Raw genomic sequence first — 112,670 nt, 5'->3', positions numbered from 1 at the left:
CCTATATGTCTATTTCTTTGTCAATACCATACTATTTTTATTTCTGTAGTTTTGTAATATTTTGAATCCATGAAATGTAATGCCTCCGGCTCTATTGTTCTTGATCAAAATTGCCTTAACTTTTTGGGGTCTTTTGTGGTTGCAATGGTCTTTTGTGGGCAATGTGATCACTGAAGCAAGATACTTCAAAATTGTTGGCTTTGAAATTGGGAAAAGGGGCAATGAGCTTCAAGGAATGCAGTTCTAGAAGCCAGAAAAGGCAGGCAAGCAGATTCTCTTCTAGAGCCACTAGAGGAAGTGCAGTCCTGTTGATAGCTTGATTTCATCCCAGTGAAAATGATTTTAGACTCACTGTAAGAGAACAGATGTGTGTATGTGTTTCATTTACAGATATAATCTAATAACAAGAAAACTTTTCTTTTTAACAAAACTTAATGTTTAGTTTTGAGAGAGAGAGAGACAAAAAGCATGAGTGGGGGAGGGGCAGAGAGAGAGGGGAGACACAGAATCTCAAGCAGGCTCCCAGCTCTGAGCTGTCAGCCCAGAGCCCAATGGGGAACTCGAACCCATGAATTATGAGAGCTCATGACCTGAGCTGAAGTTGGCCACTTAACCTAGTCAGCCATACAGGTACCCCAGAAAAATTTCATTAAAAAATTCTGAGTAACAAAAGCAGGCTACGCAATTATATGTACACAGTTTGATCCCCAAATAATTATGATTATGTATGCCTGTGTGTGTGTGTGTGTGCATGTATGTTGCAAGGGGTGTTATATGTGCATACAATAACATAAATAATACCTTTAAGGAAAATGGTTAGAGAGTTTATCTCTGGATGCTGGATGACTTAAAAATACTTTTCAATAGCAATCATGTTCCATACCATATGGAAATGCTCAGTTACAGTTTGATAGTCAACATAGAACAAAAAAAGACAAGATACACAGAACAAGGAATTTTTGTTTTAAGAAGAAAGGAATCTTGATATCATTTGGGTTTCTGTATCCAGTCATATATAAATCTAACTCCCTATTTGGCCCTTCCCGTGATTATGTTGAATATACAAATATGTCACTCTCACGTTGTTTTCTGCTTGTTTTGTTTTGCCTTATATAGGATTTTAAAAATTATTTATTTATTTATTAAAACAATTTTTTCATGTTTATCTATTTATTTTGAGAGAGAGAGAGAGACAGAGAGACAGAGCCTGAGCAGGGGAGGGCAGACAGAGAGGGAGAGAGAGAATCCCAAGCAGGCTCTGTCCTGCCAGTGCAGAGCTTGATGTGGGGCTTGAGCCATGAGGTCATGACCTGAGTTGAAATCTGGAGGTGGACATTTAACTGACTGAGCCTCCCAGGTGCCCCTGCCTTGTTTAGGTTTAACCTGGGTTTTATCACTTGAATCAAATTTGTGTGTTGTTTTAGTTTACCAAGTTTGTGGTAATTTGTTACAGCAGCTATAGGAAACTATACAGGTGCCCACCCCTACTTTCACCCCTCTTCCTTCTTGGGGCAGTTGGATATTCAAGATGCTACTCTTGCATTTGTCAAGCATAAGGTGAGCTGTGGTTGAGATCTGATCTATCACTCCTTCTCTAGGACTACATGTAATACTGAACCGGTTAATAAATGGAAAGAACAAACCAGATTTTTTGGGTTATATGATGCAAATAATTCAGATGGAGTTTTTCACCAAACACAAAGGCCTTTTTTTCTAAGTAGCTAATTTAATACTGAATAGAACTATAGTTAACAATACTGTATTATATACTTGAGAGTTGCTAAGAGAGTAGATCTTAAATCTACTTTTGTTCTCTGCACAGCACAAACGGTAATTATGAGTGATGGAGGTGTTAACCAACCTTATTATGGTTATCATTTTGCAATATATACATGTATCAAACCATCATGTTGTATATCTTAAACTTATGCAATGTTATATGTCAATTATATCTCAATAAAACTGGAAAAAATACTGAATTGATAAAGTTGACTAGTTTATATAAATTAATACTTTTCCTTCAAAATTATTGTATTAAAATATAATTTATTTACTTCTCACCAGCTTAATCAAATTTACACTCACTGAAGTTGTTTATTTTTTGCCTTGAATTCAATGATTGACCCTGTTCCACTTCTGGTGTTCTGTGGATAGACTCTGAGGCCAAGTAGCTCCCTAAAATATCTGGGCTACCCCCCACCCCCAGCTGTGAAAAGGAAAATTTCCCAGAAAGAGGGTGTGACAGTGCTCATAAGGTGATTAGTGTTTGTTGTTTCAGAGACAGGTGTGACCTGAAGAGGGTGGTGCCAGCCTCTTAGGTCAAACTCGTCCTGAATTAAGCAGGTTAAAAACATGCCCCTGCCTGACTCAGCTGGAGGAATGAAGGAGTACCATCCCAAAACATAGTGTTTCTTTCCAAATCTCAGCATCTTGGAACTGGGGCTGCCTTATGGATCATGTGACAACAGTGAGCTCAGGGCAGAAGCAAGACTTACCCAAGTTCATATGCCATGACAAGGGCAGAGAATCCCAGGGCTCTGCCCTTGATCCCAGGCTGCCTCTTATTTGGTAAATACTTATTGAGCACCAGCTGTGTGCAGGATGCAGTGGTGCTCCAACTTGCCTCTATGCTCCTAGTCTCATTCTGTGTCTTCTTTCTGTCTAGCCCAGTTAGCTCCTTTCCCCTGGATCATTACCACTGATCTTTTGTGACATTGCTCATATCTTGGGGAATTTTCTCTGACCCCCTGCCTCTGAGGACACAGCCTTCATTCGATGCCTTATCTGAAATCTCTAGAGCATCATGTGGGTGTTTTTGTCATAGCACTTATGACTTATCAAACTGGCTAAAGGATAAAATGAAGGCAAGTATCAAGGTGGCAGGATGGGGGCAGAAGGCTTGAGTTCTGGTTCCAGCTGAGCCAGGAGGCCTCACTGGGCCTCAGTGTTCCATCTGTGAAAGGTGGAGAATGGATTATGCCATCTCTAGTGAACTTTTCAGGGCCCACATTCAAGCTATCTAATTTCCAGGTCTTCCAAAGGAGCTTAGCAAGTTGCAGCTGAGGAGAGCAGATTTAGAAATGCAGACCAGTTGGCTTTCTGGGTGCAGTGAGCTGGCTTCGCCAAGTCTTTAGCTCTGGGCTCTTTAGTGAGGTAGCTGAGGAGCCATGATGGCTTTGTTATATGTGATATAACACATATAAATACTGTGATAACAGTATTTGAGACTCTGCTCCTGTTAAACATTTTTGCAGTAGAGGTATGTTGGCATGACTTAGGTTATTGTGTAAATTGTGTACCTTCTGAGGGGGAGTGTGTGGTTTATTGGCCTCCGAAAGTACTAGCCTCATTATGCGATAAGGCTCAAGTTATGAGCCTTGCTAAAGGTTGCAGGGAAAGAGCCAAGGGTCCTGAGCTGAGCAGAGCTTCCTGGAGTCTCCTCTCCAATGCTCAACCCATAGGCCATCAAGACTTTTGGCCTCTGTCAGAACCTTGGTCTGGCACAGCTGGAAATGTGGGAAAAGGTGTGCTAGCATGATGTTGGGATCTCTGAGAAGATGAAGGAGGCCAAAGGGCCCAGGAGGCAGAGAGATACTGGTGGAACTGGGTTGCTGAGAATCTCATGGTTTCACAGAGGACCTGTAGGTCAGAGAGGAGAAGAGATTTGTTGGGATGACGTGGTGAATGAGGAGTGGAGCAGGGACTGGAAGCTGACATTCTGAGTTCCTGCTGAGGTTTTTTTTTTTTTTTCTTCTTCCCAGGACACCCTCTCTGGGCACCTTTTAATTTTCCTTTTATATAGGTATATTATATAGGTATAATTGACAAATACAATTATATGTATATATATTTTAATTTATTTTTTACAATGGCATATATTAAAGGGTACATTGCAATGATTTGATATATGTATGCTTTGTGAGCACATTTTTAATGTGTGGTTAAGAGTAATGGATTTAAATTCTAGTTCTGTCCTTTATGAGTTACTTAATCTAATTTTCGGTGTTCTTATCTACAAATCGAGGATGATAGCACCTATCATATAGTAGTGTTGTAAGGATTAAAGAGGAAGATAATGTTTGTAAAGCACTTGTTATAGTAGTCAATAAATGATAGCAAGCCATTGCTAAATGACACTTCTTTTGTTATTATTCTAACAATGGTCTCCAGAGAATCATTACCTGGGTCTACAAGAGTGGGGGTTTGGTGCAAGGCCTTGAACTTCACCCTTTTTTCCGGTCATGTTCCCTGGCCTGAACACTTTATCTCCTTTCTCCTACAGATTAGGACTTGTCCTGGCTGTGATGATCCCCTAACATGCACACATATGATGTCAGAAATCTTGAGGGCTTCAGACCACCTCAGGTCACGTAAGCATTTTTTGTAGGTAGTTTCCAAAGAGGTCTCTCTCATACTCTCTGAGTCCTGCACTCTGGCCTTGAGGAGGGCCTCCAAAGTGATTTTGGGGATATCCATGTTACCTCTTCCTTCCAACTTTTAGGGCAATGGACTTCCTCATTTAATACCTTTTAAAAAGGTATTAAATTAATTAAATTTAAGGGGTCCTACTTCTGCCTTCCTTTGAGCCTCCCCTGAAGATGGGATGTAATGCCTGTGGAAACTGAATCCCAGAGAGTTGAAGTCACTAGCTCAAGGTCAAAAAGCAAATTAGAAGCAGACTCAGTACTTGAATCTAGGAATCTTGATTCCTAGTCCAGTGCTCTTGCCTTATGTTAAATTCCTGGAAGAATTCCTGCTACTGGATTAAGTGGCATCCAAGGCCTTTAATAACATAGTCCTGAGTCTGTCTCTCAAACTTTCATTCTTATTCTCTTCATGCTCACCTTTCAGGGGCCTTGCATTTTCTCTTTACCTGGGAGGGCCTTCTCCCAGGCATCATGTGGCTTAGTCCCTCATTCCTTCTATATGGTTTGTAAGGGGTCCTACTTGATCACCCTGCCTTTTTCTGACCATCTTTATCTCCATATTCTGCTTTATTTTCCTTTGCAGCACTTATCATAGCCTGATATATTATATGCACTATTTGCTTGTTTTTTTAAAATTTATCTTCCACAACTAGAATGTGAATAAGGATAGTGGTACCTCCAATGCCCAGAGCAGTGTGTGTGGCACATAGAAAGTATTCAATAACAAATTTATTAATTTATATGAACAGATACAGAAAGTTTCCCTCCAAACTGACTATTCCTGTTCCCTAGCTTTTGCCCATGCAGTTCCCTGTTATGCTGGACAAGATTTATACATTAAATAGGTATTTTTACATTAGATAAGTTTCTTTCTTCCTTTTTTACTGAGGTATAAGTGGCATATAACATCATGCTAGTTTCAGGTGTATAATGTAATAATTTTATATATGTATATATTACAAAATGATCATCACAATAAGTCTAGTTAACATATATCACCATATATACGTAGAATTTTTTTCCTTGTGATGAGAACTTTTAAGAAATACTCTCTTAGCAACTTTCAACTATATAATACAGTATTATTAACTATAGTCCCAATGTTGTTTATTACATCCCCAGGACTTATTAATTTTATAACTGGAATTTTGTATCTTTTGACCACCCCCCTCACTCCTGCCTCTTGCAACTACCAGTCTGTTTTCTGTATCTATAGAGTCTTCTTTTTACATTCCACATATAAATGAGATCATATGGTATTTGTCTTTCTCTGTCTGACTTTTAAATAGGTATTTTTATGTTGCCTTCTCTGTAAAGCCTTTCTTGATTCCTCAAAGATACTAATAGATCTGTGTTAAACTCAGAATTGAAAATCACCTGCTAGGATCATCTTTTGCCACACCTGTACTTATGTAGATGTACTTATGTTAAACCTTTCTCTATATAAGGCATTATAAAAAAGAGGTGAGAAAGTGCTCTGTAAATAGGAAAGAGTGATATACATATACATATAAAGGCTTGTTTTTCCCTTTTTTAATTAATTAACTCTTTTAAGGTACAATTTACATACAATGAAATACACAGATTTTAAGTATACAAATTTGATGAATTTAAAAAATATATAATTTTTATCTAAATATAATTAACACAATGTTATATTAGTTTCAGGTGTATAATACATTGAGTCAACAATTCTATACATTACTTAATGCTTACCATGCTAAGTGTAGTCATCATCTGTAACCATAGTTTGGTGAATTTTGACAAATGTTTATACCCATGTAACTACCATCTCAATCAAGTTATGGAATATTGACAATACCCAAAAAGTTCTCTCATACCCCTCTGCAGCCATTCATCCCTTTCCTGTCCCAGACAGCTATGTACTATTTTCTTTTTTTTTTTAATGATTAGCTTTAAAATGTTTTATTTATTTTTGAGAGAGAGAGAGAGAGAGAGAGAGAGAGAGAGAGAGAGAAGATATGAAGTAGGCTCCAGGCTCCTGCTCAAGCCCGACGCAGGGCTTGAACTCATGAACTGTGAGAACATGACCTGAGCTGAAGTCAGTTGCTTAACTGACTGAGCCACCCAAGTGCCCCTGTTCTATTTTCTATCACCGTAGAGCATGCTCTAGAACTATGTACAAATGGAATAATACAATAGGTAATTTTATGTTCGCCCTCTTTTCTCAATTCATTGTCTATGAGATTCATCTATGTTGCTCTCTGGATTGGTAGTTTGTTTCTTTTTATTGATGAGTAGCATTTCATTGAATAAATATACCACAAATTGTTTATCCATTTACCTCTTTTTTTAAAGTTAAAAGATTTTTTTTTAATGTTTATTTTTTATTTTTTTGAGAGAGACAGCAGAGTGCAAGCAGGGGAGGGGAAGAGAGAGAGGGAGACAGAATCTGAAGCAGACTCCAGGCTCTGAGTTGTCAGCACAGAGCCTGATGCGGGGCTCAAACTCACAAACCATGATATCATGACCTGAGCCAAGGTCAGTTGCTCAACTAATTGAGCCACCCAGGCACCTCTCTGTTTTAAAGTTTTTTTTAAAGTTTATTTATTTGTTTTGAGAGAGACAGAGATAGCACAAATGGGGGAGGGACAGAGAAAGAGAGAGAGAGAGAGAGACAGAGAGAAAGAGAAAGAGAAAGAGAAAGAGAAAGAGAAAGAGAAAGAGAAAGAGAAAGAGAAAGAGAAAGAGAAAGAGAAAAAGAATCCCAAGCAGGCTCCACACTGCCAACGCAGAGCCTGGTGCTGGGCTCAAATTCATGAAACTGCGAGATCATGACCTGAGCTGAAATCAAGAGTCAGATGCTTAACTGACTGAGACACCCAGGTGCTGCCATTTACCTTTTAATGGATTTTTGGGTTGTTTCTACTTTCTGGCTATTATAGATAAAGCTGCTGTGAACATTCATATACTAGACTTCTTGTGGATATATGTTGCCTTAGTTGGACCAGGCTGCTATAACACAACACCACTGATGTTGTAGCTTATAAACAGCAGAAATTTATTTCTCATGGTTTCAGAGATGAGAATGTTCAACATCAAAGAGCCAGCATGGTCAAGTTTTGGCAAGTGCCCTCATCTGGGTTCATAGCTCATGACTTCTCACTGTGTCTTCACCTGGTAGAAGGGGCTAGAGAGCTCTTTGGGGCCTCTTTTTTAGGGCAATAATCTCATTTGTGAGGCTCCACCCTCATGACCTAATTACCTCCCAAAGACTCCACTTTCAATACTATTGCCTTTGGGTTTTAGGAGTCAACATATGAACTTTGGTGGGGACACATTCCGAGCATAGCATATGCTTTCACTTCTCTTGAATAAATATTTAAAAGTGAAATTACAAGGTATGGCTTTAACTTTATAAGAAATTATAAGTTTGTTTTGAACAATGTTTTTGGAGAAGACAGAGCATTGGATTAGGAATTCAGAGGCCATGCTGTGGCTTTGGACAAGTAACCTTCCTCTTTGGGTCTCAATTTCCACTATAGAATGAGGGGGTCAGTTGAATGCTCTTAACTCTTTTCAGTCAAAGAGTCTATCATTTAAATTGAAAACCTGACACATGACTGATTCAGGCATTAAAAAACTGGCTCTTCAGGCTACTCACCAGCAGCATCCTATGCTCCAGAAGGCACAAAGAGTCTTCCCATATCAGGGTTTTGTGGGTGTAATCATGTTAATGACAGTTGTATTCAAAGAGGTCTTTGTCCCAAAGAGCTCACAGCTCTTCCACATGGGACCATGACTTTGGTGAATACTTAAGGAAGCCCTCCCAGCCCAGGTGCTTTCCCAAGGAGTGGAAGTGGGAAACAAGTAGGGTGTGACTCAGAATGAGTCAAAGTAAGACACTGACACTGGGACCTGGAATGACAACTACTTGCCAGAGAGCAGTGCAAATGGACTTTATAGTGGCTCTCCATTAAAAATGAGGCCCCGTGCTTGGGTCCACAGTCTACATTAGGATATTCAGTGATCCTAGTGTAGTATTTATTCTCCTCCTCTCCCTCGTCTTCCTTCCCTCCCTTCCTTCCTCCTGCTATCTATTGATTTAGTAAACAATACATTTCCATGGTTCATAAAGTACATAAGTGTATATAGAGAAAGCTTCCCTGCCATCGAAATTTTCTTCCTGAAACCAACCAATTTTGCCAGCTTCCTGTGTATACAAGAGATTTTTTTTAAAAAGTTTGTTTGTTTGTTTATTTTCGAGGGGGGCAGAGAGCCAGAGGGAGAGAGAGAAAAACCAAAGCAGGCTCCACATTGTCAGTGCAGGGCCTTCCTTGGGGCTCAAACTCATGAACTGTGAGATCATGATCTGAGCCAAAGTCAAACACTCAACTGACTGAACCACCCAGGCACCCCAAGAGATTTTTAATGTACACATAAGCAGACCTGTGTGTATATTCTTTTCCTACCCCCCATTTTACACTAATGGTAGCATACTATATATTGTTCTGCACATTTTGATTTTTTTTCACAGTTTATTTATTTTTGAAAGAGAGAGTGAAGGAGGGGCAGAGAGAGAGGGAGAGGAAGAGAATCTCAAGCAGGCTCTGCACTATCAGTGCGGAGCCCAATGCAGGGCTCATACTCTTGAACTGTGAGATCATGACCTGAGCCAAAACCAAGAGTCCGATGCTTAACAGATTGAGCCACCCAGGTGTCCCACTTTGATTTTTTAACCTAACAAAATCACCTTGAGATCAATCCATATTTATACTCAAGAGTTTTCTTTTCTTTTTTTTTTAATGGCTGCATTAAGTGGATAAAACATAATATATTTAACCAGTTGTTTATGAATGGGCTTTTAGGTTGCTTCTAGTCTTTTTCTATTATAAATAGTGCTGCAATAAATAACTTTGAACATAGATCATTTACCTTTATGTAAGTCTATCTGTAGCATAAATCCTTAGAAGTAAAATTATTGGGTCAAAAGTTATAATGTGTATAACTTTATATATATATTATATATTTATGTGTATTTGGACTGTTTATATTTTTTGTTCATTTTTCTGTTGGGGTTGGCTCCTACAGTTGTTATTAATGGTGAGATTATGGATGAGCAAATCCTGTAGGCCAGTTCAGAGCAGCGTTAGGTTACAGAAAAACTGAATAGATTTCCCATATTACCACCCACTACCCCTATTCTCATCCTCTGTCACTATCAATATCCTCCACCAGAGTGGTACGTTTGTTATAATTGATGGATATACCTCATTATCATCCAAAGTCTATAATTTACATTAGGGTTCACTCTTGGTGTTGTACGTTCTATGAGTTTTGACCAATGTATAATGGACACAAATATATCCATCATTATAATATCATACAGAATAATTTCACTACTCTAAACATTCTCTGTGTTCATGTATTCATCTCCTTTTCCTCTCTAACTCCTGGCAACCATGAATCATTTTACTGCTTCCATAGTTTTGCCTTTTATGAAATGTCATATAGTTAGAATTACATAGTATATAGCTTTTTCAGATTGGCTTTTTTCACTTATTAGTGTCCCTTTAACATTCCTCCATGTCTTTTCATGACTTGATAGCTTACTTCCTTTCATCATCAAATAATATTCCATTTTCTGCATGTACACAGTTTATTTATTCATTCACCTACCGGTGGATATTTTGGTTGCTTCCAAGTTTTGGCAATTATGAATAAAGCTGCTATAGACATCTGTATGCATGTTTTTGTGCAAACATGCTTTCAACTCCTTTGAGTAAATACTATAGAGCACAACTGCTGGATCATATGGTAGGAAGGAATATGTTTAGTTTCATAAGAAACTGCCTGTCATCCAAAGTGGCTGTACTTTTTGTTTGCATCGGCAATGAATGGGAGTCCCTATTGTTCCACATCCTTGCCAGCATTTGGTGTTGTCAGTGCTTTGGGTTTTGGTTATTTTAATAGGTATGTAGTGACATCTTGTTGTTTTAATTTGTAATTCTCTAATGGCATATGATGTGGAATATCTTTTCATATGCTTATTTGCATATCTTTTGCATATCAAAAGATATCTGTATGTCTTTGATGAGGTGTCTGTTCAGATCTTGTGCCTACTTTTTAGTTGGATTACTCATTTTCTTATTGTTGAGTTTTAAGAGTTCTTTGATAGTTTGGTTAACAGTCCTTTATCAGATTTGTCTTTTGTAAGTATTTTCTCTCATTCTGCAGCTTGTCTTCTCATTCTCTTGATATAATTTTGATGGATGTTCTCAAATTACTCTCTTAGAGGTGGTACCAATTTATGCTTCCACCAGTAATGTGTGAGTACCTGTTTTCTCTTATAACATGATATATTATCAATTTGTGATCTTTTCCAGTCTGATAGGTAAAAAAAATAGTATCTCACTGTAGTTTTGCATTTGCCATATTAGAGAGAGATTGGACATCTTTTAATATGTTTATATGTCATTAGTATTTCCTTTTATATAGACTGTTTATAATAATTATATTTATATATATTTGGACTACCTACATATTTTTTGTTCATTTTTTTCTTGGGGTTGTTTCTTACAGTTGCCATGGATGGTGAGATCATGGATGAGCAAATCCTGTAGGCCAGTTCAGAGCAGAGCTCAATATCTTCAAAATCTCCTCTCTCTGTACCTTTCATTTATACACATTTCTTTGGCATTTGAATCTGTTTGCTGCCAGTATCTTTTGGCTCAAGGTCCTGAATTTTTGGTGACTCTGATTTTGCTGTTTTGACTCATGTTATGCTTGTTTCATATTTGATACTAAATGTGATTTTTTACCCAGCTGGAATCACTACCTTTCTTCTCAGGGTTACCACTCTGGGAAACCCCATTCTTCATAGTCAGCAACACCTTTAAATCTAGTACATAATCCTTTTACTGACGCATTACAACTGTGATCATGAAATAGCACAGAGTTACTCATCTTTATGAATATTTTGAAATTCCCATTAATACTGCTGCCATTGTTACAATGGGCATAAGTGTTACTTCATAGTATCCCTGATGTCTGGTGTGTCATGTAGATGGGAAATGTCATAGTTAGGACAGTAAACAGATCTCCTGACTCTCAGTTCAGGTGTTTTAATGTATCTATCTATCCATCCACCCATCCATCCATCCATCCATCCATCCATCATTATCCATTCATCCACTCACCCATCCTGTGACTACTCTTATTTCAAAAAGGACTAAGAAAATACGTACACATCATGTTCATAACAGCATTATTCACAATGGCTAAAAGGTGGAAGCAATCTAAGTGTCCATCACTGAGTGAATGAATGAACAAAATATGATATACAAAGTGGAATTGTTTAGCCTTAAAAAGGAAATTATAAGACATGTTACAACATGGATGAACTTTGAGGACATTATGCTAAGTGAAATAAGCCAGTCACAAAAGGACACAGATTCTATGATTCCACTTATATTAGGTACCTGGAGTAGTCAATGCCATAGGGACAGAAAGTAGAATGATGGTTGCCAGGGGCTGAGGAGTTATTATTTAATGGGTATAAAGAGTTTTAGTTTTGCAAGGTGAAAGGAATTCTGTGGATGGATGGGGGTGATGGCTGTACAACAATGTGAATGTATTTAATGCCACTAAACCACACACTTAAAAATAGTTAAGATGGTAAATTTTATATTATGTTTATATTATATATTATATATTATATATTATTTTACCACAGTTAAAAAAAACACCTACAGTTAGATTTACTTAGTCAACAGATATTTATTGAGCTATCTATGTTCCAGGTCATGTATGATAGGCACTGGAGATAGAACCTTGAACAAGACAAATTCCCTGCTCTGTCAGAGGAGAAATAGGCAGTAAGCAAGTAGCAAAGAAATTAACAAGATACTTACATTTTGTTATAACTACTATGAAAGTCAGTAAACTGGGGTGGGGGTACGGGGGCTGTTTTAGTTAGGGTGGTCAGGGAAGGTGGTGGTTCTTAAACTTTTTTGGAGTCACGGATCTTTCCGAGAATCTAAGAACTGAAATCACAAATCTGACCACAATTGTACATACAATTTTAGAATCCTTGGATGTTCAAAACCCACCTCTGAGGGGCCTATGAGTCTAAGGTCAGGAACCCCTGTTTACTGGCTTTCCAGTGTTCTATGGGATGAATTCCAGGATGCTTAGTATGTCACACAAGATCTCCTGTGGGCTAATTTCTGCCCACATCTCTGGTCTTATCTCCTGCTGTTCCGTCCAGTCATGCAGACCACAACCACTTACTGTCTCTGAATATGCATACTGTGTGCTCTCATATCTCAAAAGCTCATCTCAGCTGTGTTACTTCAGGAACTGGTATTATCCCTAAAGATTCAGTGCAAATATCCCCTCTTAATGATTATTTCTTTTGCCCCTCTCTCTATATTCCTTAGAGAGACGAAGTAAGGCGTGTTTTGTCTCATCTTCCCTCACTGTTAGAGCATCTATCACAGCATAATTGTTTGTGTTCATTATTTAAATTTTTTAAAATGTATATTTTAGAGAGAGAGAGAGAGAGACAGAGCATGAGCAGGGGAGGGGTAGAAAGAGAGACACACACAAAATCCGAAACAGACTCCAGGCTCTGAGCTGTCAGCATGGGGCCTGAACTCACGAACCACGAGATCATTACCTGAGCTGAAGTCGGATGCTTAACCAACTGAGCCACCCACGCATCCCTGTGTTCATTATTTTAATTCATTTATGCACCCATATAATATTTATTGAGCATCTACTATATGCCAGCCGCAGTACTAGGCATAGTGATGGCCAAGAGACACTGGCACTTCTCTCATGATGCTTATAGTCCAGTGGGGTCCATAGGCATTAAATATAACTATGCAACTAAATGTGAATTAAAAAATGAGACAGGAAAGATGAGAATAGGGCTTGGCTAGGAGTAGGGTGCAGTTCAGAAATCTTCTTGGAAAAAATTAAGTTGACAGGATTATGATAGTTAGCCAGGCAAAGAGCAGGGGAGAAAGTGTCCTTGCATAGGGAATAGCACGTGCATATCAGATGTAAACTTTCCTTGATGAACTGGAAGGGCCCCAAGGCAGAGAATGTGTCTTTTTTTTTGGCTAGTGTGTATTTTATTCTTTCCTCCCCTTTTGCTTTATTGATATGTAATTGACAAAATTACATGTATTTAAGGTATATAATGTGATGATTATATATATATATTTAATATATATGATATATATTAAAATGACTACTACAGTCAAGTTGATACATTCATCACTTCACATAGTTACCATTTTTTAATATCCAAAAAATATAAGGAACTGATACAATATATGAAAAGTCAACAGATACACAAAGAGTGATTGACATCACTAATCATTGTAGAAATCAAAAGAACACAATGAAATATCATCTCATGCTTTTTAAAATGGCTATTATCACAAAGACAAGAGATAAGTGTTGGTGAGGATATGAAGAAAAAGGAACCTTGGGAACTGTTGGTGGGAATGTAAATTGGTGCAACCACTATGAAAGACATGGAGTTTCCTCAAAAAATTAAGAATAGATTCCACACACACACACACACACACACACACACACACAGGAAGAATAGATTCCACACATGAGTGAAATAATATAGTATTTGTTCTTCTCAGTTTGACTTATTTCACTTAGAATAATACTCTCTAGGTCCATCCATGTTGTTGCAAATGGCAAGATCTCATCCTTTTTTATGGCTGTGTAATATTCCCCCCCTCTGTATGTGTGCGTGTGTGTGTGTGTGCGTGCGTGCGTGTACGTGCGTACCACATATTCCTTATCTATTTGTCTCTCTATGGACATTTAGGTTGTTTCCATATCTAAGAAACAAAACAAATGAATAAATAAACAAACAAAAAGCAGAATCAGATCTATAAATACAGAGAACAAACTGATGGTTGCCAGGGGGAAGGAGGGTGGGGAGGTGGCAAAATGAGTGATGAAGAGTTGGAGGTACAGGCTTCCAGTTATGGAACGAGTAAGTCACAAGAATAAAAAGCACAGCATAGGGTATACAGTCAATGATATTGTAACATATCAGGACAGATGATAGCTACACTGTGGTAAGCATAGAATAAGGAATAGAGATACTGAATCACTATGTTGTACACCTGAAACTGTGTTAACTATGCCCAAATGGAAGTATTTTTAAAAAGATAAAAAATAATAAAAGTAGAACTATATGATCTGGCAATCCCACTTTTGAGTATATATACCAAGGAATTGAAATCAGTATCTTGAAGAGATAGCTGCACTTTTATATTCATTGCGAAGATTGTGTCTTATTCAAGTTTGTAACCCCAGTACCTGGTGTAGAATGGATACTCTAAATGAATGAACGAGTGACATTTCTTAATATAGAATTATCAGGACCAGCCATTACATGGGAGAAGATATTCTTTTGATGGTGAAACAAATTCACCTTTTCATTCTCCTCAAATGATTAGTTGAACAAATGAATGAAACTCATGAAATTTTAGGATCAGTCAACAAGTTGGGAAGAAATCATCTGGGTGGGAATTAAATTTTTATTGTCTCCAGGCCTGATGCCTTATGCATGGTTATGGTTTTTATTTTTTATTTTTTAATTGAGGTGAAATTCACATATATAAATTAATCATTTTAAAGTGAACAATTTCATGGGATTAAGTGCATGCAACTGTTAGTTCCAAAACATTGTCATCATCCCAAAAGGAAACCCAATACCCATTAAGCACATGCATGAGTTTTAGGTTCCTCAAAGAAAGGGGCTACATTTATCTTGTTCACTTTGTACCCCTAAAGCCTTGACAGATGCACAACTGATATTTGTTGAATATATGAATGACTTGCCGTTCCCACTGTTACCTTCATGGGTTTTTCAGTTGCCCAAGGATTTTTGAGCTTGGTTTTCTCAGTGTGGGTTGATGGATTGGTGGCATTGGCTGTGTGGGGTAAGATTCACAGGTGAGAGCTCTGATGAGTTCCTTAGCCAATCCCAGCAGGCCTCTGGCTACCTCCTGTCAGGAGCTGCTTCTCTGTCTCATCTTACAGAGGGAGTTAGAACACATGGGTGACAGTTACAATGTCAGAACTTGAGTGACAGTTAACTCTGCTACTTTACCTACTCTAATCCTGAGCTGTGGGTTATCAAGAAACCAGGGTGTTTGGCAGAAGATAGTAATGCTGCTGACTCTTGCCTGCATCTGTTATAATTAGTCATTCAGTGAAATGTCTCACACCTACAGGTAGCTGGGGCCAAATGCCAACCCAGGGATGAGGCAGGGGAGGAATACAGGGATGCTGGCTGGGGAGTAGGCTTAGAATCAGGGCTAGAGCTTCACTCTTCCTTCATCTCCCCTTCTCTCCCTACCCTCTTTTCCAGTAGTTAAAATACAGGCTTTGGTATTATACATGCATGACTTTGAGTGCCAGCATGGCCATTTACCAGTTTGGACAAGTTACTTAACCACTGTTTCAGTGATCCATCCATAAAATGGAAAAACAATAGGACCATTGTGAAGATTAAAGTTGTATCATTTGTCTCAACACACAGTATAGGTTTTCTTTTTCATATCTGTCTTCTGCTCTTTGAGGGCAGGGCCCCAGGCCCCATGACTTTGAGTCTAGATAGGAGATGAAGATGAAGATTAAAGTTAACATTTTATTGAAAACTGAATATGTGCTTGGCAGTGTGCTGAAGTGTTTTACATATGAGGCACAATTCCAACCAGGTCTGCTTCCCACACTGCTTTAGAGCTGCCAAGCTCATTGGGTGAGGACTGTGTAGGGAGGGTCATAGTCACCCTTTCCAATTTTAGAAATGGTGGTGAGCAGTAGAAAATGTGAGCCCTGGGGCCAGCAGACATAGTGAGGGGTGAGATTTAGGATGAAGTAGAATTGACATGCTTGTGACATGCAACTGTCCAGGGCTTAATGTCCCCAGTTTATAAATGAGAGATAGAAGATCAGGGAAATTCAGGGACCTGATTAGAGTCATAGAATGGTACCAGCATCTTTCTTAAGGGACCAGTTGGTCAAATTCTGCCAATTTGGTAGGTGAGAAAACAGTATTAAAGGGGAAAAGTGACTTATCTAAGGCCACTTGGCAGAGTAACCAGTACCTGAATTCAGGTCTCTTGATTCTGGGCCATCCATCATCCATGTGTTATTCCTGTTGCCCCAGCCTAAGGCCTGGGGCTGAGGCAGTACCCTGTGAAGAGCTCTAGGAGAGGTAGGCTAAGACACCTTGCAGCATCTCACCCTGCAGCTTCTTCCTGAAGCCTGTCTGGGATTTGGAATGTAGAGGAAAGAGCTACAGCCTACCATTAAGCAACCTGGGTTTTGGTCCCAGCCCAAAACTGATATGCATGGTGGGTACTCAGCAAGCCTTTGTTAGTTCAGATTCAATCCCCACTGTAGAGGTGGTTCTCAGTGAGCATAAGGGGCTTGCCCAAGGTGACCCAGCATGACAGAGGCCTAGCTAGGGTTCAGATGATTGCATAGAGACCACCAAGGTCAACTACTATTGACTTCAGCTTTAGAGGGAGGGCCAGGAGCATTTTGTTCTTCTTAGCTTTCTGTCCTTTCCTTTACTCCTTTCATGCCCAGATACCAGCTTGGGGCTTGGGGAAGAAGGGCAGGCAGCCTGGGGCCAACTCATTGTTTCCCTCTCCTGGCCCTTCTCACTTATTCTCACTTCCTCTTTGCCTGGAAGCTTTTGGGCTTTTACCCCTTTTGGCCTAGACTCACCCCCTCCAGCAGTGTCTTCTTCCCCACTCCACCTTTCCCAAAGCAGCTCCAATCCTGATTCTTCCAACAAATCTTTCCATATTCGGACTCCTTCACCATCACTGCAGTAGCTGAATAATGGCCATCTGATATCAGGTCCTAATTGTTGGAACTTGTAAATGCTACCTTATTTAGAAGAAGGGTCTTTGCACATGTTAAGTTAAGGATCTTAAGATGAGGATAGATGATCCTGGATTACCCTGGTGGACCCTAAATACCATCACAAATGTCCTTAGTGACAGAGGAAGATTTGACAGACAGAAGAGAAAGCATTGTGAAGACGGAGGTAGATTGTATGATTCCTCTTGGCTAAAGGTACCTAGAATAGTCAAATTCATAGAGATGGAAAGCTGAATGATGGTTTCCAGGGGAACATAAGAAGTTAGTGTTTCAGGGATAGAGAGTGTGTGGGATGATGAAAAAGTCTTGGGATATAGATAGTAGTGATGGTAGCACAATATTGTGAATATATTAATGCCACTGAATTGTGCACTTAAAAATAATTAAGATGGGAAGTTTTATGTTATGTATATTTTACCACACATACACACAAAGATAGAGGCAGAGATTGGAGTGATGTGACCACAAGCCAAGGACTGTTGGCACCACCAGAAGCTGGAAGAGGCAGGGAAGGATCCTGCTTAAAACTGGAGCAATGCAGCCCTGCTGAAACCTGGATTTCAGCCCATTGAAACCAATTTTGGACTTCTGCCTTCCAGAACCACGAGAGGATACATTTCTGTTCTTTTGAGTTGTCAAATTTGTGATAATTTGTTAACAGCACCCTCAGGAAACAAATAACACTGATCAACAGTCTGCTTCCCACAACTGAGCTTGCAACAAGGGAAAGGAAAAAAGAGAAAATCATAGCAGTACGTCACCTTTGCCTTTTTTATTGTCAGTGAGGCTCCTTTGCATTTTCATCTCATTTGGACCTCACAGGTTCACAAGACAGTCCTTGTCTATGCCATTTTACAGATGTTCAAATGGAGAATCACGGATGTCAAATGAACTATCCACGGTCTGCTGCTGGATGATGGCTGTGCTATGATTCAAACTAGTTATGTGGTTTCCCCTCCCCAGGCAACTTCCCAAACTCACAGCCTCTGCACCTAGGCTGTTTATTTCACTGTGTGACAAGAGTTTAGGAGCACAGTTTGGCCAGTAAGAGGTGGACACTGCACATTCGAGGCCTGCTGAGGAAGAGCTCCTGGGCTGGTAGAAGCAGGTAGGACTCCTGTGGGACCTAGACACCTGAGTAGTGTGGAAGGAAGGCAGAGAAGAGGCAACAGGAGAATTCCCACATAGTGGTGAGGCATTACACTCCAAATCTGGGTTCCTCCCCTGCCATCTGTAGATATTGAGTCATTTGAATAGTATTCTCTCAACAGTCAGGTTTAGCTGTGAATCTGTGGGCATCTGGTTTTTCAAACTTAGGACCCCAATCTGACCTGAGATTGTGAACTCAGATGGGGTCTGCTTCTTGCTTTTATGTCTGTCTTTCCTCATCAGCCCCATCTTCCCCCTGGTCTGGCTGTTTGGGTAGCTTTTTTATTTCCCTTGGGGTTCTGGTAAGAAGGTTCTTTTTTGTGACCAGAGCCTGATTTTTGTTGGCACCAGGGAGGGCAGGAGAGAGGCCAACAGGATCTTTACCAGTGAGCAGTGGTCCAGCAGCTCTGGCCAGCTGTGGGGGGCAGGTGGTGTATCATACTGTGTTTCCTGGAAGCATCTGTGTAGAGAAAATAATTATTTTTTTTAAAAACCTGGGTTGTACAGCATGATTTTTTAAAAGGCGTACAATGTGATGATTTAATTTATATATGCATACAGTGGGATAGAATTACCACAATTAAGTTAACTAACATATCCAGCACCCAGCACCTTACATAGTTACCATTGTGTGTATGTGTGTGTGTGTGTTTGTGGTGAGAACACTTAAAATCTAATCTCTTAGCAACTTTCAAGTATACATACAATGTTGTTTACTATAGTCATTATACACTGCATTAGATCTAGTCATCATACACTGCATCTTATAACTTGAAGTTTGTAACCTTTGCCCAACATCTCCCCATTTCTCCCACCCCCTCCCTAGCCCTTGGCAATCATCATTCTGTTTTCTGGTTCTATGAGTTTGGTTTTTTTATTTTTTTTATTTTTAATTTTCTAAAATTTACATCCAAATTAGTTAGCATATAGTGCAACAATGATTTCAGGAATAGATTTTTTAGTGCCCCTTACCCATTAGCCCATCCCCCCTCCCACAACCCCTCCAGCAACCCTCAGTTTGTTCTCTATATTTATGAGTCTCTTCTGTTTTGTCCCCCTCCCTGTTTTTATATTATTTTTGTTTCCCTTCCCTTATGTTCATCTGTTTTGTCTCTTAAAGTCCTCATATGAGTGAAGTCATGTGATTTTTGTCTTTCTCTGACTCACTAATTTCACTTAGCATAATAGCCTCCTGTTCCATCCACATAATTGCAAATGGCAAGATTTCATTCTTTTTGATTGCCAACTAATACACCATTGTATATATACATACCACATCTTCTTTATCCATTCATCCATTGATGGACATTTGGGCTCCTTCCATACTTTGGCTATTGTTGATAGTGCTGCTATAAACATGGGGGTGCATATGTCCCTTCGAAATAGCACCCCCGTATCCCATGGACAAATGCCTAGTAGTTCAATTGCTGGGTCGTAGCGTAGTTCTATTTTTACTTCTTTGAGGAACCTCCATACTGTTTTCCAGAGTGGCTGCACCAATTTGCATTCCCACCAACAATGCAAAAGTGTTCCTCTTTCTCCACATCCTCACCAACATCTGTTGTTGCCTGAGTTGTTAATGTTAGCCATTCTGACTGGTGTGAGGTGGTATCTCATTGTGGTTTTGATTTGTATTTCCCTGATGATGAGTAAAGTTGAGCATTTTTTCATGTGTCGGTTGGCCATCTGGATGTCTTCTTTGGAGAAGTGTCTATTCATGTCTTTTGCCCATTTCTTCACTGGATTATTTGTTTTTCAGGTGTTGAGTTTGATAAGTTTTTTATAGATTTTGGATACTAACCCTTTATCTGATATGTCATTTGCAAATATGACAAATTTTGCATTTGTCGGTTGTCTTTTAGTTTTGCTGATTGTTTCCTTCACTGTGCAGAAGATTTTTATTTTGATGAGGTCCCAGTAATTCATTTTGAGTTTGACTTTTTTAGACTGTGCATATAGATGAGATCAAACAGTATTTGTCTTTATCTGTCTGCATAATGTCCTTTAGATTCATCCATGGTGGTGCCAAGGGCAGGATTTCCTTTTTTATGGCTGAATAATACTCCATCACATAGACATATACATAAATGTGGTATGTATATATATACACCACATTTCCTTTATCCATTCATCTGCTCATGGACACTTTAAACTGTTTCCAACTTGGATATTCTGAATAATGCTTTAATGAGCATGGGAGTGCTGGTATCTCTTCAAGATACTGATTTCATTGCCTTTGGATATATAATCCAGAAATGGGATTCTTGGATCACAGAGTAATTCTATTTTTAATTTTTTGAGGAATCTCTGTGCTGTTTTCTTGGGTATAAATTGTCCTTTTAGAGGAGACCAGTGAGGAACAGAAATTGCAAAAGGGCCTCAGGTATCCTGGACTCCCCCTGCCACCCTGCCATGGTAGGGGAATACTTGGTACTGACATGTTTTTTAATTTATTTTTTATTTTTAGCCCCAGCTTGCCCTCTCCTGCTACATCCCTCACTCCCATCTTACCTTGCTCGTTCTTCTTTTAAGGTCCTGTTCAAACCGGACCTTCCGAGGCCTTCCCCCAGCTTTACCTCATCTCCATGTTAAAATCCTTGCTACACATTTGGAGCATTACTATGTCTCTTTCAAAGCACATATCACAATGCTAATTTTATAGGTATTTGTCTCATTTTTGATGATGGTCTATCTCTCCCACTGGGTTGGAAGCCTTGTGAGGGCAAGAACCCTGTGAATCTTGTGCACAGCTATATCCCCAGGGTTGGCACACATGACCTGGCACATAGAAGTAGTTCTTGTGTTGCAAGAATGAATGAATGTATAATGAGTGAATGAATGAATGAATGAATGAATGCATTTTCTGGTCTCTTCCAGGCTGCCATCCTTTCCTTCTCTAGCCATCCATGTTTTGCTATCTGAGAAAGATCAAAGAATGGTTTATTCCCTCCATTGAGGTCCTATAGTACTTCAGGTCCTTCCTCCTGCTCACTTTTCGGATTTGCTCATTGCCAGACTTCACTTTTGGAAATTGGCACAGGCTGGATGCCTGCAGCTGGGGGTTCAGGGCTGAACTTTTGCTGTGGATGAGCTCATTTCCAGATCACACTGGAAGTTTCCTGAGGGCAGGGGCTCTGCTTGGGCGGAGCCAGGTGGAAATGCTCTGCTGAATTCGGGAACAGATGGCTATAGATGAAAGGTCAATTGCTCCAAGCTGTGGCTGATGGCTCAGCCTGAAATTTTGAAGGACATCCATGTTGAAGATCCCCTGCTTCTGGGTTCCCCAGAAGAGGAATTCCTGTTCCTGGTGGCCAGGCATTATGTTGGGCCCTGGGCATAACCTTACTCAGTTTAGGGGAGTGGGTGGGGGGAAATGGGGAAGACCTACATGGATGCAGTCCAAATAATGATTCTTTGACTGCAGCCTCAGTAGGAAGAGCAAGTGCTGATGAGGGAGGAGGGGAGTGGACCTCAGAGACAGTGAGGTGCAAATAAATCAGTTGTTGGCATTTGGGCAGTGGATGGTTGTCTGGTGGTGGGCAGGGAGGACCTGAGGCAGAACAGAGTCCGGGCAGGGTTTATGTGGTCCTTCCCCCTCCCTGTACCTCATCACTCCAGCAAAGCTCCCTAGTGCTAGCACCTGAGAGCATCTCCAACCTTCCTCTGAACTAGGCCTACCCTGGTCTACGTTGTAGGACCAGCTCTGTCACTAGCTCACTGTGTGACCTTGGGTGAGTCATGCCTCTTTTCTCAGTCATCTCTGTGCTGAGCCCTGACTTTCAACTTAGACATGTGTCTCCAGATGGGCAGGCTGAATCCCCAGGAAGGGTCAACATATGATGAGCTCCATGGAAGGGATTCTCTAGTATCCTTACTTCTATCTGCCCCAGAAGGGCCCCAGATCAATTACTGGGTGAGGCACAGGGCAAAGAAAAACTCCCAGTGGGATCCCTTCTCCTCATCTCTCTTTTTTCCTCCTCACAGTGGCAGTAACAGTGCCTCTGGGGGCTGCAGGGGCACCAGAAATGTAGGTAGGTGGGTGGCTGTCCCCATGGCCAAGAAATTGTTCTGAATTTCTTGCCAGCAATACCCAACAAGTGGTCTTCCCCAGAATTTTCTCCACAGAGACCAAGAACTTGGCTGAATCCTGGGAACAGTCTTGTACCCGTTTTACACATGGAGAACCGGAGTCTGCAGAAGCCTCAGTACTGGTCCAAGGGCAGGTGGCAGGCGACCTGAAGCCTCTAGGCCCCTGGCCTCAGGTAGCCTGGTTCCTCAATGGAGCCGCACCCTCTCTGCCCCTGGCAGAGCAGGCGAGGCTACCCTGCCGGGAACACAGCCGGCCTTTGTGCCAGGCGGGCACCACCCCCTGGATGGCCCCTCCCCACTCAAGGAACAACCCTTACCTGCCAGCCTGCCACCCTTTCTGCCAACAGCTCCACCTGCTCCTCCTTCAGCGCTCTCTGCGTCCAAAGCTGCTCCCCGACGGTGCAGCGCAGGAGCCGCACCGCGCGACTTCGCGGGCGCCCTCCCTCGGGGCTGATTATTAACCCGGAGGCGGTATAAGGAGCGAGTGGCCTGGGCGGGAGGGACGCATCGCCACCGCCGCCATGGACACTACCACCTGGAGCCCCACGACCGACACTACCTCACCCCTTGCGCCACACGAGCGCATCCGCAATGCGGCCGACATCTCTGTCATCGTTGTCTACTTTGTGGTGGTGATGGCCGTCGGGCTGTGGGTATGTGAGGGCTCTGAGACGTGGGGTGAAGGGGCAAGAGCCACCAGCAGGGACAAGGGGGGCGGGGCTGCACCGGGGAGCCACTGCATCCGTGAGCTGTGAAGAGCAAAGGGTGGGTTTAAAGGTCTGTGGAGCCGAATGGAAATAACTTGGAAGCCCTTGAGAGGAATTCAGGGGGGCACAGTGTGAAGTGAGGGGGGCAAGCAAGGATGAGCAGAAGGGAGGGGGGTTCTGAGGGGAGCTGGCCAGGAAGGTCCAAGGAGAATACCCCTGGCCTGTGAGCAGAGAAGGAGGCAGAGATTGGAGAGGCTGGGGGCTAGTGCGAGGGGCAGGAGAGGGACAGCTTAGGGCTTCAGGGAAGATCTCTGGGCTTGGAAGATAAGCCCCAAGGAGACTAGGACTGTCCTGTTTCTTCTTAGTCATACAGTTTTGGATGGAAAATAAACAATTTAGTGCAGGAAGGACACAAAGCCTCTGCCAGGTGCAGGGGCTGTGGGGCAGCCCCAAATGGAGGGGTGCTGCTGGTGTCCCCCTGGGAAAGGCTGACCTGTAGGCCCAGGGACTGGAATGAGTGAGAGTTGGCAAAGCTTGGGTGGAGGAGGAGGAGGAGGAAGCCTTGGAGGGTGGCCTGGTGCTGGGGAAATGCACGTGGCTCCCCTTGGGTACTGGGGACACACCAAACCAGAGAAACTTGTTCTTCGCAGCCTTGGAACTTGGAACTTGGAAATTTCACTATGACAGACTCTGGCACACCCAGCAACTAGAAGATGAGGTGTTTTAAATGTTCACATATTGCAGACATTCTCAAAAGCTTTGGTTGTGGGTAGGGTTGGACCAGGAGGCTGTGATGGCAGCAGGTGGTTGAACTCTTTCTTGATTTAGAGGGTGGTGTGGTGGGGCAGGGTGGATATTAACCCTTCCATGGCCACAGAGTTTTTTATTTTGTTTTGTTTTGTTTTTTAGGGATAGAAGGAAGCATTTTTTTTTTTTTGGTTTGTTTGTTAAGTAATTATAGAAACTAGATATGACTGAAAGCTTTTCCAAGTGTCACAAGGGGTCAGTGTTACTAACTCTTCCCCAATATGCTCACCTTCCCAGAAGTGTCCAACCAGGGGCCAGGATTCTCAGGTTTACTACTGGCTTTGACATGGTTCTAGCTATGCGACCTCAGGCAACCTGCCTCAGCCTCAGTTTACTCAAGTGTGCATAGGTACAATCTTACCTATTCTTATGACTCCCCAAGATTGTTGTGAGGATCTGCAGACATGAATCTGAAAATTCTTTATGGAGTCTAGGAGTCTTTTTAAATAATATTGTCATTTGCCCTCCAAGGTATGAGCCATGCCCTGAATTGTTTTTGTCCTTTTAAGTAAAATGGGCAAACGCAGTCAACTGGATAGGGCATCTTCACAAAATGCCTCAACATAAGGAGGGCAGGAATACGAATCCCTATTTTACAGAAAAGGAAACTGAAGCCCCATGTTGTTGTGGTTTACCTAAGGTTGCAGTACATGAAATTTTCCTGGAACTCAGATCTTTTGACTCTTGGTTTTCCAGAGTACCAGGGGCTTTGCCACTTTGCCTGCCTTTCTCCCCACACCCTTCCCCAGCTTCTAAGTGCCTAACACTTGGATGTGAATTCATCATTTGCTAGCTATGCCATACTGCCTATTTCCCAGAAAATCACCGATAATCTCTGTTCCCCTAACAATCTTATTTTAGCCCCTGCCAGTCCTGCTGATTATGGTGTTTATGCTTTTCAAATATCTGTGAATCAGTATCACTTGTCCTGTTAAATGCTACTTAATGAGCCTGCTAATATTTGTCTACATTTAATTTTCCCCATTAGTCAGTGCCTCTGGACCCTGATTATTTAACGTGCTGGATTTCTTCCAGTTTACATTCCTTTTTTTTCTACTGGAGCATCAAGAGTGGCTTGGTTTGGGGATAGGCATCCTGACTCCTGAGTGATCTCTGGGCTGCACAGACAGAGTGATCCTGGCTTATGGTGCTTCTTCATCTTAGAAAAGACATCCATAGCCAATGTCCCTCTATCACCATCCACATCTCTTCCAACATTATTTTGTTCTGTTTTACCCTCTTCCAATCATATTTGGGTTTGAGCTTATTCTTCACTGTATATTTCCATTTTTCTTTCACCACCTCTCTGTTTCTTGGGGGATTTTGTATCATTTTAGGCTAAATCTCTAACTTTATTTTTTCTGGAAGATTTCATTTAAGCTATCCTGAACCCCCTTATGCTAGGGGTTGTTAAACTATAGTTCACAGGGCAAATCTGGCCCACCGCCTGTTTTTGTATGGCCCACAAGTTACAAATGTGTTTTTACACTTTTAAGGAGTTGTAAAAAATAAAAGAGGAAGAGTGTCCAGTGGAGATCATGTGTGTCCCACAAAACCTAAATAACTTATGATCTGGACATTTTTCTTTACAGGAAAAATTTACTGATCCCTGCCTTATGCAATCATTTGCACTAATAGCATCATTGGATGTCTGAGTAGCAATTGCCCCTGGGGAAGCTCAGCCTTTGAATTTTATAGGTGAGGATCAGATGGTGACAAGAAGTCAGTCAGATGAATCTGTGCCAGAGCTGGGATTAGATAACAAAGGCATGTTTTTTCTACTGTCTCACCTTCCCTTCCCTAAGACAGCATCCTTTCTGGCAATACTCTCTCCATGATCCTTACCACCATTTGCATTGCTGTGACAGTGTCCTGGTGGTGTGGAATTCCTTCTTTCCTGACATATTTTCATAAAGTGAAGGCCTAAAGTTTATTCAGTTTGAACCCTCTTCATCCTGTGCTAGAGTCTATTCTTAAACCACTTGACCAAAATATCTTGAACAATTGTCCACCCTTCACTTGAATATTTCTGGCCAAGACTCTCCCCAGTGGCACCACTTCCATCTCTACACAGCTCTAATAGTGAGGAAAATCTTCCTGGTATGGAGCCCAGATCTGATGTCCTGAAGCTTCTCCATTGTATTTGGTTGTGCCTTATGCAGACCACGCTGTCTCGCTTTACCTCAGAAGATGGTAGGCCACACTGGAGTCTTCTGTACTCCAGGCCCAACATCCCCAGTTTCTTAAGCTTTAAGCAAAGGTCTGAAGCGCCTTCCTTTTGTTCAGTGATATTTTTAATCCATTAAGAAAAAAAAATATGGGTCAGTAGTTGTGTTTCTTTTGCTCCTCTGGCTTGCACTTGTGAAATCATTCTCTTCTAGTTGCAGGGTGGACAGGCAAATTTAATGCCATGTTTTACAAAGTGGTGTTGGAACGTTAGAGCTTTCCTTTGAGCATCCTTTGCTCATGGAGACAGTGTCTTTCCATTGTAGGGAATAAACAGCAGGGAAGAAGGAGGCAGGGTACACGAGTTATAGTAATAACACCTACTGGTAGCACCTACTGAATGTTGCTGGCAGTCTGCAAAATGCCAGCCTGGAAGGGCGTTGCTCATTTCCAGAAGGAGTGTTCGGGGGTGGGATATGGGGGAAGAGTGGAGGCAGAAGGCGCTGAGAAACCCCTTTATCCAACATTTTATTGAATGTGTACCATGTACTAAGCATTATACTAAGCATTACAGGGGATTAAAAACTTGTAAAATGGTTACCACAATCAAGTTAATTAACATATCCATTATCTCACACAGTTACAATGCTTTTTGTGTGTGGTGAGAGCACTTAAGATCTACTTTTTCAGCAAACTTAACTATACAATACAGTATTATGGACTATGGTCACCATGATGTAATTTAGATCTCCAGAAATCATCTTATAATTTTACCTTTGTACCTTTTGATCAGCATCTCTCCATTTCTCCCACCAGGCAGCCCTTGGCAATGAATATGTATTTCAAAATATCACATTGTATCCCTTAAATATAAACAATTTTTAATTTGTCCATATACCTCAATAAAGCTGGAAAAAAATTATAATATGGCAACATAAAGGAAAAAAGTGTAAGGGCTGTGAATGAGGTATAGAAACATAGAACATCTATAGAAAATCTCTAGATGCTCACAGGAGAGAGAGATTATTTTTTGTTTGTGAAGGGGAGAGGCCATAGTAGAGGAGGAAGTTTCTGTGGTGGAGTGTCAGGTAAAGTTTCATGGGGAAAATAACATTTGAGGAGCCTTGAAGGATGGGTCTGCTGGGTCTGGGCTTGTGGAGATGAGGGGATAAACATTCCAGAGAAGAGAAGGCCTGGTGTAGATACACCTGTCCTTGCCTTTTATCCATCCCCAACATCTTTCCTGAATTATCCAGTTCCCCATTCTAGTTTTGACTGTCACATCCTTCCTCTAAACTCTTCGTTTCTGAGACCAACTTGGAAATGTTGTATCTGGGCCCCAAACCCACTTTTTGTGTCCCTCCAATACCAACTGGGGCATATCAACCTGCTTTGACATCAGAATCACTTTCAGAATGGCCTTTCCCTGGAAAACTACTAGAATCTGAGTCCTTGGACCATATTTTTGTTCAGCCCTGGCTACCTTCTTTGCTCCTTGTGTTTGTTAGTCCTCTTGCTATTCCTAGAAAAAACACCACAGAATCCCTAAGAGTATGTCCTATGGGAGGGAGGACCCTGCCACGAGTCCAGAAAGATCTGAGCTGTGCTCTCCCTGGAACTGCCTGGCACACAACAATCAATTTATGTTGATTGTTGGATGTATGAATGACGCTGCTTCCTAAAGGACTGAGTCTGGTCAATCTCTGGAATCTGAGCACTTCGCAATATGCTATCAATAGTAGGCATGTTTGCTGAATAAACTGAATTTCTAAGTGTCTGAAATGTCACCATCTGAGGTTAATTCCTTTGCACCAGTGATGCTTTTAAGCCTCAGGGGTCACGATGCAACCAGCTTTAACAGGGCTCAGTCATTATCAGTTATTAGTATTTTCAGAGACATTAGCAAGCCATCAGCTAAGGGAAGGCCATTGACATAAAGGGAGGGAGGAGGAGAACACTAGCAGAGATACTGTCCCAGTTTTGAGCTGGAGGACTGGGCCTGGGCCTGAGCTGGACCAGGAATTAGCTGAAGGTTCAGAGGCAACATTCCAAGGGTTCTGTAAGAAGGAGGGTCTGGTGGTCATTTACTGAAAATGCATTCATAAACCTTCAGTGGCTCCCTACTGCCTATGGAATAAAGCCTATATTTTTTAGCTTGGCATTTGATGGTCTGCAGTCCATTCTCCTCATTCATATGCCTCAGCCAGGTTCTCCAGGTAATGCTATTCACCGTTCCCTTCCTCCCCACACTGCAGTTCTATCTCTGGGTTATTGCTCATGTTGTTCCCACAGTCTGAAATGTCCTTTCCTTCTTTTCTTTCACTAATAAATCCCACTCTATCTTCAAGACTTGCTGAAGTGCTGCTCCCTCTGTGAAGCCTTTCCTGACACCCCAGTCAGAAGGAATCTCCTCCTTCTGTATTCATAACAATAATCATTCTGCAGTACTCATAATATGTTGAAAAGTAATGTTTCCAGCAAGCTTCTACCTACATCTCAGAAAGTTTTGAACTGAGTTTGAATGGTCCATCTTTAATGTATTTAATAAGAACACCATGCATTCCTCTAGCATTTTTCATTTTTTTGTTTTGATAATAACATTACTGAAATATAATTCAAATACTGTATAGTGCTTATTATGTATGTATATTTGTATGTATGTTTGTATGTATGTATTTACTTATTTTAATTTACATCCAAGTTAGTTAGCATATAGTGCAATAATGATTTCAGGAATAGAATCCACTGATTCATCTCCTACATAGAACACCCAGTGCTCATCCCAACAAGTGTCCTCCTTAATGTCCCTTGTATAGTGCTTTCATTTATTTAGTAAATTTTTTTTTAGTTTATTTATTATTTATTTATTTATTTATTTATAGCACAAGCAGAGGAGGGGCAGAGAGAAGGAGAGACAGAATCCTAAGTAGGCTCTGTGCCATTAGCACAGAGCCCAATGTGGGGCTCGAACTTACCAACTGCAAGGTCATGACCTGAGCTGAGATTAAGAGTCTGACTCTTGGGGCACCTGGGTGGCTCAGTTGGTTAAGCATTCGGCTCAGGTCATGATCTCATGGTTCGTGAGTTCCAACCTTGCGTCAGGCTGTGTGCTGACAGCTCAGAGCCTGGAGCCTGCTTCCGATTCTGTGTCTCCTCTCTCTCTGCCCCTCCCCAGCTTGCTCTCTCTCTCTCTCTCTCTCTCTCAAAAATAAATAAATATTTAAAAAAAAAGAGTCTGACACCTAATAAACTGAGTCACCCAGGTGCACCACTGTATAATGCTTTTAAAAAGAATATTTCTTAAATTTTTTTTATGTTTATTTACTTATTTGAAGAGAGAAAGAGCGAGCACGTGTGCAGGGGAGGAGCACAGAGAGAATCCTGAGCAGGCTCTGTGCTGTCACCACACAGACTGGTGCAGGGCTTGAATTCACGAACTGTGAGATCATGACCTGAGCTGAAACCAAGAGCCAGATGCTTATCCTATTGATCCAGCCAGGCACCCCAAAAAGAATGACATTTCATTAGGCACCTTGAGTATGCTTGTAAAAATGGTATGAAAAGTTCCATTTTCCTTATTTAACAAACATTCAGGTGGAGTGACTTGCTTGAAGCCACACTGTGAACTCATTGCAGAGCTGCACCAGGGAAAGGTTTTTAAACCTGAGCTTCAGTCTTCTTGTCTGTCATATGTAGGTCCCTGCTCCTTCATCTAAGTACAGTGGAGTTCTAGGGGAGTAAGGAATGTGGAAGTGCTTCAGAAATAAAGACAGTAAAAGAAAGTACAAGTATATGGGAGTGGGAGAGGTATGTCCTTTTGGCAGGCAAAGTTGCTCTGTTCTAGTTTTATACTAAATTTTTGACCTTTCCTCTTCAGGCTATGTTTTCCACTAATCGTGGGACTGTTGGAGGCTTCTTCCTGGCAGGACGAAGTATGGTGTGGTGGCCGGTAAGTTTTCTCTGAAAACTATTTGCTTAACTACAAAATTCCCCATAGAAGGCCCTATTCTTCTTGGCTTTGGGTGGCAGTGATTCTTCCTTCCTGCCTTAAATCCCTGATAATGGGTCTTCTGCTCACCAGGTCTTAATCTGGATGAACTTAATCTCTTGTGGTAAGGGAATAGCCTTTAAATAAATGTGCTTGGAATCCTTTACTGTGTAAGTAGAGGAAGAGACTACACAAGCAGATGGTGTGGAGAAGCAGAAAGAACACACAGACTGAAGTGATCTTGGGAAAACCTGAACTTCCACCTTTGTATCTATAAAATGGGGATGATAGTATTTATCTTCCAGGAGTGTTATGAGAAATGGGTACCTCTTATGGGGTGGAAGCTCAATAAATAATAACTCTTTTACTACCTTTTTGTTATGTTAAGTCCCATGAAAGAGAGACTTTATTTGTCTTACCTTGGGAGCTGAAAGCAATGCCTGATACACAAAGGAACCTCAATAAGTACTCATAGAACAGATGGAGAGGAGCCCCTACTGTTCCTACAGTTTTTTTTCAACTCTTGGAGGATTTTGTATGTTGTATATTTGTTGTATATTTGAGAGGTATTTTTCCTGATATTCGTACATGGGTGGAACTATCCCAGTTAAAGGACACGTGTGTGGGTGGAAGAGAAACTGGGAGGCCCCTTCCATCCTATCAGCACAGGGCTCTGGCTGGCTTACCAGTTAAGTCCAATGACCATCTCAACCCAGAGTTCTCACCAAAATGACTGGTTGACTAAATTAGCCAAGTTGTGGAATTTTTTTTTGGACTAAAGATATAAGCAAGACTAGCTGGTGAAAGAGGTGGCTAATGAAGCATAGAAACAATGAAAAGAAAGTGACAGCACTGAGTTGATTGGAGGAAGAGAAACAAGAAAGTAAAAATTGTCACTGTCATATGCAGAGCATAAAAGAAATTGCAAGGAAATCACATCACACCCTGAAGTTGGCCTTTGATCAGCTGTTTTGGGATGGGTTTTAATAACTGGCATCTTCACAGTTGCTTGGGCTATCCCTGAAGTCATTTCTGCCTTACCCTTAAGGTGGCTAGAAATATTGGGCAGATGCTGATTTCTTTGGTGGCCCCATCATGGTGCTCCCTCCTGACATATTTTATCTTCTCGAGCATTGTACTTTGGTGCTTTCCTAAAAGCTGGTGTTGAATAGGCAGCTCTGATCACAAAGTTCAAGATGAGGCTGGGTCAGTCCCTCTAGAACTGCACTGCCTAGTATGGTAGCCACTAATCACGTGGGCTATTTTTAATTTTTATTTATTTTTGTTTTTTTATTGTTTATTATTTTTGAGAGAGAGAGAGACAGAGAGCAAGCAGGGAAGGGGCAGAGAGAGAGGGAGACACAGAAACGGAAGCAGGCTCCAGGCTCTGAGCACTCAGGACAGAGCCTGACATGGGGCTCAAACTCACAGACCGCAAGATCATGACCTGAGCTGTAGTTGGCCGCCCAACTGACTGAGCCACCCAGGCACCCTCACATGGGCTATTTAAATTGAAATTAAAGTTAGATAAAATTTAAAAATTAAAAATTTCTTCCCACACTAGCCATATTCCAAGTGCTTAATAGCTACATGTGGATAGTGTCTGCCATATTACATAGTATAGATCTAGAATGTTTCCCCCATTGTAGAAAGTTCTATTGGACAGTGTGCTGTACAGATTTCAGAGCCAAGGCTGGATGAAATCTTAGTGGACTTGAGATTTGTTGAATTAAAGAGCTGAATAGGAGGTTTATTTATTTTGGAAGCAGTGCACCTTCCACCCCATCTAATGCTTCACTGCTCCCTACAGTATGCCTGCCAAGTGCTTATTTGCCTTCGGTTTGCATCCAGACCTCCTCCCCCTACTATGATAGGAAACTCTCATACCTCTTCATGTAAAATTTCTAGGGCTGCTTTATTGGGGATAAGACCTCAACTTCTAATCTCTGGGTCATGGAGAAGCCAATGAGAGCAGTGAGGGGGTGGTTTGGGGCAGAACCATTCTTAGGAGATACGCATTTTGGGCTAGGCCTGGGAACACATCACATCTTAACTAGCAATGATGTCTTTCTTCCTGATAGCACCTGCGAGTGGGTCTGGGCTGAGATTTAGTTGGTAAAAGGATTTAGCCCACCCAAAACATGTAGGGTTCAATGGTTCATGTGGAGTTTCCTGTGGGTATTGTTTACCTTACTCATGTCTCAGTGTTGGATTATTCTAACCAATGGAGAAGCATGGCATCATTCTTCTTTTGCGCAGAAGTCACTACTTCCTTGATGGGGCTGATATTCAACTTCTTCTCCCAACAATGGTTTCTACCTAAGACTTTGTGAGATTATATTAATGGTTTGTAAACTTGCTTCATCAGAATCACCTGGATATGCTTTCCAAACATACAGATTTCTAGGCCTCACTCAAGACCTCTTAAAGAAAAAAAAACTTGGAAAAGAGTCCCAGGAACTTGCTTTTTATTTATTTTTATTTTTATTTTGAGAGAGAGAGAGAGAGACAGAGAGAGAGAGAGAGACAGAGAGAGAGACAGGGAGAGGGGCGGAGGGAGAAAGAATCTCAAGCAGGCTCCACACTCAGCACAGAGCCTGATGTGGGGCTTGATCCCACGACCCTGGAATCATGGCCTGAGCTGAAATCGAGAGTCAGATGCTCAACTGACTGAGTCAGTCAGGTGCTCCAGGAATTTGAATTTATAAAAAGCTTCCCAGATGCTTTTGATTATCAGGCAGGTTTGATAATTACTGGTTTGGATAGATGCTTATCTATCTGGTCAGATATACTGAAACTGTCACTATCTGGTAGGGATGCTAGAGAAGGAGATTCTTGAATGGAGGAGCAATGACTTCTAAGTCCCTTTCAACTTTGAGAATGCTTTTATGCTAGAACATTCTAGCTTTGAAGTCAGTATATCTGATCTGCCACATTTACTAATTGTGTGACTTTGGTCAAGTCACTGAACCTCCCAGAGCTTCAATTTCTACCTCTATAAAGTTGGAGAATAGTACCTGCTTTGGAGTGTTCTTGTCAGGATTCAATGAGATAATTCATGTACTGCACTCAGCACTTGGGAACTACTCAGTAAATGAAAATATTAAGAAGTATAAGGAAGATGGGAGTGACAAGGCAACCTCCCAGTTGACACTTGTCTGGGGCATAGGACTTAGTAGCACCTAGTAAATGAAAACTAATATTTATGTGAAGCTAGTACTGCCACTTCACTTAAATTTAACTTTCAGATCAACCATGTGAATAAATGAACATGGTTTATATGTATGTTTATTTATATTGCTATAAATCATCAATGATTTATAGGACCACAATGACCACATTTTAACAACTCTGAGATTGGCTTATGTGTTATAATCAATCAGTGGCAGCCACAGTTTAAATGCTAATGTTTTTTCTTTCTTTGTGCTACATGGTATGTCTTACAGTAGTTGGTGTCTTAGATTCAATAAAGTATGGTTATATTCTAAAATAGTGAGTTTTAAAAATATGTTGACTGTAGGGGCACCTGGGTGGCTCAGTCGGTTAAGTGTCCAACTTCAGCTCAGGCCATGATCTTACTGCTTGTGGGTTAGAGCCCCGCGTCAGGCTCTGTGCTGAGAGAATCCCAAGCAGGCTCCATACGGTCAGTGTGCAGAGCCTGATGTAGGGCTCTATCTTATGAACTGTGAGATCATGACCTGAACCGAAATCAAGAGTCGGACGCTTAACTGTGTTACCCAGGTGCCCTTAAAATGGTTTTAAAGCACTATTGCAATACACACTTGAAAGAAGGAGTAAAGGAAAATATAGCATGTGAGAAAATGCAAATCTAAGTATTTTTCCTCCAAAACTGAAAAAGAGTTTAAACTATATTAAACCTATACATCTAAATTTCTCTTTGTATTAAAATACAAAGTCAATTTAATCCTGTCTGTCGGGCCTGGAAGTTCATAATTGGAATATCAATTCTCAAATGTGCAGGCCCGAGGAGAACATCACAGGGCTACAGTCTTTCTGGAGCTCACATCTCTGTCAGAAACCCCCTAATGGACACTTTTCCCTCTCCATCTGCCTTTAGCCCTGTCGCTTTGTGCTGTAGGAGGAGTGAGCAACAAGAGAAGCTCTGGGAAAGAGTCCTAGAGTATTTTAGGAGGAAGGACCTTGGATCAATACATCAGAGACTTGGGGGACTTGAGTATTCACCCTCAAAAAAAAAATAGGAGGAAACTGGATCTTGAAAAGTCCAAAAGGAGATTGAACAGAGAGGCCAGTTGGGAACATTCCTGGGTCTTAGGGGACTTTGAAAGGAGCAGTTATGACCTGCAACAGGTGAAAATTTAGGAGCCCTGGTAAACGACTCCATTCCTAAAAAGTTAATGAGGCTGAGAGAGAGAGAGAAATCATATGCACCTTGGCCTGGGTGTAGAAGTGAGAGATAATTAAAAAGGAAGAGCAAGGATTCCAGGGCTGGGTTACAGAGGAGACAGATTACACAGGCAGCCAGGCAGGGAGGCCCCCAGAAGTCTGAGTCACGGGTGAGCAAGCCAAGCCAACTGAGTAACATGAAACCATGATATTACCTTTTGTAACTGTGGGTTGGTTCGTGGCCCAGGATTCCCTTCTGTAGTTGGAAGCTTTAACAAACAGCTGTGTGCTATGTTGTAATGGTTATGTGGGTATGTGGGAGATGGGAAAGCAGGAATGTGAGCATTGAAGGGAAAATTCCCCACTCCTTGTCTATTGGTAGCAGAAATTACTCAGATAGGCTGGGCCCCAGATACACAGCCCAGTGGAGAATTCTTTTTTGGAGGAGAGTTTGGTCACACTTACCAGAGTCAGCTCCAAGGAAATGGGTGGGGTACAATGGGGTTGAGTCAACCCTTTGAAAACCCCCTTAAATGAAGAAGTAAACATTCCAGAGGGAATAGGAACCTCACAAAGAACCAAAGGACTTGGGTTGTCCCAGCTTTGTGACATCGGGCAAATCATTAACTTCTCTGGGTCTCAGTCTCCTCTGTAATGAGGAACAGTCAGATTGAGCATCTCAAAGGTCTTCCAGGACTAAAATTTCTTCCACAGAGGAGGAAACAAGAATGGGTGTGGGCATGCTAGCCAGTCTATTGCCAACGAGGGTCTTGAAAATTGAATGGCTGTGTGTCTCTCAATAGCCACAGTTCCTTTCCTTCTTTTATTATTAGAGAATCATCAGAGAGGTGTATGTCACAGTGACTTAGGGCAAGGGTTGACAAACTTTCTCTTTACAGGGCAAGATAGCAAATATTTTTGCTTTGTAGGCTATATGATCTCTGTCACAACTACTCAACTCTGCTGTTGTATCATGAAATCAGCCATGGGCAGTACATAAATGGATGGGCCTGGCTGTATTCCAATAAAACTTTATTTACTAAAAGAGGCTGAGGACCAGATTTGGCTTATAGGTCCTAGTTCGTTGACACCTTGTTCAGGCCTAGGCTCTGGAGTCAGGCTGCTTGGGTTCAAATCCAGCTTCTCCCCATTACTAGCTGTGTGAGTTACTAAACATCTCTGTGTCTTACATTTGTTATCTCTATAATGGGGATAACAGTACTTCCTTGAGATTGTTGTGTGGACATATGCACAGTCTCAGAACAGTGCCTGGCACTCAGCAAATTCTCAGGTTTAGCTCTTGTTTTTCTTTTTTCAGCTGAAAACTTTTGAAGGACTATTATATCCTGTATTTGATTGAATCCTTAGTGATCCAGCAAGAATGGAGATTAACCCCATGGGTTGCCCAAGTTCACACAAGATAATGACAGAGCTAGGACTCTCTCTATTTTTCTGTTATTCAGGTCTCTTTCTTATCTTTTGAGATGGAAATTTGAGATCAATAGATGTAGTCTAGAGGGTTACCTGAAAACCAAGAAATTCTTTCAGTTAGGGCTAACCAGAGACCCCCTTGAATATTTTCCCCAAGGAAAGAAGATAGCTCTTCATACTTACTAAACTTTCTTGAGTAAAATATATCTGATTTGATATTTAAGTCTGTAAATCCCAATGATCAAATCAAAGTTCATCCACTTAGGATACTACTGGGGTGCATCCTGGAAGAGTCTGGTAGATCTAAGACCTGGGAACATAGGACATGAGAGAGAAAGAGCATGAACTAGGGGAATGGACATAGGAGAGGTAGAAAGGTCACCAAGGGAACAAAGCTCAGGAAAATGTGAGATGAAGGACCAACAAGTACTTGACTTTCATAAGGTTGAGTGGAAGTGACTGCCAAGTCCAGTTGACCCTTTCTTCCTGCTGGTTGTCTTCTACTTCCATATGGCTATGTGTGCTTTCATTTATCCCAGGGCAGAGCCTATGTTTTTCTTAATCTTTTTTTTCTTCCAATACCTAGTCCAGGACCTTGCATCTACTGGGAATTTGAGAAATACGTGCTAAATTAAAGAAAAAGGAGGGAGGAAAGGGACATGTCCTCAGACTCTCATGCTGGATCCCCTTGTTGATGTCACCTAAGACCTCAGCCTGCATTCTGCTCTCTGGAGCAGTGGCCACAGAGTGTAGGCAGTGGTAAGAATTCAGGAGGTTAGGAAAGTGCTGGGTCCAAGTCAAAGCCTTTCTCTAGCAGTGTTCCACATTTCTGTTTCTATGTACAGAGAACTTTTTTTTTTCCTTTAGACTTCTTTTTTTTAAGGTTCGTGGTAGTAAAACTGGAAAAGCAATCCTGGCCCCAATCAGAGTGCCTGATTTTAGCTCTCATTGGATCCCTTGGGGAAAAAAAGGCTGGTGTGACTATGCTTCCTTACTATCAAAAACATTTTTTTTTTTAAGGCTGAGACAAGATTTTGCAAAACTTGGCTATTCCCATAGATATGTATCTCTTTTGTGGTGAGAGTTTTTTGCTTAACATGCCAGTTGCTGCCTTGCTCTTGAATGGCCTCTCCTCTCTCTTCTCCTTTTCCTCTTCCTCTATCACCACCTCCTCCTTCCCCTATTTCTTCTCTTCCTTCCCTCATCCTCTCTCCCTTGTCCTTCTTGCCCTCTCTTTTTTTGTCAGGGCTATTTCCCTGCCACTCTTCATGGCTTAGTCTCCTCTGAAGAGTTTCACTGATTAATGCACAGCCACTCACCACCCCATGTATTCTTTGTGTTCTTAGGCATCAGTTGATGGGTGTGTAGCCAATTTCCTGTCATATACTTGGTGTATAAGCTCCTGCTTTCTTCTTTCACTCTGGATACCTTCCCAATATTTTCTAACATGTTAGTGCTTCCCCAGACAGAGAAAGGAAAAAGTAAACTATAATCAACATTTCTAGTTGGTTGAAGTCAGAAGAATGCTGAAACTATCAGCTATGATGAAGTCTTTGGATTATTCATGTTAGAAATGTATCTGGGTTAGGGCACCTGGGTGACATCTGACTTCGGCTCAGGTCATGATCTCACGGTATGTGGGTTCAAGCTCTGCATTGGGCTCTGTGCTGACAGCTCAGAGCCTGGAATCTGCTTCAGATTCTGTGTCACCTTCTCTCTCTGTCCCTCCCCAACTTGCACTCTGTCTGTCTCTCTCTCAAAAATAAATAAGCATTACAAAAAAAACCCTAAAAAAATAAATGTGTCTGGGCTTTTCCTTTCTACCATTTGCGTGGCACATTTTGAGTCACTGAGACCTATATGTTTTACTTTGGGTAAATTTTATATTAGGGAGGTGATTTAGAGTTAGGGTTAAGACTAGAGACTCTGAAGTCACTCTGCCTTGTTTAGAACCCCAGATCCCCCTTCCTAGCTTTGTGGCCTTGGGTGAGTTATTCAACCTTTCTGTGTTTCAGTTTCCTCAACTGAAAAATAGAGATCATAGCACCTATCTTTTTTTAAAATTTTGTTTTAAGTTTATTTATTTTTGACAGAGACAGAGTGCGAGCATGAGCTGGGAAGGGGCAGAGAGAGAGGGAGACACAGAATCCGAAGCAGACTCCAGGCTCCAAGCTATCAGCACAAAGCCTGACATGGGGCTCAAACTCACAAACCATGAGATCATGATCTGGGCAGAAGTTGGCCGCTTAACTGACTGAGCCACCCAGGCATCCCCATAGCATCTATCTTAGAGAGTTGTTTTGAGGATTCAATTAGATAAATATGTAAATCATTTACAATAGTATGTAATTAGTCCTACCCAAACTGGCTATTCTTAATATCATTATCGTCATCATCATCACTTTTTTATTAAAGTAATCTCTACACTCAATGTAGGGCTCAAACTCATGACCCTGTGGTCAAGAGTCTTATGCTCTACTGAGTCATCCAAGTGCTCCCATCATCATTATTATTATTGTATCTCATCTTTAGCTCCTCCTTCTTAAACTGTGAATTCAATCATTTATCCATTGATGCATTGCTATTACTTTATTCTACATTTACATGTTGATTACTTATTATATGCCACATTCTGTGTTAGGTGCTGGCATATATTAGTGTGTGTGTATGTGTGTGAGAGAGAGACACACACACACATTCTTACAAAATTATATAATCCAAAATTATATATATATCCAAAATTACAAATAGTGGTCTTAAGAAAGTGTATTTGAGTCAAGGGTGGGAGGGAAGAAAAGGGGTGTTTCTCAAACTACATAAGAGAATCAGGAAAGATCTTTCTGAGAATTGAGCATTTAGGCTGAGATGTGAGGAATCAGAAGGAGGCAGCCATTTGAAGATTGGGGGAAGAGCAATCCAAGCAGAAGGGACAGAATAGTCAAAGGCCTGAGGAGGGAAGGATCTTGGGATATTTGAGGAACTGAAAGGAGGCCAGTGTAGGGGTAGATAATGCATTTCAGTCAGGCCCTCTGAGTGAGGGACTGCAAGTTGATGATCCCAAGGATGAACCTATCTGAATTGGTGAGAGGGTTGGTTGGTCTCTAGCCTCCTTGACCTATAAATGCCAAGAGAAGACCTCACCTGTGTTTTGTGCCAACAACCTGTGGGAAAATGCCAGCCTTGGCAGTGGTTTCCTGATTTCCTGCCCTTTTGGCTCTTAGAACAAGGAGAGAGATTTGTGAAGATAATGAGTGAAAGGCCACCATTGTTTATGGAGTGCATGAGCTAATGTAAACAGAGATTATGATGGCTCTGGAGCAAGACCTGTGTCTAAACATTTACCAGAATCTCAGAAATAAAATGGTCTGAATATATGAGTCCCACCTTCTCTTCTGTCCCAGTCCAGGAATTGTGATCTTCAAGAGATGGCAAAAGTCAAAGGTTAAATCTCTCCAAATCTCCCCTATGAAAAGATACCTTATGAATGAAATCAAAATAGTAATTCAGGTTAAAGACCAGTTCCTCAGAGGATGAGGGAAGAATCTGAAATACAAGCATGATGCAGATATATACATGCTGTTCCTAAATTTACAATGAAATGGGTAGGGAGGCCTGACCCGACTGTGCTCCTTCAGGGAAGTTGAGAAAGAAATGTCTGGGGAAGGAGGAAGAAAGTCAGAGTGGCACTGTGGCCTCCCTTTCTGTCCCTTGGACATTGGTCATGTTAGACTGTAGGACTGTGGGCAAATGACTGCTCTGGTCTTCAGTCTTCTTACCTGTAAAATGAAAATGAGAATAATCCCTACCTCACAGACTGTAGTAAGCACGATGTAAGATGAAGTGAATGAAGTGCCTGTCCCGACACTTGGCCAACAGGAGGCACTGTAAAAGTCATCCCTTCTCCCTTTCTTATTTTCCCAGGACAGGCCTCTCAAAGTGTACCCACCCCAGCAGCACCAGCAAGACCTGAGCTCTAGTTAGAAAGGCAAAATTTCCAGCCTCAACCCAAACATTGAATCAGAAAGTTGAAGGAATGCGGTTCAAACATCTGTGGTTTAACAAATCTAGGTGATTGTAATTAGTGTTGCCAGATTCAGCAAATAAAAATAAAGGATGGCCAGTTAAATCTGAATTTCAGACAAACAATGAATACTTTTGTAGTGTTTGTATGTTTCATGCAATATTTGAACATAATTTTATTAAAACTGAATGTGTTTATCATTCAGATTTTGCTGGTTTTGTGTATTTTTACTGTAGATTCTGATGCATGCTATAGTTTGAGAACCATTGTCTGAGGAGGACATACACAGGTAGTTGTCCACTGCCTTAGGCAATTCTTGACTCTTGGGTTAATGGTTCAGAGTGTACGCATACTATTTTACTTTCCTAAGGGTGTGGAAGTAAAGATAGAATTAATGCATAAATTTGAATCACTTTCTTCCTTTGGGCTATAATTTTGTTTTCATTTGAAAATGACAAGGTCAACCTTAATCATTTCCAAGTTAATTCTAGCTCCAATATGAGATGACTGGATATTGGTAAATAAACAGGCTGTACCATATATTTCCTATTTCCTTTTTCCTGTCACACAAAACATAATTTTTAGGTAGCATTCAATGACATTTCATGTCTTTTTCTGTATTGCCCCCAACAAACACATGACTTCCTTACATACTTTGTTCTTAGGCTCTGAAAGTGAATCTGAGACAGCTCTGGAATGATTTCCCTTTATTGTTAAAGGTTTTGATGAATTGTGTTCTGCTTATAAAGTTACACAAATTCATTGTGGGAATATTGGAAAAGTATGAAAACACGCTCATTGTTTTCTCTTTCAAAGATAACCACTGTTAAATTTGGAGATATAACTCTATGTCTCTGTCTCTGTCTATGTCTATGACTATGTCTATGTCTATAAAAAACTGTATATTCTTTTTTTATTTGGGATTTTATCACTATCACCTTCCCACCATAACATATTCTTCAAAGCTATGATTTTAATGGCTGCATAATATTCGATCACAAGTATGTACCTTAATTTATCCAGTTGTCTTCCTGTGGTTGGGCATTTATGTTGATTCCAACTTTCCTGTGTTGTAAATAACATGGCAATGGACATACTAATGAAACTCATGTATAAGACTTTGTCTGCATTTCTTTAAAATTTTTTTTTAACGTTTATTTATTTTTGAGACAGAGAGAGACAGAACATGAATGGGGGAGGGTCAGAGAGAGAGGGAGACACAGAATGTGAAACAGGCTCCAGGCTCTGAGCAGTCAGCACAGAGCCCGACGCAGGGCTTGAACTCACAGACCGCGAGATCATGACCTGAGCCAAAGTCGGACGCTTAACCGACTGAGCCACCCAGGCGCCCCTGTCTGCATTTCTGATAATTTTCTTAAGGTACTAAAAAGTAGGATCATATGGTGGAAGGAGATGAGATTTTGATATGTACCAACAACTGCTTTCCAGAATTGCATTTCTATCAGAAATATATGGGAGAACGTATTTACTTGCCTGATGGACTAACCCAGGAGGTCAGATTCCACTTGAGGTCTTGTTCTTACTAACACTGATCTTATAGGTCACCATATTAACATCTCAGAGTAGTGCATAATCCTAGCACACCCCATTATTCTGCTGGGCCCCATCTAGGCCTAGCAGGCCAAGTTTATTGCCTCTTCCTCAAGAGAGAGCCATCCTTGACATGTCCCTGGGAAGAGTCTTAACTCTCTGTAACCAGTGGAAATAAGTATAGCTCTAAGGCATTCAGTTGCTACCATCCAAGGATTTGATACACCAGTCCACTCACTCACTCAGCAGACTTTTACTGCATGCTTGTCATGTGCAAGAAAGGTCCTATGCTCAGCAGAAGCAGAAATCCTCTTTGAGGGCTAGAAGGTTTGTGGGGAATAACACTTGGACAGAAGCAGTGTCATGCCCCTGGAGAGTACAACAGATGAGGATTGCAGGTGAGAGACCAGAGGGGTAAGAAATCAGCTCTGAATGGTGTCAGTGGAGAGATGAGACTGGGATTCCTTTTGAAGACTGGGTCAGTGTTTTAGGGGCATAAGAGTTGATGGAGAGGAGGTTGAAGCAGAGGGAAATGGCATAAATAAATTCAGAAGGCAGGAATGCCCAGAGCATATCTAGGAGACTGAGTTAGTATAATTTAGCTGGAGTGCAGGGGATGTGAAAGGGTATGGAGAGGCTGCTGGGAGTGGAGAAAGAGGAGGGGGCTGTATTGCAGAAAGTCTTGAAAGCCTGTAATTCCTCTTCCCAGTGTCATATCATGGCAGAGGAGTCCTCCAATCAGCAATGTTTGTTGCTTCTGGTGGTGGAGATTACCCTCTGGGAATTCTTATAACCCAATCTCTTGAGGAGAAAAATTGTAGGATTTCCCACAAAGCCTTTGAGTGGTATCTGTGGATTTCCATTTGAAATGTCTTGATAATTTTGCTGCAGTGTGAGGATATTCTGGAAGTCTTTATTTGACTGAACCAGCCAGTTCTGAGGTTTTACCTGTGAGATTGGTCAAAAATTCTTTCAGTCCACATGCTTGTGTTGGCATGTGGTTGAAGAGACAGTGTCTCCCACTGGGAAGCATGAGTACCATGGTAACAGACCTTTGAAACTCTGGAGGTTAAGTAGAGAATTTTGGAGAAAGTCCCTTTCACCCCAAAGTTTTTGTCCTTCACACCTTAACATCCTAATTTTGTAGTTAGTCCCTGTGCTCTTTTTCCTGAAGAGAGGTCAAACAAGTTTGTGGAGATAACAGTGACATTTAGTACAGTGTAGGTAGATTTCTCAAACTTTATTGTACATGAGAATCACTTGAAGAGCTTACTACTCTGATTCAATAGGTCTGGGGTGGGGGCAGAGGATTTGTCGTTCTCATAAGCTCACAGGTGAAGCTGATGCTCCTGGCCCGTGGAACACTCTGTGAGTAGCATGGGTTCAGGAAGTCCATTTGTAGGGCTGTGATAAGAACTGAAGAAGTGATCATTGAAGAGACTAATGTCTGCCTTTTTTCGAGGAATAGATGCAATCCCTGCTAGCTTCCAACTTCTGACGTTAATAGTTGGTAGGGAGAAATTAATTTGGCCAGATTATTTTCCTTTGTAGTTTAAGTGGTTTTCTCTTTAGGTAAGGCTTATGGGAGAATATCATATTTGTGCCAAACCCTGGAAGAATCGAAGTGAAAAAATTTTAAGTGTTAGAGCCACTGTATTGTTGAGGTAAACCAAATTGGTATTATCAGGAATCTAAACTGCAATGAGAGGGAATCTGTTCTTGTTAAATGGTCCAAATAATTTAGAGGCAGATTTTCTGACAGTGATGAGAATTAGAGGGACTGGCTTAGTCCTTACTACCACCAGGCACTCATGGCTGAGTGACAGATTTAAAAGAGGATTTGAAGCCATATAATGTTAAAACCGTATGGGAAGTCAGGAAGGGCAGCCTGTTTCACTCTGGATGGCCCATGTCTAAAGTGGTTCATTTGGGCCTGAGGCCCATCTGGTGGACACTGTTAAAACTGAGGGCAGCAGATAGTAACACAGATGGTGAGATTCAATTCCATGGCCAGTGAGGAGCAGACACATGAGAAGAGGAAACTTAGCCTGGAGAAGATTTGAGGGTGGGCATAATCCCTTTCCTTAGACCTTGGAAGAGCTAGCTTGTGGGAGAGAGATTTGACTTGTTCTGTATCACTCCAGAAGGCAGAATAGACAAATGGGTAGATTTCACCTCAAGGTAAAGAAGGACTTTTTAACCATTAGAATTGTTCCTCTATGGATTCAGCTGCCTTGTAAATTGGGCAAGTTCTCTGTCACTAGAAGCATGGCATCCAGAAACCAACCATCACTTGGGGGGGGGGGGTGGGTATTGCAGAAGGGATTCAAACTGTGACATTTGTGGGTCCATATAACTCTTTAAGACTCTGTGATTCTATAATTTCTCCAAGTATTTCCCATCCTGCCAACTTTCTAGGGTAAGAAGTTTAGGTAGTAAAGTATGATTATGAATTCCTCCAAATTCAAAGGAAAATGTAGTGTTTTTTTTTTTTTTTCCATTTGTGATGTCACATTATGTTATTTCCCTGATTACCATGCTATCAAACCTGTTGGGTGTTGTCTGACCCAGCTCATCTTGCACAGTTACAGTAAAGCCATCTAAATACTTATAATAGCTTCCTGAGCCCCATCAGGGGATGAGGAAGGCTTGGAAAGACGTTAGTCAAAAGCAAGGTCAAGCTGGGGAAATTTTAGATGAAGTCTAAAACCCTGAACTCAGAGGCAATGTGGGAGGAGATTACAGAGAAGGACATGATGATTCATGTCACTGGATCACTCCCTGGATGGGGCATGATTCCCAAATGGGCATGAATGTGGGTGAGGGGTAGACAGAGGGAGAGTTTGGGAAATTAGAATGATGAAAGCATTGTTAATGAGCTTCAGTGAGAGGAAGGGCAGAATGAAAACCTGGCAGGGGAATGGAGGTGATAAAGCAATGGTGTCTGTATTAGCTTGCTTGGGCTTCCATAACACAATACCATAGACTGGTAGCCTTAAACAAGAGAGATTTATTTTTTCACAGTTCTGGAGGCTGGAAGCTCAAGATCAAGGTGCTGTCAGGGTTGGTTTCTGGCGAGACCTCTCTTTCTGGATTGTAGATGACTGCCTTTTGTCTGTGCATTCACATGGTCTCTTTTCTGAGTAAAAAATGAGTGAGAGAGAGAGAATGAGAGAGAATGAGAGAGACGATGTCATTTTCTTTTTCTTATAAGGACCAGTCCTATCAAATAGATTAGGGCCCCACCCTTATGACCTAATTTAACCTTAATTACCTCCCTAAATACCCTATCTCCAAAATAAGGTCACATTAGGAAGTTAGGACTACCACACATGAATTTTGGGGGAACACAATTCAGACTCCAACTGTGTCCATTGTAGCTCTTGTGAATTGTCTTTGAGGATGAAGTGATTATCCTCTTGGAGGAGAAAAAGGACTCTGAGGGTCAGTAAAATGTCAATCATTACTGATTCATAATCTCATTTGACTTCTGAACAACCTGTCATGAGAGAAGATTGAGGCTCACAGATGTTATGATCACCCAGATAGTAAGAGGTTAAGAAAGTATTCAAACTCTAATTTTTATTTTCATACTTCCTTCTCACTGGAGGGGACTCTAACCTGAAATCTTTCTGAATTCTTAGGACTATGTCTTTAAACCTGGAACTTCCAGGAAGACTACTTGGCAGGCCCATTTGGATGTTGAGGAGGTTCTCTGAATAGGGAAGTGGGTTGATCAGAGTTGTGCTTTGGGGAACTGGCCATGTGTGTAGGGGGAGACTGGAAATTATCTAGAAGCCTGTTGAGAGATAATCACAGCCTGTACAAGGGCAGTATAAGAAGTGCTAGATGCCTTTGACATTGTGGAGGCAGAGTCAGGGTTTTGATAAATGATTGAGTGAAGGCCATGGGGTGAAGGGAGGGAGTCCAGAATGAGGCCAAGGCAAGTGACTTGGAGAAGAGTAGTGACTATGACAGAAATTAAGTAAATCTGTGCAAGGCAAAGCTCTCCTGGCCCCTATTCCATCAGACAGTAAGGGGGTACCTCAGGAAAGCCAGCAACTTCTTAAAGTTCAATGTTTCCCTTTGGAGAGGACTTCTTGAACTTAAGGTTAATCTAATGCAGTTAATCATTACTGGTAATTATGCCCTTAATAGTACAACATTAGGCTTAATAATTTATCAAGTGAGAGATGATAAATGAAAAGATAATGGATCATGGAAGGCAGGCTACATGACAAAGGTAATTCTGATTAAAAGTGGACTGTTATCTCCATCCAACTTTGAGGAGAAAGAGGTGAATATCTCTGAACAGCCTGCTTTCCTCCCAATTTCCCCTTCTTCTTTTTTTAAAATTTAAGTATAATTAACATACAATGTTATATTAATTTTAGGTGTACAATATGATTCAACAATTATGTACAATTCTCAGTGCTCATCAGGATAAGTGTACTCTTTTTTTTTTTTTAATGTTTATTTATTTTTGAGACAGAGAGAGACAGAGCATGAACAGGGGAGGGTCAGAGAGAGGGAGACACAGAATCTGAAACAGGCTCCAGGCTCTGAGCTGTCAGCATAGAGCCCCACGCGGGGCTTGAACTCATGGACCGCGAGATCATGACCTGAGCTGAAGTCGGCGGCTTAACCGACTGAGCCACCCAGGCGCCCCAGGATAAGTGTACTCTTAATCCCTTTTATCTATTTCACACCCCCCTGCAACCTCCCCTCTGGTGATCACCAGCTTATTCTCTGCATTTAAGAGTTTTTTTTTTTTTAATCTCTTTTTTCTTTGTTTGTTTTGTTTTGTTACTTAAATTCCACAGATGAATGATATTATATGGTATTTGTCTTTCTCTGATTGACCTACTTCACTTAGCATCATACCCTCTAGGTCTATTGTTGTTGCAAATGGCAAGATTACATTCTTTTGTATGGCTAAGTAATATATGCCACTGTATATATATTACTGCATCTTCTTTATCCACCCATCTTTGGATCCATTTTCCCCTTTTTAATAAATGGCATCCACCTACTCAAGTCCTGAGTCTAGGAGTTACCCTTGATTACTCTTTCTCTCATTTCCCACATCTGATCCTTCAAGGGTAACTCTTAGATTCAGGACTCCTGTCAACTTGCTTCTAAAACACACTCCAATCTCTACACTTGCCCTTGTCTTGACTAGCTAGCACCAGAGACCGAGCCACTGTCTTCTTATGTAGATACAGCAATAGCCTCCTCTACATTTTTATGTTTTCTCCCTTGCCCCCAACACTATCTTCTCCATGTACTTGAAAACAATCTTTAAAAAGCAAATTCAGTCCTTTCTCTCCACTGATTAACTGCCCCCCACTCCCACCAGTGTTTTCCCACACTTAGAATAAAATTCAAACCTCCTATCCTCCTTGCCTGCTAGGACCTTCCTGATATATCCCTGCCCAGCTTCCCAGCCTCATCTCATACCACCCTCCTCCTTGCCTACAACACTCCAGCCAGTCTGCCCTTCTTTTTGCTTCTTAACTACAACTACTTTCCTTCTGATTTGACACATTGGACTTCTTTTATCACTTCAATCTTAACGTAGAGGGCATCTACACAGAGGGACCTTTCTTGACTCTCCAATTGGAACTAGTCACTCTATCATACCCTCTCTGTTCTCTTTACAGCACTGACCATTCTCTGATCTCTCTTTTAAAAAATTTTATTTATGTTTATTTATGTTGGTTAGAATATAAGATTCTGGAGAGTAGGGATTTTGTCTGTGCTATTCACATTGGAGTCCCCAGGGTCTAGAATAGTGCATGTTACATTGAGTTGATGCTAAATTAATATTCACTGAGTGAATGAATGAGTGTACTTTTATATCGTTATTGCATCATTCCAGAGACTTTCTGACCTGGCCTTCAGGGAACGCCCTCCTCTCTGACTTAACTATTTGGTACTAAGCAACCATTACCTTATATTGGAGGTAGGGACTGATGTAGCTAGGACAGTTTCTTGGAGTAATTTGTCTTTTGTGAAATACTTTTCTTTGTTTTGTTCCAGATCTGGACCATCTTAGGGATAATAGACTAATAACTACCAGCTTTCCCCCATTGCTAAGCAATAATGGGGATAATTATACTAGTTTGATAATTATCAAATGGTGCTATGCCTCTCCTCCTGGGTACAGAAGGACTCTAAAACTTCCTGGGGTTCTCTTGGAGCTTAGATGCAATTGAGTTGATGGCACAGTATTATGATTAGTTAGTGCAAGATCCTTCTCTTGTTTTATCTGATGTTTTCTCTTCCATCTCCCATTCACAATCTCATTCTCCTTTTTCCTTCCAGGCTTCCAATCTTGGGTTTTTAATATATATCCTTCCAATCTGTCTTCTACCTATGTATTTAGACATATGTATGTCCTTGAAAAATACATGTGTTTTGTGTATGTGTCCATGGGGTCTATGAGACCTTTGTAAAAAATAAAAAATAGAAATACTATACTGATTTAGGGAGTTATTATTAGTAGCATCTCATGTTTCTTGGGAGCACATGGGATCATAGAATTTAATAGTTAAGAATCATTGGGAAGTATAGGCTCTACCCCCTGACTTCTCTGGTTAAGTGAGAGGGCTGATGCCCAGAGGCTTCCTTTAAATGATTTCTTTTATCAAAACTGTCTGCATTTACTGAAAGCCAGTATTGGTCAAGGTCCTTGGTCAAGGTACTGGTCAACTGTTGGAGGACACAGGGATGAATGGCACAGGCCCTGCTTTTCAGCTGACAGCCTTTTGGAAGACTTATAAGGGAGGCTTAGTGAACTGTGGGGTTGCCCATATTTTCTTCACTCTTTGGCATTGGGCTGACAAAAAACCCCACAGGTTTGTATCAGATTTGATCTGATTTGGGGATACACATTGCCTTTTCTTCCATCCTTTCCTTTTCATCTTCACTATTACCCAAGACCCCACATCCATCTTGTGAACCTGTGGTCCCAATGAACACACAGTCAAGTTCCCAGCCTGCCTCTGCTATTTCTTGTCCTTCTCTTGGGTGACATGTCTCTTCTCTCTTTGGTCTACCTCTGAGTGTCCTGGACCATAGAGTTCTTACCAGATTTTCTCTTTGTGTTTCCAGGTTGGAGCATCTCTCTTTGCCAGTAACATTGGAAGTGGCCACTTTGTGGGGCTGGCGGGGACAGGAGCTGCAGCAGGCATCGCCACTGGGGGCTTTGAATGGAATGTGAGTAACATCAGAGACACTGTGTCCTGGAGCTGGAAGGAGTTTTAGCAGTCAGCCAGTCAGCCACTTCAGTCTATGTTTAGAGATGCTCTGAGTGTTAGGGAACCAACCAGGGACACCCTTGGATGCAGATAGAAGAGGGGCACAGCTTCAGGAGCCCCAGGGTCCTGCTGCTCTTCTACCAGAGTAACATGAGAAAACTACAGATATGATGGCAATAGTGTTTTTTTCTTTAAAAATCCAAGCCCTCCTATTAGGCTAAGCAAAATTAGTCAGAGAAAGACAAATATCATATGACTTCACTCATATGAGGAATTTAAGATACTAAACAGATGAACATAAGGAAAGGGAAGCAAAAAGAATATAAAAACAGGGAGGGGGACAAAACAAAAGAGACTCTTAAATATAGAGAACAAAGAGAGGGTTGCTGGAGGGGTTTTAGGAGGGGGGATGGGCTAAAGGGATAAGAGGCATTAAGGAATCTACTCCTGAAATCATTGTTGTACTATATGCTAACTAACTTGGATGTAAATTAAACAATATATAAATTTTAAAAAATTGTTTAAAAATTAAAAAAAATCCAAGCCCTCCTGTACCCTTTCGGCCATATTGGAGGTTTGGAAATTCTTACCACCAGATTCCCATTATTTATTATTATTATTATTATTATTATTAATTATTATTACTTAAAAGTTCTCTAAATGGTATTTTACTCCTTGTAATCAGAGAAGAGGCAAGAGGAGCTGGGATGTCTGTGGGCAGCCCCCTGGTGTCTCCTCCACTAATGCCCTACTGCTGTTCCCATGGGCCAACTGAGCAGCAAAAGCCTCTTTCAGTTTCTGATGGCCACTTAAGGGAGTTGTCCCCAGAACCCCAGGAGAAAATGCTTGCTGATTGTCCTATAGTAGTTGAGGGTCCTGCAGGCAGCAGGGTGAGTTAAGGTTCCTCCTGGTATGACTTTATGTGCTTTTTTTTTTTTTTTTTTTTTTTTTTTTTTTTTTTTTTGTCTGTTTCAGGCCCTGATTTGGGTGGTTGTCTTAGGCTGGGTGTTTGTTCCCATTTACATTAAGGCTGGGGTAAGTATCTGCTCTGTTATTCCATGTCTTGCCAATAATGTATATTTATATATGTTTACATATGTATACACATATATGCACACACACACATATATAATATGAGCTCCATCCTCCTGAAAGCAGAGGAGGCTTTATGGAATAAGTGACAGAGAATGACTTGTGTTTTGGCTTTCTTTTCCAGGTTATAAACTTTTGACTACTTTTTAAAAAAAATTTTGACTACTTAAAAGCAATTTTTTTAATGTTTATTTATTTTGTTATAGTGTATTGTTCATAGTAGGCATGTTGTATAGGGATATATATCTATCACTTCCTCTTCCAGGGCAAAGATCTGCTTTCTTGGTTATGTACAGTCATGTGTTCATTTAAAAAAGTATTTATTGGGCACCTTAAATGTTCTGGGACAATACCCAGCTACCCCTGCAGTGGTAGGGCATGTGGGAAAGAGATGAGCAAATGGCTGGAGAATAGGGGCCATCTGGCTACATCACAGACTTCTCTGACCCACGAGGGGTTATATATGCTTAACTTTTGAGCATATATCTGATGCCATGTGAATGCCACTGCTCTGCTTGCTCTGGATCTTCTGGTCACTCTGATTGATGGCGACCTCCATTACATCCCATGCAGGTGGTGACGATGCCAGAGTACCTGAGGAAGCGATTTGGAGGCAAGAGGATCCAGATCTACCTCTCTATTCTGTCCCTGTTACTCTACATTTTCACCAAGATCTCGGTGAGTCTACTGCCCCGGGGACGGTCATTGGCTATCTTAGAACCTGCCCGCTCCCTCTTCTTAGTACATCCTGGCCCACCAAGGGACAACAATATTTGTTTCTATTAACTTGGTCCCTTAGTCTTCTTATTCTAAGGAGTAAAGTCCTATTTCATGCATCAAAGAGCCAACACATGGAATTCCTTACCCTTCACTATGTGGAAGGTTAAAAACATAAACAGATTCAAGAAGTTTCAGTGAAAACTGTTCTTAATAGAAGACTGAAAGGAACTTCAGAATATCTAAGGGCTAGTTCTAACCTTAGAGTTAGCTGTGAGTCTTTGTGTCTGGAGGGATCAGAATTTGGCTCTAGGTGATGTTTCTAATACACTTAAACATAGGCAGTCAGTGGCAACTCTTGAAGTGACCTCAGAAATTCTCCCTCTTCTTTTATGGACAGGGAAGTGAAAACTGGGATTAGAGAAAACTTGCTCAGGATCCTGAATCAAAAGTAGAACCCAGACCTCTGGCTCCATCTCACTGTTCTTTTCATTGCATGAGGCTTCTTGTCTGTTTTTTTAGATCTGTTTTTCTTATGTTGCTCATATTTTTGTGTCATTTCTAAGAATCCATTGCTAAATCTGGAGGTAGAGAGAGAAGTGGCATTTTCTGAGACCACATAGGGAGCGGTTGTAGCTTTTCCTGTTGGTCAGCAGTTACAAAGTGCTCACTGCTCTATCAGAGGAGTTTTCTCATTGAGTATGATCAGTTTTCCTCCTTTTTCTTGTCCTTCCCTATCCAGCACCAAAGGTAAGATTAGACCAATCTCAGCATCTTGCAAAAATTTGTTGAAATTTGAGTCAGGTTGCATGTGAAATAAGCCTTCTGCTCTAGCTAGGTGGGGTGCTAAAAAATAGCTGCTAGAGCTTTTATTTTCCTGGTTTCTTAAAGCCAAGATGACTACAATATTAAATCACATTTGTAATTTTTTTTTTTATTTTGGAAAATTTCAAACATACATACCCAGAGAAAGAATAGTACAATGAGCATTTGTGGAACTAAATCTCATCACTGTGCTTTAACAATGATAATAATTTTGCCATTCTTGTTCACCTATCTCTTCTAACTTTTTTTCCAGAAGTATTTTAAGTCAAGTCCTAGATATTATGTCATTTAACTGTGAATTCTTCAGAATATACCTTTGACTTTAAAAAATGTATTTATTTATTTGTTTTTGAGACACGTACAGAGAAACAGAGAGAGAGAGGGAGGAGAGAGAGAGAGATAGAGAGAGAGAGAGAGAGAGAGAGAGAGAGAGAGAGAGAGGGAATCCCAAGCAGGCTCTACTCTGTCAGCGTAGAGCCTGACTCAGGGCTTAAACTTACGAACTGTGAGATCATGACCTGAACTGAAATCAAGAGTGGGAGACTTAACTGATTGAGCAACCCAGGTGGCTCATCTTTGACTTAAAACAGACAAACAAACAAACAAACAAACAAAAACATAACCCTTGTGCTATTATCACACAAAAAATCCATAGGAATTTCTTAATTTAGGAAGTTTAATACCTGTTCATATTCAGATTTTCCTGATTATATAAAAATTTTCTTCTTACAGTTGATTTGTTTGAACCAGAATCCAAATGAAGTCTATACATTGTATTTGACTATACTTTCTTTAAAGGAAATACCTATATCTATATCTTCAGCTTACTGTAATTATTTTTCAGTTTTATATCATTACCCTCCAGCCCTAGTCCTGGCCTACATTAACACACTTTTTTAAAAAAATTGGATTGTTTGTCTTTTTCTTTTGTTGAGTTGAAAGAGTTCTTTAGAGGTTCTAGACCTTTATCGGATATAGGATTTGCAAATATCCCCCTTTCTGTAGGTTGTCTTTTCCTTTTCTTGATAATGTCCTTTGAGGCACAAAAGTTTTAAATCTTGATGAAGTTCAGTTTATCTATTTTTAGTTTATTTATTTGCTTATGCTTTTGCTGTAATTTCTAAGAATCCATTGTCAAATCCAAGATCATGAAGATTGATCCCTATGTTTTCTCTGAAGGATTTTATATTTTTAGCTCTTACATTAAGGTTTTTGATCCATTTTGAGTTATTTTTTTGTATATGATGTGAGGTGGGGGTTCAGCTTCACTCTTCTGCATGTGTATGTCCAAATCTTTCAGCACCATTTGTTGTAGAGACTATTATTTCCTAATTGAATGGTCTTGCACATACATTTTTATACAACTCAATGAAAACATGCTGTTGCCTATAGGGCTGATAGGGCTTTGTCTTGGAGTTAAGACTGATGCCCAGAACACTGTTCTCTCCCTGCCCAGCTTCCTGACTCAAACTGCTATTGCCTTTGACTGGTCTCTTTGTGTTTTGCCACCATTGTGATGATTTCACCACCTTTACATTCTCCTCCTCTCCTCAGGGTTAGTTTTTAGTTATAAGATGAAGACCCTGGGCTTTTCAATCCTACACCATTAGATATCAGTGCAGAGCCTAGACTGGAAATGCTGGGAGGGGTGGAGAGATCAGGCTTCCTGAGGGAGGGAAGAGCAGATATAGGAGGAGAAAAAGGAATGTAAGCAGGGAGGGAAAGGAGGTCACCCTGGAGCTGGGGGTGGGGTTGACAAAGGACCTGCTCCTTAGTTTAGCTTGTGAGGTGGCACCTGTCTAATGAGCATTGAGAGGAGGGCACTGGGATTCTCTGTCTTGGAACCAAACCTTCAAGTCCACAGTTCAAGCGGGTAAAAGTCTGTTGACTGTGGTTGCCATGGAAAGGGTACTCTTTGCCCTTGGAGCTGGTGTGGGGTAGTCATATAAATAAACTAGATGCCCAACCTCTCTCCTTGCCTTCCAAACACTTACTGTTCAGGTTACTGATTAAACTCTTTTGACTTGGGAGCCCCCAGGTAGCTGAGGGGCAGTCTCACTCAGCTCAAGTCCTGATGGAACCTATTCCCCAGCAGTCAGCTTTTTCTGATTTTTGTTTTTGAATAGTACTTGGTATAGGCTGCTCCCTCTCTGTATGATTTCTGGGGCTTCTTGCTGGAGGCCTTGCCCAACATCCTACCTGCTCCACCTGCTGCCCAGAGGCAGTAATTCCTTGAATAATATGTAGGAAGGATGAGGGTTGCCCTTTATTTAGTGTCAGTCTCTTGCTTAGATTCCAATAGGGGCTTTACTTATTCCATCTCCAGTTCACATAACAGTGCTGCATGGGTAAGGATTTCTGTTTTATTTTCCACTTTGTAGGAGTGATAACTGAGTTTCAGAGAAGTTAGGTAATTTATCCCAAATCACATAGGAAGTGTATGGCAAAACCAAGATTGGCACCCAGGTCTCTCTAGTTTCAGAGTCTGTGTTCTCACAGTTCTACTCTGTGCTGGGATGGGATGAAAGCATAGTGTGATGGAATGGGATAGATCATCTAGTTCTATGTCCTATGCTCTCATTTTATAGATGGGGAAACAGTTCTCAAGAAGGGAAGGGACTCTGTGGAGTTAAAAAGTAGCAGAATTTTAGGATGAGCAGTAGTATCCCTGTTATTGAATCCAAACCTTTGGCATTATGTAGTCCCTGCCTTTTTTTTTTTAAGTTTATTTATTTATTTTGAGAGAGAGAGAGAGAGACAGAGAGAGAGAGAGAGAGAGAGAGAGAGAGAGAGAGAATCCCAAGCAGACTCTGCTGACAGTGCAGAGCCCGATGTAGGGCTCTGTCTCACGACTGTGAGCCAAAATCAAGAGTTGGATGCTTAACTGACTGAGCCACCCAGGCACCCCTGGTCCCTGCCCTATAAGTCTTTCATTTCTTCTGTACAGAGTCAGTTAAAATTCAAAACCTTGGGAAAAATTAAGATAGCCTGTTAAATAACTATGAACAAGTTTCCAAGAGTCGGATTTCAGAGGACTATGAGGAGAGAACATTGACTACACACTTGTATGAAGGGTCTGAAGGAAGGACATTTAGGCAGAGTGGAGGGGCGGGGAAGGGTCAGACAGATGAGGCTTTGTCTCTATACATTTGGCTGACTTCAGGTTCACCATGAATCGTAGAACATGAAGTCATTAAAATAATTATGCTGATGTTGAATGTACCTTCTAGGAGTTCACATTAAGATACACATGAGTTTCAAGTTCATGGACAAAAGAAAAGAATTGTTAGTTAATAAAGTAAGATAGGTGTTTATTTACATTACACACAAAGATTAATCAATTTTGTTGTGTGTGTGTAGAGGCATTGTGTGTGATGGGTGAGAAGAGAAGGGGTCTTGTGAGATCCAAGTCCACATAGAGAACAACTAGAGACATGCCAGGAAGGCTTGGGGAGGACATAGGGATCCAGTGAGTGTGTAATTGATAGGAGAGAAAAAGCATTTCAGGTGCAGGGTCCAGTTGTGATCCAGGCCACTGAGTAGCAGTAGTGTGGAATCTTGACTATGGCTACTGTCTTGTGGCCAGATTTTGGGCTTTGAGACCTGGATTTGATTATTCCTCCATGCACTCCACTGAATCGTATTGGCTCCCCACTGTCCCCCTCCTGAGCACCCTGACTTATCAAGTTCTGAGAAGTGTTCTGCTCTGTAAAATTTCCTAGTATCACATACCTTATTCACGTGTGCACAATCATTTGAGATAAGCCTCAGACTTTATGCATTACACATGATGACTGAATGTCCCTATTTATGTTTCCTGGGGCTATTAACATGACTGCAGTAAACTTTTACAGCAACTCCACTGGCCATTTTGGATCCTTGAGTGAAAATAAGAGCTTTGGATTTTGCTTAAAGTTTGAATACTTATTACCTGAGCCATTCACTTTCACAAATGAAAAGAGAAATTTGAGCAATGGGGATTTTCATCTCAAATGTCGTTGCCAGGCAGGATTTATTGGGGGCTCAGATACAACTCGGACCAGAATGGGCAGCAAAAGCACACATATAGAATCACAGGATCTCAAAGCATCTGAGCTGAGATGAAGTAATCTGCCCAAGGCTCATGGTCAGAGACTCATAGGTTTTCCTATGAAAAAACTCCTATGAAAAAAACTCAAGAGGTTTTCCCAACTGAATCTTTAATTTTATTATTCCCCATGAATCCCATGGACGTGGTTCAGTCAAATTTTCAAAGCGACAGGAACAAAGCTTTTGAGCTGAATCTAACTCCTTGTTTTTGTAAATATAGTTTTATTGGATCATGGCCAATATTGTGTTGTCCATAGCTGCTTTCATGCTTTGACTGCAGAGTTGAGCAGGTTAGACAGATACTGTATGGCCTACAAAACATGAAACACTTATTACCTGATCCTTTACAGAAAAAGTTTGCTGACCCCTGGTCTAGAGTGTGATAGTTTTTTATTTTACTTCAATTTGGTTTTGCTTAGCAGCATTGGGGAAATTTGCTTTTTTCCTTCCTTTCTTCTATTTTCTCCCCCCCCTTTATTAAGGGCTAAGAGTAGTTTAGAGAAGGAGCAATCTGGGAAGAGCTGAGAAACAAATGATCCCATAGGATTACAGGAGAGTTCTTTTCTACTAGTGCTGGTGGTATATTTACCTATTCATTCCTCTACTTTTATAAATTAAAAAAGTAATGAAATACTTCAAACATACAAAAAAGTAAAAAGACTAATATAGCAAAGACCACCACTCAGATTCTATAGATCTCAAAAAATCAGTCATTTTTACAGAAAAGAAATAAAATATTACAGATATTATGGAAGTCTTATCTCTATCTTTCTTGACCTTGTTTTCTTCCTTCTGAAAAGTTGCACATGTTTTAAACTTGGTATGTTTTCTTCTGGTCTGTTTTAATATTTTTACTACATATATATGTACATTTATATATCCCATAAAGAATATAATGTGTTTTTAAATTTCTGCTCCCCCTACTTTTGAACTGTAAGAAAAATGAAACAATGGTATTTAAGAAAATCTGGAGGAGAAAGCACCCATAATCCCATGGCTTTAATACATATATTTCATATTGTGGCCTCACCCATATGTGTGCTATCCTTTACAGAATTGCAGTTGGAATGTGCATAGCATTTTGTCATCTTTCTTCTCCATCTTATTATCAAACTGTATACATTTTTCATGTTTCAATCCTCATAATTATTATTAAATTTTTTTTTAACGTTTATTTATTTTTGAGACAGAGAGACAGAGCATGAACGGGGGAGGGTCAGAGAGAGGGAGACACAGAATCTGAAACAGGCTCCAGGCTCTGAGCTGTCAGCACAGAGCCTGACGCAGGGCTTGAACTCACGGACCATGAAATCATGACTCGAGCCGAAGCCGGCCGCCTAACCAACTGAGCCACCCAGGCGCCCCATTCATAATTATTATTTTGGGGACTGTGGAACATAACTGTTGACATAGTTTTCAGCAAGCTATTTAGAAATCCTCTGGCGGACCAAAAGCTCTTGACAGTGGTCACCTTTGGTCCAAATCATGGAAGTAGGGACATTTTTACTTTTCAGTGTATAGCTTTCTGTGCTGTTTTTTCCCAACCATACCCGTAAATTATTTTACCTTAAAAGTAGGTAAAACAATTTTTTTAAATGATAAAATATCTTGCTCTCTGCAGAAAATAATCTAGAAAAAAAAGCCCTTACCTCTTAATGTTGTGGCAAAGTCACTGAACTTGGAGACAGAAAACTGGATTTTAGCTCTTGAGCATGTCATAAATTTGGTCTCTCTTATCTATAAAGTGGAGCCAATATATTGTCCTATTACCTTGTTTTGGAGATTAAAACAATGAATGTATCTGAAAGCACTTGGTAAACTATAAAATTCCCTAGATATGGAGAAAAAAAAAAACCCTAGTAAAGCACATAAAATTTGGGTACCTAGGATTCAAAGACTAATGTCAGAGTGCCTGGACTAATGTGAGCTCAGGTATGGCATGGCATCTGGAGGCACTCCTGCTGGCTTTCAGGGTTCAAAGGGCAGAATTCATTTCTGAAATTAGGAGTGACTCATGGGAGATAGAATTTGTCTTAGGTTTCTTCAATTCATGAGGAATGTGTTCTTGGAATTCTTTATCTGCCCTGTTAGCTGGAAATAGAGTATCATAAAGACAAGATTTCCATTAGCCTAACACTTCCCATAAGTCTTTGTAGACTTTAGTTATAGCATTATCTTAGGAGTTGTGTGTTACTTATTTGTGACTGAAGATAGGAAGGCACATATTAATGAGGGTAACACAGTCTTCTATGGCATGTTGTCATAAAGCATTACAAATGAACTACTCTGAAAAACAAACCAACCAAAGGCATTTTTAAGGCAGTAACAGCCTTGGAATCTTTTTATTGCTCACGTATGCTTATTAGCTAATCCACCAAACAAAAATGTATGCACTTACTAGCACTCCTATGTAATCAATGAATGGGGCCCCTTCAACTGATATAACTTTGTGTAATGATATAGAGGCATGGGAGGGGAGGGTCCAGCATTATGAATACTCATCATTATTCCAGTGGGTTAATGTGCAGGGTCAGGAAGAAGTGGCCGTTTCACCTTTAGCTAGGCTAATGTGCAGCCAGGGGCTCTTTCTTCCTCTTTGGCATTAGAGGACTGGGTGGAACAGGTCCAGGACCTGGGGGGGGGGCGGGGATGCTTTCTTTGGTTGCAGGACTTTCCCACTTCCAGTCACTGTGAATCATAAACCTTCAGAGTCAGAGCTTACTTTAAAAATGAGAACACAGAGACGTGGAGAGGTGAAATGTTTTATCCAAAGTTACTCAGGCCTACAATGGCAGCACTGGTGTTAAAACCCAGGTCCTCTGACCACCAGCCTTTGTTTATGTGGGATTTCTGACTCTACTTCTCCTCATCCACCAGGAATGACAATGATATTAGGTCCCCTGGGGCTAGAGAATCTGCAGGGGAACTAAGGCACCAGTACTCAGGAGACCCATCTTGGGAGGGAGAGTTGCACATATGCTTGGAGTTGGTGTGAGACAAGCTCTCTGCCAAGTAATAGAGGCAGGGACTAGGAGATTTGCTTGGCAGGGAGATGAACCACTGGAGCTGTAAGGAGGTGGAAGTGGGGAAGCCAAGAATGGAGAGGAGACGCAAGGGCACCATTTCCAGGGTTGTGACTGGGTGGCCCTTTACACACCCTGAAATACATTAGGTTTTATGCAATGAAACAGCTCATGCATTGCTTCTAAGGGAGGTCTAATTTCATTCACACCGAGTGATTTGAAAAAAAGGTTCACTAAGAAATCCCTTAATCCTATCCTTCCTGGTAGTATTTTGGAGCTGCCATGAAAAATTCATTTTGGGTGACTCCAGTGCTCTCTGTTGGTTAAAATTAGGAATTGCACCATACAGCCAGGTAGAAGATTCTTTATGGGGCTAAATGAGGCAGGGAGGAGAAAGAGAACAGCATCAAGAACATAACTGGTGAATTTGGGGGTGAAGAGGGAACACTTTTCCCTAAAGCTACATGAGATAATCTAGATAAAACCACCTAGAAGCAAGCCTGCCATGCAAGAGATTCTTGGTGATGTTCTGGTTGTGTTTGAGTCAAGGCGGACTCCATCTGGGCTGAGAAGATGAAATTATGATATTGCTAAAGTTTCTCTCTGCTCCAGAGTGTGGGTGGGGTTTCCCTCTCATGGACTCTCTAGCACTCAAACTTGCTTTTGGGAATAGATTTGATAAGCCTTTGCACACTGAGGTGTAAATGATGGATAATAGCTTAGAGCAGCAGTCCACAGGTGGGTTGGGCAAACCTCAAGGTGTTAATAGTTATTCCTTGGCAAACAGAGTTCCATAGTTAATTAAGTTTGTGAAGGGTCATTTCCCATGGTCCTCTCCTGGGGATTCACAGTACATGCTGTATTTTAAAGGCTTAGAGAAATTGTGTAGTAAAGAAACTGCCTTAATTTGTTTAATCCAGCATTTCATAGACTTTTTTGACCAGGGAATCTTTTCTTCCCGTGGGATGTCTACTATCATCTTGAATAAAGCTTGTCGAGAAACCTAGAAATATAGTATGATCCTGAAGTGTTAATATTTTTTTATTTTTTATTTTGTTGTGTTAAGAACACTTAACATGCCATCTATCTTTTTGACAAATTTTAAGTGTAAAATACATTATTGTTGACTATAGGCACAATGTTGTATGGCAGATCTCTAGAACTTATTCATCTTACTTAACTGAAACTTTGTGCCCGTTGATTAATAACTCCCCATTTCCCTGTCCCCCAACCCCCCTTTGTGGTAATCACTATTCTAGTCTTTGATTTTATAAATTTGCATATTTTAGATATCATATATATGTGGAAATGTGCAGTACTTGTCTTTTATATTCTGAACCAGGGATAAAAACATGAACCTCTAATTGGGGGATTTTAGCCAAAGGGCAAGGGATGTGTGGTCTAACATTGGGCTGCAGAAATCACAAGCATTGACATTACTAAGGAAACACTTTCTGCTACCCCTTTCAAGTTTGCCTCTCTGTCCCTGCAGCTGAAGTGCCTCAGTCAGACCCTGGGTGCAACTTGCAGCCAGCTGGCTTCCCTCATTCCTAACTCTGTCTCTCCTCTCCTTCCAGGCAGACATCTTCTCTGGGGCCATATTCATCAACATGGCCTTGGGTCTGGATCTGTATTTGGCCATCTTTCTTTTATTGGCAATCACTGGTCTTTATACGATCACAGGTGAGTCCTACAAATGACTCAACTGAAGCCCAGGAAAGGAGGAGGACCTAGGAGACATAGCTTCTTCTCTCAATAAAGAGAGATACACCCAGGACACAGTTTTAGGATGGAGTGTTTGCTTAGTCCCCACTCTCAGGCCCTAACAAGTTATACGGGGGCCCCAGAAAACTCCAGTGTTGGGTGGAATAGTCAGGACAGCTTCTTCTAGGAAGTGGGGCAGGGCCTGGCCTTCCAGGTTGTGGATAGAAGTTGGGAGAATTAGAGAGGGAGTGCCAGGTGCAGGGATAGGGGAGAGCAGGGAATGGAGTCAGGAATGGGCATGGCATGCGTTTGGGGCAGTGTGAGCAAGTAGATGTGTTTGGCTGGAGATGGGTGGTCAATGGGAGGTACCTGGGGTATGTGTGTGGGTGATAAGTCCTGATAGTTCAAATGAGGCCACAGTGCAAGGGTCCTGGAAGCCAGAAGGAGGCTTTGGGTTTGATGTGACAGCCACTGGGAGGCACTGTAGGCAGGAAGGGAGGGAGTGACACATACAGAGATTTTAGAAGAAGACTAAAGAGATGAATGGAGAAGCTAGTGACAGGAAGAGCAATTGGGGACACCTTTTCGGAAGTGTTACTCTGTTCTAGGTTGGGGAGGGGGCTGGGTCAGTAATGAAGTTTGCTGTGTAGCTGGAGTCCCACAGCTTTTGGGACAAGAAATTACTTAGAGCAGCTCGGGCGGCGGGAGGAGTGGTAGCGGCCAGGCAGCCCAGCTTCGTGAAGGCTTTCGGTGCGCGGCGGCCTCCAGGCAGCCAGCACGTGCCCGCCCCGCCGCCACGATGCCCAAGAGGAAGGTCAGCTCCGCCGAGGGGGCGGCGAAGAAGGAGCCCAAGAGGAGGTCAGCTAAACCTGCTTTTGCAAAAATGGAAGCGAAGCCAAAAAAGGCGGCGGGAAAGGAGAAATCTTCAGACAAAAGAGTGCAAACAAAGGGGAAAAGGGGAGCAAAGGGAAAACAGGCTGAAGTGGCTAACCAAGAAACAAAAGAAGACTTCTTACCTGCAGAAAACGGAGAAACTAAAAACGAGGAGAGTCCAGCCTCTGATGAAGTAGGAGAGAAAGAAGCCAAGTCTGATTAGTATCATATCCCATGTCTTACCAGTGGTCCCTGTCTCCCTTCTTGTACAATCCAGAGGAATATTTTTATCAACTATTTTGTAAATGCAAGTTTTTTAGTAGCTCTAGAAACATTTTTAAGAAGGAGGAAATCCCACCTCATCCCATTTTTTAAGTGTAAATGCTTTTTTTTTTTTTTTTTTTTTTTTTTTTTTTTTTTTTTAAAGAGGTGAAATCATTTGCCGCTGTTTATTTTTTGGCACAACCAGAAAATAGTGGGATATTGAATATGGGAGGCTTTGATCGTCTTGGGTGTCAGCTTAACATTCATAGATGGGGTAGTTTTTATATCCTATAATACCAAGCATACTAAATGGCAACTTGGAGTCAGTCGTGCATTTAATATGTCTTGGACATTTTAAATTACTTCTATTCCCATGTTGTTTATGCTAGAATTGTTTCCTAAAGAAAACCACTCCTTGATCTTGGCTCTCCCTGTCAGAATTTTGTGCATTCTGTAACATGTTGGTTGTGGTAGTCCAGTTTCCTAGTAACCTCGTTAATGTCTTGTGCAAGATTGAAAATTTGAGTATGTAGTGTATATGACATTAAATTGTGAATTAATGGGACTTAACAGTGTAACAGCATATCAACATTTGAAGATACCAGTACTTGATATACTGTTAAGGGAAATTTGCCTCCAATTTTAAGCTGGAAGTTCACTGTAATAACTTTGAGAAAAGAACCACAGCTACATGGTTTTTTTTAGGTTTTCAGTACATACGTTAAGAATTGTGTACAAATTGAATCGTCTGTACTGATCCTCAGAACAACAAATAAAAACTCAATTATGAAAGAAGAAAAAAGTTACTTAGATGGTCTGAGTAAAGAGAGAGCAGACATGCTAGTGGCCCTTTGAAATGTGTTGATTCAGTAAAGTCCCCAGACACCTTGTAGAGATGTCTACTCCTTGCTCTTCCCTGTCTTTGTTTGTGGAAGACATGTTTTTTTAATGTTTATTTATTTTTGAGAGACAGAGAGAGCACGAGGGGAGGATGCGCAGAGAGAGAGGGAGACACAGAATCCAAAGCAGGCTCCAGGCTCTGAGCTGTCAGCACAGAGCCCGATACAGGGTCTGAACTCAGGAGTGGTGAGATCATGACCTGAGCTGAAGTCAGACACTTAATGGACTGAGCCACCCAGGCGCCCCTGTGGAAGACGCTTCTTACCATAACCATCTCCTTTGAGCCATCTCCTACCTTCAAATGGTTGCATCAAACTCTTCCTCCTCAAGCAGGGAGAAATATTCAATTTCCAAGGCCTTCCCAGCGTTGTGAAAAGTGGAGGTGTGGGAACATGCAGGGTAGCAGACTACTGTAAAAGAACAAGAGAGGGAAGGAAAGTTAGGCAGGTGACTGAGGGGTGTGCTCAGAGGGTGTGCAGAGGGAGAGGGGCAGGCAGTGGGCAAAGGAGGTAGGCTGACAGGTTGTCCTCCTATATGAGGTCAGACATATTGTCTCCTTTGCCTGCTTAGGGGGCCTGGCAGCTGTGATTTACACGGACACCTTGCAGACAGTGATCATGCTGGTGGGGTCTTTTATCTTGACCGGGTTTGGTAAGTGGGACTGGGGCAGACTGGGGAGGTGGGGTGGCAGAGTAAGAGGCCCAGGGAAAGAAAAGCAAGCCTAGCCTCCCTGCCTATTGCTGGTCCGGGAAGTAAGCCCGGTACCCTCTGCCCTCTCTAGGGGAGTGGTCCAGCCTAGATTGGCCATCACTGTGGGTGTACAGGGGGCACCTTCCTCAGCCCTGGAGATCTCAGACTAGGCCTGGCCCAGACAATACCTGGATTCCCTACTGCTCTCTCTAGATGGACTGAGCCAGTGGTTCCCAATGTGGGCCTCTGATGTCATGGTCTGCTCTCCACAGAAAAACTGGACAAAAAAAAAAAAAAAAAAAAAAAAAAAGGATAAGGCTAAATACCCAGCAGGCTAAATATATTCAAATCTTAAATATCCTTTCTTTTATGAATTAATGACAATAAGTGATCATTTTCTTGTTTATGTCCTTATTTGATAAAATTTTAAAAATTAGCCATTGTGTGTTGTCCCCTGACTCCAATTTTGAAATTTTATTTGTCTGTGAAATCCTAAAGACAAAACTGGAGACCCTAGATATAGAGGTACTTGTTATGGGAGAATATAAATGCGTTTTGTTTTTAAGAGGGCCTGTACTCTCTGTGTGTCCTGTGAAGCCTCTTATCCACTCTCTGTTCTCTTCTTTCCAAGAGCTTCTATTTGGTTTCCCCCCAGTGGTCCATGGGGTTCAGCAGGGCAGAGGCTGGAATACCTTATTCAAGGACACACAGCCAAGAGGTGGTAGGGCTCCTTACCCTTTCTCCTTACTCCTTACCCTTTCTCTGTCTGTCTTACCACATTGCTGTAAAATCTGTGCAGGATTTTAAAGGCTGCTGCTGACAGCAAAAGGGAGGGGAAAAGAGGCCTTGAATCTTCAAAACCAAGGTCTTTCTTTTAATAATTCAAGTATTTTCCCTTTTTTAATTAAAAAAATTTTAATGTTTATTTATTTATATTTGAGAGACAGAGAGAGAGAGAGAGGCAGAGAAAGAGGTAGACAGAGAATCCCAGGCAGGCTCTGCACTAGCAAAACTCATGAGCCATGAGATCATGACCTGAGCCGAAATTAAGAGTCAGACGTTCAACCCAGGTGCCCCAAATCCTTTCTCTTTTTAAAAAGGTTTATGGTTGAAATACTTTTACAGGTTATTGTTTTGGACCCTCACAGTAGCCCCACAAGGAGGTTGGGCAGGGTTAATAATCCCATTCTGTGGATGAGAAGGTTGAAGCCCAGGTTGGGAAAATGACTTGCCCAAGACCACACTGCGAGGGTGATTTCTCAGGCATTCACAGGAAGAAACTTGAATTAAGAGTTGAGAGTTTCAGGATGTTTGTTGCTGATGTTTTCCAGCTTTTCATGAAGTGGGAGGGTATGATACCTTCATGATAAAGTACATGAAAGCCATTCCAACTGTGATTTCTGATGGAAACATCACCATCAAGAAAGAATGTTATACACCGAGAGCTGACTCTTTCCACATCTTCCGAGACCCCCTCACTGGAGACCTGCCATGGCCTGGGCTCACCTTTGGGTTGTCCATCCTTGCCCTGTGGTACTGGTGCACAGATCAGGTACCTATGCTGGATGTGTGGAGTGGACGGGGTGTTCCCAGGTCTCTACAGGGACTCCTGTCTGTGGCTTGTGGTAGTGGGTAAGGTAGAACAGGGCTCATGTGGTCTGGGGTCACTGAGCCTTACTGACAAGGAGGTGCCAGGCCAAGGGCCGAGGACATGTAGGAGTGTTGCTAGGAGTAGCCAGAGGGCATTGAGGGGTCTCTGGCCTGCACCCCACTCTCACTGCTTTCTCTGTCAGGTCATTGTGCAACGCTGCCTCTCAGCCAAAAACATGTCTCATGTGAAGGCCGGCTGTGTCATGTGTGGGTACCTGAAGCTGCTGCCTATGTTCCTCATGGTGATGCCGGGAATGATCAGCCGCATCCTGTACACAGGTGATGCCTTTTGCTAGACTCAGCAGCCACTCTCTTCCATTTTCCAGGCTCTGTGTAACTTCTAAAGCCCTGTAACTCTCTTCTCTTTCTTTTCTGCCATCTTCTTTTTTTTCTTGCCACAATTACCAGGCATTATTATTCCCCCTTTAGATAGCAAACAACTTAAGGTCGCAGAGCCTGTGGGGTTGTCTTTCTGGTTCCTTACATTGACAATTACTTTCTTCCCTTTTCCAAATTCTCTGAAGTCATGATACACCTCTAGCTGTAGCTTCTTCCAGCTAATATTTACTAACTTTTTGCTCAGTCTTACTCAGGCCGTGGTGGTGTGTCTTTAATGGCAAAGAACCCTGCCCAGGCTCTAATTGCTTGGTGCTCAGAGCCCTGTTTCTTGGACCATTTCCTTGAAGAGCCCCGAGTCTTGTACTTTGCTATCTAGGGTGATAGAGTCTTTCTTGACCCTTTTGAGGCTTCTCCAGATTTCCATTTGCTTTTTTGGGTCAGCCATAATAGGTCAAAACTGTTTCCTGGAATATGAAATAATGGCAAAAAAGAGAGCACCATGGAGCGAAACTTTGGTAAGCTCTCTCCAAATTGAAGACAGGACAGTCTGGGGGTACTTGCTGCCATTGGCTGTTAATCATGCTCCTAATAGTGATCTCATACTCCTATACTAGCTCACCTGTCATGAGAATAATATTCTTAACTGAATAATTTATGATATAATAGATATAACACACTTAATATTTGAGGCAGTGCTATAATGAATCAGTGCTCTACGGAACAGCACTAAAGGATATACCTATAGTAGGTACATAATAAATGTTTGTTGTTTTAATTCTAAAGAAGTTACTAAAATTTTCCCTAAGCTTCTAAATCATGTCCCCTTCCCTTTCCAGACTACCTCCTGTCTCTCTCCACTCCAGATTTTTCACATCTTAGAAGTACTACCCAACAGCATTCCTAGTGAGGAATTCCCTCAGTCATCTGGTGTTCAATCCTACTTGTAAAAGCTACTTCAAATAAACTTCAAAATTAGGAGCCACAGTTTCATTGTGATTTTCAGGAGAAACAAGACAATAGTTACTGCTAAGCTGTAGAGAGTTCCAGGCTAAAGATTGTGCCCCCTCACTTCCTACTCTGAGCATTGCTTTGCTTCCCCCTTCCTCTGCCTAAGAACCTTTTTCTCCCCAGTAAGATCTTGGAGACAGTCATACCAGCGGGGCAGGGGCATGGCATAGAAGGGCTCAATTTGGAGCTGCACTCTCTGTGGAACCAATTCAGGACCATGGGCAGGAATGTCTTGTTTGAAGCCTTGTTTTAAGAAAGCGAATCTTGGAAGTATTTCCCCAATGTCTACTTACTGACCTGGCTTTTCATCTTTCTCCAGAAAAAGTTGCCTGCACCGTCCCCTCGGAATGTAAGAAATATTGTGGCACTGAAGTTGGCTGTACCAACATGGCTTACCCGACCTTGGTAGTGGAGCTCATGCCCAATGGTGAGAGTCACCTTGCTGGCAGGGTCTTTCTTTGGAGGCTGATTGGACTTATACTTAGTGTAGATTTCTGCAGCCCTCTGGGGAAAAGCCATTTCTGAGCCTTGGGGCCGAGTAGGACACCTCCCTCTGGGTGTCCTCAGGTTTTGAACATGTCTTCCCTCAGTGGAAGTCAGCTTATGACTTGGTTGAGCTCTATGAGACCTGGCATGTGTCCATCAGTCAATCTTGGAAAAGAGGTGAACTGAAAATGGGCTAGCGAAAATCACGACTTTTCCATGCTATCTAGATGGTCTTTCTAGCTCTCCAACAGACATTAACATGAAAGCTTGAACTAAGTGGAGTTTTTCCTGTGGAATGAATTGATGTTCTAAGAAAAAACCTGGAAAGAAATGCAGAGTGATTTTTAGCTTTAAATGAAGAAGTTGGAGACAGTAGATGGATGGGCCACCAGGGGGCTTCTCACTACAGAGAAGTGTGTTATACTAAAAGATTGAGTACTTGGAGTCCAGAATAGTTAGAGTTTTGGTGTAGACCTGTAGGACTACTGTTCATGTTTCATGTTAAGAAAAATATATTTCTGGCTCAAGGGATGCAAATCTTGTTAGGTTAGCGGGTTTCAGGAGACCAGAAATTCAAAGGTATTGATCAGGTTTTAGAAGAAACTTAAAAATTTTGTTACTGAGAGGAAACCTAGAGACTATTTAGTCAAACCTTTTCATTTTATAGTTGAGGAAACTGAGGCCTACAGAAGGAAAATGATTTTTTCCAAGGCCACACAACAACTCAGTGTCTGGCTTGCTTAACTCTGCTCAAGGCTGGAATTGAATAATTTTTTTTCAATCACATACTGGATGTATGATTGGGTAAACCATTTGCATTAAAATTATAAAAAAATGGGGGTAATCATTAACTATTCAACTGAGCCAGGCTGCTTATTAATTAAGGTTGCAATTAGAAGAGTCACACGGCTGGCTCTTTTAGAGTTCTGATTTGGATTACATTGGCCTATGTGGGGGGTGTTTATGTTATTTCTTTTCTTTTTTTTAAGGCTAAAAAACTTTTTTTTAAAAGTAATCTCTACACCCAATGTGCTTGAACTCCCAACCCTGAGATCAAGAGTCACATGTTCCACCAACAGAGACAGCCAGGCACCCCTGTTTATGTTATTTCTTTAGATTGGCAGATCCTTGGTGAGGACTGTAGGTATTTCTGAACACTGTATGCGAGTGAATTGTACATGACAGAAAGATGCATGGCATGCAAGACAACAAAATGCTGTGTGTTTACATGTATCATTGCCATTCATTAACCTTCAGCTGGAATCTGGCTTCTGTAAACACTGAAATCGACAATGACCTGCCTGTACTAGATTAAATAGATATTTTTCATTCTTTATCTTATTTGACCCCTCAGTAGCATTCAGCATTATTGATCACTCATCTTTCTTATGTTATTCTCTTCTCTTGGATGCCATAATACTATGTTCTCCTATTTGTCTTTTTACCCCTATCCTTTAGGCTGCAACTTTTTGTCTCATTTGAAGATTCAGTCTCCTCCACTTGGCCAGTAAATGTTGTCCCACCAGTCTGTCACTAAATTCTGTCCATTTTGCTGCCTAAATATCTCTTATATTCATCTATCTCTTTCCAGTGTAGTATCACCCTACACTGATATACCATTATTTCATGCCCGGACCACTGTAAAATTATGTTCAACAAATATTTATTGAGTGAAAAATAGTTTGATAAGAGTACAAAGGGGAGAGCTCTATCCCAGCTTAACAATTAACTGGTGAAGAAACCCTGAACAAATGGCAGAACTAGGCTTGAAGCCCTACCTACTAACTCCTTGAAAGGGACCTTTGTTTAAATGTTTTTACTTATGTCTTTTGAGAGACACAGAGAGAGAACACGTGTGTGCACATGTGCATGCAAACGGGGGAAGAGCAGAGAGAGAGGGAGAGAGAATCCCAAGCAGACTTCACGCTGTCAGCATGGAGCCTGATGTGAGGCTCCATCCCACAAACTGTAAAATCATGACCTGAGCTGAAATTAAGCATCAGATGCTTAACTGACTGAGCCACCCAGGTGCCCCGAAATGCACTTTTGTTTTACCAACTGAAAAGTGAGGGAATTAGACTAGCGGATCTTTATAACTCCTTCTATAGCTCCAATAGTCTGTGGTCCATGTGGTACAAACTCAGGAAGGACGATTAAAAAATTCCCAACAAATGACAAAATAATTGAAGGAGACAGCCTTTATTTTTCTTCTTGCAAGGCTGTAGATAAAAACAACTATAAAATTATTTATAGATACAAATCTAGAGGAATGATAGAATCATTTCCAAAAAGATCTCAAGAGGCAGGGATGTTGACTCAAATGTAATAAGCTAAAGTTTAATAGAGGTAATATGTCAAGTTCTGTATATTTGGGTCCCCCAAACCCAATTATAAAGAGTATTATAAGAAACTGAGGATCTTTAGTGTGGAGAAGAGAGAGTTCAAGAAGACACGAGTTATCTTTGAATATATGAAAGATGGTAAAGTGGATGAAAGATAAGACCTCTCTGGTTGGGTAGCATAAGGACTGTGTCTAAGGCCACAAAGAGGCAGATAACAGCCTGGTTAGGACTGCCCAAGAGGGAGCAGACTCCCTGTGGGGTAGTAGATCTCCTAATGCTAGAGAGTTTGGGCAGATAGAATGTAGAAGGGATTCTACCAATGGATGATAGGCCTAGGTGACCTCTAAGGTTACTTTTACTTCTAAGACTGTACTCTCTATGATGGGCTCTCAGCATGACCTGGCCTTCCAACCTAGCAGGGATAACTTTATGCTCTCCTTGGTATGGAAGTAGTAATAGAGATTATAGCCAACCATGCTTGCCATGATTGGGAAAAATTTAAGAACAATCTCTTATTCTGATTTGGGCAAGTGTAGTATTATCCCCATTTAACATATTAGGAGATGAGGCCTAGAGATTGGCATAACTTGCTTGGGGTCAGAGTTGGAAACACACCCTTGTCTTTTTTTTTTTGATGACAGTTTTACTGAATTATAATTCACATACCACATAATTAACCACTTAAGGTATACAATTCAGTGGTTTTTTTAAGTATATTCACAGAGTTGTACAACCATCACCACAATTACAGACAATTTTTATCATCTCCAAAAGAAATCCTGTACCTATTAGCAATCATCCCATATTTCACCCCAAACTCCTTAGCCCTAGGCAATCACTGGTATACTCCCTGTCTCTATGAATTTGCTTACTCTGAGAATTTCATATAAGTGGGATTATACAATAGTTGTCCTTTTTGTCTTGCTTCTGTCACTTAGCATAATGTTTTCAAGGTTCATCCATGTCATAGCATGTGTAAATACTTCCTTCCTTTTTATTGATAAATAATATTCCATTGCATGGACATATCACATTTTGTTTATCCATTTATCAGTTGATGGACATTGTACTGTTTCTACTTGGCTATTATAAATAATACCACTGTGAACATTCATGTTCAAGTTTTTATGTGGACATATGTTTTTATTTCTTTTGGGCAGACACCTAGGAGTGAAATTAATGGGTCATATGGTAACTGCATGTTTATTTTGAGAAACTGCAAGATTATTTGCACAGTGGCTATGCCCTTTTACCTTACTGTCAACAATGTATGAAGCTCCTATTTCTTCACATCTCCACCCACACTTGTTATTATCTGTCCTTTTTAAAAATTATTATTACAGCCACCCTAGTGGATACAGAGTAGTATCTTATTGTGGTTTTGATTTGAACTTCCTTGATGTTGAGCATATTTTCATGTGATTATTAGCTACTTGTTTATCTTCTTTGGAGAAATTTCTTTCTTTCTTTTTTTAAATTATAATTTATTGTCAAATTGGCTAACATACAGTATATACAGTGTGCTCTTGGTTTGGGGGGTAGATTCCCATGATTCATCGCTTACATACAACACCCAGTGTTCATCCCAACAAGTGCCCTCCTCAATGCCCATCACCCATCTCCCCCCTCTTTCCCACCCCCTTCCCCAACAACCCTCTGTTTGTTCTCTGTATTTAGGAATCTCTTATGGTTTGCCTCCCTCTCTGTTTGAAACTATTTTTTCCCCTTCCCTTCTCCCATGGTCTTCTGTTAAGTTTCTCAAGTTCCACATATGAGTGAAAACATATGGTATCTGTCTTTCTCTGACTGACTTATTTCACTTTGCATAATACCCTTCAGTTCCATACACATTGCTGCAAATGGCCAGATTTCATTCTTTCTTGTTGCCAAGTAGTATTCCATTGTATATATAAACCACATCTTCTTTATCCATTCAGCAGTTGGTGGACATTTAGGCTCTTTCCATAATTTGGCTATTGTTGAAAGTGCTGTTATAAACATTGGGGTACATGTGTCCCTATGAATCGGCACTCCTGTATCCTTTGGATAAATTCCTAGTAGTGCTATTGCTGGTCATAAGATAGTTCTATTTTTAATTTTTTGAGAAACTCTTTGGAGAAATCTCTATTCAAGTCCTTTGTCCATTTTTAATTGGATTTTTTGTCTTTTTAATATTCAGTTACACATTTTATGCATATATTCTGCATACTAGACTCTTATTAGATATATGAATTGCAATATTTCCTTCTATTCTACGTACTTTTCACTTTCTCAAAAACCTCATTTTTGGAATCCTAGTTTGAATCTTTCTGCCATGCCATGAATTTTTTGAGTAAAAGACCTTATAAAAGTCCTCTTAGATGGAAACACACACACATACCATCATCATTCATTTGCAAACTATTTACCTCATATATATTTTGTCCCTATCTCTTTGTTGATTGCTTTGGGCTAACAATATAAGTTAAAGCCATTGTCCATTCCTTAAAATGTCTAGCCTTTCTGGAGAGATAAATCAAAGAATATGGCATGGTTTCAGAAGGCAGACAAATCTTGAGTCCTCACAATTTCCAAGTACAAAAGAGCTGAGGTACTCTGTGTACCACTCAGAACCTCCTTCTCTTCCAGGACTGCGAGGCCTGATGCTGTCAGTCATGTTGGCTTCTCTCATGAGCTCCCTAACTTCCATCTTCAATAGTGCCAGCACCCTCTTTACCATGGACATCTACACCAAGATCCGAAAACGAGCATCTGAAAAAGAACTCATGATTGCAGGAAGGTAAGTGCAGCTTCTTCTTGTCACCCACCATGAAAGCTTGAATGTACCCACCCCCCGCCTCCCATGCTAGGGAAGATTGGTACATACCTGGGTAGAATGAGAGTAACCTCTGTAGCTAGTTATATTTGCATGTCAGTGGCATTTAATTTTAAATTGAAGATCATCAAACAATGCCTGTTTGGAGTAAGATGTGGCATCAGAAATCATCTAGTCTAACCCTCAGTTTATCAACAAAAAAATGAGGCTCATCTTGCCTAAATCCAGGCAGTCTGGACAGTGGCAGAGCCAGGATTGGAACTCAGACCAACTGAGTCCTTGTCCAAGGCTCATTATCCTTTCCCATGTGACCCCCCTCAGTCCTACACTATAGCTTTTCATATGGGCCATCTCTGAGGCCCAGATGCCTCTGATGCCTTGACCCTTTGCTGCAACATTTTGCTAGACCATTATGAAGGTCAAGTGATAGTATGCTTGAGAACATGCTCTGTAAAGTCTAAAGCACAATACTATGTGTACATTCGTTATTGCCAAATGGGATAATGGACACAATAGGATACTGAAAGCCAGAAGAGTTGGTACATGGGTCGGAGGTGCTCATAATTCATAGAGTGGCTGCTCTGGATAGAGTACTAACCAAAGCTCTGCAATGCCTCTTTGTGGGGCTATGGCAGGTCAACTTCTTCAGATCAGGAGGATCAAGTCTGTGTGATATCAGTCAAGGGAAAGTTTCACAGTGAGTGCAGAAGGGGTATGGGCTGCCATCTCATAGGTCTCATCAGTAAGATTAGGGCAAAGGAAGGAAAGGGAAAATGACAGGCCACTCTCAGGTGATGAAATACCTGGCACCCAGGGGAGATCTGACCAGGCCAGAGTCTACTACTTTGCTTCACAGAAGGCAGCACTATCACCCTGAATGGTTTTTCCCTTAGAAACGACTTCATAATTTTTTTCCTGTTATCTATAAGGCTCAAGATGAACATGGAAAGAGAACCTTTTTTTTTGTTTTGTTTTGGGTTGGCCAAAGCAGGGCTGGCCTGCTTGGCTCTGAGATTGTTGGAGCTCACATTTTTGTGTATTCCATGACTGCTGCCCTGGGGCTTATCCTTGCCCTAGACAGGCTTACAGGAAACAATCCCAAACTTTGCTATGGGGACTGTAAGAGCAATCAAGAGCTCAGAGAAGGGAGAGGTAAGCATGGCATGCAGTACTTGAGGAAATCTCCTGGAGGAGGGAGACCTGAACTAAGTCCAAAATGGTGGGTAGTGGGTAAATGGGGGGCAGTGGAAGGACATTCCAGAGGGAGAAATATATGAGTGAAAACACTGCTTTACGAAGGTTAGTTTAAGACTCTTGCCTTAAATTCATGTAAGTAAGGGAAGGGAATCATAGCCCTCTTTCTAATTAAATCAAGAGCACAAGTAAGAGGAGCTTTTAAGGGAATCCTCCAATCTCTTCAAGACTTGAAGTGAAACTCAAGGAGAGGAGAATCGGAAATACTTGGTAGTGTCCATTCCTTTATAAACTCTTTTTGGCTTGTGGTTTTCATTTTATTACAAAGAAGAGGAGGAAAAGGAGAAGGAGGAGAAGAAGAAAATAAAAATTATAGTCTTTACTATTTATTGAGTGGTTACTGTTTGCTAGGTGTTCTACTATAGTTGATCCTTATTCCAAAATAGCAAGGTCAGTCATATTATTCCAAATTCACAAATGGAGAAATTGAGACTCAGAGAGGTTAAGCAAGGTGTCCTTTGTTGCAGAGAGAAAATCATGTGAATCCAGGATTGTCTGGATAAATGTAATCCATACATTTATTCCTATACACTACTGCTTGTCAAAGTGTGATTCTTTTATGCCAGTGGCTGGTTTAGGTTACTATTGAAAGTCAAGTGCATTTCAGTTATTCATAGGCACAGATGACTTTCCCAAGGAGGCAGCATACAGAGGAAAAAAGCCTCAAGAATGAATTTGCTAATTATTTTTCCTTGCCATGATCATATTACACACACACACACACACACACACACACACACATACACACACCATGTATATATGATATATAATAAATGAAATTACATATACACATATATAAATATATACATTTATCTATCTATCTCCCTATATATCTGTGTATACACACACACACACACCTGATACATAGAGATATATATTTATTCACACAGAGCCATTTATTGACATTCTGTTGTGGGGGCTTTGATTTCAGGTTGTTCATCTTGGTGCTGACTGGCATCAGCATTGCCTGGGTGCCCATTGTGCAGTCAGCGCAAAGTGGGCAGCTCTTTGATTACATCCAGTCCATTACCAGTTACTTGGGACCGCCCATTGCAGCTGTCTTCCTGCTTGCTATTTTCTGCAAGAGAGTCAATGAACAGGTAGGTATCATTTATGCATGCCCCGAAAAACCACTCTGACACAGAAATTCCCACCCAGATTGATATATTCTCTGTGAGAGGGATTCTATTTCCCACAGATCTCAAGCAGGAAGATGTGCTGCTGAGGGTTTGTATGGGAAAGGCTTCAGGGCTCTCCTAGGTTCACATTCTTTTGGACTCCCACTCCTCCTTGCTGCAGCTTCCAAACTCATTCCCAACTAATGATGTACATTTTCCATGTAATCTTGGTGATTTTGACCTGACAACATGACACTCCCTAGGAAGTTTGTAGCCCCTGGGTAAGCAGCTCAGGAGCAAGTCTTAACATAGGCTACCTTCAGTGGTTCTTCAGTGAGCTTGGCTTTCCAGCTGGTAACTCTCAGGGCCCAGTGAAGGATGAAGTCCTGGTGCTCAAGCAGTTTATATGCAAAATAGCATAAGGTAGATAGTAATTGAGGGATAAAATATGGCATAGAACATAAGAAAGGATTCTCAGGCTATATCAACATGAACTGAAACTGAGAGGGAAGAGAGGGCATTCAAAGCAGAGAGAACAGCACCTTCCTGAGGCTCAGAGGTGGAAGTGCAAAGGTAAGGGTGAGGGTCAGGGGCTTGAAAGGAATCTCACCTGGCTTGAGAGAAAGTTTGTATGTATGGATAATGGAAGACATGCTAGAAAGACAGGTTAGAGTTAAATTAGGAATGGCTCCTTTGAGGACCCAAATAAATTCACAAATGAAAGAGGAGAGATCACAACCAACACCATAGAAATACAAGCAGTTATAAGAGAATATTATGAAAAATTATATGCCAGCAAACTGGGCAATCTGGAAAAAATGGACAAATTCCTAGAAACATACAAACTACCAAAACTGAAACAGGAAGAAATAGAAAATTGAACAGACCCATAACCAGCAAAGAAATGAATCAGTAATTAAAAGTCTCCAACAAACAAAAGTCTAGGGTCAGATGGCTTCCTAAGGGAATTTGACCAGACATTTAAGGAAGAGTTAATACCTATTCTTCTCAAACTGTTCCAAAAAAAAAAAAAAAATAGAAATGGAAGGAAAACCTCCAGACTTATTCTATGAGGCCAACATCACCTTGATTCCAAAGCCAGGCAAAATCCCACTAAAATGGAAAATTATAGGCCAATATCCCTGATGAACATGGATGCAAAAATTCTTAACAGGATACTAGCAAATCGAATCCAAAAGTACATTATTCACCATGATCAAGTGGGATTTATTCTTGGGCTGCAGGGGTGGTTCAATATTTGCAAATCAGTCAACATGATATACCATATTAATAAAACAAAGGGTAAGAACCATATGATCCTCTCAATAGATGCAGAAAAGGATTTGACAAAACTTAAAATTATTGATAAAACCCTCAACAAAGTAGGGATAGATGGAACATACCTCAACATCATTAGGGCCATATATGAAAGACCCACAGCTGATATAATCCTCAATGGGGGAAAACTGAGAGCTTTTCCTTTATGATCAGGAACCAGAGAGGGATGCCCACTCTCACTATTACTATTTAACAGTGTTGGAAGTCCTAGCTTCAGCAATCAGACAACAAAAAGAAATAAAAGATATCCAAATTGGTAAGGAAGAAGTCAAACTTTCACTATTTGCAAATGACATGATACTCTATGTAGAAAATTGTAAAGACCCCACCAAAAAATTGCTAGAACTAATACATGAATTCAGAAAAATCACAAGATATAGCATCAATGTACAGAAATCTGTTGAATTTCTATACACCAATAATGAAGCAGCAGAAAATAGAAATCAATAAATCAATCCCATTTACAATTGCACCACAAACAGTAAGATACCTAGGAATAAACCTAACCAAAGAGGTAAAAGATCTGTACTCTGAAAACTATAGAACACTTATGAAAGAAATTGAAGAAGACACACACAAAAAAATGGGAAAAAATTCCATGCTCATGCACTGGAAGAACAAATGTTAAAATGTTTAAACTACCCAAATAAATCTACATATTCAATACAATACCTATCAAAATGCCACCAGCATTTTTCACAGAGCTAGAACAAACAATCCTAAAATTTGTATGGAACCACAATAGCCAAAGTAATGTTGAAAAAGAAGATCAATGCTGGAGGCGTCACAATTCTGGACTTCAAGCTATATTACAGATCTGTAGTCATCAAGACAGTATGGTACTGGCACAAAAACAGACACACAGATCAATGGAACAAAACAGAAAACCCATAAACGGACCCACAACTATATGGTAAACTAATCTCTGAAAAGCAGGAAAGAATATGCAATGGGAAAAAGACAGTCCTTTCAACAAATGGTTTTGGGAAAACTGGACAGCAACATGGAGAATGAACATGGACTGCTTTCTTGAACCATACACAAAAATAAATTCAAAATGGATGAAAGACCTAAATGTGAAACAGGAAGCCATCAAAATCCTACAGGAGAAAAAAGCAGCAACCTCTTTGACCTCGGCTGCAGCAACTTCTTACTAGACATGTTGCCAGAGACAAGGGAAATGAAAGCAAAAATGAACTACTGGGACTTCATCAAGATAAAAAGCTTATGCACAAAACTGAAGGTAGCCTGTGGAATGGGAGAAGATATTTGCAAATGACATATCTGATAAAGAGTTAGTATCCAAAATCTATAAAGAACTTATCAGACTCAACACTCAAAAACCAAACAACCCAGTTAAGAAAAGGGGCAAAAGACATGAATAGTCACTTTTCCAAAGAAGACATCCAGATAGCTAACAGACACATGAAAAGATGCTCAACATCATACATCATCAGGAAATACAAAAAACCATGATGAGATTCTACTGCACACCTGTCAGAATGGCTAAAATTAACAACACAAGAAACAACAGTTGTTGGTGAGGATGTGGAGAAATGGGAATGTTGATGGGAATGAAACTAGTTGCAAACACTCTAGAAAACAGTATGGAGGTTCCTCAAAAAGCCCAACATAGAAATTCCCTGAGACTCAGCAATTACATTACTAGGTATTTACCCAAAGGATACAAAAATACAGATGTGAAGGAGTACATGTAACCAAATGTTTATAACAGCATTATCAACAATATCCAAACTATAAAAAGAGCAGAGCCCAGGTGTCCATTGACTGATGAATATATATATATATATATATATATATATATATATATATACATATATATATATGTATATATATATATATATATAGTATATATACACACACAATGAAATATTAGTTAGCTATAAAAAATAGTGAAATCTTGCCATTTGTAACAATGTGGATGGAGCTAGAGTGTATTATGCTAAATGAAATAAGTCAATCAGATAAAGACAAATACCATATAATTTCACTCATGTGGAATTTAGGAAACAAAACAGATGAACATATGGGAAGGAAAAAAAGAGGGAAGCAAACCATAACAGATGCTTAATGATAGAGAACAAACTGAGGGTTGATGGAGGCAGGTAAGTGGGGATGGGCTAGGTGATGAGTATTAAGGAGGGCACTTGTTATGAGCACTGGGTGTTGTATGTAAGTGATGAATCACTGAATTCTATTCCTGAAACCAATATTATACTATATGTTAACTAACTAGAATTTAAATAAAAATTTGGGGGGTGCTTGGGTGGCTCAGTTGGTTAAACATTCAATTCTTGGTTTCAGTTCAGGTCATGATCTCATAATTTGAGCCCTGTGTCAGGCTCTGTGCTGGACAGCATGGAGCCTGCTTGGGATTCTCTCTCTCTCTCTCTCTCTCTCTCTCTCTCTCTCTCTCTCTCTGCCCCTTCCCTGCTCAAACACGCACACACACACACACACACACACACACACACACACACTCTCTCTCTCTCTTTCTCTCTCTCTCTCTCTGTCTCTCTTTCTCTCTCTCTCAAAGAAAAAAAAAAAAGAAAGAACAACCTTTAAATAAAAGTTTTTGGGGAAAAAAGGAATGGCTCCTTTGAAAGCCAGGCTAAAGAGTTTGGATTTTCAGTGGAGTGCTGTCACAGGTTTTGAACCATGAAAAGGATGTCTTTGGATATGCCTTCTGACTGAAGTGTTGCTCAGCTCTCTCTGTATCAAACCGCCTACATGTCTGAGGAAGGCTGGGATGGAATGGGGTGTTGACTATGTAGCTTATTGTCTGAAGCAGTATAAATGATGATATATTTTTGGTTAGAGATAAATTCTTTCTCCCAATAGGACAGAAACAAATACCTCACTGGAGTGACCCAGATATGAAGTATAAAATTACCACATGTGCCTCTCTTCCTTCAACATTTGCCATTAGGAACATAGTCCAGATTTGCTGGTATCACAAAACTGCATGCACAGATAAACACCCTTGAAAAATAAGAAAAAAACCTGCAAGTTATGACAGGTTAGAAAAATGGGTACAATCTTAGGATATATTTCAATAGATATTGGCAGAAGCTGAGAGATTTCTAAAATGTAAGTTAGTAAAGTATGGCTAAAAGCCCAGTTGGGTATTGCCACGAACCAAAAACAGATTCAATTCAACAAAGGACTGGGGCATTCAAAAAATAAGGCTAAGAATTGGGATACAGTGTAATGGTTCTCAACTGGGGGTGATTTTGCCCTTTCCCCAGGGGATATTTGGCGATGTCTGGCAAATAGTTTTGATTGCTATGATTTGGGTGGATTGCTATGATTTGGGTTGCTGTCTAGTGAGTGGAGGCCAGGGATGCCGCTAAACTTTCTACAGTGCACAAGACAGCTTCTCCCATGCTCACCTCCCACCCCCAAAAGAATTTTCAAGCCCAAATGTCACAGTGCTGAGGGTGAAAAACCCTTGCCTAGAGTCTCTGGAGAGTAACATGTAGAGACTGCAAAGTGATTCTCAGGACAGGTCAGAGATTGTGTTTGATGAGGGTGACTCTAAATCTTGAGGAAAATGTCAAAGATTTCCCAGATTTTTCAAGGGCCTCTTGCAAATAAGACTAAAAGAACAGGAACAGGCTAATTGCCAAGAGAGAAGGAAAGCTCTAGAGCAGATTTTATCAATATTATTTATACAAACTAAAGTAAAAACATATTTTTTTGAATGAATAAGTGTATGGGGGGTTAATGGGGAATGTCTTTTTCTTTTTGCTTATCATCTATCTATCTATCTATCTATCTATCTATCTATCTATCTGATACTTCCAGATGCCAGACATAGAAATAGGCACTAGCAACACAAAGGGAATAAGTTCTGTTTCCTTCTCTGGGCAACTTCTCAGTTCAGATGGGGAGAAAGAGAAGTAAGTGAATGAATGATTCCATAGCAGTGGGATCAGTGTTGGCATGGAGGTGTGCCTACAGTGCAGTCACAGCAAGGAGGATGGGCCTGCCCAATTCTGTCTTGGGAGGGCGAGAGGGGACATTTAAGTGAGAACAAGGTTACTAGGAAGGGAAGAGCCTATGCTTTCCCAGATATAATGACCTGTGCAAAGACCCAGGACATAAATACTCATGACATGATAATGCAGAACATCTGGGATATAAAGTGCAGGGGTACCTGTGGCTAGCAGAGTTCAAGAATCAACCTTTGACATGAAGGCTCTTTCTTCCCACCTTTCTATGAATTCACTCTACTTTGTCACTGCTCCTTTTAAAATGTGGGTGTCTAGATTCAGACCTGGTTCTCTAGGTGAGGACTGACCAAAAAAAGGGGGAGTGGGTAGAGGGAAGGAAGGAAGGTAAGAGAGAAGGAAGGAAGGAAGGGTGGAAAGGGTTAAAAAAAAAACCCTGAGAAATTGTCCCCCAATAATTCTAGTCTCTTAAAGTTTTCCATATTTCTAATATGAAAACCCAAAGCTTAATGTAAAAACACATAGTATAGTTTTATGTTCTCAAATTAAAAACAGTGACTTTGGATCTTAAAAGAGGTTAATGAAGAAAGTAGTATTTATATCTTGATGGAAACATTCCTTTCTCTTCCATCTCCAAAAGACCCAATTTTTTTTTTTCAGTGTATTCAAGGAATACATATTACTTCACAAGTAATTACGTTGCATCTGAACATGGCTAAATCTGGAAGCTGATGGTGGTAGTAGCTACAGGGAGAGAGATTCAAATTACTTTTAAAATTAAAGGGAATTTTTGGAATTAAATCTTTGGATTGACATTCAACACCAGTTATTAGACACTGTACCCCATTATATTATGAATCCTCATTTTAAGACCCAGGTAAAATCACATCACTGAAACATGATAAACACACCTGCTGAAAGGCTTAGGCCTGACATCACACTCCTAGCCGTATTCTGAACTCCAGTGTTCTGGCTTCAGATGGCCTGAAGATATCATTTGTTTCATTTTTGTTCCTTTGCCTCTGTCCCCCTAGGAATGCCCAGCTGTTTTGTGTGTTCGGTATTGGTTAACCCAGGGTTTTCTTTCACAGGGAGCCTTTTGGGGACTGATCATAGGATTTCTGATTGGGGTGTCCCGTATGGTGGCTGAATTTTCCTATGGAACTGGGAGCTGCATGAAGCCCAGCAACTGTCCCAAAATTATCTGTGGTGTGCACTACCTGTATTTTGCCATCATCCTTTTTGTCATTTCTATCATCGTCATTGTGGTTGTGTCTCTCTTCACCAAACCCATTCCAGATGTACATGTGAGTATCCATTTTGGGGAGGTGTCCTGCCCTTGTTTCATGTTCATGCTGCAACACCCACCTTGGTTGCCCTTTGCTCAATTAGACATTTGCACTCATATGACTAAAATAGCCCATGCTTGCAATTTGTTTTACGTAGAAAGACACAGAACAGAAAACATGGTGTGCCAGCAAAGCAGTATCAAGCATGTGTCTTTGGCAGAAGTTTTCATAGTAGTTCAAATTTCAGTTGAAAGGGTATTCTCTGGATCCTTTACCCTGAGTGACAGCACAACACAAGGGCATGAGATCACATGGGTGAGCACAGGGGCTACCCTGGCTGAGATGCTCATATCTCAAATAGGAACTTAGATTTTTTCTAATAGTCCCATGGCATGACTTCCAGGGGTCCCAGCAAGGGATATACTTAGTTACAAAAATCACCACACTCAGGGAAATTTGAAGTATGATATTCCCTTAATTTTTTCCAATTAAGCTTCCAAACAATTACCCGTATAGTTTGAGAAATTTCAAACAATATCAAAGTCCAATTGATTCAAGACTCCAAAAATAGTAAATACTCTCCTTTAACTCTAGATGTCACCCTTGGTTTAAGATTTATTCACAGCCCTCCTAATGCAGATGAAGATTTCCCATTATGGGTCATTTTTACCATAAGCAGTATAGTCTGGTAGCTCAGTACAGCTGACATTTTACCTTTTTAAGGTTTCTTAGGAACAGAGCTAGAGAGTTAGCCAAGGTCATTTTTGCCCATAGAGAAAGAGAAAGTGACTTTTTAGTCACAGGGACTTATGGAATCCCTAAGAGACCTTCAACCTCATTATGAATTTTTCAAAGCTGTGACCAATCTTGATGTAAAACAAAGACTGCTTTTATAGCAGAAGAACCGCCATTATGTTTTTTTGCTGAATCTGTCAACTGGCTTTCTTTGTGTTGTTTTTAATGCTTCCTGATGTCTCAGTGTTTGCAAGTATTGCAGCCCCAAGCACATTTAGCTCCATGATTCCTCTTGAAGTAGAGAAAGGAAGGTAGTCACCAAAAGAGGTCATGGGTAGAATGAACACATTAAATTGATTTTCAGACTTCTACGAGTTTCTGGTTTCATGTCCATAGAAGCTGTGTCTCCAGCTCTACTCTATTCTAATATGGCTCATAATTCTACAGATTATGTCCTTATAAGGTAACAAACACATAGTATAAAACTCTACTCTTATACTGTTGGTCTAGACAAATAAGTGTAAAGGAACAATTTGGTTATCATAGGTGAGAAGAGTTCATTCATTCAACAAAAATTTCTTTATTCAAGGCAGTCTCTTAGTCTCTGAATATAATATCACACAATGTGAATTCATGTGTATAATTCACATCGAAGTATCCATATTTAGAAATAATGTTGTAGATGGAACTGTTAATCTATGTTTTTGTTGGTACTGAGAAACTACGATACCTCTTTTTTTGTTGTTGTTTTCATTTTTTATTGAGTTTCATTGAGCAAACACTGGCAAAGTGAATGTCTCACTGGGAGTGCCTCCAATGCCCACTGTATTCTAGAGCAATGGCTAGCTATCCACTGACACCTTTCAGGAAGTGATGTACCTTTTCCTTTCTTGAGCACATATCTTTGTTCTCCAACTTCTTGACCCAAGACACTATTTGGATCTTTCTGCTAACCTGTTTTGCTTTCTCCATAGCTCTATCGTCTGTGTTGGAGCCTGCGCAACAGCAAAGAGGAACGTATTGACTTGGATGCAGGAGAGGAGGACATCCAAGAAACCCCAGAGGAGACCATTGAAATAGGTGATTTGTGATTCAGAACCTAGTTCCAAGCCCTAAAAAGTTACTCCTCCAATAGCAAGGCCACTGTACTGAAGCATTTATGAAATGTCTTCATCAAAGCTCAGATCTCTCTTCTGGAAGGGAGTAGGGAGTGAGGTGGGGAATGAGATGGAATGGATGGGAAATTCACTCTGAGGCCTGGTCAAGGGGAAGAGAGAGGTGCAGAACAATCCCAGCCTCATTATGTCTCATAGTTCACAGTGTGAACTATGTAAGTATGGGTTGGGTATTTGCCACCCTGACTTGATTTGGGGCATGGCCAAGGACAAGGGAAGAATCAGAGCTTGTGAACTGAAAGCAGTTGGAACCTAAGCTATGGTTAGTTCTAGTGACATCAGGAAGATGGGTGAGAGGCTCTTGGGGTCTTATGTCTCATCAGCTTACCACATCAGATTTAGAAAATCAAATTTCCCTGAAGTCCAGTAAGATAATGCATAGTCAGTGTTTAGAGACTTATCCTGATCATGGGGAAATGCTTTCCTCAGCTTATATATCGGAGCTTTTTCTCCCTACTTGGGAGTGGTGCACACATTTAGGATGGTTGTGGAGATGTATGGTATGTAGAGGTGTGGGAGTGCAAGATCATATGTGCTTTATCTGGTGCTGGACTGGAAGTCACATCACTCCATCTGAAGGGGAGCACAGATGCAGCAGAATAAGTTCTGAATATGGCCATCAGAAATATATAACCCTAGCTCTGGAAAGGGCTCTAGATATCATTTGGTCTTATGGCCTTATTTTATGGACATGTGAATTGAGAGTCAGGAAGGAAGTGGCTTTGCCTATTATCCCAGCTCTGATACAATCTTCTCTTGGTCTCTAAAGACCTTTTAGTTTTGAAACCTGTGATTCTGCATGTACTGGAAAGAATCTAGAGCCACAAGCAGTTGACCATGTTGTTGAAAAAGGTAGACATTTTCTGCTTCCTTGGAGCAGGGAGACATGGACATGCTACCTGCTTCTCCCACTTCCAAAAATGTCTCCACACTGAGTAAGAATATCATAGATTTAAAAGGGACATGGATGAGAAGTCTTTTGCATGTTTTAATGTAGAAGAAGAGGTTAGTTATGTACCAGAGGGCAAATTTAAGACTGATGAGTGGAATCTTATTTTATTTTATTTTATTTTTATTTTTATTTTTTATATGATTATCCAGTTGCCCTAGCACCATTTTATTTTTATTTTTTATTTTAATCCCAGTGTGGTTAGCATACAGTGTTACATTAGTTTCATGTGTATAATATAGTGATTTAACAATTCTATACTTTATTCAGTGCTCCTTAAGGTAAGTGTGCTCTTAATCCCCTTCACCTAATTTATTATCACCCCACCTCTCCTCTGGTAACCATCAGTGTATTCTATATAGATAAGAGTCTTTTTTTGTCTGTTTGTTTTGTTGCTTAAATTCCACATATGAGTGAAATCATATGGTATTTGTCTTTCTCTGACTGACTTATTCACTTAGAAGTACCTCTAGGTCCATCCCTGTTGTTGCAAATGGCAAGATTTTATTCTTTTTTATGGCTAAGTAATATTCTATTGTATCTATATACCACATCTTCTTTATCCATTCATCTATTGATGGACACTTGGGCTACTTCAATAAATTAGCTATTGTAAGTAATGCTGCAATAAACATAAGGGTCATATATCTTTATGAATTAGTGTTTTCTTTCTTAAAATTTTTAAATGTTTATTTATTTTTGAGAGATAGAGAGAGACAGAGTGTGTGCAGGGGAGGGGCAGAGAAAGAGGGAGACACAGAATCCAAAGCAGGCTCCAGGCTCTGAGCTATCAGCACAGAGCCTAATGTAAGGCCTGAGCCCATGACACATGAGATCATGACATGAGCTGAAGTTGGATGCCTAGCTGACTGAGCTACCCAGGTACCCCTATGAATTAGTGTTTTCATATTTTGGGGTAGATACCCAGTAGTGTGATTACTGTATCATATGGTAATTTGATTTTTAATTTTTTGAGGAGCCTCTGTACTGTTTTTCACAGTGGCTGCACCAGTTTGCATTCCCACCAACCGTGCACAAGAGTTCCTTTTTTTCCACATCTTCACCAATGCTATTTGTTTCTCGTGTTTTTGATTTTAGCCACTGTTACAAGTGTTAAGTAGTCATTGTAGTTTTGATATGCATTTCCCTGACGACGAATGATATTGAACATCTTCTCATGTCTGTTGGCCATCTGGATGTCTTCTTTGGAGAAATGTCTGTTCATGTCTTCTGTCTGTTTTTAAATTGGATTATTTGGGGTTTTTTTTTTTTTGTGTTCAGTTGTATAAATTTTTAATATATTCTGGATACTAACCCTTTATCAGATATGTCATTTGCAAATATCTTCTCCCATTCCATAGGTTGCCTTTTAGTTTCATTGATTGTTTCCTTTGCTGTGCAGAAGTTTTTATTTTGATGAAGTCTCAATAGTTTATTTTTGCTTTTGTTTTCCTTGTCTCAGGAGATGTAATCTAGAAAAATATTGGTATGGCTGATGTCAGAAAAATGACTGCCTGTACTTTCCTAGGATTTTTATAGTTTCAGGTCTCACAGTTAGGTCCTTAATCCGTTTTGAGTTTATTTTTGTATATGGTGTAAGAAAGTAATCTAGTTTCATTCTTTTGCTCAGTTTTCCCAACACCATTTTTTGAAGAGACTCTTTCCCATTGCATATTCTTGTATTTTTGTGTCAATACCATGTTTTGATTACTACAGCTTTGTAGTATATCTTAAAATATGGGGTTGTGATGCTTCAGTTTTATTCTTTTTCAAAATTGCTTTGGCTATTTGAGGTCTTTTGTGGTTCCATACAAATTTTAAGATTATTTTTTCTAGTTCTGTGAAACATGCTGTTGGTATTTTTGATAGGGATTTCATTAAATCTGTGGGTTGCTTTAGGTAGTATGGATGAGTTTAGACTATCTTTACATTTCTTTGTGTTGTCTTCAATTTCTTTCATCAATGTTTTATAGTTTTCAGAGTACAGGTCTTTCACCTCCTTGGTTAGGTTTATTCCTAGGTATTTTATTACTTTTGGTGAAATTGAAATGTTTTCTTGATTTCTCTTTTTGCTACTTCATTATTAGTGTATAGAAATGCAATGGATTTCTGTGTATTGATTTTACATCCCACAACTTTACTGAATTCATTTATCAGTTCTAGTAGTTTTTTTGTGAAGTCTTTTAGGGTTTTCTGTATATAGTACCATGTAATCTGTGAATAGTAAAAGTTTTACTTCTTCCTTACCAATTTGGATGCCTTTTTAATCTTTTCATGATCTAATTTCTGTGACTAGGACTTCCTGTACCATGTTGAATAAAAGTGGTGAGAGTGGACATCCTGTCTTGTTCCTGACCTTAGGGGGAAAGGTCTCAGTTTTTCCCCACTGAGTGTGATGTCCACTGTGGGGGTTTTTCATATATGGCTTTTATTCTGTTGAGGTATGTTCCCTCTAAACCTACTTTATTGAGGTTTTTTTGTTGTTGTTTTTTGTTTTTTTTTAATTCAAGAATGGATGCTGTACTTTGTCAAATGCTTTTTCTGTATCTATTGATATATTGAAATGATCATATGGTTTTTGTGTTTTCTCCTATTGATATGATATATTATGTTGATTGATTTTTGAATAATGAACCACCCTTGCACCCCAGGAATAAATCCCACTTGATTGTGTTGAATGCTTTTTTTTCATGTATTGTTGGATTTGGTTTGCTAATATTTTGTTGAGGATTTTTGCATCTATGTTCATCAGGGATATTGCCCTGTAGTTCTCTTTTTTTTTGTATTTTTTAAAATGTTTTTGGTGTCAGGATGAGTGGTCTCATTGAATGAGTTTGGAAGCTTTCCTTCCTCTTTTATATATTTGGGAATAGTTTGAGAATAGGTATTAACTCTTTAAATGTTTGGTAGAATTCATCTGTGAAGAAATATGTTCCTCAACTTTTGTTTGTTGGCAGTTTTTTTCTTTTTTCTTTTTTTTAATTTTATTTTTTCTTTTTAAATTTTACATCCAAATTAGTTAGCATATAGTGCAACAATGATTTCAGGAGTAGATTCCTTAGTGCCCCTTACCCATTTTGCCCATCCCCCCTCCCACAACCCCTCCAGTAACCTTCAGTTTGTTCTCCATATTTATGAGTCTCTTCTGTTTTGTCCCCCTCCCTGTTTTTATATTATTTTTGTTTCCCTTCCCTTATGTTCATCTGTTTTGTCTCTTAAAGTCCTCATATGAGTGAAGTCATATGATTTTTGTCTTTCTCTGACTAATTTCACTTAGCATAATACCCTCCAGTTCCATCCACGTAGTTGCAAATGGCAAGATTTCATTCTTTTTGATTGCCAACTAATACTCCATTGTATATATATATATGCCACATCTTCTTTATCCATTCATTCATCGTTGGACATTTGGGCTCTTTCCATACTTTGGCCATTGTTGATAGTGCTTCTATAAACATGGGGGTGCATGTGTCCCTTTGAAACAGCACCCCTGTATCCTGTGGATAAATGCCTAGTAGTGCAGTTGCTGGGTTGTAGGGTAGTTCTATTTTTAGTTTTTTGAGGAACCCTCATACTGTTTTCCAGAGTGGCTACACCAGCTTGCATTCCCAGGGAGGTTTTTTTTTTTTTATTACTAATTCAGTTTCATTACTGGTCATTGGTCTGTTCAAATTTTCTATTTCTCCTTGATTCAGTTTTGGAAGTTTATATGTTTCTAGGAATTTATCCATTTCTTGTAGGTTGTTCAATTTGCTGGCATAGATTTTTTCATAATATTCTTTTATAATTCTTTGTATTTCTGTGGTGTTGGTTGTTATTTTTCCTCTTTTATTTCTGATTTTCCTTACTTGAGTCTTCTCTCTAACTCTCTCCCTCTTTTTGATGAGTCTGGCTAAAGGTATATCAAGTTTGTTGGTCTTTTCAACAAACCTCATTTCAACAAACCTGGCTCCTGTTTCATTGATCTGTTCCACTGTGTGTGTGTGTGTGTGTGTGTGTGTGTGTGTGTGTGTTTAGTATTTATTTTGTTTGTTTCTTCTCTAATCATTATTTTTCCTTCCTTCTGCTGGTTTTGGGTTTTGTTTGTTCTTTTTCTAGTTCCTTTAGGTGCATGGTTAGGTTGTTTATTTGAGATTTTTCTTGCTTCTTGAGGTAGGACTATATTGCTATATAATTCCATCTTAGAACAACTGTTGCTACATCACAAAGCTTTTGGACCATTGTATTTTTTGTTTGTTTGTTTCTTTGTCTCCATTTATTTTTTGATTTCCTCCTTGATTTCTTGGTTGACCCACTCATTGTTTAGTAGCATGTTATTTAACCTCCATGTATTTGTGTTTTATCTAGATTTTTTCTTATGGTTGATTTCCAATTTCATAGCATTGTGTTTAAAAAGATGCAGAATATGACTTGGATATTTTTGAATTTGTTGAGGCTTGTTTTGTGGCTTAATATGTGAATCTGTTCTGTAGAATGTTCACTTGTACTTGAGAAGAATGTGTATTCTGTTGTTTTAGGATGAATGTTTTGAATATATCTGTTAGGTCCATTTGGGCTAATGTGTCTTCAAAGCCACTGTTTATTTGTTGATTTTTCTGTTTAAGTGATCTATACATTGATGTAAATGGGGTGTTAAAGTCCTCTACTATTATTGTATTACTATCAATTACTTCCTTTATGTTTGTTATTAGCTGCTTTATGTATTTGGGTGTCTCCAAGTTGGGGGCATAAATATAACTCTTATTATCTTCTTGTTTGTGCCCTTTATGATTATATAGTGTCCTTTGTCTCTTGTTACAAGTATGTATGTATGTATGTATTTATTTATTTATTTATTTATTTATTTATTATCTATCTATGGTATTTGGTTTAAAGTCAGTTTTGTCTGATTGCTACCCTGGCTTTCTTTTTACTTCCATTTGCATGATAAATCTTTTCCATCCCTTTACTTTTTTTTTCTTCAAATTTTTGTTAAATTCTGGTTAGTTAACATATAGTGTAGTATTGGTTTCAGGAGTAGAATTTAGTGATTCATCACTTACATGTAACACCCTGTGCTCAGCCCAAGTGCCCTCCTTAAAACCCATCACCCATTTAGCTCATCCCCCCATCCACTTCCCCAGCAACCTTCAGTTTGTTCTCTATAATTAAGACTCTATAATTAAGACTTTGCTTCCCTCTCTTTTTTCTCTTCCCTATGTTCATTTGTTTTGTTTCTTTTTTTTTTTTATTAAAAAATTTTTTTTAACGTTTATTTATTTTTGAGACAGAGAGAGACAGAGCATGAACGGGGGAGGGGCAGAGAGAGAGGGAGACACAGAATCCGAAGCAGGCTCCAGTCTCTGAGCCATCAACCCAGAGCCCGACGCGGGGCTTGAACTCACGGCCCGCGAGATCGTGACCTGAGTTGAAGTCGGACACTTAACTGACTGAGCCACCCAGGCGCCCCTGTTTTGTTTCTTAAATATCACATATGAGTGAAATCATATGGTATTTGTCTTTTTCTAATTTATTTCCATTATATATATATAATGCTTATTTCCACTATATATATATATATATATATATATATATATATATATATATACATGTGTATGTATATGTATATATATATGTATATGTATATATACATATATATTACTTAACTGGATCGCTTATATATCTTTTTTATCCATTCATCAGTCGCCCACTTCACTTTCAATCTGCATGTGTCTTTAGGTCTGAAATGAGTCTCTTGTAGGCAGTGTATAGATGGGTCTTGCTTTTTTTTGGGGGGGGTCTTGCCTCTTAATCCATTATGTCACCCTATGTCTTTTTATTGGAACATTTAATCCATTTACATTCAGAGTAATTATTGATAAGAATGTACTTATTGCCATTTTGTTATTTATTTTATGGTTGTTTTTGTAGTTCTTCTGTTTCTTCTCTTGCTCTCTTCTTCCATGGTTTTCTTTAGTGATATATTTGGATTCCTTTCTCTTATTTTTTGCATATCTATTACTGGTTTTTCATTCACGGTTACCATTAGGTTTATATATAATATCTTATGCATATAGCAGTCTATATTAAGTGATGGTCGCTTAAACTTGAACCCATTCCTTACTCCTCTCTCCTCTATGTTTTAGGTAAATGGTGTCCTACTTTACATCCTTTTATTTTGTGACTCTCTTGACTAATATTCATAAATATATTTGTTTTTTACTGCTTTTGTGTTTCTTATTTTTCTTACTCCTACTTTCCTTTCCACTCAAGGAGTCCCCTTTAACAGCTTTAACCAGCTTGTAGGGCTGGTTTCATGGACATTAATTCCTTTAATTTTTGTTTGTCTGGGAAACTCTTTATCCCTCCTTATATTCTGAATGATGGCCTTGCTGAATAGAATAGTCTTGGCTGCAGGTTTGTTTGTTTGTTTGTTTGTTTTTCCTTTCAGCACTTTGAGTATATCATGCCACTCCCTTTTGGCCTGCAAAGTTTCTGCTGAAAATCAGCTGATAGCCTTATGCGGTTTCCCTTGTATGTAACCATTTTCTTTTCTTTTTCTTTCTGCTTTAAAAATTCTTTATCACTACTTTTTGCCATTTTATAATTTTGTAAAATGTTTATTTATTTATTTGAGAGAGACAGAGACAGTGCCAGTGGGGGAGAGGCAGAAAGAGAGGGAGAGAGAGAATCCCAAGTGAGTTCTGTGCTGCCACTGCAGAGCCTGATGCAGGGCTTGAACTCATGAAACTTCAAGATCATGAACTGAACTGAAAAGAAGAGTTGGATGCTTAACCTACTGAGCCACCCAGGTGCCACTTTTTTACCATTTTAAGTACTATGTGTCTTGATGTGGACCTCCTTGGGTTGATTTTTGGGGGCTTGCTGTGTCTCCTGGATCTAAATTTCTGTTTCCTTCCCCAGATTTGGGGACTCTCAGTTACTATTTCTTTGAATATTTTTTTCTTTTTTTGATATTGCAGAAATATATTTATTATTTTTAAAAATATAATTTATTGTCAAATTGGCTTACATACAACATGCTGTGCTCATACCAACAAGTGCTGAATAAATTTTCTGCCCCATTTCCTTTCTTCCCCTTCTGGGATCCTTATAATGCAAATGTTATTATGCTTGAGAGTATTGCTGAGTTTCCTAAGTCTATTTTCATTTATAATTATTATTTTTCCTCTCTCCTGTTCAGTTTGATTGCTTTCCATTACACTGTCCTCCAGGTTGCTGATCTGTTCTTCTGCTTTCTCTAGTCTACTATTTATTCCATCCAGGGTACCTTTAACTTCAGTTATTGAGTTCTTCATTTCTGATTGGCTCTTTTTCATTTTTTCTGTCTCTTTGTTAAGGGTCTTACTGAGGTCCCCCACTTTCTTCTTAAGTCCAGTGAGTATCTTTATGACCATTACCTTAAATTCTCTATCAGGCATATTACTTGTCTCTTTTGCTTAGATCTCTTGCTGTTTTTGTTTTTTTTTTTTTTTTTTTTGTCTTTTTTGGGACATATTCCTCTGTCTCCTCATTTTGTCTCTATGTCTCAAAATGTTTTAAATGTTTATTTATTTATTTTGAGTGAGGCAGAGAGAGAGAGAAAGAGACAGAGAGAACAAGTGGGGCAGAGAGAAGGAGAGACAGAATCCCAAGCAGGCTCTGCATCATTAGTGCAGAGCCTAATGCAGGGCTCGAACACAAGAACTGCAAGATCACAACCTGAGCTGAGATCAAGAGTTGGATGTTTAACCAAATGAGCCATGCAGGCGCCCCTCTGTCTGTTTCTATGTGTTAGGAAAGTCAGCTATGTCTCCTGTTCTTGAAAGTATAAGGAAGAGGTCCTGTAGTGCCCTGCAGTGCAATGTCCCCTGTTCACCAGAATAGAACTCATCCAATTTTAACTCAAAGTGAGGAGGCCGTATAGTGCAGAGACATAGTGTGGGATTTGGATTCAATAAGAACTGGGGTTGAATTCTTACCTCTCTACTTACTCCTTGTGCAAGTGATTACATTTTTTCTAAAGCTTATATTCTTTATATAAAAGTATTCTAAATGATAGACTATACCTTTATATCATTGTTGGAAACATTGAATGAGATAATGCTCCATTATAAGAATTGGCTATAGATATCACCATCTTGATTTCTGTTAAGGAAGAATTTTCTAACTGAATTGGTCAAGAAAGGGGTAAGCAGAAAGTGTGCATCTATCAAGAATTCCATAGTGGAGACTCCCACACTGCCTAGAGAATTGGCTTAATGACTTCTAAGGTTCATGGCAACCTTGAATTCTGTTTTTTCTTGAAGAACTCGTGGTGAAAACACATGACCCTGACTTATTGTAGTAAAATAAATTAAGATCTCTTGAGGGCTTTTATAGATAATATATGTCACTGTCACCATTCTCTGAGCAACAGCAGCATGAACCTATCTTGTCATCATCACCATTATTGTCATCATGACTGATAATATGATCATGACATATTTTAATTATGAATACCTTACTCTAGATTCATTTTAGCACCATATCATACTTTTAAGAAGATAATAAAAATATAATTCTTTCAACTTTACAGATAAGGAAAATGAGATATAGAGATTTTCTCGAGGCTGCCCAACTTTTTATTGATCCAGATCACCATGAATTTCTTACTTGGGTTGGTCAGTGAGCCCAACTTTTGTTACTCCCTCTCCATTCTCCTATTTTGGTGGAGTGAACCAAAGAATGGGTGCAAGGAGACTGGAATCTTTCTTATACGCATGAGAGAAAAGAATAGAAGGAGACTATTTCTTCTTGATATCAACTACACTCTGGGAATTCTCTTATAAAATCTTATAATGAAGGTGTTATTTATCCAATTTTACACACACTTGAAGATAAGACAGGTGAATTAGCAAAACCATAAACCCGAGTTTTGGTTCCAGTTCTGACACATGTATGTGCTTAATCACTAAGGTTATTTGCAATTCTAAAAGTTTGTAACTCTTAAAAAATGAGAGTGGAGAGGAGTAGTCTCTGACCATCATGTTGAAAACACAGTGTGCTTGATTTCATATCTAGTGAGCCATGGATCTGGGATTCTAATCCAGGTCTGTGTATCTTCAGTGTCACACACTGGCTCAGAGGAGAGAATCAGTTCCCTTGGTGGGCATCTGCTTTGAATGACAGGGCCAGTTGGGTGGTTTGATTCAACAGTGTTTATATGCAAGAGCAGACATTAAGCCCTGGAAGTGTTGATTGTTGCTGCCCTGTATCAGGGAGTATTCAGACCAATTATTACCACACGGCTGGATATGTTGTAAAACTTTGGAACTTTCAGGTGTAGCCAATATGCTCCTGAGTCATGCCAGTCTCACTGCTTTCCAGTGATGTGGTAAACAGATATGAGCTTATGTGTTTCAGAGGTGGGTTTTCCATGTTGTTCATATGTCATATTTCCAAGCCCATTGTTAACACTTTTTCTCACAAAGTATTATTTCCTGCTTGATTATGACTTACCTAAATCAAAATTTATTTTAATTGGCCTGATAGAGATAAAATATAATTTATTTGATCATAAAGATGTAGAATTCATCTATTACCATCATCTTATAATTAATAAGTTCACTTAAACATTTGTACCATTTCCTTTCCTGCAAACAAGAAAATTGGGAAAAGTCTGTAGAATGGTAGATGTTCCATTTCATGACATCTCCCCTGAAACCTTTCCCTGTGCCTCCTGCTTCTATACCCAATCATCTCTCTCTCTCTCTCTCTCTCTCTCTTTTTATCTTTCCCCTGACACAGAAGTTCCTGAGGAGAAAAAAGGATGTTTCAGGCGAGCCTATGACCTGTTTTGTGGCCTGGACCAACAGAAGGGCCCCAAGATGACAAAGGAAGAGGAGGCGGCAATGAAGCTGAAGATGACAGACACCTCTGAGAAGCCTTTGTGGAGAACAATAGTTAATATCAATGGCATCATCCTTCTTGCCGTGGCTGTTTTCTGCCATGCATTTTTTGCCTGAGCCTTGCCTTCTGCTATAGGCTGTGTTTGGGAAGGCCAGACTTTTACTCTGCCTCCTTTAGTACCATTCTGTGGTATTAAAGTAAACCAGCCAGTTGTAAATTTTGCCCAAATGATAAATGTGTACAGGTGTAATTGCAGGTTAGCTGAAGAAAAATCATTAATTTGCTCTTAACTTATGTATTTGAGGCCAGTGTGATATTGTCAGCTGTACATATTAGAGCTGCAGAAGGAAAGTCCAACTCAGTCATGTCCAGGAAAAGATGGACTAAGAAAGAGAAGCTCTGCAATGTCTGATGCAAATTTGTCTCAGGTAGATTCAGTGTATCAATGTTGTGATCCTTGAATATTATTACTTTAAGAGCTGTGGTCTCTCTGGTTCATGCCATTTTCCCTATATGACCTTCCCCTCATTTTTTTTTCTTTTTTTTCCCCTCATTTTTTTTTTTAAGAGAAAAATTTGCCCTCTCACATCCCTGTCAAGTTTTTTCTTGGCACAAAGAAATCAATCTGATAAACTGATAAATGCATGGAAGCTGAAGCTGGGAGCTTGATCAAGTCCCTGCTCTTGGTGTTTTCTCTTTGAAGGGAAAGCTTAGGGATGGCAAGACTTACCCCAAAGGGAAAGACCCAGGAAATAGTCTCAGATATGTGGGGAAAGTGGATAATCTTGAGTCAAGGGATTTTCCGGTTTTTTTTTTTAAGATGTCCATTGTGAGTTCCTCATGTTTGAGATTTGACTTATTTTGTCATTTCCTGTATCTGGAATGTCTTAGGCACTCAGTAATGCTTATGGACTGAATGGATGATTTGGGAATTTATTTATAAATACTTGCTTTATTTTTACGTAAGCCTGGCCCTTGGTTAAACATTGTGTGTGTGTGTGTGTGTGTGTGTGTGTGTGTGTGTGTGTGGCTGCACAAAGTACACACTCTGATGACTTTCATCAATTGGAATGCATTTTCCAGAGGCCACTCTTCCTTATGGTGCAGATGTTGACATATGAGCTTAGAAGCTGATCTATGTCACAGAATAGAGCAATTATACCTTTTGGGACATCCGTCATCTCAAATAAGCCACACTCTCTTGAAACATGTAAACAATTAACCCAATTCTCTTCCCCATGAGTAAATGTGACCACAGCCCTTCTTTTTTGGGGTGTCTTGGTTGGTGATCATCCACTGACCAAAGTTAGGACAGAGTGGTCTCTGTCCTGAGTGGTAGCACTCAACACTTTTAGCTGACAGGAGTGTATTTCTTGTTGAACCTGTTTCCTAGGGAGAAGTGTTTAAAATGTAATTTAAATATAATTAATTAAATTTAATTCTTTTAGTCCCACCTGTGAAATCTCAATTATGTTGTAGTATGTACTCTTTGAAGTTAAGAAAAAGTCATGATGTTAGTATTGCCTGATTTCAAACTAGCTTAGGAAAGAGCTGGGAACTGAGGTGCTGTGGAACAGCTCCTAGGTGTAAAAATGGTTCAACAGGCAAAGGGATATCTTGTTCTTGTGGAAGGAAGGTCACTATTTGATACAACCTCATATTGCCTTTAAGTGAGGCAGAGAAGAGGGGAACGTGGGGAATTTCACATGTCTGGCATTACTCAGCAGACTCAGTTTCATATGGAGTTTGTGGTATGATGATAAAGGGATGATAAAGGGAGAGGATTGGGATAATAAAGGGAGAGGATTGAAAGCTAGTGGATGAAGTGGGCACAACATATCTAGTTTGTCCTAGATTCAGTTTCTGGCATTGTCAATGATTCACTGTGTATATTGTGATAAATTATTTTGTCTTAACTGTGTATTTTTCTGTTTGAAAAATGGGGACCTTGGTGCTTATAGCATCTACCTACCTCCTCTGGGTGTGACTAGGTCACTTTGTAAAGGGGATGACAGATACATACATGAAAGATACCAAGCAGATGTTATATTAAACAGCATTTGTCCCATAAATTAAAATGTATTACTTTGATAATAATAAAAACATAAAAAAACTGTAACATCAGGTTTTCTGTTTTCTAGATATTCTAAAGAAATACTACGTGGAGAGCTTTAGTTGGCATAAGACGTGGATTAGGAAAAAGGAGCCAAGACAGTTGAAAATAGAATCTAGCAACTTGAATAAAAAGTAGCAAAGGAGATGATTTCAACTTCAAAACATCTAGTAAACATGAGGTAACTACTTTCAATACATAATGTCTTTTTAGGACAGACTAAATCATGTGGGTAACCAAGGGCCAGTAAGTGATAAATTGTGCTAGAATAATTGCAGGAGTATAGACAACTATTTTTTATTTCAAATGAAAGATGAGTATTTGGGGACAGAGTGACTTCTTGTTATGGTCAGTTTATAGAACTGGAAAATCAGGTCCAACCAGGCAAAAAAAGATTCTTTAAATTTAGATCACTATTTTAAAAAGAATATCCTCAAATGAAAAGACAGGCCTCCTTCCCTGCAGAGTGAATTTCGTCTGGGGGCCTTTGATTTACCTGGGAGCATTGCTTACTTTTATGTAATTGAGTCAGGCATTGGTGTTCACTTAGAGAAATTCTACCTTTGGAAGTCACTGGAACCTACTCTTCCCTGATGTGGGAATCACCATCTCCTAAAAGATGCATTGCAGCTTGTCCTTCTTTACAAAAGAAAACCATGGGAGAGAAACATGTGCAGTTAGTTGGTGAAGAGAAGTTTCTTAACTTTCCTCCCAATCTAGCCCCAAGAAAACTCCTTCATTTAATTTTGGTAAATGAAATTATTTGAATGAGGTACCATTGCCTTAATGTATTGGTAATATGGAATTAGAGAGCTGTGGATGAGGTTAATGGCACTATTGTTGCTTGGCTGGCACTGGGAGGTTCAGGTGAGTGTTGCTTAGTTTCAGAGCTCCATATTGAATTCCTGACCAAGTCAGCTTTTGTAATCCTAAGAGTAATTCAAAGAATACGTAATTTTTTTAAAAAATTTTTTTTTCAACATTTTTTATTTATTTTTGGGACAGAGAGAGACAGAGCATGAACGGGGGAGGGGCAGAGAGAGAGGGAGACACAGAATCAGAAACAGGCTCCAGGCTCTGAGCCATCAGCCCAGAGCCTGACGTGGGGCTCGAACTCACGGACCGCGAGATCATGACCTGGCCGAAGTCGGACACTTAACCGACTGCGCCACCCAGGCGCCCCAAAGAATACGTAATTTATACAATTCATCCCCTGCTTGAAAAACTGGTGGCAATTGCCCACCTGATATAAGTGCTGGCAGTGTGTACATAGGTATTTAGGAATCAGATAAAGAGTTTAGAGCAGTGATTATCAAAATAGCTTATATAAGAATCCCCGGGAGGGTTCGTTAAAACACAGATTATTGGGGCTACTTCCAGAGTTTATGATTTAGTAGGTCTGAAGTGGGGCCTGAGAATTTGCATTTCTTTTTTTTTTTTTTTTTTAATTTTTTTTTCAACGTTTTTTTATTTATTTTTGGGACAGAGAGAGACAGAGCATGAACGGGGGAGGGGCAGAGAGAGAGGGAGACACAGAATCGGAAACAGGCTCCAGGCTCCGAGCTGTCAGCACAGAGCCTGACGCGGGGCTCGAACTCACGGACCGCGAGATCGTGACCTGGCTGAAGTCGGACGCTTAACCGACTGCGCCACCCAGGCGCCCCAACAGAATTTGCATTTCTAACAAGTTCCCAGATGATTTTGTTGCTACTGGTCTGTGGACCACATTTTGAAAACAGTTTACTTAGAGTTAATTCCAACTTAGAGTTAATTTCCAAAGGGGATTCATTTCATCAGCAAGGTAGAACTGAAAAAGCCTCTTTCCCAGGCTTTATTTTGAGATTTTTATTGATGTATTAGGGCAAAAACTCTTTTCTGAAACCAAAGTTGTGTGGGTATGGCTGAGGCACGTTACAATGCCAAGGTACAGAAACCACCCTTTCTTACCTTTAAGACCTACCTGCTTAATTCTTGTCTCCTCCCTAGGTGCCAAGGCTTGACACTTTACCAGCTTGACTTTTATTTTATTTTATATTTCACACTCATCATGTACCATATACATGTTGTCCCTGAAACTTATTTTCACAGGTAGAATATTTTGCAGATGGTGGGGAGAGGCATGAGAGGAAAAAGCACTAACATTTATTGGGCATCTTGTATGGGCCAGACCTTGTAGGTAGTATCAAATGACCCCACCTAATCTTTACAACAGTTCCATGAAGTAATTTGAAGGAAACTGCAGTTTAGAGACTTAGGGACTTATCCAGGGACCTTCAATGGACCTTGGTGGTCACGGCCTAGGGGTTGACAGTCTCCTCTCCCTGCCACAGAATTTCCCAAGGCAACCTTCCAATGGTAACACAATGTTTCTCCTTGAATTCTGAATATCCTGGAATGGGGTGGGATGTGGACAAGTCAGGGCACCAATATCTATTGAGCACGTACATATTTATATTATAAATGTTATAAATTTATAACACTTGAACCTGTGAGTTAAGCATTTCTATTTCTGTTTTCAGATGAACAGTGAAGGTTCAGGGAAGTTGATTGTTTTGTTCATGATGGGTCTGTCTCTAGAACCTGTACTCCTAGTTTTGGTTTAGATGGATATCTCCTCCTGACCAAATAGTGACAGGAATATATCTTTTCTGTCAAAGTGGCTTCTGTTCTTCCATGAGGGCTCTTTCAAGACTCTCAGGATATGGATAATGATGTTTTCTAGTTGTTAGGCACCAAGTAAAGTAGAGAGTGTGTATAAAGGGATTAATAGTCAGGCTGGTTTAAGAAGCAGATCCAGAGTTCCTGTTATCTCAAAAATTCAAAATTAAGAGAAATATGGAATGCTATGTCTAAAAACCCCTTATCTAAAGCTCAGCATCTTGGTTAGAAACTGAAGCTGCTTCTCTGTCAGTGAACCACATGACTCAGAGCATCCAGGGATGAGTGAAATATTTTATTCTCACTTATATAATTTCAAATAGCCAAGTTTCTCAATCTATAATTATAAAAAAGGCATTTTCAGCACCATATCCTTGATGTGAGTTAACACAAGCTCTTTTTACAGGTTCACACTCCTTGTCTCTCATTTTCATATGCCAGCTCTGACCACTTCAGGGCCAGGGTCCTCACTCCAGAGTTCTAGTTCTTAAATACTGCACTATACTGTCTACCCAAAGATGTTGAAAAGGAAAATTTAACTTGTGGAAATAGAATACTTGGAGGATGGGCTAAATGGCAGAATGGTTAGAACTGAACTTAGTGGATAGAAATATGAAGCCCAGGAATTATCCTAAAATGTATTAAAAAGAGGCAAAGTGATAGAAACAGTGAAATAAAACTTGAAAGATATGACCTGGGCAGTCTAACATCCATCTCACCAAAGGGCCAGAAAAAGAGAAAGGTAGAACATGAAGAGAGAAAGTGATACAAAGAAAGCCAGAAAATGATAGCCAGACTATTCAAGGGATTTATGTGAATCAACAGAAAAAGACAGGAGGAAACCATTAGGAGAAAGATGGACAAAGAATATAAAAAGTCTTCAAAGAGAAATAAATCAGGATGACATCATAAAAATGGTGACACCAGCAAAATTGTGGAGTGGGTCACTCTAAGCTTTCACCTCCGTTGAACAATGAACAGAAGCTGTCAGAACCAATTTTTGGAGAACTCAGGAAAATAGTCAAAAGTTTATAGCACTGAATCAAGCACTGAATCAAACAAGCACTGAATCAAGAAAAAGACATTACCAAAGGTTGACTATAAACAAAATAATGACTGTCGCTCTCTCTCTAGTGTGGTGACAGTCTTAAAGGAGCAGCAGTCATAAAGTGTCACTCTTAAAGTGGGGACAGCTGTGTTCCCCCTGTGAAACCATTTCCTTGGTTCCAGGGGAGCAGAGAAGACCACATTCACAAATAATTGTGTATGCCTGTTCTAACCTGTCTGGGGGATACCTGAAGAACTGACACAATGTGCTCCCCTCTATTTCACCTAACTCTGAACTCAGACTGGAAAAGCTTGAAAACACTGCAAGCCAAATTAACAAGCTTCAGACACCTAAGATTATAGTCAAAACCTACAATAGACTGCCTTAGGCAAAATCTAGAGTAAGTGTCTTTGGGAAATCAGAGCATCTGAAAGCAACTATATATACTGGGGAATTTGGAAAGCGATGTGCATGACCAGGTCAAGACACATGCTCAGAAAAGACCTGAGAAGACTCTGGGCTTTCATCTTGGTCTGATTCCTAGGCTTAGTGCAAACCTGGCTAGGTGTTAAAGGAGGGCCCCAGGACAGAGTTAGTTTGCAAAGACTGAGAGGGCTTCTGGAATTCAAGGAAATTTCTATCAAAACAGCAGCTGAACAAAAGCTAAGGATTAGAGACTCCTGTGACTACATTGACAATGTAGTCTTTCCAGTTATAGTTCAGAAAGGTCACTACTACAACCTTTAACAACCAATAAATGAGCAAAGCCAGGGAAGGGGAAGAATCTGATTTCCAGAGTTACCATATTATAGTAGTCAAATGTTTAGTTTTCACAAAAGAAGCCATAAGACATACAAAAAAACCTTGGAAAGTGTGACCCATTCAAAGGAAAAAAATAAATGCCTTCTGTGAGGAAGTCCAGATGTCAGAATTATATCATCTATAAGCTTTAAAACAACTACCTTAAATATACTCAAAGAACTAAAGGAAGACATGAACAACAACAAAAAATACCTAAAGGAAATCAGGAAAACAATGTGTGAACAAAATAAGAAGATCAATTAAGGAATAGGAATTATAAAAAGAAACTAAATGGAAATTCTGAAAAGCACAGTAGCCAAACCGAAATCTTTTCCAGCCTTTGGGGCACTGCGTGAAGGACGCATTTTGGTTTCATCCTATCTAAAGACCCACAAAACTGAGGGGTGTAGAGATAGCTAAGAACAAGGAAGAAAAGCAAAACCTGCCAGTATCAGGCATGCTGTTGTAGCAACCGTGGTACCCAGTGACCTTGTCTGCATAGAACCTCAGCAGCTTTTCCCATTGCATGGCCAGCACAGCTGCCATGGACTTCCTGCAGATTTCACCAGTTTTTGCCCTTCTGGTATTCATGTTTGCTGATGCCAGCCACCTGGGTCTCTCCTGGCTCCCTCCACCCACCCACCTCACCCCCACTGGAGTCCAGGACTCACACTGGGCAGCCAGCATAGTCCTCTGTGACTCCACACAAGTGCAAGCTGTCAGTCTAGACCCTTTCAGATGATCCTTACTACCATGTGTGCACTTGGGGGCTAGCTCCTCCCTTCCCCAGCTGTGTATCTGCATGCCATTGGCCTGACACCCATCACCTGCCTCCACTGCTGTGTACACATCTGTGGGAAGATCCTGGAGCCACAGAATGGCTTGCTAATAGCCAGGACTCTCTCAGCTGATCGCAGGCCTGAATCAGGTCCTGTCTTCTATCACTGGCCTGCAGCAGTGGGCTTACCTACTGCTTACCTAATGGCAGCTAGCCCCTCCATCTGTGCACCTGTCCACCCCCAGTTTGACTTGACACCAGCTTTCACTTGCATGTGACCATGATTAAACCTAGCAGTCACAGTAGAATAGGTGAGTAACTAGGGCTTTCACAGCTGCCAGTGTGTTTATGCTTTTTGCTTTTAATATACATGGATTAAATTCTCCAATCAAAAGACATAGAGTGTCTAACTGGATAAAGACCAAGACCTAAATATATTCTGCCTATAAGAGACACACTTCAACTTGAAGGACACACATAGGTTCAAAGTGAAGGGAAAAACCATTATATCAAGTGGAAACCAAAAGAAAGCAGGGGTAGCTATACTCATATCAAATAGACTTTAAGTCATAAACTGTAATAAGAGACAAAGAAATTCATTATATAAAGATAAACAAGTCAATTTATCAAAAGAATACAACAATTGTAGATCTAAAGGGAAGATGGTGGTGGAGTAGGAGGACCCTAGGATTGTCTTGTCCCACAAACACAACTAGATAACTATCAAATCATCCTAAATACCCCATTAATCAACCTGAAGACTGACAGAACAAACTCCACAACTGAAGGGAGAGAAGAGGCCACATTGAAGAAAGTAGGAAGTACAGAGACATGGTTTAGGGAGAAATAGGTCATGGGTGCTGCAGAGGTGAGGGAGCCATGGTTCATGGAGAAGGGTGAGAGAGAGTAGAGCACTCAGGGGGCTGCACAAGGAGAATATTTCTCCAAAGCCATTGGATTTGAAAATAAATTTGTAAGTTCTTGCAACCAGTGGGGCTTAAACCCTGGGGTTTTAAAGGTCAATAAGTTTGTCTAGGACAGAGAGAGGGCAGGCAAAAACCAGGGGCAAATGATGTGGAAACAAGGATTTGAAGAATGCCTAGGGCACACAGGAGTTAGATTATTTTCTCTTCTTGAAATGCTTCCATGAGAGGCAGCATTCATGGAGGGACACCTCTCTGGGACAAAGGAGCTGGCCAGCACCATTTCCCTCCCCTGGCCCTCGGAATAAACACAGAGCCACCTGTGGGAAGCAGCACAGCCCCAACACAGGTTGCCTAACTTGCTTAAACCAAGCCCCCCTCACCCTCCACTGCCCATGCTCTGGCCTGACTGCCCTTCTCAGTCAAGCTTGCCTCAATCTCAGTCAAGCTTTCCTCAGTCTCAGCGTGGTGGCCCCTCCCCCAGAAAACCAGCACAAACCCTTGCCAACACCATGTCTTCCAACCAGAGAGTTCTGCAGGGCTTCAGTTCTAGTGGAGGTAGTAGCAGGTCTCATTTCACAAGCAGACCAGAGCACATCTAGTTAAAACTCACTACATTCAGTCCAGAGACAAAACAATGCCCATAGCAGGCAAGGAGAGTCTCTTAGAAAAGTAACCCGAAGGATAAAGTAACCAAAACACAACAGCAGAGTGCACACAGCACACAGTACAGACATTTACTGAAGCACCAGGCCCTGAACACTACATGATCTCTCCTTCATAAAGCCATTACCTTCAGGACCAGGAAACATAACTGGCTTTTCTAACACACAGAAGGCAGAAACTTAGACAAGATGAAAAAACAATATATGGCCATAGCCAGAGATCTAAGCAAAGCAGATATAAATAACATACATGATGGAGAATTTAAAGCAAAAATCATAAGGATACTCACTGGGCTTGAGACAATAGAAGACATCAGGGAGGCCCTCACCACAGAGATAAAAGTGTTAAAAATAAGAATCAATCAGAGATGAAGAATGCAATAAATGAGATTGGAAGCAGGATTAATGCAATGAACATTAGACTGGAAGAAGCAGAGGAATGAATTATTTATTTAGAAGACAAAATAATAGAAAATAATAAAGCTGAACAAAAGAGAAAAAGAAGAATTATGCAAGATGAGAACAGACTTAAGGAACTCAGTGACTCCATTGACTATGATAACATTCATATTATAGAGATCACAGAAGAGAGAAAAGGGGACAGAAAAGTTATTTGAAGAAATGATAGCTGAAAACTTCCTTATCTGGGGAAGAAAACAGACATCCAGATCCAGGAGGGGCAGAGAACTCCTATCAAAATCAACAAAAGCAAGACAACACCAAGACATTGTGATTAAATTTGCAAAAAGTAGTGATAAAGAAAAAAATCTTAAAAGTGGCAAGACAAAAGAAATCCTTCACTTACAAGAGAAGACCCATAAGTCTAGCAGGAGATTTTCAACAGAAACTTGGCAGGCCAGAGGGAGTGGCATGGTATATTCAAAGTGCTGAATGGGGAAAATCCGCAGGCAATAATACTCTATCCAGCAAGACTATCATTCAGAATGGAAGGAAAGATAAAGAGTTTCCCCAACAAACAAAAACTAAAGGAGTTCATGACCGCTAAATGAGACCTGCAAGAAATATTAAAGGGGACTCTGAGTAGAAAGGAAAGAGCAAAAGTGACAAAGACAAGAAAGGATCAGAGAAAATATCCAGAAACAACAATAGAATGATAATAAAGTCAGTCAGAGAAAAAAATACTGTATTATTTCACTCTTATGTGGAATTCAAGAAACAAACAAGTAAAGGGCAAAAAGACAGAGAGGCAAATGAATAAACAGACTCTTAACTATAGAGAAACAAACTGATGGTTACCAGAGGGGAAGTAGGTGAGGGGATGGGTTAGATAGGTGATGGGGAATAAGGAGTGCACTTTTTGTGATGAGCAACAAATGTTGTATTAAAGTGTCAAGTCACTTTATTGTACACCTGACACTAATATCATACTGTATGTTAACTAACTAGAATTTAAATAAAAATTTAAAAATAAGAGAGAATATAATAACTAAATATACACACACCCAACATTGGAACACATAAATATATTAAGCAAATACTAACAGATCTGAGGGAATAATCAACAAAAATACAATAATAGTAGAGGACTTCAATACCCCACTTCCAACAATGGATAGATCATCTAGACTAAAAATCAATAAGGAAACATGGGACTTGAATAACAATTTAGACTAAATGGACTTAAGAGACATATATAGAACATGCCATCCAACAGCAGCAGAATATACATTCTTCTCAAGTGCACATGAAACATTCTCTGGATAAATCACATGTTAAGTCACGAAAATGAGTTGTAGCTATTTTAAAAAGATTGAAATTATTGAATCACTATCTTTTCCTACCAAAATGGAATGAAACTAGAAATCAGTAACAGGAGGAAAATTGGAAAATTCACAAATAGGAGGAAATGAAACAACACATTCCTGAACTACCAATGGATCAAAGATATAATCAAAAGGAAATTAAAAAAAAAATCTTAAATGAAAATGGAAACACAATATATCAAAACTTATGGGATGCAGCAAAAGCAGGGCAAAGAGGAAAGTTTATAAATGCCTACAATAAGAAAAAAGTAATATCTCAAATAATCAATCTAATTTTACACCCCAAAGAACCAGAAAAACACAAACAAAGTTAGTAGAAGGATGGAGGTCAGAGGAGAAATAAATGAAATAGAGAATAGAAAAACAATAGAAAAGATCAATAAAATTAAGTGTTGATTTTTTGAAGAGAAAGCAAAACTGACAAACCTTTAGCTAGACTTACAAAGAAAAAAAGAGATAACTCAAATAAAATAATAACAGAAATAGGAGATATTAAAATTTATACCACAGAAATACAAAGGATCATAAGCCGCTACTATGAACAATTATATGCCAACGAATTTGACAGCCTAGAAGAAATTAATAAACTCCTAGAAATATACAACCTACTAAGTCTGAATCATAAAGAGTAATTTACTTGTTATAGGTAACAAGTAAGGAGATTGAGCAATAACAAGGAGATTTAATCATTAACCAAAAACCTTCCAACAAAGAAAAGTTCAGAACCAGATGGCTTCCTGTGTGAATTCTACCAAATATTTAAAAAAGAATTAATGCCAATTCTTCTCAAACTCTTGCAAGAAGTCGAAGAGGAGGGAACACTCCTACATAAGGCCAGCATTATCCTGATGCCAAAGCCAAATAAAGATACTACAAGAAAAGCAAACTACAGGCCAACATCACTGATGAATATAGTTTCAAAAATTCTCAGCAAAATACTAGCAAATTGAACTCAATAGTACACTAAAAAGATCATATCCTTTTAGTGGGATTTATTCCTGGATGCAAGGATGGTTCAACACACATAAGCCTATAAATGTGATACATTACATTAATAGAATGAAGACAAAAATCCTATGATCATCTCAATATACGTAGAAAATGCATTTAACAAAATTCAACATTATTTCATGAAAAAAATCTCTCCGAGTATAAAGCACCATCTATGACAAGCCCATAGCTAACATTATACTGAATGGTGAAAGTTTGAAGCTTTTTCTCTAAGATCAGGGACAAAATAAGGGTTCCTCCCCTCACCACTCCTATTGAACATAGTACTGAAAGTTCTAGCGAGAGTGTTTAGGTGAGAAATAGAAATAAAAGTCATGCAGATTGGAAAGGAAGAGATAAATATATTTTTGTTTGCTGATGACATGATTTTGTATATAGAAAATTTGAAAGACTCCTCCAAAATACTCTTAGGCCTAATAAAAAAATCTAGTAAAAGTTTAAGGATAGAAAATCAAGATACAAAATCAGTTGTATTTGTACACAGTAACAATAAACTGTGTACAATAAACAATAAATCTGAAAAAGAAATAAAGAAAATAATATCATTTATGACAGCATCAAATCAATATAATACGGATAAATTTAACCAAAAAGTGAAAGATCTATCCAACAAAAACTGTAAGACACTGATGAAATAAATTGAAAAAGATGCAAATAAGTGGAAAGATATCTTATGCCCATAGATCAGAAAAATTAATATTTTACTCAAAATTTTACCCAAAATATTATACTACCAAAGCAACCTATGTTTCACTGCAATCTCTATCACAGTTCCAATGGCGTTTTTCTTTCTTTTTTAAATATATTTTATTCATTTTTAAATTCACATCAAAGTTAGTTAGCATATAGTATAACAATGATTTCAGGAGTAGATTCCAGTGATTTATCCCCTATGTATAATACCCAGTGCTCATCCCAACAAGTGTCTTCCTTAATGCCCCTTGCCCATTTAGCCCATCCTCCCCTCCCACAACCCTCCAGCAACCCTCTGTTTGTTCTCTATATTTGAGTCTCTTATGTTTTGTCTCCCTCTCTGTTTTTATATTATTTTTGCTTCCCTTCCCTTATATTCATCTGTTTTGCATCTTAGATTCCTCATATGAGTGAAGTCATATATTTATCTTTCACTGACTAATTTCACGTAGCATAGTACCCTCTAGTTCCATCCATGTAGTTGCAAATGGCAAGACTTCATTCTTTTTGATTGCCAAGTAATACTCCATTGTGCATGTGTGTACACACACACACACACACACACACACACATACATACCACATCTTCTTTATCCATTCATCTATCAATGGAGATTTAGGCTCTTTCCATACTTTGGCTATTGTTGATAGCACTACTATAAACATTGAGGTGCATGTGCCCCTTTGAAACAGCACGCCTGTATCCCTTGGATAAATACCTAGTAGTGCAATTGCTGGGTCATAGGGAGTTCTATTTTTAATTTTTTGAGGAACCTCCATACTGTTTTCCAGAGTGGCTGCACCACTTGGCATTTCCACTAGCAGTGCAAAAGAGATCCTCTTTCTTTGCATCCTCACCAACATCTGTTGTTCCCTGAGTTGTTAATTGTAGCCATTCTGACTGGTGTGAGGTGGTATCTCATTGTGGTTTTAATTTGTATTTCCCTGATGATGAGTGATTGAGCATTTTTTCATGTGTCTGTTCATCATCTGGGTGTATTTTTTGAAGAAGTGTCTATTCATGTCTTTTGCCCATTTCTTCACTGGATTATTTGTTTTTTGGGTGTTGAGTTTGATAAGTTCTCTGTAGATTTTGGATACTAACCCTTTATCTGATATGTCATTTGCAAATATCTTCTCCCATTCAGTTGGTTGTCTTTTAGTTTTGCTGATTGTTTCCTTCACTGTGCAGGTTTTTTTTTTTATCTTGATGAAGTCTCAGTAGTTCATTTTTGCTTTTGTTTCCCTTGCCTCCTGAGACATATTGAGTAAGAAGTTGCTGCGGCTGAAGTCAAAGAGGTTTTTGCCTGCTTTCTCCTCGGGGATTTTGATGGCTTCCTCTCTTACATTTATGTCTTTCAGCCATTTTGAGTTTATTTTTGTGTATGGTGTAAGAAAGTGGTCCAGGTTCATTTTTCTGCATGTTGCTGTCCAGTTTTCCCAGCACCATTGCTGAAGAGACTGTCTTTATTCCACTGGATATTCTTTCCTGCTTTGTCAAAGATACATTTGTAGGTCAATTTCTGGGTTTTCTATTCTGTTCCATTGATCTGAGTGTCTGTTTTTTGTGCCATATTGTTTTGATGGTTACAGCTTTGTAATATAGCTTGAAGTCCAGGATTGTGATGCCTCCTGCTTTGGTTTTCTTTTTCAAGATTGCTCTGGCTATTTGGGGTATTTTCTGGTTGCATACAAATTTTAGGATTGTTTGTTCTAGCTCTGTGAAGAATGCTGGTGTTATTTTGATAGGGATTGCATTGAATATGTAGATTGCTTTGGGTAGTATTGACATTTTAACAATATTTGTTCTTCCAATCCAGGAGCATGGAATCTTTTTCCATTTTTTTTTTTGTGTCTTCTTCAATTTCTCTCACAAGCTTTCTATAGTTTTCAGTGTATGGACTTTTTACCTCTCTGGTTAGATTTATCCCTAAGTATTTTATGTTTTTTTGTGCAACTGTATATGGGGTTGATTCCTTGATTTCTCTTTCTGTCGCTTCATTATTGGTGTATAGGAATGCAACAAATTTCTGTGCATTGATTTTACATCCCGTGACTTTGCTGAATTCATGGATCAGTTCTAGCAGTCTTTTGGTAGAACCTTTTGGGTTTTCCACATAGAGTATCATGTCATCTGAGAAGAGTGAAAGTTTGACTACCTCTTTGCCAATTTGGATGCCTTTTATTACTTTGCGTTGTCTGATTGCTGAGGCTAAGACTTCCAATACTATGTTGAATAACAGTGGTGAGAGTGGACATCCCTGTCTTGTTCCTGACCTTAGGGGGAAAGCTCTCAGTTTTTCCCCAGTTGAGGATGATATTAGCAGTGGGTCTTTCATATATGGCTTTTATGATCTTAAGGTATATCTTTATATCCCTACTTTCTTGAGGGTTTTTATCACGAAAGGATGCTGTATTTTGTCAAATGCTTTCTCTGCATCTATTGAGAGGATCATATGGTTCTTGTCCTTTCTTTTATTGATGTGATGTATCACATGGATTATTTTGTAGATATTGAACAAGCCCTACATTCCACGTATGAATCCCACTTGGTTGTGGTGAATAATTATTATTTTTAAAAATTTTTTTTCTTTTTTTTTTTTTTTTCAACTTTTTTTTTTTTTTTTTTTTAATTTATTTTTGGGACAGAGAGAGACAGAGCATGAACGGGGGAGGGTCAGAGAGAGGGAGACACAGAATCTGAAACAGGCTCCAGGCTCTGAGTTGTCAGCACAGAGCCCAATGCGGGGCTCAAACTCATGGACCACAATCATGACCTGAGCCGAAGTTGGACGCTCAACCGACTGGCCACCCAGGCGCCCCAGTAATTCTTTTAATGTATTGTTGGATCCGGTTGGCTAGTGTCTTGTTGAGGATTTTTGCATCCATGTTCATCAGGGAAATTGGTTTGTAGTTCTCTTTTTTAGTGAGGTCTTTGTCTGGTTTTGGAATCAAGGTAATGCTGGCTTCATAGAATGTGCTTGGATGTTTTCCTTCCATTTATATTTTCTGGAACAGCTTCAAAAGAATAGGTATTAACTCTTCTTTAAATGTATGGTAGAATTCCCCTGGAATGTCATCTGGCCCTGGACTCTTGTTTTTTTGGGAGATTTTTGATTACTAATTCTATTTCTTTACTGATTATGGGTCTGTTCAAATTTTCTATTTCTTCTTATTTCTGTTTTTGTAGTTTATATGTTTCTAGGAATTTGTCCATTTCTTCCAAATTGCCCAATTGCATATAATTGCTCATACTGTTCTCTTATTATTGTTTGTATTTCTGCTGTGTTGGTTGTGATCTCTCCTCTTTCATTCTTGATTTTATTTATTTGGGTTCTTGATTTCATTCTTGATTTTATTTATTTCCTTTTTCTTTTTTTTTTTTTTTATCAAACTGGCTATTGGTTTATCAATTTTGTTAATTCTTTCAAAGAACCAGTTCCTGGTTTCATTGATCTATTCTACTGTTTTTGTTGTTGTTGTTGTTGTTGTTTGTTTGTTTTGATAGCATTGATTTCTGCTCTAATCTTTATTATTTCCTGTTTTCAGCTGTTTTTGGGTTTTATTTGCTGTCCTTTTTCCATCTCTTTAAGGTTTAAGGTTAGGTTGTGTATCTGAGACCTTTCTTCCTTCTTTAGGAAGGCCTGGATAGCTATATACTTACGTCTTATGACTGCCTTTGCTGCTATCCTCAAATCAGTTTTCTAGGTGTGCAAGATGACAAGATGGTTTGATGTTGATCTGGCTGCATTTCAGGGATAAGAGATGCAAGAAAAACTTCCATGATGTTCCACCATCTTGGCCCCCTCCCCAATGGCATTTTTCATACAAATAGAGTAAATAATGCTAAAATTCATATGGAAACACAAAAGACCCTGAATAGCCAAAGAAACTTTGAGCAAGAAGAACAAAGCTAGAAACTTCACACTTCCTGATTTCAAGCTACCATAAAGCTATAGTAATCAGAACAGTATGGTACTAGTATAAACACAGAACAGAGATAAATTAAACAGGATTGAGAGCCCAGAAATAAACCGATGCATAAATAGTCAACTAATATTTGTTGAGGGAGCCAAGAATATTCACTTGGGGATAAATGGTCTTTTCAATAAATGGTGCTGGGAAAATTGGATATCCACATGCAAAAGAATGAAATTTGACTCTTGTTACAGCACTCACAAAAACTAACTCAAAATGGATTAAGGACTTAAATATAAGGCCTGAAACCATAGAACTCCTAGAAGAAAACAGGAAAAACCTCCTTGACATTGATCTTGGAAGTGATTTTTTGGGTATGATACCTAAAGCACAAGAAAAAAGCCAAAACCCAGTGGGACCACATTAAACTAAAACTCTTTACTTTTGCACAGCAAGAGAAACAATAAACAAAATGAAAAGACAGCCTGTGGAATGAAAGAAAATTTTATAAATCTTTTGTCTGATTAGGGGTTAACATTCCAAAATACAAGGAACTCATACAACTCACCAGCAAAAACCCAAACAATCCAGTTAAAAAAAATAGCAGAGGACTCGAACAGACATTTTTCCAAAGAACACATACATATGGCCAACACGTACATGAAGTTACCCAACAACACTAATCATCAAGGAAACACAAGTCAAAACCACAATGAGATATTGGTCAAAACTGTTAGAATGGCTATGAAAAAGATGAGATAATAAATTCTGGCAATGATACGGGGAAAATGGAACCCTTGTGCACTGCTAGTGGGAATATAAATTGGTCCAGCCACATGGGAAATATATTTGGAGGTTCCTAAAAAAATTAAAAACAGAATTATCATATGACCCCAAAATCCCACTTGTGAGTATATATCTGAAGAAGATGAAATCACTATCTTGAGGGGCACTTGGGTGGCTCGGTTGAGTAGCTGACTTCAGTTCAGGTCACAATCTCATGATAACACTTTACATCTTAAACTTACACAATATTATATATTGTTTTTATCTGAATAAAGCTGGAAAAAAGTTTTTAATTTTGTTGTAGTCTAATGTATCAGTTTTTCTCTTATGGTCAGTATTTCAATGTCCTCTCTATGAAGACATTATCTGTTCCAAGGACACAAAAATATTCTTTTATACTTTTTTAGATTTCTTATGGTTTTAGTTTTTATATTTAGGACTGTGATTTGAATGAAATTACTTTTTGCATGTAGTGTGAAGCAGTTGTCAGTGTTCTTTATTTCAAGACAGTAATTCAATGATTCATTTAAAGAAAGAAAACCCATTATTAACTCAATACGTTTTTGTTAAAGTTCAACACCCGTTTGTGATTTTAAAACAACCTCTTAGCAAATTGGGAATTTAAAAAGAACTTCCTTAATATAATAAGATAAAATTTTATAAACCTAAATAATTCTTATTGATTTCACATTAGAAGAGCTCCATTTAAATCAAGGATAAACAAACATCACTCACCAAAGGAGTAAATCTCTTGGAATAATTTGTGAAAATAGCTTCCTTGGGCATGTACTATTGACCATTGTAGACTGCTTTCTAGACTATCAGAATTACATGACATGCAGAGAAGCCCAACTCTGTATCTTTCCTTCCAGATACAGTGCCACAATCAGGCTTGTTAGCTGTCTTCTCATTTATTTATGGGAGTTCTTTCTTTTTCTTGTGTTGCAATGTCCTTTTGGCTCCATATGTTAACTTCTGTTTGGACTACCTTCTGATATAAAAAATTCAACGATTTGTTTAGTTAAATATGTATTTTCATCTCTTGTGGTTTCTAGGTTTCCTGTTTTGCTTTAGAATGTTTCCCATCAAAAACCACCAGATAGAAAACCAGAAAAAGGTTATAAATAGGCAACTCACTGAAGTGAAAATATATGATTAATTAGAGCTTCTATAAGATTTTTTACCAGCCGGACTGATCAGCAATTTTTCAAAAAGCAACAACTTTTTGCACTACTTAGCCTACTCATTCCCTGTTGTTGATAGGAATGTGAATTGCTTCAAAATTTGAAAGTTATTTGCCAATATCTATTAAAATATAAATAACTGGGGCGCCTGGGTGGCTCAGTCGGTTAAGCGTCTGACTTCAGCTCAGGTCACGATCTCACGGTCCGGTCCGTGAGTTCGAGCCCTGCATCAGGCTCTGGGCTGATGGCCCAGAGCCTGGAGCCTGCTTCCTGTTCTGTGTCTCCCTCTCTCTCTGCCCCTCCCCCATTCATGCTCTGTCTCAAAAATAAATAAAATAAACGTTAAAAAAAATTAAAAAAAATAAAATATAAATAACTATCTCAATTGCTCAATTATACTACTTTGAGGATTCTGTCTTACAAAATCATCAGTGGGGATCTATGTATAAGGGTAATTATTGCAACATTATTTGTGGTGGAAAAGATATTTAGAATATTTAGGATATCCATCCAAAGGGGACATTGTTAAGGAAATAGAATGCATTTAATGTAATGTTATTAGGCAGAAATTAAAATGAATTCTTGTAATTTACATTAGTTGGGTTTAATTTAGTCCACCACATATTATAAAGAGAGAAAAATAAATTGCAACATAGAGTAGGGTGCGACAACATTCTTTACAACATAACAAAACAGTGACAAAAAACTCCCAAAGGACAAAGTAAGCCACTGAGAATAAGCCACAAAACCCAGAAGCTATAAGGAAAAGATGAATATATCTTACTAAATAAAAATTAGAGCTTCTGTATACTCAAGAACAGCATAAAATTAAAAGGCAAGACTTCAAGAAAAAATATTTGCAATTCAAATGCAACTAATAAGTATATAGACTAAAGAATATCTATAAATGAATTAGAAAATTGG

At 39.8% G+C, this 112,670-nt stretch overlaps 1 protein-coding gene and 1 pseudogene across 1 annotated transcript; both read left to right on the top strand.

Annotated features, from left to right (window-relative positions):
- Window positions 1-22,923: 22,923 nt before the first annotated feature.
- Window positions 22,924-94,321, top strand: SLC5A1 (solute carrier family 5 member 1). Its single transcript, XM_060612604.3, has 15 exons — window positions 22,924-23,221; window positions 30,126-30,197; window positions 48,721-48,825; window positions 49,842-49,901; window positions 50,532-50,636; window positions 60,190-60,295; window positions 62,924-63,004; window positions 64,375-64,595; window positions 64,837-64,972; window positions 66,360-66,467; window positions 71,497-71,647; window positions 73,869-74,037; window positions 80,459-80,674; window positions 82,366-82,471; window positions 93,284-94,321. The coding sequence occupies exons 1-15, from the start codon at window positions 23,090-23,092 to the stop codon at window positions 93,499-93,501; spliced, it is 1,986 nt and encodes a 661-aa protein (XP_060468587.1). The 5' UTR covers window positions 22,924-23,089; the 3' UTR covers window positions 93,502-94,321.
- On the top strand, window positions 60,993-61,483 carry LOC132665533 (non-histone chromosomal protein HMG-14 pseudogene; annotated as a pseudogene).
- Window positions 94,322-112,670: the final 18,349 nt, after the last annotated feature.

Source organism: Panthera onca, chromosome D3, assembly GCF_046562875.1.
Source record: "Panthera onca isolate mPanOnc1 chromosome D3, mPanOnc1 haplotype 2, whole genome shotgun sequence".
In the NCBI taxonomy this organism is placed as follows: domain Eukaryota; kingdom Metazoa; phylum Chordata; class Mammalia; order Carnivora; family Felidae; genus Panthera; species Panthera onca.
This window is presented reverse-complemented; position numbering and strand designations above follow the sequence as displayed.

Coding starts and splice junctions, on each gene's coding strand:
- SLC5A1 (XM_060612604.3), top strand. CDS start 23,090: ATGGACACTACCACCTGGAGCCCCACGACCGACACTACCTCACCCCTT. Junction 60,296..62,923: donor TGGTCTTTATACGATCACAG/GTGAGTCCTACA, acceptor TTGCCTGCTTAG/GGGGCCTGGCAGCTGTGATT. Junction 80,675..82,365: donor AACCCATTCCAGATGTACAT/GTGAGTATCCAT, acceptor CTTTCTCCATAG/CTCTATCGTCTGTGTTGGAG.